Here is a 144,179-nt window from a genome sequence, read left to right on the forward strand (position 1 = left end):
CTTCCTTGCTTCCTTCCTTTCTTTTTTGCTTGCTTAAAATATTTTGATGTGTAGTTTATCCCGGTATCTTTTTGGGATTTTTGTCGTATTTTTGGCGACTTAGAATACAAGCTCCGTTTCGTTGCTGCTCAATCTCAATTTTGATTCGGTGGGTAGAGGGCTCTGAAAGCAGGCGGCACAGTATGGAACGTCATGTGAGAATAAAACATGTGCCCAGAAAACCTAAGTAGAAATTTATTACAAAACGATCGATGCTGTGTAGTCTGAGTTCCTGATAGGTCAGTATTCATGATACTGTGCGAGAGATACGGTGCCTACTTTTGTTACTGCACAAACGTTCTGCGCATCTTGAGATACTCGGATTTCCTATGGGTGGTGCCTCTAATACTGGGATATTTTTGCGCGGTTTAAAACTATATTGTTACGGAGAAAGCAGAACTTAGCAAGTGCTCTAGGTGTTTAAAACGAAAATTGGGCGTAACCATGCATTTTTCAGAGTTAAGAAAGCTTCAATTTGGATAAAAAACGCCATACATTACTTTGTATTTTACTACTTTTTAGAATAATTGTTGCTAAATTATCTAAAAAAAAAATGCCCGACTCTCCCCAATTTTCTTTTTGGATCCCTATAGTCCTTGCTAAAATCTCCCTATCCCGCATAGTCATAAACTGTGCAAAAATACTTTTGTAAAAGGAGGCACCAGTTCAATCTTGTACATCATTATTGATTTATTTACAAGGCGTTGACGGTCCAGTTTAACCCAGTTTACCATCCGCAACAATTCATTAGCACTACGATCGTAATTTGAAAACGTTTTCACGCGTGTAGCTCACATTTTGTAATTTTTGTAACTTTTGAGAAAGACTCTTCGAACAGGATCCCCACACCGAACTGCAGTAATCGAGATGAGGTTGGACTAATGAATTGTTAATGGAAAGTAAAGTCTCATATGGGACCAAATACCTAATACGTTTAATGGCGCTAATACGAGAAGCAATCTTTTTAGAAAGTTCATTGATATGAAACTCCCAAGTAAGATTTTCATCAATGTGTACACCTAACTGAGGAAATAACAGTCGAGACTCGTTTTATCGGAAACTGGTTGATATTAGCAGTAGGATTCGCTGTAAAATGTAACAGCCTTTGCTTGGAACCAATCAGAAGGAATTCTGTCTTTGTCATATTTAAAGTTAGTTTGTTGGCTGCAAGCCAGACATGAATTCTCTCCAAATCAAGATTAATAAAACTAGTTATTTCATCAACATCACTACCAGCAAAAGTAATACTAATGTCATCGGCGTACATTCTTGGTTGGGAATGCTGGAGGCAGTTAGGCAAATCATTTATATATAATAGAAATAGAAGGGGCCCAAGAATCATTCCCTGTGGAACAACACAGCGAAGGAACATTTTGGACGATTTATTCCCTAACGGTTACAGTAGCAGAAACTGACCCCCCCCCCTCCCCATTGCTGAAGGAAGAAAACAATGGCTACTTAATAGGGTCAAGATAAAAGGGTTTTCCCTAAGAGCAACATCTTTATTGGTGACAGAATCTATACTCAACCCCCTTTCCTGAGTTACTAAAAACAAAGGCAAGAAAAACCTGGCTGCAAAGGCACAAATGAGGTACTTATACAATGCAAATATTTTGTGCCTCTGTACAACGGTTGCATTGGTGGAGTGAGTGAGCAAGGTAAGAAGGGATGGTGGATAGACATGTATTTACTACATCAACATCAACAAGCAAGGTTTATTTACCGTCAATATAAAATAATCCAAAACAAAACTGTTATACTTTTTGGCAAAGAGCATCTCACATGCATATTAACAAATAAGTACAAAATGTATATTATCTAAGTCAATGGACCTTTTGAAAATCTGACACTGAAGTTTACGATAATTTTAAAATCATAGTTTGAGCAGACAGGAAAAGGTGACCAAAAATAAGAGCATTTACCGTTGAAGTTTTCTTAGAAAACTAACAAACAAATTTGTGTAAGGCTGATCATAATTTTCTTATCAAAGAGGAAATTAACACCTTTTTCAGCAATAATTATTCCTTGTAGCTGGAGCAAAGTGATTTCCAGAAATAGAAAGACCATGTTTTGATTAATAAGAACATAAAATTAATTTTCACACAAGTGCCACACAAAAGCAAGATTTTGTGACAGTTGGAATTCTTCAGAAATTTAGAACTACTCAAGGTATTGTATTGAGGTGGCATAGCCAATAAACTGCAGAGGAGAGATTTTATAGATTAAGTTTTAACCCTTTACTCCCTAATATAAAAGAACAAATTCTCCTATCTTGTCCCCATACTTTTCTAGAAATGTGGAGAAGTTATTATAATATCAAGAAAATTCACCTTGGGTGATCATATCCCCAATTCTCATGACCTCAAAGGTTGAATAAGTATCGATATTACAAAGAGAAATTTGATGCTGATCAGTGTTAGGGCCTAAAGGGTTAACATTTGAAAAAAGTTACATGGATTTGTAAATGGAATAGACTAATCAGCAGAGCTTCTTCTTCCCACACAATTCCTTCTAAATGCAAACTATCATGGACCCCCCCTCCCCCACCACCACCCCTTGTGAGATTTAGCTTGACAATTTTCATGCTAGTTAATAGGCCATTTCCGAGTTGCTGTAAACCTCATGATGAAAGCGAGGCTAAGTGCAAAGCTTTTCTTATGAAAATTAGTTTTGTTTGCATATGAATGAAAACTAATTTTCGTAATAAAAACTTTGCTTTTACACTCGCTTTTATAATGAGGTTTACGGCAACTTGGAAATGTCCTATTTATTTTATTTATTTAAGGTGGCTCACTACAGTTTTCTGGAGTGAAAGAACGCCTTAAATCAAACTTAAGAAAAACGCCAACAGGAATTTTCTTGGACATTTTTTCTAGTACAGTAAATACAAAATAGATTATTTTGAGTCAGAAATTAAATTTAGAATGCTCAAAAAGTGTTAAATACAAAAGAATGAGTCTTATTGGGGGCCTGGAAACTACACCTTTCAGAGTTGTCTGGCTCTAAATCTAGCCGCACGACCCCACTTCAAAATTTCAGGATTTGGAAAGTGGGCAAAAATAAGTATTTACAGGGAAGAACACAAAATTTTGTCAAGGAGAAATTTGGCAAATGACAAAATTGGGAAATTTTGCCTTATTTGAAAATCCCTTTAAAAATTTCTGACAGATTTTCTCTAAAAAATGTTTACGTTTCCGTTTTATTGTTTTCTTTCAACAGCAAAAATTTGAACATAGGTTGTACGGCTAGATTTGGAGAAACAAAGCGAGAAAAAATAGTTTTTGCGACCTACGGTGAGAGGACCATTGCGCATGCTTGTTCTGGGAAAACCCGGGTTCCAGCGCGCGCACGCGCGCTCTACTGGTGAATGCATGCTGTTCGTGTTCAAACATTTGGCGCAAAATCACAACTCTTCAAAGGCTTTAAGGCTGTTAAGGGCCGGCAACCATTAGACAACACGTTTTTCAGTTATCAAGCCCAAACACGATCTAGCTACTGTAAGCACACTTCTGAAACCCACCTGGAATAACAGGAAATTTTTCCCAGAGCCGCCATTTTGTTTTTGTGCTCGCGGGTTTCCTCAGCAAGCTCGCGTGATTTTCCTCGCGCGTGATGCTTTCGCGTGCTATGGGTAGCGTGCGCGCATATCAAAGACTCGCACAGTGCAAAAACTATAGTAAGCCACCTTAAGGCTCACGCAACTCTAAAGCGCTGCAACAAAACTGTTTGTTTTTAATAGAATCAACCTCGTTACATCTAAGAAAGGAACAGGTAGTTTAAACGATGAAAGTTTGTACTCCACTTTTAGCAGGGAAACCGTAACCAGAATACAATGGGCTAAAAAAGGGGGCTAAAACCGTGTATTGTGCAGTCAGTTTTATCGCGATATGAAAGTCTCATTTTTTTTTTTTACTTAAAACCAAAACTTCATCACTTGTTTTGCTTTCTTTTTACTCGCTTCTAGCCAGGACAACGCAGAGTTGTTTCCACTGTTCCACCAAGACAATTCCATGTTTTTAGACTTTCTCCCACAAGAAATTCACAGAATGCCATACAAAGCTAATCTCGTACCCAGATCTCCCACGGTCAGACATTCCCGAACCGACTGAGATCTGGGTACAAGATTAATACAAAGCCTCTTTGTCTTTTTACCGGCCATACCCTGGACGCCCCACTATGCATTGCAATTCAATAGGGCCGCAATTGAATTGTCATGAAAATAATACTGTTTCTCTGTATAATATCTGTGTCCGTGCCGCACATGCGCCGAATATATGCCGCCTGATTTGCATATGTGGATTAGCAGCTTCAGAATATTTTTCAAAGTTAATAACCGTCATATCAGTTCTGTTGCCACCAAATTAAAGATTTCTCTTCGAAGGATGCTAACTTGTATAAATGACGGAGTAAAAAAACTAGACCTATTGAAAACAGCATTTATTTAGTATTGATTCTTCACGTAGACTTTCATTGATGTTCATTTTTTAAGCTCCTCCCATCTCGAAATAAGGGAGACTTGCTCTTTATTTACGAACAAATGATGGATTTCAAGTTCTCGGATACACGCCTGAGGTCTAGAAAAATTTCTACTGTAGGGAGTCACAAGCCCAACGTGAGTGATTCCAGTTATTACAAGCTAAACCACATGAGTGACAAAAGGAGCAGATGCTCGACGATAAACAGAGTCCCTGATGTAACCGAACTGACGCGAGCGGTATAATGACCTGATACAGGAGCCAATTATGAAAGAGACTTTTTATGAAAAAACGCTAAAAAAGGGTCTTTAATGATTTAAACCTTACATAATCCTACCTTTACTTTCATCTATCGCAAAAAAAATGATATTCTCTATTTTAAAAAAACGACAACGACAGTTTTTAGATCCTATAAAAGACATGTTTCGATGAAACACATCGTCAGTTTGCCTATTAATGTTCCGCTCATAATCAGTGTCTACGTTTTGAAGAGAGTTACGAATAGACGGCATGTATTTGGAGGAACTAGAAACGAACCGTGGACAAATGTTTACTCTGTCGGAAAATTTACCAAATTTGCATAAAGATGTCAAAGGTACGTGTTTAAAGCAATAAAGCGAACTTATTTAAGGTCATATTACACACTGAAACGCAGTATGCAGTTGTATTAATTCCTTATTTAATTCATGCAGTTTGCTTCCAGGTGTCGGTTATGACTCACATTAGAGCTACAAACAAACAGGGGCACCACACTTACTGTGAAACATATCATTGGGTTCACCATGGCCGAAGAGTTCTGCTCTTACTATTTGAATGGACTTGAGCAACTTGTGCAGTTTCATGGGACTGCTGTGTCCTCGTTGAGTGTGTTAAACTTTGTTTTTTCTCCCGTGGCAGCGTTTGGAAATATTCTTGTTATTCGCGCCCTGTGGAAAGCCTCATCGATGCCCGCTAATATAAAGAAGTTCTTCCTGAGTCTTGCTGTCTCTGATCTTGCAGTGGGATTGTTCGCCCATTTAATGCTCGCAGTGGTGTTTAGGATAGCAGCGGATGGAGGTCATATTTTTGACTTACTCTGTCCGACAATTTTAACTGTTTGTTATTTCTCTTTATCTCTTTTCGGTTTTGCATCATTTCTGAATGTAACTGCCATTGCTGTCGATAGACTCCTGGCTATTACTCTTCACCTACGATACCGGGAACTTGTCACTTCAAAGCGCGTCATACTAGCCTTAGTATCAGTTTGGCTTACAAGTAGTGGGGCTGCTTTTCTGAGCGTTTCGCTTAATACACACAATGCCCTGATGGTGGTTGTGATTGTTGGATTTCTTGGAATTCTCTTGACAACAGTAGCGTACGTTCGCATTTACAGAGTTGTTAGATATCATCAGAATCAAATCCACATCCAACTTCAGCAACAAAATGCGCAAGCAATGGAACTATTCCGAGAGAAAAAGTCCGCTTTTAATACTGTGTATTTCTATGTAATTTTTGTCGCATGCTATCTTCCGAAGTTTTGCTCTACAATATTGTTAACAACAGATGATACTCAAATTACTTTTTGGTTGGCTAATTACGTGACATGTTTTTATGTTCTTCTCAATTCGTCGTTAAATCCTGTAGTTTACTGCTGGCGATATCGAGAAATTCGTCAAATTATGAAAAGCACGGTGAAAAAAATATTCCGCATCACCGACAGTTAAGGTGGAATAAAGATGCTTTCAGTTTTTTTTTTTTTTTCACCTCGAACTAATATGTACAGTATAAGTAATTATGCAACATGTCTTAAGCAGGAACTAAATGAACATTTGTTGAACAGCGAAACAATTTCTTAATTTGCGAACTTAATGTTAGTTGCGGCACAACAGTGCTATTTTATATCATGAAGGAAAAGTAACAAAATGTACGCCGAAATGCAAAACAAGAAAAAATATAAGTAATGATCGTATGCATGAAAAAAAGTTACACAACGTAAATTCCTTTTTGGCTTACATTCTTGTATGATTCTAATATATATATTTAGCCAAGCCTAAAAGCGGAGCTCCAATTTTTTTCATAACATTTATAGAAATCTGCTTATCGTATGAACGTAGTAACCTTACCAGTTCCTCATCCTTTCTGCAGTTATATCTACTTTTAGTGCATAGGCAGCAAACTGCCCATAAACAATGACAATGTAATACAGGGGGCACAATTATTTTAGCGCTGATTTGTCGCAATCTCGTCCCCAGAGCCCCCGCGCGTGGGAACCAAGATTGCTAGTACCCAGATTCTTCGTACACACGCGCGAACTTCAATTTCATAAACAAAATATGGCGGACGATTTGGAGAATTTAGTTGTCTTGCTTTGTTCTAGAGATTTGGATAAAAATAGCTGTGTTTAGACGTCTTCCTGCCTTAGGATGGTGCATCTAATCAGCGTGGTGGATCAAGGAGCTTTTTAAGCGCTAGGAAACTTAGGAGAAGTTTTCAAATTTGGAGGCGATCGAAGTTTTTTTTTTTTTTCCTGCGTGACTGTGTGAAAAATGTTCCGTTCTACAGCAGATCAGTTGGGTTGAAGGAAAATTTTTAGTGTGATAAATGTCAAAAGTAGAAGGGGTTTTCCTGTGTCGGCGAAAGGCAAAAGGTCCGACGGCTCTGTCAATCTAGTAGGTAAGGACTAACTTCAAATATTTGTCAGGTTATGTATGGATGCACACGCACCTTTGTACTAGGGGGAGCAATTTTCTAAAAGAAACCTTTGATGTTTAATCAAGATAATGTTAAAATTGCAAGTTAATACGGACAATAGTAGGCCAGTGTCGTTATATGAATTCATGTGGTCGGCTATATTACATAATATGCACAATACTAAGAGATCGTTTCAAAATGCGGACCAATTAAAAAACGAGTCATTAATCATGGGGATTTTCAAAATATTTTAAATTTCATCGTTTTCTAGTCAAATTGAGTGATTTTTTTTGTTGATGTTTAGGTTCTGTTTGAGGGAGATGCACATTGGAGAATGTTTGAATACAGGATAAATATTTCAAGTCAAATGACACAAAGCTATTTTTCTATTTTCTTTGAAATACTGCACTTGTAGCTGATTAATTCAATAAATTAGATTAAAAAGCTCATTTTAAAAATTTCTGTTTTTCCCAGGTTGATAGCCATTCTTGTACACATAGAGTTGTTTATTTTGGTTTTTGTAGAATCTCAAAACTAGGTGCTCAGTTCCACCAGCCTTTGATATTGATTTACTAGAGAGTCAAGATGTCTTTTTGCGAGGGAATAATCCAGACAATAGGAGGATTTGTTTAAGCGAAAAAAAAAATTTAGGGGTTAGGTGCACTTTAACTTAATCTACGTCTACATGTAAGAATGCAGTGTAATTTTCCCAATTTAAGAGTACAGACAATAAAAATGACATCAGATGTAACGCGCACACTTTCTCAACGAAAAAAATAGCCAATTCCACTCATACTTTTTCCATGTTATTGTAAAAAATAAATCGACGGCAGTTTTCTATGGTCTATACTCTTATAGACCATAAAATGTCCAAAACTTAGCAGTGAGACCACTCACCTGCGGCTCGTGGTTCCACTTGAGTTTTAAACATTTTGTGACGTCATTTTATGGTCTATAAGAGTATAGACCATAGAAAACTGCCGTCGATTTGTTAATTAGAGAGTGCATATTTTGTTGACCTCAATCCTAGGTTCTCCCTCCTTTACCAAGTTGGTGATGATATCATCTGCCCCTAAAAATTCTGCAGGGGGTGCCAGATTCAATTGTCCCAAGATCCTTTCATTCATGGCAATCAAGTTGGTTGTCCCATACAATCTCGACTCCAATCTGTGTAAGGAGTACGTTCTTTCTATGTAATTGTTGAGCGCAATAAATTTCGTAAGTCTAATAATTTATTCAACAGGAAAAAAATGTTTTTGCAGTCCCTAGCCATTTGCTACCTGGTTTTTAAAGTAAGCAAATTGTTTGACATGGAATCAAATAACACTTGGGTAATTAAATCCTCAACTGTCCCTGTCAAAATCTTTACCAAAAAAACCCATCAGGCAGTTATGGGGTCAGTTATCCCCAGCAGTTTTTTTAACAGGTTGCTACATGAGAGTTCACTCAAGGAGTAAAGTAAAGAAATAACACAACAATTAAGGGATAATGAAATTTTGTGCTGTGCAGTACTGATTATACAACTGGGAAATCAGATAATAATTATCTCTGGAGTGTAAATTTCTGTGTGGGAAGGAAACCACTTAAATTTCCCATTGCCCTAGTGAGTACATTTGGTCCATCAGTGATCAAAATCCTGGGGTAATGGGTTTGAATCCTGCCAAAGTCAAAGAGTTTTACTTTACCTTGCATGGACCACATTTCCTTACTGAGGTAATACTGAGAAGAAAATTAAGGGGCTTTCTTCACCACAAAAATTTCCCCTACAGATTTCATTCTCTGGTTTCTCAATTTAAGTACAGGCCTTGCTTCAACCTATTAACCTTTTGTCTTTACATGCAAAATCCCAATTGAAGAAGTCATTAGACTGCTAAACATTACACCGCTGCAGCCTCAAACATCACTCCAGCTTCTGGATAGCACCTCATCTGAGAAGTCCCATTCATTTTTACACAGCAAGATTAACCTACCATGTATCATTTAATAAGCATTCTGCAAAAATATTTCTTACTTTACTTTTCATCATCTGGTTTTTCCGAGAAAAAAAATGGAAGGTACAAGCATGCTTAAAGAGAGTTGAGTGTGCATATAATAGTCCTCTTCTGAATTCACAAAATGATGTACAGCTAATATTTTGCTTAAAATATTGCAAATTAAAAGCATTTTATTACTTCATTCTTCAAAACAATCAGTGGTTTAAACTGTTCTTATATACAGCTGTAAATAAAGAAGATTTTACATAAACCCAGCGGACAGAATGGAAAAAGAAAATAATATTAGTGTTTTTCCTTATGTTACTGAAAAAGATGTATACCAGACTAGGTGATAAGGTTTAGAAAACTGTACCACTGGTCACTGATGTATTTATACATATGGGGGCCTATGATTATTTATAAAATTCTCCCTTTCATATTTTGGAAGCCCCCCCCCCCCCCCCCCACCCGATGATGTTCTAAAATAAAAATTTTTTTCCTGCCCCCCCCCCCCCCCACGTCATGAGCTATCCTGCAAACCATGGTAAAATACATGCCCCAGCTCCCCCCCCCCCCCCCTCTATCACCCTTTTTAACTTAAAACCTCCTCTAAAATGGAAAATACAAGCATTTTCTGGAGTCTTAACATTTAATGACATTTGCATTATAATTACCGGTAACTAATAAATTTCACTTTAAAAAATCCTTTACTAAAAATTAAAATGATAAAAAGGCTGATATTCACTGCATAGAGAATGCAGTGGTTTTATGTCATAAACCACATTTATATAAATAGCTGTTGATTGCTTTGCCAAGGAATCATTCTAATATTCCATGCACAATAGTTATATTGTTCTAGCCCTCTACCTTCTTTTTCAAAAAAAAAATGTTCAGTCATCATACAAATTAATTGTAACTGTACAATCTCTTTAACATACCAATAGATTGTCTTTAAAAATCAATTTTTCTGGAGAAGAAATACAATTGCAGCCATTTTTAAATGTGATCTATATCACAAATAATGTTGGTAAGATAATGTTGTTTGATAAAGTCAGGTTCCAAGATACCGAAATGTCCAGAATTTGGAGACTCTGATTACCTCATCAGGATACATCGAGCACATGAAGACAGTGGCCAGGGGGAATCTGAAAGAACTAATTCTGCAGTTGGAGATGCTAGCCATTATCGATAGCAGTTCTATAAACTGGGAATATAATTTTTCAAGACAAATCAGACAGAGAAATTTAGAAGATAGCTGTGACTAGCTGAGTATGAAAATCCCGAAGATAAAGAATAGAGGGAAATGCATGGAGGGTTGGTCATGACAGCATTGCGCATTGAAGATGTACCTGTTCTGTCAGATTACATTTAAGGGCATTTGTAACAGAGAGGGAGGAGGCATTTTTTTTTTCAACTCTACCCAGCTAATCATAATTTCATGAAGGGATAAGAAAGTTCAGCGAAAAACATGTCCCAGGCTATAATTATTTTTCTTGAATTTGTTACCATAAAATAAATGATCACCATGATGTCTGAGAGTTATACATGGAATTTGTCAAAGATAGTCCTACAAGGTTAAGAAATAGCAGCAGTGCGCTTCATGCAAAAATTGGTTGGCTGGCTCCATGATGAGCAGAAAATTATTCCTCACCCTTTCCCGGCTGAAGAAAAAATAATTAAGGTACAAATTAAAGTGTCTTTGAATCTCTGGCTACTTCTTTAGACGAAACAGCACAACCAGTTGATTACTTTATGCCTAGAGCGCAAATAAAAAAATTATTCAATGAAGGAAAGCTAAACACAGTGAAGGAAATTACAGACTTTTCTTCTATAGTGTACCTTTGTGGCTTCTGAGGAGCTAGTTAAATTATACCTAGACCATTTAAATCATCTCCATTTCTCCAAAGATTTGCAAAATCAAGCAACCATCGAGAACTGACGAAACCGAGAACAAGGATTACAATAAAAATATTGGAGAGAGTTACTACTATTGACTGCAGGGTTAAAATCTCTTTATGGTTTTGAACTTGACATTCACTTGAAATCTGATTTATCTGATCATCAAAGTGATGGAGACGACACTGTTGCTGTGGGTGAAACATGGTGCAGTGAAAGTGAGGGGATGTTTAGTGAGAGTGAGTGATGATAGCGAGAGTGAACTTGACCATCCCCGGCAAAAAAAGGTGCAGCACTAGATGTGAACGGAGTGCCACACGCTTTGCGTTAAATATTATTGGTGAATTGCTTAACCCTAGATAGTATAGAAAAGTGCTTAGACCTTAATAATATTTTTTGTTGCTTAACCGGCAGGGGTATTTTGCTGAATGCTGAATGTTGCATTTTATGCTACCTATGACAGTTTAGTATTAAAGGGGAAGTATCACGAAAATTTGATGTAATTTCAAAACCGAAAAATGTCTGTCTGACAACAGAAACAAAAAAATTGGTGACTAGGTTTGCTATAAATTATCACCCCAGTGCAAGAAAACTGTTGATTAGTGCCTCTGGCCAGGGACAGAGTAGGTTGCAATGGATTGAAACTTCAAAAATATTGAGCTTATGTTTTTCAAGTTCTCGTATTTTTGTTTCCAAAATGTGCTAGGACAAATCATGAGTCATTCCTGTCAAGAATTGAATTGATTTTTCTCCTCTCATTGTTTTAGAATTATTTTGTAGTAAAGTGAAGGTCTTATTTCACCATTTTTAACAAAAGAGGTCAATTAAATCCCATGGTACTTCCCCTTTAAGCAACAAATGAAGTTATTTAGGTCTAAGCACTTCTCTTTTAACTGTCTAGGGTTAAACACTGGTTATACAGACATTTATAGCTTTAAGTTGTTGTTATGGCAGCCATTCCATGAAAGGACTTCTATGAATTCGGCATTCAGCATTCTGCAAAATACCCCTGCCGCTTCAAAATCAAACTTTAAATTATAGTCGGCTTTATGTGAATACATATACTACCTGTTATACAACGTAGTGAGGTATCCTTTTGAAGCCAAAAACCCATTTCAGTAAAAGAGGCATTCTAAGCTACATGATTAGGCGAGTGGGGGTCCAAAATCAAGTATCAAAATATTACATGTATGTACACTGAAGGTAAATATTCAGGACGGGTACTTCCTCCTATAGCTTCCTATTGATATATGTTTTTTTCTGTTGTTATTATTCTTTTTCAAGGCGAACTTGTGTTATATATAGCAATCAGTACAGAAATAAACTAAACAACGATCTTTAAAAAATTTGCACAAACAAGCGAATAAATATAATAATACTCACAAATCTAAATCTTTGCCCTTATATCCTATTCTTTTAAGTATTTGTGTTTGTTCTCTGTAAAGATTGCCACAAATAAATGTTAAAATAGAAATATATGCGAGAAAAAACTTGTCATTAGTTTTCACAGTGTATTGCAAGACGTTTGTTAGACTAACTATATTTTTACCTGAGAATCAAATTTTCTTAAATGCAGCAAAACCGGATGAGATAAGAAAATAAACCTCCGAGGGAAATAACAAACATGGACCAAAAAATGAGCACAAGAGACTGCTCTGGCGTTAGCAGTAGCTTTTACAAAAGTTAAACAATTTGCAGTGTCAACACTTTGCAAAACAGCAAATTAAAGTTCTGTCAACAAAATCACATAAAATAACATACTCGCCTCTTTGGAGATCGATAACAAGTCCTTTTATTCCATTTCTGATTTTTCGTTCGTTTTACAACGTTGAATAAGCGAAAAGTTTCACTTCAAGGGGAAAAATGCAACGTTTCGTCGCGTCGATCGGATCAGAGTAAAATGATTTCTCTTTGGCCGCTGTTTATGTTATCCCGCCTCTAAAAGAGTCCATGTTTCCCCCGCCGCTAGTTGCCCTGCTCTTTTTCCCGCTGTTGAAAAGCAAAATTGGAGGAGATTAGAAAATAAAACTCTAAGGAAAAAAAATTTAAAAAAGCCCGAAAAAAGGGGGAAAAAGACTGCTCTAAAACTAGCAGTATTTAAAAGCTAAACTGCGTGTCAGACAGTGCAGGAAATCAATATCTTGCAAACCGGCAAAGATTTGTCAACAAAATCACATGGATACACTCGCCTCTTCTGAGAATAACCAGTCCATTTATTTCACTGCTGATTTTTTCGTTCGTTTTACAACGCTAAGTGAGCGAAACATTCCACTTTAAGAGGAAAAATCCAACGTTTTGTCAAGCCGGATTGGAGTAAAATGAGTTCACTTCAAGTTTCGGTTGCTGTTACTCCCACCGGCCGCGAGTCGTATTTATACTCTTTCTCCCGCTGTTGGAAGGCAAAATTTGGAGTAGATTAGAAAATAAAACTCCAAGGGAAATAATGAACATGGACCGAAAAAAGTGAGCTCAAAAGAATCCTGGGAAGTAAGCACTATTTAGCAGTAAACGGCGTGTCAACACTGCAAAACAACAAGTTCTTGCAAGACAGCAAACAAGCAAAGTTTTGTCAACAAAATAACATGAATATACTCGCCTCTTCTGAGAATAACCAGTCCTTTTATTCTAATTCCTGATTTTCCATTCGTTTTACAACATCAAGTGAGCGAAACGTTTCACTTCAAGAGGAAAAATTCAACGATTCGTCGCGCTGGGTCGGAGTAAGATGGTTCCACTTCAAAGTTCTGATGATGTGTAAGTCGATTTGTTTCTCCCGCCGCTAATCGTCTTGCTGTTTCTCCCGCTGTCGGCTACATAACTTGACTTTGTATTTTGTTGTCTTCAAAATGTCTTTGTGTATTTCTTAAAAGCAACTTCCCGCCATAGTTAGTAGAGGAAGACGCTAACCAAACAATGGTCTCGGCACGATTGCAGCACAGCTTCACACAATCTGAGTTTTCCTGTGGTACTAACTAATTGTGGTTGTTTCGCCCCAAAGTCGACTCGCCCGAAAGCGTTTCGCCAGAATAGAACTTGCGTCGATTCGCACGACGAAATACACCGTATTCACAAATACCATATGGATTTCATAATTAGTTCAAAGTTTTCACTTCGCGGTAAAATTTCCCGCTGACAAAAATAAATCAATTAAATAATATTTATTACAAGTCGACATGCAGCTATTTGTCTTGAAATCATAATCAATCATCTTGTAGGTAAATCCCTAACATCTCGGAGAAACTCGGCACCTCAACGTAAGGACCTCTTTTAGTTTGTTTGAACAATTTTTACTGATTTTACATCCCTCGTTTTATCGTGTAGGCCTTATAGTTATTTATTCTAATGTAAGTTTTCCATTTTATTATTTAAAACATCGCTCTAATCGACGTGAGTCCGGGCGATATACCGTCGGGCGAATAGACTTTCGGGCGAAACAACCGCTGCGCTGCGTACGTCGTACGGACGGTCGCATGGACGGACACAAGTGACGTCATAACCAAACCAAATTTTCTCGCATTCACGGGTTACCAAATTCTCTTAGCTATGGGGCTCCGCTGCGCGCGCCTGCGGCGCGCGCGAGAGCTCCGCTATTATGGTCCATAAGTGCATGAATGGAAAAGCCCCTGGCTATCTTATTAACAAATGTACACGTAGATCAGAACTTCATGACAGAAATACGCGATATAACAAAGATTTAAATCTGCCGAGATGCAGATTAAAAACTGGGCAGCGATCCTTTGCCTATAGAGGGGCTACCTGCTGGAACAGACTTCCCAAAGACCTCAAAGAAGTTGTGAACTCTGGTACTTTTAAGAAGAGACTTGTAAATATGCTGTTAACATAAAATTGATTTATCTTTATTTCCCTTAGTAGTTAATATCATTAGTTAATACATTTTATTCTTATCTTGTAATTTTAATATATAGTGGCTGAAACGCCCTGTAAAAGGAGCTTCAATAAACGTATGTATGTATTGTTGAAGGAGTAAATAAAAACGTGGCACAAATAATAATATAAAATATAAAGGTGAAATCAACTGATCCGTATTTAGTTTTTGTTGCTGTAAAATGACGCACAAAAGCCCTTTTATTTATTTATTTTTTATTTTCTCCTTCCTTGCTTCCTTCCTTCTTTTCTTGCTTGCTTAAAATATTTTGATGTGTAGTTTATCCTGGTATCTTTTTGGGATTTTTGTCTATTTTTGGCGACTTAGAATACAAATTCCGTTTCGTTGCTGCTCAATCTCAATTTTGATTCGGTGGGTCATTCGGAGAAAGCAAAGTTCCAGAAAAAGATAAATGTTGGAGAGGGCTCTGAAAGCAGGCGGCACAGTACATAACGTCATCTGAGAATAAAACATGTGCCCAGAAAACCTAAGTAGAAATTTATTACAAAACGATCGATGCTGTGTAGTCTGAGTTCCTGATAGGTCAGTATTCATGATACTGTGCGAGAGTGCGGTGCCTGTTTTTGTTACTGCGTATACGTTCTGCGCATCTCGAGATACTCGGATTTCCTATGGGTGGTGCCTACTGATACTGGGATATTTTTCCGTGGTTTAAAACTATCAGAACTTGGCAAGTGCTCCTGGTGTTTAAAACGAAAATTGGGGGTAACCATGCATTTTTCAGAGTTAAGAAAGCTTTAATTTGGATAAAAAACGCCATACGTTGCTTTGTATTTTACTACCTTTTAGAATAATTGTTGCTGAATTATCAAAAAAAAAATGCCCGACTCTCGCCAATTTTCTTTTTGGATTCCAATAGACCTTGCTAAAATCTGCTTTTCCCGCATACAGTCGAACCTCCCGTAAGCGACCACCCATAATGTCAAGGATATACGCTTACGGGAGGTGGTCGCTTACCAGAGGTCAGACCATAGGGGGTCTTAATTTCGGGTAATTTACATATGGTAATTGCGGAGACCTAACCCTTTTGCCAGTGCTTATCGAAACCCATAGTAATAACTTTTCTTAGCTACAGGTATATTAAGACTGGTCCAAAATTATTCTACGCAAAAAATCTTAGGGTCTATGGTGATTATGGTTTTTATCTCACAAATTACTTAATACAGCGATTGAGACAATTATTGTGAAAGAAACTTGACTCTTTTCTTACTTTAGGTAGCGCTGTCTAAATTTTCAGGGAACGGAACATAAGCAAAAAGATAATAAAGATAAAAGATAAGAAAGCTTTTCTTTCCTACAAGGGATTCAATCTGATTAAAGTGTTTTTCAGTGTGAAGTAAAGTGCATGCGTATTTTGTCAATTGTTTCAAAAGCTATATCGGTAAACACTTCTGCAGACTGTGAGATTTACGACGTCCGCTGTAATGATGTGGCCAATATGTTAAAGCGACACATTTTTCAATTTCCGCTTGTGAGAGATACAGGAGATTATGTGTCAAGTGGTCGCCTACGGGAGGTTAAAAACAATTGAAAATTTAAAACGATCATCTCTTAAAGTAGTCGCTTACGGGAGGTGGTCGCTTACGAGAGGTGGTCGCCTACGAGAGGTTCCATCTATAGCGATTTGACCTGAAAACTTTTGGTATTTCGGAAAAGTGGTCGCTAATGAGAGGTGGTCGCTAACGAGAGGTGGTCGCAAAGAGAGGTTCGACTGTAGTCATAAACTGTGCGAAAATACTTTTGTATAAGGAGGCACCAGTACAATCTTGTACATCATTATTGATTTATTAAGGTGGGAGTACACATAAATTTGGATGGAATTTTCAGAGGTTTAAGGAAGGGATAGAAGAAAGAAAATGATTTTTGGAACACTAACAGACAGTTGATACCCACGCAAGAGCACCCCAGGTTGCTAGTGGACCAACTTGGTATCCGTCCATTAATTATTAACTACAAATTTTAATTTTAAAACTGCACTAAATCTTCAATATTTCTTATTTCTTCTTTTCTTTACTTCTCTTTTGAGAAAAACTATCTCTTCCTAAATATACCTAAAAATTAACCCAAAAATTTACAAAACACCCCAAAGCATTGATTTGTGTAATGAGCATAGGGTTTTTGTTTTGCTTGAAACGCGAACGAGATATTTCCGTTGAACCGATTTTAAGCGGCGTGAAAACGGTTTTCATGTAGACTCCCCGCCTTAAAAAGGCGTTGACGGTCCAGTTTAACCCAATTTACCATCCGCAACAATTCATCAGTACTACGATTGCAATTTGAAAATGTTATGACCCGTGCTGCGCAATTTTGTAATTTTTGTAACTTTTGAGAAAGACTCTCAGAACAGGATCCCCATACCGAACAGAAGTAATTGAGATGAGGTTGGACGAATGAATTGTAAATGGAAAGTAAAGTCTTATATGGGACCAAATACTTAATACGTTGAATGGCGCTAGTACCAGAAGAAATCTTTTTAGAAAGCTCATTGATATGACACTCCCAAGTAAGATTTTCATCAATGTGTAAACCTAAGGATTTAACAGTCGAGACTCGTTTTATCGGAAACTGGTTGATATTAGCAGTAGGATTCGCTGTAAAATTTAGAAGCCTTTGCTCGGAAACCAATCAGAAGGAATTCTGTCTTTGTCATATTTAAAGTTAGTTTGTTGGCTGCAAGCCACACACGAATTCTCACCAAATCAAGATTAATACCCCTACTATTTATTTCATCAAAATCACTACCAGCAAAAGTAATACCATCGGCGTACATCCTTGGTTGGGAATGCTGGAGACAATTAGGCAAATCATTTATATATAATAGAAATAAAAGGGGCCCAAGAATCGTTCCCTGTGGAACACCACAGCGAAGGAACATTTGGGACGATTTATTCCCTAACGGTTACAGTAGCAGAATCTGACCCCCCCCCCCCCCTCCCCTCCCCATGGCCTAAGGAAGAAACAATGGCTACTTGCTGCAAAGACATAAATGAGATACTTATACAATGCAAATACTTTGTGCCTCTGTACAACGGTTGCATTGGTGGAGTGAGTGAGCAGAGTAAGAAGGCATGGCGGATAGACATGCATTTACTACATCAACATCAACAAGCGGAAGGTTTATTTACCGTCAATATAAAATAATCTAAAAGAAACTTTTATACTCTTTGGCAGAGAGCATCTCACATGCATATTAACAAATAAGTACAAAATGTTTATTATCTAAGTCAATGGACCTTCTGCAAATCTGACACTGACATTTACGATAATTTCAAAATCATAGTTTGAGCAGACAGGGAAAGGTGACCAAAAATAAGGGCGTTTACCATTGAAGTTTTCTTAGAACACTAACAAACAAATTTGTGTAAGGCTGATCATAATTTCCTTGACATTCCCGAACCGACGACTGAGATCGGGGTACGAGATTAGCTTTTTTCAACAATAATTATTCCTTGTAGCTAGAGCAAAGTGATTTCCAGAAATAGAAAGACCGTGCACGTGTTTCGATTAATGAGAACATAAAGTGCCACACAAAAGCAAGATTTTATTTTTTATTTTGTTACAGTTGGAATACTTCAGAAATTTAGAACTACTCAAGGTATTGTATGGAGGACGCATGTACGCATCGCCAATAAACTGCAGAGGAGAGATTTTATAGATTAAGTTTTAACCCCTTTAATCCCTAATATAAAAGAACAAATTCTCCTATCTTGTCCCCATACTTTTCTTATAAAAGAAATGTGGAGAAGTTATTACAATACCAAGAAAATTCACCTTGGGTGATCATATCCTCAATTCTCATGACCTCAAGGGTTGAATAAGCATCAATATTACAAAGAGAAATTTGATGCTGATCAGTGTTAGGGCTTAAAGGGTTAAACTTTGAAAAAACTACATGGATTTGTAAATGGAATAGACTAATCAGCAGAGCTTCTTCTTCCTACACAATTCCTTCTAAATTCAAACTATCATGGACCCCCCCCCCCCCCCAGCACCCCTTGTGAGATTCAGCTTGAAAATTTTCATGCTAGTAAATAGGCCATTTCCGAGTTGCTGTAAGCCTCATTATGAAAGCGAGGCTAAGTGCAAAGCTTTTCTTATAAAAATTAGTTTTGTTTGCATATGAATGAAAACTAATTTTCATAATAAAAACCTTGCACTTTGCAACTTTGCGCTTTCATAATGTGGTTTACGGCAACTTGGAAATGGGCTTTTTATTTTATTTATTTAAGACTCACACAACTCCAAAGCGCTGCAACAAAACTGTTTGTTTTAATAGAATCAACCTCCTTACATCTAAGAAATGAACAGGTAGTTTAAACGATGAAAGTTTGTACTCCACTTTTATCAGGGAACCCCGTTATCAGAATATAATGGGCTAAAAAAAAAAGGGCTAAAACCGTGTATTGTCCAGGCAGCTTTGGCGCAATATAAAGTCTAATTTTTTTCACTTAAAACCAAAACTTCATCACTTGTTTTGCTTTCTTTTTACTCGCAACTAGCCAGGACAACGTAGAGTTGTTTCCACTGTTCCACCAAGACAATTCCATGTTTTTGAACTTTCACCCACAAGAAATTCACAGAATCCCATACAAAGCCAATCTCGTACCCATATCTCCCGCGACATTCCCGAACCGACTGAGATCTGGGTACGAGATTATTAGAAGCCTCTTTGTCTTTTACCGGCCATAAAATGGACGCCCCACAATGCATTGCAATTCAATATGGCCGCCATTGAATTGTTATGAAAATAAGAGTGTTTCTCTGTATAATATCTGTGTCCGTGCCGCACATGCGCCAAATATATATGCCGCCTGATTTGCGTATGTGGATTAGCAGTTTCAGAATATTTTTCAAAGTTAGTACGCGTCATATCAGTTCTGTTGCCACCAAATTAAGGATTTCTTTTCGAACGATGCTAACTTGTATGAATGACCGAGTAAAAAAACTAAGACCTACTGAAACCAACATTAGTATTGATTTTTCACGTAGACTTTCATTGATGTTCATTTTTTAAGCTCCTCTTATCTCGACATAAGGAAGACTTACTCTTTATTTATTGAACAAATGATGGATTTCAAGTTCTCGGATACACGCCTGAGGTCTAGAAAAATACTACTGTATGGAGTCACAAGCCGAACGTGAGTGATTCCACTTATTACAAGCTAAACCACATGAGTGACAAAAGGAGCAGATGCTCGACAATAAACGGAGTCCCTGATGTAACCGAACTGACGCGAGCGGTATAATGACTTGATACAGGAGTCAATTATGAAAGAGACTTTTAATGAAAAAACGCTCAAAAAAGGGTCTTTAATGATTTTAACCTTACATAATCGTACCTTTTACTTCCATCTATCGCGAAACAAATAATATTCTCTGTTTTAAAAAACGACAAAGACAGTTTTTAGATCGTATAAAAGACATGCATGTATGAAGTAGGAGCTGTTGTCGAAATACGAACCGTAGACAAATGTTTACTCCGTCGGAAAATTTACCAAATTTGCATATAGATATAAAAGGACGTGTTTAATAAACCAATAAAGCGCCCTTTTTTAAGGTCATATTATACAAAACGCAGTATGCAGTTGTATTAATTCCTTATTTCATGCAGTTAGCTTACAGGTGTCGGTTATGACTCCCATTAGAGCTACAAACAAATAGGGGCACCACACTTATTGTGAAACATATCGCTGGATCTGAATCATTAAGCTCACCATGGCCAAAGAGTTCTGCAATTACAATTTGAAGGGACTTGGACAAGTTTTGAAGTTTCATGGGACTGCTGTGTCCTCGTTGTGTGTGTTAAACTTTGTTTTTTCTCCCGTGGCAGCGTTTGGAAATATTCTTGTTATTCGCGCCCTGTGGAAAGCCTCATCGATGTCCGCTAATATAAAGAAGTTCTTCCTGAGTCTTGCTGTCTCTGATCTTGCAGTGGGATTGTTCGCCCAGTTAATGCTCGCAGTGGTGCTTAGGATGGCAGCGGATGGAGGTCATAACTTTGACTTACTCTGTCCGACAATTTTAACTGTTTGTTGTTTCTCTTTATTTCTTCTCGCTTGCGCATCATTTTTGAATGTAACCGCCATTGCTGTCGATAGACTCCTAGCTATTACTCTTCACCTACGATACCGGGAACTTATCACTTCAAAGCGCGTCATACTAGCCTTAGTATCAGTTTGGCTTACAAGTAGTGGCTTTGCTTCTCTTGGCGTTTCGCTTAATACACGCAATGCCCTGATGGTAGCTGCAATTTTTCAATTTGATGGAATTCTCTTGACAACATTAGCGTACGTTCGCATTTACAGAGTTGCAAGATATCATCAGAATCAAATCCACAGCCAACTTCAGCAACAAAATGCGCAAGCAATGGAACTATTCCGGGAGAAAAAGTCCGCTTTTAATACCGTGTATTTCTATGTAATTTTTGTCGCATGCTATCTTCCGAAGTTTTGCTCTACAATATTGTTAACAACAAACAATACTCTAATTACTTTTTGGTTGGCCAATTACGTGACATGTTTTTTCGTTCTTCTCAATTCGTCGTTAAATCCTCTAGTTTACTGCTGGCGATATCGAGAAATTCGTCAAATTATGAAAAGCACAGTGAAAAAAATATTCTACATCACCGACAGTTAAGGCGGAATAAAGATGCTTTCTTTATTTTTTTCTTTCACTTCGAACTAATATGTACAGTATAGTAATTATGCAACACGTCTTAAGCAGGAACTAACTGAACATTTGTTGAACAACGAAATAATTTTTTAACTCGTGAACTTAATGTTAGTTGCGGCACAACAGTGCTTTTTAATATCATGAAGGAAAAGTAAAAAAATGTACGCCGAAATGCAGAACAAGAAAAAATATAAGTAATTATTGTATGCATGAAAAATATTTACCCAAAGTAAATTCGTTTTTGGCTTACATTGTTGTATGATTCTATTATGGTCCATAAGTGCATGAATGGAAGAGCCCCTGGCTATCTTATTAGCAAATTTACACTTAGATCAGAACTTCATGACAGAAATACACAATATAACAAAGATTTAAATCTGCCGAGATGCAGATTAAAAACTGGGCAGCGATCCTTTGCCTATAGAGGGACTACCTGCTGGAACAGACTTCCCAAAGACCTCAAAGAAGTAGTGAACTCTGGTACTTTTAAGAGGAGACTTGTAAATATGTTGCTAACATAAAATTGATTTATCTTTATTTCTCTTAGTAGTTTAGCCTGCGTGGCAGGCGCTAGAGTTTCTCGCGCGCCCAATTTTCCCTTCTCCCTTCAATGGGAAGCGCCTGCAGCGAACCCATTGTTTATTTCGTCTCGCCCCCTTATTAATATGCAAACGACCAACATTTGCGACCGTCTGCTTGTCAAATGCCAGCCAATAGAAATATTGCTTACTTTCGCAGGAACCCAGAGTGCGCGAAATAATGGATAAACACTAAGCGGTATGGCCGATCGAAAAGAGTTACGCTATTACGTACAGGATTTCGATAATTCTTTTCCACAGTGTGTTAGTTTTAAGGACTTTGGGCGGTTAAACCACCTGGGTGTTTGTATGTCCCACAAATCAATGATTACTCTGCAACAGCGAATGGGTGAGAATTTTGATGACAAGGCGATTATTTGGCAGAAATCCATCGAGTGCAATAAAATAAATACAGTCAACTCTCTCGTAAGCGACCACCCTTGGGGCACGACAAAGTGGTCGCTTACGGGAAAGATCAACAAAATAAGCCTAATGCTGGACTGATAAATTAATTACCTAAAAATATTACCCTAGCAGCTAAAGTTAGGCAAATAGAAACTAATTTATTTGATTTTTTCACATCTATTCATTCTTCTGACAAAACTTTGTGTAACATTTTGGAACAGATCACTGTAACAATTCTCATTTACCTACAGATCTAATTATAGTAATCTTCTCTGTCTGTAAACTGTCAGTTGTCCAGGGTAGCGTCATTGAAAATTGAACTTTTGTTACTTCTGAGTAATTGTTTACTCAGATCATACGCGAATATGTTGGGTGGTCGCTTACCGGAAACAGAAAACAAAAGAATATGTCAAATTTCTGGCATAAAAAGTGGTTGCGGTCCCTGAGAAATTTTTGTGGTCGCTTACGAGAGAGCTTTTGAAACAGTATTTAACTGAGAAACAAAACGGTTGTTTACGAAGTGGTCGCTTACGGGAGGTGGTCGCTTACGAGAAGTGGTCGCTATGAGAGAGTTGACTGTACTGTTAAATCAGCGAGCTTTTCCGACAAATTACACGCAGATAGACCCATACTCTCCACTTCAAAAATTTGGTCGTTAATAATGCTAGTAAGAGGGCAAATTACTAGCACAGAAGCACTTTGAGTGTGGCCATTGCGATTTCTATTTCTAATAACACCAGCAGCTGGAAGATAAGACTCTTTCCGAAACCCGTCAGTAAAACTGCCACCAAGTCTTTCTTTCTATACAGTTGTTTCACCGCTTTTCTCTGTTCATCTTTCAGGGTTATTTTGCGACCTTTATCTTCTAACTCCAGCAAGATTTGCTCAAACTTGGCTTCCCTGTCTCTTTCGAGTGCATCTGCCATCTTGATTTTTAGTCTCAAATGGCTTCCAAAACATCTGGACCAATCAGAAGGTCGTATCAGGCAATGATTGACGCATAATTAAAAACGAACCAATGGCGATTTTTCGTTCGCCGGCGAACGAGAAAGACGAAATAAACAATGGGTTCGCTGCAGGCGCTTCCTTTTCCCCTCTCCCTTGCGCCGCGCGTTTCTCGCGCGCCCAATTTTCCCCTCTCCCTTCCTCTTTCTAGCGCCTGCCACGCAGGCTATTAGTAGTTAATCTCATTAGTTATTACATTTTATTCTTATCTTGTAATTGTATAATATTGTGGCTGAAAAGCCCTGTAAAGGGAGCTTCAATAAACGTATGCATCTATGTATGTATGTATGTATGTATGTATGTATGTATGTATGTATGTATGTATGTATGTATGTATGTATGTATGTATGTATGTATGTATGTATGTATGTATGTATGTATGTATGTATGTATGTATGTATTGTTGAAGGAGTAAATAAAAACGAGGCATAAATAATAATATAAAACATAAACGTGAAATCAACTGATCCGCTGACCCCCCTAGTAAGAGCACCACCGGCGCTCAGCAAGATTTGGGGTTCAACGAACACCCCTATCGAAACCCTACCTACGCGCCTGGTTTAAGTTCTCCCTGTTTTGCTTCTGTGCACGCGTGGTGAAGCCAGAAATGGGCAAAACTAAAGGAAAGTGGAGCACCGCGTAGTTCCTTACTTGATTCTTCTCCGATTTGTGAAGTTCATTATCGATCGAACCAGGAGTTCTTGCCACTGTCTGCGAGTACTCTCTTTTTGTCATTACAAAATTTTCTTTTTCCCTTCTTCTGTGGTCCTGGCTTCGCTCTGTTTGTGTCCAAGGACTTTGGTTTCTTCTAGGGCTTTTCAGGACGGCAAAATCCTTCCAATGTCAACGACAATTCTCGACAAGTAATGTATGACACTCTGGCCAATGGAAACAAAAAAATACGAATGAGAAATAGAAGCTTCTGGATGAACCACTTTTCCGCGAACAGGTCAGTGGAGAGTTCACGCCTTTTTGAAATTGTCATACCTCGATGGTTAGTTAACTTTCATTTATAAAGTTATTTTACTCATTTTCTTGCGCAGTTTTGAAGATTTCAGTTTTCTGTTTTAAATTGTTAAATTGATAATCAACTTTAATTTGGCTGAAAATAGATTTTTTTCCCTAAAAGTATCTCCGCGAACCTTTGGAAAAGCCTTAATTCAGTTTATTGAAAAAATGGTTGCTTTAATGAAAGTTTTATCTTCAATTTAAGAGGAATTCGTGATCTCAACAAACGTAACGTTAGTTATAAACCAGAAAGAGCCTTACACATTAGCCACATAGTTTGGGTGGGTGCCCTGTGCTAAGACTCACGCAACTCCATTGCGCTGCAACAAAACTGTTTGTTTTTAATAGAATCAACCTCGTTACATCTAAGAAAGGAACAGGTAGTTTAAACGATGAAAGTTTGTACTCCACTTTTAGCAGAGAACCCGTAATCAGAATACTAATGGGCTAAAAAAGGGGGCTAAAACCGTGTATTGTGCAGTCAGTTTTGGCGCAATATAAAAGTCTCATTTTTTTCAGTTAAAACCTAAACTCCATCACTTGTTTTGCTTTCTTTTTACTCGCTTCTAGCCAGGACAACGCAGAGTTCTTTCCACTGTTCCACCAAGACAATTCCATGTTTTTGGACTTTCTCCCACAAGAAATTCACAGAATCCCATACAGAGCCTCTTTGTCTTTTAACCGGCCGCTATTGAATTGTTATGAAAATAATATTCATTTCTCTGTATAATATCTGTGTCACGTTCGGCACATGCGCAGTATATATGCCGCCTGATTTGCATATGTGGATTAGCAGCTTCATAATATTTTTCAAAGTTAATAACCGTCATATCAGTTCTGAGATGCCAACCTCTAAAGATCTGAAATCTGGAGATTTTTTCTTCTGAGCACCCCCCCCCCCCCATTTATCACCCTACCCTCCCCCCTAAACAAAATTGATGCACTTACCCCCTCCCCCCCCCCCCCGTTGACACAAAATTCGCACAGCACTGGAGCTTTATCTGTCCTGCTTTTTAATGGGTTGAACGTTTGTCCAATCAGAAAGTCGTTTATATTGCAATGATGACAAAAGCGTATTTTCTTTTGTTTCCGTCAAAGTTTGTGGCAGACTGGTTAAAGCAGGAATGCAAATGCAGCCATGACACAATATTTCTTAAATTTAAGGAACATTTGAGTTGAAATACTAGCCTATTATGCAAATAAAACGCCAAGTCGCGCTTTTATCCGGGAGGTTTAGTCACCCGTACGGGAGGCCGGGAGATTCGTTCCATATGCGGGAGACTTCCGGATAATCCGGGAGAGTTGGCATTAGTGCCACCAAATTAAGGATTTCTCTTCGAAGGATGCTAACTTGTATAAAAGACTGAGTAAAAAAACTAAGACCTATTGAAAACAACATTAGCAATGATTGTTCACGTAGACTTTCATTGATGTTCATTTTTTAAGCTCCTCCCATCTCGAAATAAGGGAGACTTGCTCTTTATTATATTTACCGACAAATGATCATGGCCGGATTTCATTTCTCGGATACACGCCTGAGGTCTAGAAAAATTCTACTGCATGGAGTCACAAGCCGAACGTGAGTGATTCCACTTATTACAAGCTAAACCACATGAGTGACAAAAGGAGCAGATGCTCGACGATAAACGGAGTCCCTGATGTAACCGAACTGACGGGAGCGGTATAATGACTTGATACAGGAGTTAAATTATGAAAGAGACTTTTAATGAAAAAACGCCAAAAAAGGGTCTTTAATGATTTTAACCTTCCATAATCGTACCTTTACTTTCATCTATCGCGAAACAAATAATATTCTCTATTTTAAAAAAACGACAACAACAGTTTTTAGATCGTATAAAAGACATGTTTCGATGGAACACATCGTCAGTTTATCTATTAATGTTCCGCTCATAATCAGTGTCTACGTTTTGAAGAGAGTTACGAATAGACGGCATGTATTTGGGGGAACTAGAAACGAACCGTGGACAAATGTTTACTCTGTCGGAAAATTTACCAAATTTGCATAAAGATGTCAAAGGTACGTGTTTAAAGCAATAAAGCGAACTTATTTAAGGTCATATTACACACTGAAACGCAGTATGCAGTTGTATTAATTCCTTATTTAATTCATGCAGTTTGCTTACAGGTGTCGGTTGTGACTCTCATTAGAGCTATAAACAAATAGGGGCACCACACTTATTGTGAAACATATCGCTAGATCTGAATCATTAAGCTCACCATGGCCGAACAGTTCTGCGATTACAATTTGAAGAGACTTGAGCAACTTGTGCAGTTTCATGGGACTGCTGTGTCCTCGTTGTCTGTGTTACACTTTGTTTTTTCTCCCGTGGCAGCGTTTGGAAATGTTCTTGTTATTCGCGCCCTGTGGAAAGCCTCATCGATGCCCGCTAATATAAAGAAGTCCTTCCTGAGTCTTTCTGTCTCTGATCTTGCCGTGGGATTGTTTGCCCAGTTGATGCTCGCAGTGGTGCTTAGGATGGCAGCGGATGGAGGTCATAACTTTGACTTACGCTGTCCGACAATTTTAACTGTTTGTTATTTCTCTTTATTTCTTCTCGTTTGCGCATCATTTTTGAATGTAACCGCCATTGCTGTCGATAGACTCCTAGCTATTACTCTTCACCTACGATACCGGGAACTTGTCACTTCAAAGCGCGTCATAATAGCCTTAGTATCAGTTTGGCTCACAAGTAGTGGGGCTGCTTCTCTGCACGTTTCGCTTAATACACGCAATGCCCTGATGGTGGCTGTGATTGTTGGATTTCTTGGAATTCTCTTGACAACAGTAGCGTACGTTCGCATTTACAGAGCTGTAAGACATCATCAGAATCAAATCCACAGTCAACTTCAGCAACAAAATGCGCAAGCAATGGAACTATTCCGGGAGAAAAAGTCCGCTTTTAATACTGTGTATTTCTATGTAATTTTTGTCGCGTGCTATTTTCCGCATTTTTGCTGTACAATATTGTTAACAACAGACAAGACTCAAAATTACTTTTTGGTTGGCTCATTACTTGACATTTTTTTTCATTCTTCTCAATTCGTCGTTAAATCCTGTAGTTTACTGCTGGCGATATCGAGAAATTCGTCAAATTATGAAAAGCACGGTGAAAAAAATATTCCGCATCACCGACAGTTAAGGTGGAATAAAGATGCTTTCTTTATTTTTTTCTTTCACTTCGAACTAATATGTACTGTATAAGTTATTATGCAACATGTCTTAAGCAGGAACTAAATGAACATTTGTTGAACAGCGAAATAATTTCTTAACTCGTAAACTTAATGTTAGTTGCGGGACAACAGTGCTATTTCACATCATGAAGGAAAAGTAAAAAAATGTACGCCGAAATGCAGAACAAGAAAAAATATAAGTAATAATCGTATGCATGAAAAAATGTTACACAAAGTAACTTCGTTTTTGGCTTACATTCTTTATGATTCTATTATGGTCTATAAGTGCATGAATGGAAGAGCCCTTGGCTATCTTATTAACAAATGTACACGTAGATCAGAACTTCATGACAGAAATCAGAGTTTAAAAGTGTTGACGGGCCTGCACGACTCCTGCAGTTCGCTAAAAGATTGGTCTTAAAGCCTTTATAGCGTTTCTCTGCTTCATGAGATGTTAATCTTGATCATGAAGGGAAAAACTCAAATATACTGAATGGAGATTTTCTTTATGATCATTCTGAGCCGTTAGGAGAATTTTCTTCATATGCCATTGGATATGCTAGCTCTGTGGCATTTGCTTAGGTTCACCGGCTCGGATTAACTGCAAGATATTAGACAGCGCTAAATAAATGCTATTTACGAAGACATAGGATCCGGGGATTTCTTAACTGACTCGTGATTTCATGCTTATCTGCAGTGAGATTGCAGGCTGTTCGTTTATCACGTATATGAGAGTCTAAAAGATCCGTGTCTTTAGGAGACAGCGCTAAATATATGTCATCTATGAAGACATAGGATCCGTGGAATTCGTTACTCGTGATTTCAAGTTGTTGCTATAACCTGCGGTGAGATTGCAGGGTGTTCGTTTATCACGTATATGATATTCTATCAGATCCACGTCTTTACAAAGTTGATTACTGTTGTCTCTCGCTTTCGAGAGCTTTGGCATCATGCAGTTGTTTTCAGCTCTGTTGCTCAGTTCGTGACTGAAAGACGAGTATTATGTTCTTGGAGCTGACATGTATCTCCATTGTTTTGTGCGTTAGCTCGCATCCGGCAGATATTCAAACCTAAGACAGTCAGTAACTGTCATGGGAGTCTCTAGGATGCTTCAGCGATTTCTTCTGACAAGTGTTTAGTGTTGTTTCTCAGGCAAGACTGCAGTTTCGATTCTCTATGAATCTCATCAGTTGCCACTGAAAGTTCTGTCAGCGTCGTGCTTTAGTGACATGATGCCAGCCAGGGATGAAAGGGGTGTAGAGCGGTTATTTCTGATGAGCGGTTCGTTGGGTACCCCTGAGAAATACGCAATATAACAAATATTTAAATCTGCCGAGATGCAGATTAAAAACTGGGCAGCGATCCTTTGCCTATAGAGGGGCTACCTGCTGGAACAGACTTCCCAAAGACCTCAAAGAAGTTGTGAACTCTGGTACTTTTAAGAAGAGACTTGTAAATATGCTGTTAACATAAAATTGATTTATCTTTATTTCCCTTAGTAGTTAATATCATTAGTTATTTCATTTTATTCTTATCTTGTAATTTTAATATATTGTGGCTGTAACGCCCTGTAAAGGGAGCTTCAATAAACGTATGTATGTATTGTTGAAGGAGTAACTAAAAACGTGGCACAAATAATAATATAAAATATAAAGGTGAAATCAACTGATCTGTATTTAGTTTTTGTTGCTGTAAAATGACGTACAAATGCCCTTTTATTTATTTATTTTTTATTTTCTCTTTCCTTGCTTCCTTCCTTTCTTTCTTTCTTGCTTAAAATATTTTGATGTGTAGTTTATCCCGGTATCTTTTGGGGATTTTTGTCGTATTTTTAACGACTTAGAATAGAAACTCTGTTTCGTTGCTGCTCAATCTCAATTTTGATTTGGTGGATTCATTCGGAGAAAGCAAAGTTCCAGAAAAAGGAAAAGGTTGGAGAGGGCTCTGAAAGCAAGCGGCACAGTATGGAACGTCATGTGAGAATAAAACATGTGCCCAGAAAACCTAAGTAGAAATTTATTACAAAACGATCGATGCTGTGTAGTCTGAGTTCCTGATAAGTCAGTATTCATGATACTGTGCGAGAGATACGGTGCCTACTTTTGTTAAGTCTGCGCAAACGTTCTGCGCATCTTGAGATACTCGGATTTCCTATGGGTGGTGCCTCTAATACTGGGATATTTTTGCGCGGTTTAAAACTATATTATTACGGAGAAAGCAGAACTTAGCAAGTGCTCTTGGTGTTTAAAACGAAAATTGGGCGTAACCATGCATTTTTCAGAGTTAAGAAAGCTTCAATTTGGATAAAAAACGCCATACATTACTTTGTATTTTACTACTTTTTAGAATAATTGTTGTTAAATTATCTAAAAAAAGAATGCCCGACTCTCGCCAATTTTCTTTTTGGATCCCTATAGTCCTTGCTAAAAACTCCCTATCCCGCATAGTCATAAACTGTGCAAAAATACTTTTGTAAAAGGAGGCACCAGTTCAATCTTGTACATCATTATTGATTTATTTACAAGGCGTTGACGGTCCAGTTTAACCCAGTTTACCATCCGCAACAATTCATTAGCACTACGATCGTAATTTGAAAACGTTTTCACGCGTGTAGCTCACATTTTGTAATTTTTGTAACTTTTGAGAAAGACTCTTCGCACAGGATCCCCACACCGAACTGCAGTAATCGAGATGAGGTTGGACTAATGAATTGTTAATGGAAAGTAAAGTCTCATATGGAACCAAATACCTAATACGTTTAATGGCGCTAATACGAGAAGCAATCTTTTTAGAAAGTTCATTGATATGAAACTCCCAAGTAAGATTTTCATCAATGTGTACACCTAACTGAGGAAATAACAGTCGAGACTCGTTTTATCGGAAACTGGTTGATATTAGCAGTAGGATTCGCTGTAAAATGTAAAAGCCTTTGCTTGGAACCAATCAGAAGGAATTCTGTCCGGCTTTGTCATATTTAAAGTTAGTTTGTTGGCTGCAAGCCAGACATGAATTCTCTCCAAATCAAGATTAGTAAAACTAGTTATTTCGTCAACATCACTACCAGCAAAAGTAATACTAGTGTCATCGGCGTACATCCTTGGTTGGGAATGCTGGAGGCAGTTAGGCAAATCATTTATATATAATAGAAATAGAAGGGGCCCAAGAATCATTCCCTGTGGAACAACACAGCGAAGGAACATTTTGGACGATTTATTCCCTAACGGTTACAGTAGCAGAAACTGACCCCCCCCCCCCCCCCCTCCCCATTGCTGAAGGAAGAAAACAATGGCTACTTAATAGGGTCAAGATAAAAGGGTTTTCCCTAAGAGCAACATCTTTATTGGTGACAGAATCTATACTCAACCCCCTTTCCTGAGTTACTAAAAACAAAGGCAAGAAAAACCTGGCTGCAAAGGCACAAATGAGGTACTTATACAATGCAAATATTTTGTGCCTCTGTACAACGGTTGCATTGGTGGAGTGAGTGAGCAAGGTAAGAAGGGATGGTGGATAGACATGTATTTACTACATCAACATCAACAAGCAAGGTTTATTTACCGTCAATATAAAATTATCCAAAACAAAACTGTTATACTCTTTGGCAAAGAGCATCTCACATGCATATTAACAAATAAGTACAAAATGTATATTATCTAAGTCAATGGACCTTTTGAAAATCTGACACTGAAGTTTACGATAATTTTAAAATCATAGTTTGAGCAGACAGGAAAAGGTGACCAAAAATAAGAGCATTTACCATTGAAGTTTTCTTAGAAAACTAACAAACAAATTTGTGTAAGGCTGATCATAATTTTCTTATCAAAGAGGAAATTAACACCTTTTTCAGCAATAATTATTCCTTGTAGCTGGAGCAAAGTGATTTCCAGAAATAGAAAGACCATGTTTTGATTAATAAGAACATAAAATTAATTTTCACACAAGTGCCACACAAAAGCAAGATTTTGTGACAGTTGGAATACTTCAGAAATTTAGAACTACTCAAGGTATTGTATTGAGGTGGCATAGCCAATAAACTGCAGAGGAGAGATTTTATAGATTAAGTTTTAACCCTTTACTCCCTAATATAAAAGAACAAATTCTCCTATCTTGTCCCCATACTTTTCTAGAAATGTGGAGAAGTTATAACAATATCAAGAAAATTCACCATGGGTGATCATATCCCCAATTCTCATGACCTCAAACGTTGAATAAGTATCGATATTACAAAGAGAAATTTGATGCTGATCAGTGTTAGGGCCTAAAGGGTTAACATTTGAAAAAAGTTACATGGATTTGTAAATGGAATAGACTAATCAGCAGAGCTTCTTCTTCCCACACAATTCCTTCTAAATGCAAACTATCATGGACCCCCCCTCCCCCACCACCACCCCTTGTGAGATTTAGCTTGACAATTTTCATGCTAGTTAATAGGCCATTTCCGAGTTGCTGTAAACCTCATGATGAAAGCGAGGCTAAGTGCAAAGCTTTTCTTATGAAAATTAGTTTTGTTTGCATATGAATGAAAACTAATTTTCGTAATAAAAACTTTGCTTTTACACTCGCTTTTATAATGAGGTTTACGGCAACTTGGAAATGTCCTATTTATTTTATTTATTTAAGGTGGCTCACTACAGTTTTCTGGAGTGAAAGAACGCCTTAAATCAAACTTAAGAAAAACGCCAACAGGAATTTTCTTGCACATTTTTTCTAGTACAGTAAATACAAAATAGATTATTTTGAGTCAGAAATTAAATTTAGAATGCTCAAAAAGTGTTAAATACAAAAGAATGAGTCTTATTGGGGGCCTGGAAACTACACCTTTCAGAGTTGTCTGGCTCTAAATCTAGCCGCACGACCCCACTTCAAAATTTTAGGATTTGGAAAGTGGGCAAAAATAAGTATTTACAGGGAAGAACACAAAATTTTGTCAAGGAGAAATTTGGCAAATGACAAAATTGGGAAATTTTGCCTTATTTGAAAATCCCTTTAAAAATTTCTGACAGATTTTCTCTAAAAAATGTTTACGTTTCCGTTTTATTGTTTTCTTTCAACAGCAAAAATTTGAACATAGGTTGTACGGCTAGATTTGGAGAAACAAAGCGAGAAAAAATAGTTTTTGCGACCTACGGTGAGAGGACCATTGCGCATGCTTGTTCTGGGAAAACCCGGGTTCCAGCGCGCGCACGCGCGCTCTACTGGTGAATGCATGCTGTTCGTGTTCAAACATTTGGCGCAAAATCACAACTCTTCAAAGGCTTTAAGGCTGTTAAGGGCCGGCAACCATTAGACAACACGTTTTTCAGTTATCAAGCCCAAACACGATCTAGCTACTGTAAGCACACTTCTGAAACCCACCTGGAATAACAGGAAATTTTTCCCAGAGCCGCCATTTTGTTTTTGTGCTCGCGGGTTTCCTCAGCAAGCTCGCGTGATTTTCCTCGCGCGTGATGCTTTCGCGTGCTATGGGTAGCGTGCGCGCATATCAAAGACTCGCACAGTGCAAAAACTATAGTAAGCCACCTTAAGGCTCACGCAACTCTAAAGCGCTGCAACAAAACTGTTTGTTTTTAATAGAATCAACCTCGTTACATCTAAGAAAGGAACAGGTAGTTTAAACGATGAAAGTTTGTACTCCACTTTTAGCAGGGAACCCGTAACCAGAATACAATGGGCTAAAAAAGGGGGCTAAAACCGTGTATTGTGCAGTCAGTTTTATCGCGATATGAAAGTCTCATTTTTTTTTTACTTAAAACCAAAACTTCATCACTTGTTTTGCTTTCTTTTTACTCGCTTCTAGCCAGGACAACGCAGAGTTGTTTCCACTGTTCCACCAAGACAATTCCATGTTTTTAGACTTTCTCCCACAAGAAATTCACAGAATGCCATACAAAGCTAATCTCGTACCCAGATCTCCCACGGTCAGACATTCCCGAACCGACTGAGATCTGGGTACAAGATTAATACAAAGCCTCTTTGTCTTTTTACCGGCCATACCCTGGACGCCCCACTATGCATTGCAATTCAATAGGGCCGCAATTGAATTGTCATGAAAATAATACTGTTTCTCTGTATAATATCTGTGTCCGTGCCGCACATGCGCCGAATATATGCCGCCTGATTTGCATATGTGGATTAGCAGCTTCAGAATATTTTTCAAAGTTAATAACCGTCATATCAGTTCTGTTGCCACCAAATTAAAGATTTCTCTTCGAAGGATGCTAACTTGTATAAATGACGGAGTAAAAAAACTAAGACCTATTGAAAACAACATTTATTTAGTATTGATTCTTCACGTAGACTTTCATTGATGTTCATTTTTTAAGCTCCTCCCATCTCGAAATAAGGGAGACTTGCTCTTTATTTACGAACAAATGATGGATTTCAAGTTCTCGGATACACGCCTGAGGTCTAGAAAAATTTCTACTATAGGGAGTCACAAGCCCAACGTGAGTGATTCCACTTATTACAAGCTAAACCACATGAGTGACAAAAGGAGCAGATGCTCGACGATAAACAGAGTCCCTGATGTAACCGAACTGACGCGAGCGGTATAATGACCTGATACAGGAGCCAATTATGAAAGAGACTTTTTATGAAAAAACGCTAAAAAAGGGTCTTTAATGATTTAAACCTTACATAATCGTACCTTTACTTTCATCTATCGCAAAAAAAATGATATTCTCTATTTTAAAAAAACGACAACGACAGTTTTTAGGTCGTACAAAAGACATGTTTCGATGGAACACATCGTCAGTTTGCCTATTAATGTTCCGCTCATAATCAGTGTCTACGTTTTGAAGAGAGTTACGAATAGACGGCATGTATTTGGAGGAACTAGAAACGAACCGTAGACAAATGTTTACTCTGTCCGAAAATTTACCAAATTTGCATAAACATGTCAAAGGTACGTGTTTAAAGCAATAAAGCGAACTTATTTAAGGTCATGTTACACACTGAAACGCAGTATGCAGTTGTATTAATTCCTTATTTAATTCATGCAGTTTGCTTACAGGTGTCGGTTATGACTCACATTAGAGCTACAAACAAATAGGGGCACCACACTTATTGTGAAACACATCGGTGGATCTGAATCATTAAGCTCACCATGGCCGAACAGTTCTGCGATTACAATTTGAAGGGACTTGAGCAACTTGTGCAGTTTCATGGGACTGCTGTGTCCTCGTTGTCTGTGTTAAACTTTATTTTTTCTCCCGTGGCAGCGTTTGGAAATATTCTTGTTATTCGCGCCCTGTGGAAAGCCTCATCGATGCCCACTAATATAAAGAAGTTCTTCCTGAGTCTTGCTGTCTCTGATCTTGCCGTGGGATTGTTCGCCCAGTTGATGCTCGCAGTGGTGCTTAGGATGGCAGCGGATGGAGGTCATAACTTTGACTTACGCTGTCCGACAATTTTAACTGTTTGTTATTTCTCTTTATTTCTTCTCGTTTGCGCATCATTTTTGAATGTAACCGCCATTGCTGTCGATAGACTCCTAGCTATTACTCTTCACCTACGATACCGGGAACTTGTCACTTCAAAGCGCGTCATAATAGCCTTAGTATCAGTTTGGCTCACAAGTAGTGGGGTTGCTTCTCTGCACGTTTCGCTTAATACACGCAATGCCCTGATGGTGGTTGTGATTGTTGGATTTCTTGGAATTCTCTTGACAACAGTAGCGTACGTTCGCATTTACAGAGCTGTAAGACATCATCAGAATCAAATCCACAGTCAACTTCAGCAACAAAATGCGCAAGCAATGGAACTATTCCGGGAGAAAAAGTCCGCTTTTAATACTGTGTATTTCTATGTAATTTTTGTCGCGTGCTATTTTCCGAATGTTTGCTCTACAATATTGTTAACAACAGACAAGACTCAAATTACTTTTTCGTTGGCTTATTACTTGACATTTTTTTTCGTTCTTCTTAATTCCTCGTTAAATCCTGTAGTTTACTGCTGGCGATATCGAGAAATTCGTCAAATTATGAAAAGCACAGTGAAAAAAATATTCCGCATCACCGACAGTTAAGGTGGAATAAAGATGCTTTCTTTATTTTTTCTTTCACTTCGAACTAATATGTACTGTATAAGTTATTATGCAACATGTCTTAAGCAGGAACTAAATGAACATTTGTTGAACAGCGAAATAATTTCTTAACTCGTGAACTTAATGTTATTATGCAACATGTCTTAAGGAGCAACTAAATGAACATTTGTTGAACAGCGAAATAATTTCTTAACTCGTAAACTTAATGTTAGTTACGGGACAACAGTGCTATTTCACATCATGAAGGAAAAGTAAAAAAAGTACGCCGAAATGCAGAACAAGAAAAAATATAAGTAATAATCGTATGCATGAAAAAATGTTACACAAAGTAACTTCGTTTTTGGCTTACATTCTTTATGATTCTATTATGATCTATAAGCGCATGTATGGAAGAGCCCTTGGCTATCTTATTAACAAATGTACACGTAGATCAGAACTTCATGACAGAAATACGCAATATAACAAATATTTAAATCTGCCGAGATGCAGATTAAAAACTGGGCAGCGATCCTTTGCCTATAGAGGGGCTACCTGCTGGAACAGACTTCCCAAAGACCTCAAAGAAGTTGTGAACTCTGCTACTTTTAAGAAGAGACTTGAAAATATGCTGTTAACATAAAATTGATTTATCTTTATTTCCATTAGTAGTTAATATCATTAGTTATTTCATTTTATTCTTATCTTGTAATTTTAATATATTGTGGCTGTAACGCCCTGTAAAGGGAGCTTCAATAAACGTATGTATGTATTGTTGAAGGAGTAACTAAAAACATGGCACAAATAATAATATAAAATATAAAAGTGAAATCAACTGATCCGTATTTAGTTTTTGTTACTGTAAATTGACGCACAAATGCTCTTTCATTTATTTATTTTTTATTTTCTCCTTCCTTGCTTGCTTCCTTTCTTTCTTTCTTCCTTACAATATTTTGATGTGTAGTTTATCCCGGTATCTTTTTGGGATTTTTGTCGTATTTTTGGCAACTTAGAATAGAAACTCCGTTTCGTTGCTGCTCAATCTAAATTTTGATTCGGTGGAGTCATTTGGTGAAAGCAAAGTTCCAGAAAAAGATAAAGGTTGGAGAGGGCTCTGAAAGCAAACAGCACAGTAGGGAACGTCATCTGAGAATAAAACATGTTCCCAGAAAACCTAAGAAGAAATTTATTACAAAACGAACGATGCTGTGTAGTCTGAGTTCCGGCTAAGTCAGTATTCGTGATACTGTGCGTGAGTTTAAGATCAGAACATTTACTTACTTCATGAACATGGATAGGGCCAATCATATTTGCAAAAGCAATGCTTAGTTCATTTTTGTTATATTTCTCTAACTATTTTTTACCGCTGTCTTTCATGTGAATATTTTTATATATTTCTTATGCGCTGGTCACCGATTAATACCAGTCTATCAACCTTTGTTGTTTGACTGACCGGTCTTTTATCAGGATAAATAAAGTTATTATAATTATTATTATTATTATTATCATTATTATTATTATTATTATTATTATTATTATTATTATTATAATTATCATTATTATTATTATAGTACGGTGCATACTTTTGTTACTGCGCACACGATCTGCGCATCTCGAGATACTCGGATTTCCTATGGGTGATGCCTACTAATACTGGAAAAATTTTTTCGCGGTTTAAAACTATGCGGAGAAAGCAGAACTTAGCAAGTGCTCTTGGTGTTTAAAACGAAAATTGGGGGTAACCATGCATTTTTCAGAGTTAAGAAAGCTTTAATTTGGATAAAAAAACGCCATACATTGCTTTGTATTTTACTACTTTTTAAAATAATTGTTGCTTAATTATATAAAAAAATGCCCGACTCTCGCCAATTTTCTTTTTGGATTCCAATAGCCCTTGCTAAAATCTGCTTTTTCCGCATAGTCAGAAACTGTGCGAAAATACTTCTGTATAAGGAGGCACCAGTACAATCTTGGACATCATTTTTGATTTATTAACAATGCGTTGACGGTCCAGTTTAACCCAGTTTACCATCCGCAACAATTCATCAGTTCTACGATCCCAGTAATTTGAAAATGTTATGACGCGTGCTGCGCAATTTTGTAATTTTTGCAACTTTTGAGAAAGAGTCTTAGAACAGGATACCCAGACCGAACTGTAATCGAGATGAGGTTGGACTAATGAATTGTAAATGAAAAGTAAAGTCTTATATGGGACCAAATACCTAATACGTTTAATGGTGCTAATACCAGAAGCAATCTTTTTAGAAAGGTCATTGATATGACACTCCCAAGTAAGATTTTTATCAATGTGTACACCTAAGGATTTAACAGTCGAGACTCGTTTTATCGGAAACTGGTTGATATTGGTAGTAGGATTCGCTTTAAAATTTAAAAGCCTTTGCTTGGAACCAATCAGAAGGAATTCTGTTTTTGTCATATTTAAAGTTAGTTTGTTGGCTGCAAGCCACACACGAATTCTCTCTAAATCAAGATTAATACAACTATTTATTTCATCAACATCAGTTGATAGTGTCATTGGCGTACATTCTTGGTTGGGAATGCTGGAGGCAATTAGGCAAATCATTGATAGATAATAGAAATAAAAGGGGCCCAAGAATCGTTCCCTGCGGAACACCACAGCGAAGGAACATTTTGGACGATTTATTCCCTAACGGTTACGGTAGCAGAAACTGACCCCTCCCCCCTCCCCTCCCCATGGCCGAAGGAAGAAACAATGGCTACTTAATAGGGTCAAGATAAAAGGGTTTTCCCTGAGACCAACCTCTTTATTGGTGACAGAAATTATCTATACTCAACCCCCTTTCCTGACTTACTAAAAGCAAAGGCTAGAAAAACCTTGCAGCAAGGACACAAACGAGGTACTTATACAATGCAAATACTTTGTGTCCCTGTACAACGGTTGCATTGATGGATTGAGTGAGCAAGGTGAGAAGGGACGGCGGATAGACATGCATTTACTACATCAACATCAACAAGCAAGGTTTATTTACCGTCAATATAAAATAATCCAAAACAAACTGTTATACTCTTTGGCAGAGAGCATCTCACATGCATATTAACAAATAAGTACAAAATGTATATTATCTAAGTCAATGGAACTTCTGAAAATCTGACACTGAAGTTTACGATAATTTCAAAATCATAGTTTGAGCAGACAGGAAAAGGTGACCAAAAATAAGAGCGCTTACCATTGAAGTTCTCTCAGAAAACTAACAAATTTGTGTAAGGCTGATCATAATTTTCTTATCAAAGAGGAAATTAACGCCTTTTTCAACAATAATTATTCCTTGTAGCTGGAGCAAAGTGATTTCCAGAAATAGAAAGACCGTGTTTCGATTAGTGAGGACATAAATTTTCACACAAGTGCCACACAAAAGCAAGATTTTGTTACAGTTGGAATACTTCAGAAATTTAGAACTACTCAAGGTATTGTATGGAGGTGGCATCGCCAATAAACTGCAGAGGAAAGATTTTATAGAAGTTTTAACCCTTATATCCCTAAATATATAAAAGAACAAATTCTCCTATCTTGTCCCCATACTTTTCTTATAAAAGAAATGTGGAGAAGTCATTACAGTATCAAGAAAATTCACCTTGGGTGATCATATCCTTAATTCTTATGACCTGAAGGGTTGAATAAGCATGACAATATTACAAATAGAAATTTGATGCTGATCAGTGTTAGGGCTTAAAGGGTTAAAATTTGAAAGAATTAAATGGATTTGTAAATGGAATAGACTAATCAGCAGCTTCTTCTTCCTACACAATTCCTTCTAAATTCAAACTATCATGGACCCCCCCTCCCCCACCACCACCCCTTGTGAGATTCAGCTTGACAATTTTCATGCTAGTTAATAGGCCATTTCCGAGTTGCCGTAAACCTCATTACGAAAGCGAGGCTAAGTGCAAAGCTTTTCTTATGAAAATTAGTTTTGTTTGCCTATGAATGAAAACTAATTTTCATAATAAAACCTCTGTACTTAGCCTCGCTTTCATAATGAGGTTTACGGCAACTCAGAAATGGCCTATTTATTTTATTTATTTAATTGCCAAGGACAAGTAAAATTGGCAACGAAGCCTAGAGAAATTACAGAAGCTTGTAAAGTTTGGCTTTCTCATCATTCATTACATTTTATGAAGTTAAAGTATGGATTTAGTGGGCGAGTTTAAATTCAGCTCATTAAACAATGAAAAACAGTTGAATTGTGAATTCCAGATATCTATATGCTCTTTCTATTCGTGTATATATTAACCAAAATGGATTTGCTTTTATGTTTATGGAAGGAAAGTGAGAGGCTGATTCTTACAATAGGCCTAGCGCTAGAATATTCCTGATGTGACCACAGCCATTGTCCTATGACTGAATGTTATTTGCAGTCATAACAATAATATTATTATTGGCAGGATGTTTCGGATCATAAGAAAGAAATTATGCAGAGTGTAGTGCATGCGTAGGCTAATCCTAGCTAGACCAAATGTATTTAATCAGAGTGCAATGACTTTCTTGTAGCATAATGTAACCTTGTAAATTATAATATTAATTCGTATCATTAACAATGCAAAGCCTCTGTCTGAGGCAATTTATTTGAATATATAAAGTGCAGTGAATAATTTATCATATTCTTTCTTGTAAGCTTTTCCATGCCTTCACGACTTGCGCTTGTGTGAATTCCGGCTCCCACAAGGTGCAAATGGCAACATTAGCTTTAGCGAGTCTTTCTTCATTGCTTATTTGGGAGTTGATTCTGTTTGCTGCTTGTTCTTCAGAGACACCATCTCTTGAGAGAATTCGTGATAGTGCCTCGCTTTCAGGGACAAATGTCACCCACACTTCATCAGCTTCCTTATCCCAGCCAGCCTCCAGAAGCACGGCAGCATCTAGAACACAAACATTAACACCTTCCTCCCTATATCGAGCAATTTCCGCTTTGGCAAGTGTCAATATTTCTGGCCAAACTATTTGATTTAGTAATGTCAGCTTGGTTTTGTCAGCAAACACAATGGCACCAAGGGCTCTTCTGTTTATGGTCTGTTCCCCAGTTAGAATTTCGCTTCCAAAATTCTCAACTATTTCTTTATAAGCTTTCTTTCCTGGAGTATAAGCCTGGTGTCCTAACTGATCACAGCTGATAACTGCAGCACCTAAACCTTTCAGTCTCTGACAGACTGCAGATTTTCCACTCGCAATCCCTCCAGTAAGGCCGATGATGTACGGATGCGCAGAAACCTTCTCTTTCCTAACAACAGGTCTTAGAAGTGTTCCTAAGAGTTTCCGTCGTTCCAAAGTGGAACTCATCTTTTCTTCTTCACCAAGGTGTTTACCATGGACAAATTTTCCACCTCCATCAACAACAACATCGACGACATGCACATCCAATGCATCCAAACCCTTCTTTTCTCTGACATCATTCACAATGAATCCTCCTTTCTCTGTCTCCTTGCTGACAACCAGGCACTGATACTCTGCCTCTGTCCCTGCCGGCCCCACAGGGTCCACCAGAGGTATGATGTTATGATCAAGACCTACAAAGAAATCAACATTCACCATTACGACCATTTTTGCCCCATGACTTCTAATAATAGTTGTAAATAATGGTAATTGAACTGACTGAAGTGCGATTTGGTCTGAATCATACTGGTGTTTTCAAAATCAAACGAGGGCGCAGCGTGAGTTTGATTTGAAATCACAAGTATGATTCCAGACCAAAATTGCATGACACAAAGATCAATTACCACTTTATTACACCTATTTTGAAATCACAGAGTTTTATTGTCAATTTTAACATTCTACTTTTGTTACTTTATTTCCAATTTGATGGGTAAAGAAAGGATGCAATTTAGAGCAAAAAATTGGTGCAATTTGGGAATAAATCGCACCGTTGAGAGCTAATCAGATTGCAAGGATCACCAGTGATTTCAAAATGGGTGTAATAAATATTGGAACCAGCTACCATTACACGCGTGATACTCAACAAGTATCAACGTCTTTAAGGCCGGTCTTGATTATTTTAAGTTATCTTTACCTGATTCACCAAATGGATCCTGGGAACTATCATAACAAATTTTTAATAGCATAAGTGAACGTGTAAATTATTTATTGGCTAATCGTTATGTTGCCATGCAGCAAAATATCTTGTTTTAATCCTATCACTTTCTTGTTCTTTTTTATAGCCTACTAGAATTTTTACGCTTACACTGATATACATGTATTTTTATTTCTTGCAACGTGATTGCAATAATTTTTTAATAGTTTCTGGAGTGTATCGAGAATTTGGTGTGAAAATTAATAGTGGAAATCAAGGTCGTGGATATTAACACGCAACTAAATAAATGACATGGAAATTAACATTCACAAAAATTGATGTGACCTAAATTAACACCAATTTTAAAAAATTCATGTTAGTTTCCTATAATAAGGCAAAGCTTGCGAAATAAGAATGTTTTCACGGACATTTGACATGCTTTGTGTCTAGATAGAGCTCCCAGACTTTGAGAAATGTCTCTTTTTTGGCAAACCAAAAGCAAGATTTCACATATGAATTAGTACAGCTATACTGCAAAATTAACCAGAGGACTTAACAGCAACAACTTAAACCCCAAATATCCTTCCCTAACAGCGCTTCATGGAACTAATAAGGTATAAGTCCACCTCCACGTCACTTTATAACCCACCACCTCTCAAACCCACTTCAGGCTCCAGTTGTTCAAAGGCCGGATAACTTAATATCCTGTGGATAAGTCACTATCCCACAGTTTCAATATGTGCAAAGATTTCAGTATTTCCTCATGTACAGCCGAATATGCACACTCTAACCACAATTAAGTTTGGGAGTGTACGAAAACCTTCGACAACCCTTTTTACATGAAGTATATTTAAGACGGCCCTGAATAGTGCCTTAATCCATCTTGATTGTAATACAAATCTGATGGGAACATGCCTTTGGCCTTTATGCACTAACTGAGGTCCAAAGTCCACAGTACAGAATTAACGATGGGTAACAGATTTCACACAATTTTGAAACAGGAAACATGGTATGTCTCCGACATGCACAGTAGTGAACTTGGAAACGTTGCCAAGCGGCATTCTGACGTTTACCTGGAATTTGTGGATCAAGCTATAATTTAAAAACAATTAAGTTTACTACTAAAGCAAGCCTTACGATAATAAGCTAAGCTTGTAAGCTTAATTAATAAGTTAAGGTGGCTTACTACAGTTTTTCCGAGACTTAGTAGCACGCACTATGATCGCCTGCCACACGTCAGTATTTGTTGCGCGTACAAAAATGACACAAGTAACCTCAAGAAGTAACAAAAACCACTTCAGCACTTGAAAGGCCTCAAATCTCTTTGGTATATCTAGCGATAGTTTCAAAACTCCGTTCAAACATGTAATCAAGTCTAGGGCCAAAAAAATATGGCGAAAAATTTTGATAAACATTCGGTAAAAGAGCTCTAATTTACTGTACCTTTCTCGCACGCGATACATGGCGTTACATGAGCGCGCGCTTAAATAAAGGGCATGCGCAATTCAATTCTCGTCTGAGGTTGTAAAAACCTGTCTTTGATCGAGGATAGCTCAAAAACTTACCGTACAACTTATGATCAAATTTTCACGGTTGATTTTTTCGGGTGAATAACGTTTGGAGCCAAAATTTTTGAAAAATCTGTAAGACAGATTTTGAGCTATTTTTAATTTCACATTCTCTTAGTTTGCACAAAAACTGTCTTACAGATTTTTATTTTGCTTTGCATGAATGTTAAATCAGACCCAATTCCTTATTCCTGAAATTTTCAGGTGGGGTCATACGGGTAGAATTTGAGAAAAACGCGACTTAACCTACTAGTGCCCAGTCTCTCATTGGGTGCTCGGTCGCTCATTTTGGCTATTTGTTGACGTTTAAGGACGTTCGCGCGAAAATGTTTTAACATTGATTTTTTTTTCAAACTTCTGCTGCAGTTAGTCTATGAATTGCTTACATCTGCAATGCCAAAAAAAATGGGGGTCACCGACTTCGTTTCGGAGATATGACATCTGCAAGTTTGCGCTTATTTTGAGAAATCGGTCCTCGTCACTCGATATGACCTCACCGATTGTTGATGTAAAATTTTTATAAACGAATCGCTTGAGACAAACTTCCATTGCCGAAGTTTATTTCAGAGGATCTATTAAACAAATAAATTCCACTTTTATTATCCCTAAAGCTACAACTAATATTTAATCATTGTATTTCCACTCTAGAAGTGGCACAAAATGTGCGGAGTTCGATCGCGCGTGGGTAGATAAATTAAAAAAAATAATAACTTCCCACATTGATTTTTCTTTTGTTTGATGACAGTAAGCAGATATCTGTCAAAGAAGGTTAACCGTCTAAAAAAAATTGGGGGTCACCGACCTTTTAAAACCGCAAAATCCAGTTGAAGTTGTCGAAGACGTGAGAAACTTACGGAAGTCACGTTTTTGCGTGACAGGTCGGAGAAGCACTGGAACCTAAACAGGATTATCTATCCCATAATTCACAGCTTACGATGGTTGCTCGATCGTTTTTTGTTTTCGTTCGAGTGTGCTGTCAAACCTCTGATCGTCTAAGTTGTTTATTGTTATTCTACCTTCAAAACTTATACAGCTGTTTAGCCAATGCCAGGAAAATGCATCTATAGCCGTGAGCGAGGCGAAAATGTGAGAAGTAAGCTTATTTATTTACCTAGAATACTCAATAGGTATGTGGAGATTGATTGTACACGAGATTGGTGATCAATAAAATTGCTTTCTTGTATAAGGGTAAGACTTTCTCGTTTACTGTCAACACTTAAAAAAGCTTAAGGTGACTTCGATTGACGAATAGACTAAATAAAGTATTGCATTTCAATTATTTTATTATATCGAGAGTCAAGTAAATATATTAATCTCTTGGCGCGAAATACCTGCAGGTATCGATGCCTTTTCTTGGACTTTTTGTCGTAAACCTAACCTGTCTAATCGTTTCACGTCGATTTTTCGTTTCAAAACTGTGCAACGGAGATGAATTTCCCCCTTTTCCCTCTTTTTAATGCTGTCACGTCGGCCGACATGTGTGTTTACCTCCGTCTTCCTCCGTGTATCGTCAACCATGAATTGCGCGTGACATTGCTTGGCGTGTGCGTTACCTGCGCACTAAAGATGCGCATAAACAATTAGCGCGAACGTCCTTAATTGTTCAAATTTCACATAGAATCGTAAAAGACTTAAGCAAACAGTAAATAGTGAAGGGAAAAACAGCTTGGAACCTTTTTTAAAAGAGTTAAAAGTTGTGCCCTTATACTCCATTAAAACTGTAGTAAGCCACCTTAAGCTTATAATCTTAATTATATGTAAACAATTAACTAAGAAGTAGTACCTGGCTTCAGATCGTTCAGAAACTCTTGTAAATTCCTCTTCCTCTTTTGAAATGGCTCGATGAGTTCTTTCAAGATCTTTCGCTGCAGAAGAGGCCCCTCGCTGAGACCGACTGTAATTCTTCGCTCGCAAAGCAAGGACGAAACAGCAAGTAGCAAGCGATGACCGGAATGCATGTGATCAAAGGTACCACCAAGTACAACCTCCTCGTAAATTTGTAAACCATTGTTCTGTGAGCCTGCTGGGAAAGAGAAACTGTTCAAAGCGTTATTGTCAGTTTCCTTGTCTTCAGCTTTCAAATACATCAGCTTCTTGTCAATATCGGAAAGTTGAAACCGCCGAGTCATCCATTTCTTGAACTCGAAGAGACCAACTTGTGCGGTCGATTGCTCTTCTTCCCCGAAAATATCTCGCACAAAAGCGACTTCAGGCTTCTTAGAAAGATGTCGCACTTCACTGCTGTTCGTCGCCAAAGCAGTGGGAAGAAGAACTCGGACGTCCAACTGACCGATCTTTGCGGAATTTGTACTGTAAACATGGACTAGCAGATCGTACAAACTGCGGACGTGGACAAACGCGTAATCAGGCTCGTAAATATCGACATACAACACTTCTCTTACTTCTTGGCATGCTTGCTTCAAAAGTGTGGGTATTTTAGTCCTGATGCAGGAAGGGGACAACACTAACAACCCGTAACGAAACATTTTACATCTATATTCGTTATTTCGCAACTCAACCGAAGACTAGCTTTCTTCAAGGCGTTACAAGTGATGTAATCCGATCGTTTTCCGTGGGGAACTGGTTCTAGTTCGGTTAATACGAACATGGCACGAAATTCGTACGAAGTTCTCCGGAAATAACTTTTTTCAAATCGTTATGTCTTCGTACTAAACTTTGTTTGCTGCAGAAATGCGGTGATACTATTACAAAATTTGACGCTGACAGCAAACTTTCCGGTAAAATAATAATTCAGGGAGCTAAACGTTATCATGGGACGCAAATTAACTCTTGCTGCGTGCAGTTTAACTCAATGGGCATTGGATTTTGAAGGCAACTTAAAACGAATTCTCCAAAGTATAAACATCGCGCGAGCACATGGTGCAACTTATAGGCTTGGGCCTGAGCTGGAAATCCCTGGTTATGGCTGCAATGATCATTTCTTGGAGAGCGACACACTGCTGCATTGTTTTCAGGTGCTGGCGCTGTTGTTGAAATCACCAGTTACCCAAGACATCATCTGTGATGTCGGGATGCCTATTATGCACCGGAATGTCCGCTACAACTGTAGAGTCATCTTCCTCAATGGCAAGATATTGTTGATTCGGCCAAAAGTGACTCTGGCTTGTGATGCTAACTACAGAGAAGGACGATGGTTTACGAAATGGACGAAGGTGCTTGTTTCAATAGCATTTTGTAGATTATAACTCCCATTCTCTGTATCCTCTCCTTTTACCACCCACTCCCAACCCCTACCTCCCACCCCCCCCCCCCCCACACACACACATACACCACTTAACCCCCATCCCTTTTGCATGTTTTAAAACCCACCCTTAAACAGGATGATGAGAGAGGCAGACGTAGGGATTTATGGTATTGCGTTGTTAGGCTGCCATTTCTGGCATTATGGTAACTTCAGTTTTCATGAATATGGTTTCAGTTTTTCTTTGATTTTTGATTTGGATTTTTGATTTGGATTTTTGATTTGGATTTTTGATTTGGATTTTTGATTTGGGATCATGGGGTGGGGGGGGGGGCATATTGTATCCTCCCCCCTCTCCACAACTTGGCAACTTATTTTAGAAGCTATGGCAGTTTCCTTTGAGGTCTGCAACAGTAAGTTATGATGTCATAATTATGATGCAGGAATTATGCAAAATGAAGGCCATCTTGGATCTGCCGTCGTGGATTTCTTAATTTCCAAAAACCTCAGAAACCAACAATATCGACCAAACTGAAAAGAAAAACATGAAAATAATAACATTAGCTGTAACAAAGTTAATTTTTGTACAGGAATCTTCTGATTGAGCACTGAAAAACCTACCTGTCACAAATTGGTTGCCATGGTAATGTGATGGTCGCTTGCGACATGTATAAAAAGAATGTATTAATTTGTTAGCATTCCTTTACTTCTTTACTTGCAGACAAAGCAAACTGAGGAGTACTTTCTTCCTCGCATGATATCAGAAATAACAGGTCAGGTCACCGTCCCCTTTGGAGATGGTGTTATATCCACGCTGGATACCTGTGTTGGCACAGAACTGTGCGAGGAAATGTTTAGTGTGAATGGTCCCCACATAGACATGGCACTTGACGGCGTGGAAATTATCACCAATGGAAGTGCTAGCCATCATCAGTTAAGGAAGCTGGATACAAGAGTTGACTATGTTAAGGACGCTACTACAAAGGTACGTCTTGTACCATAAGAGTCACATGGTTACCCTGAAAGTAATGCTTAAAATTGAGTTCCAGAGGAAAATCATGATAATGCAACAGTCATTTCCACCAGTGACCCTCCCCTCCCCCCTCCCCACGCTGACCCCAAGCATAAGAATATTTAATTTTTAAGAAATTGGCTAATGCCTCGTGGTGAGGACAAAGGAGCTGTTCAAAATGCGCCAAGCTACACAAAGCACGCAATAGGTGGTTTTCACCTCACACATCGTCACGCAAGTGAAAAAATAAAATCCTCAACCAGTCAATAGATAAAGTCAAGAAATTGATATGTTGTAGAAGAGTGATACATAAACAACGTGTGAAAGCCACAGGGCTCGGCGATATCTCCTAATCGAGTTATTCGAGAAAATGTACCACGGAAAATTACAGAGTTTAGTATGGGACGCCATGTTGGTGCCCCATCTGATGGGCACCAACATGGCGGCCGGAAACCAGCAAAAACATCTGGAGTTTACCTCAGCTATTTCAAAGCCTTTCTTCTCTCTGCTGAACTTTCACACATTGACATTAATGCTTCTATTACATGCTAGCTGATCAGACCTAAAAAAATCGATGTTTTCATGTACGTGACATGTTTAGAGCTGCAATCCTTCTGTCACGCACTGCGCAAAAATCTAGAATTCAAACTGCTCTATTTTCAAAACAAAGAATGCTATCCTACTGAAAACAAACAAGCCGATGGAAATTTAGATTTTCTTATATGTGATGAAGATAACAACCCAAAATTGTGTTTAGTTATAATGAATTTCAGTTTTTTATGACGCCATGTGAAAACCAAGAATAGCAGGTTTACTAAACTTTAAAACATGCCATACGTAAAGTTGGGAAAAGCTGTCAACCGAGATTTATGCGACTTTAAAATTGCCTAAAGCTTGAAGTCAATAAAGCTTGGTAAAGGAGTTGTAAATTTAAGGTAGAGTAAAAGCTTGCTCTCTGCCGTTGGTATTGAGTAACTATTGCTTAGTATAATCGAATAAGCTATTTTTGTTGATGGAAGTCGGGCGAACAGTTCTTCCTCATATGGGGCTCCTCTTTGGACATCCGTATTTTGGATGCTTTTCTTCCAGTTTGCTGGCATAGCATTTAATATGCCGTAATAGGTGGTAAAAGGTACATTTAAGTTAAATTTTGCTTTAGATCAGCCAGAGAGTGAAAATTTGAGTCTTTGGCGAGTAAATCTTTGATGTATAATTAATATTTATTAATAATTAATAACTAATAATTATTCCGTTAATGAGCCAGGAGTTATACAGGATTGGTTTTCCATCCTAGAGAATGTTACTATTGTTCTAGATTATTTGGTTCTGTGCTGCTTTATCATTATCAATTAAGAGCTTGAAATTTTGCCAGTAATTCACAATTGTTCTGTAGAAATCAGGTAGATTTCGTACGTCGAAAATTTTCATATCATACTGGCATTGGGTGAAAAAACTGATTCCACAATGTTGGCTCAATGTGTGCTCAGGAATTATTTTCCATGCGGCGTGGTTATTTTCTGCAAATCTTTTTATCCAGGCTATTTTAAGTGACTTCTCCATAAGTTCAAAGTCAATCACTTTTAAACCGCCATACTTCCTTTCGGCAATAATAGTTTTCTTTTTTATTTTGGCGGGTTTGCCGTCCCAAATAAAGTTGAAAGTTGAAAATTATTTGTTGAAACTGGCTGAATCATTGTGTTTAAGAAAAGGAGGTCACATGATGAACTGTTGCAGATAGCCTCTAGATTTTGTGCAAAAGGAAGGGTTATTTCTATTTGAACCAGTTGAAATGGATAAAGTTGATTACCTTGAAAGTTCATCTGTTTGTTCCAGGAAATTGCTGTTAATCCACATGTACCACTAAGATTTCAACATGTTAAAGTGACAGAAATTTGGCTACAAATCAGAAAGTGTCTCTGGCTTTCAGATAGTTTCACATTCAATAGTTATGTTGTGCTTTCCATCTCAGGGTGGTGGCATTTATGTCTACGCCAATTTGCGAGGTTGTGATGGAGAAAGGGTCTATTATGATGGGTGTTCAATGATTGCAGTGAATGGCAAAATAGTTGCACAAGGTGCACAGTTTTCACTTCAGGAAGTGGAGGTTGTCACGGCAACTGTTGACCTGGAAGATGTGCGCTCTCATCGAGGTGCAACACCAACGTTTGGTTCAAGTGCAATGGCCCTTTCTCAAACCTATCCACGTGTTAAAGTTGACTTTGCATTGAGCCGTGAAGATGACGTATCCATTCCTTCAGCTGAACCAATAGATGTTCATTATCACACTCCCGAGGAGGAGATCAGTCTCGGCCCAGCATGCTGGCTGTGGGATTACCTAAGAAGGAGTGGCCAGGCTGGGTTCTTTCTACCACTCAGTGGAGGTATGTCACCAATAATTATTATTATTTTAAGCAAAAGTCTTAAGGAAGGTGCTTACTATTAAAGAAGTATTTTTGTGTCGTTTATGACTATGCGAGGAAAGCAGATCTTACCAAGGGCTATTGGGTGTAACCATGCATTTTTTAGAGATACATGTAATTAAGCAACATTTATTCTAAAAAACAGTGAAATACAAAGCAATGTATGGTGTTTTTTTTTTCCAAATTGAAGCTTCATTATCTCTGAAAAAAGCATGGTTACCTCCAATTTTCTTTTTTGATACCAACAGCACTTGCTAAGTTCTGCTTTCACCGCATGGTTTTAAGCTGCACCGTTGTAAAGGAACAATGAGTATTTCTAGTCCCCCGGAAGGGATACCAGCACATTGTAGGGTTGCCCCTGGAGCTGAGTCTTTCACCAGTTTCCTTTTATTTTAGGTTGCGTTAGATTGACTGTATTCTGGAATAAGATTAAGTGGAATAGCTGTTAGATTTCTCTTTTTAAGTACATTTGGTGAGGACATTTCTGCCAACTCTCGCTGACACATAATTAATTTAAGAGCTATTAATAATGTATTCCAGTAACTCCAAAAAACTCTTATGAGGGATTTCTTGTCAACATTGTATGTATTCCTATTCCGGAATAGGGTCAATCGAACGGACCCTTAAACACCTTACCATACTTGTAGTTGTTCAAACAGTGGATATTTTTATCCAGCAGATAAGTCACCATGCAGCAGATAAAATGTATGGAGTGAACTGTTTTATCCACTGGATAACGTTTTTTCTACTCGAAAGAGTTATCTGCCCTTTGAACAACCAGGTCCCGCGTTAACCCCTTTAATCCCTATGAGTGCCAATTGGTACATTATGCCATAACTCTTTCAATATTTGACAGATTTCTATGAATTTTTGACATCAAGATGGTCTTGTGAAGATCTACTCATTAAAAGGATAAAAACTTAACCCCCTCCCATATGTGATGTGGTTGACCATCCCCATAACTTTTTAACTTTTTCCCCCTAGAAGTTGTGGATCTTAAGACAGCTCTCACTTTAATGAAGATGTTGAGAACTGCAAAATAAGCTATAGTTTAGGGGTATATCTAATATACACAAGGATTGGGACGTTTTTGAACTTTTCAATTTTTGTGTTTTAAGGCCATTTATCTCAAAGCCATACCTTTTTTCATTCATAATTATATCAGTTATGAAATACACTCATGAGTAGCTTTAAAATGGTATATCATACATGGACATTGAGTTTGTAGTCTTGGATCTGGAGAAAATGTCGTTTTGCCTTAGGGGTTAAAGGGTTAAGAGAGAGAGACAGTGTGGCACAAAGGGAGAATGATTATGTTAAGCATTAAATTTATGTACAAACTATGGGACTCCACAAAAACCTCCAGCCCCACTTACCCCTCTCCCTCGAAAAAGAAAAAAAAAAGGAAAAGAGAGAAAAACAGACAAACGTTTTTCTTATTATGAAGCATGTATATGTACTGTGGATGAAAGATTATATAGAAGAAAGCTTCTTGAAGTTATGAACTCAGAGTGTGATCGGTTCGCAGTTGGCTTTATAGCTCAGTTGGCAGAGCTCTGCAATGGCATTGCAGGGGGTTTGAATTCCGTTCAAGCCTCAGGTTTTTTCGCGACAGTCTGGTTGCGTACATAACTGCAAGAATTTTTCTGAACTACATAACTTTTTCATTTTTTATTTAGGAATTGACAGTTCCTCAACAGCTTGTATTGTGAGTTCCATGTGCCATCAAGTTTGTCTAGCTGTAAAGAATGGAGATCAACATGTGTTAGAAGATGCTCGCCGGATTGTCAATGATAAGTGAGTTAATAAAATACTGTGTATGCGTGCGTGAAAGAAATGTGATAATGGTATATGACATCACATAATTTCTTTTACACCAGTCTGCAAAGTATCACAAAACTGGACAAGATCTCTCATACATGCAAAGGCATTTTACTGACCAGTTTGCACCACATGCAATACATGATTTTCGTTGTTACCTGGTCTACTGACATGTTTATCAATGAACCGAGTTTAATGGCCTTAGCTCCCATGAGTCTCCTATAGCTCAGTAGTAGAGCATCCGAACTAGTAATCAGAAGGTCTCAGGTTCGACTCCTGATAGAAGCACTCAGATTATTTTTCTGAGTATGCCTGTGTCACTTACTGAATAATACGTCATTCTAATTTATTCAACAGGATTAAAATATTCCATCACGTTTATTCCATTGCACATAATCCTCACATGACATTCCAATCCTAGCAGTATGCCGGGATGTTTCTCCCATGAACCTAGTTTAATGGACTAAGCTCCCACGAGTCTCCTGTAGCTCAGTGGTAGAGCATCCGAACTAGTAATCAGAAGGACTTAGGTTCGACTCCTGATAGGAGCACTCTGATTCTTTTTTCCGAGTATGCCAGTGTTACTTACTGAATAAAACATCACTCTAAAAATAAGTTGTTCAGTGAGGCATTGGTTAGATTAGACCGCAAGGTGAAGCTTAGTGTGACCAGCTTGTTCCTTTGATTTATTTTCTTCCAGTACTTACATCCCTACAGATCCCAAAGAGTTAGCAAGCCGTGTGTTTGTCACGTGTTACATGGGTACGGAGAATTCCTCAGAAGAAACAAGAAAAAGAGCAAGCGACCTAGCGGGGGAGATAGGCAGTTATCACATGGGTAAATAGAGTTTGATCAAAAATTTGACTTCCCTAACTTTGGTGGCTCATCAGACTGAAGAGGCAATTTGAACCTCACAGTCAGTTTACAACATCCGAATTCCTCTTTGTAATGTCCGCCATTTGAATGGATTGTTGAACATTTCCCTGGAAATCTTTCCGAAAAAGGCGCATTAACTAAAACCCCTTTCAAATTTCAAAAAATACTTGTCATGCGTGACGTGGATTGACTGTAATTTTACCGAGAATGTCCACTGATTGTGTTATAACAAAAAGACTCCACATGAAACGTATAATAGGTAACCAAAACAACAAGAAACACTGTACCTTAACAGTTTAACTTATCATTGCTTTGAATTTTTTAATTTTGGAGATCTTAAAGACTGTTCACAGTCCTCTATTTTTCCGTGAGATTTTCGAGACTCGTTCACTTCGATCAAACTCCCGCCATCTTGGTTTGTAAAGGAAAGCACAACCTGGGGAGAGTGTCTAAACTAATGAGGGGAGCCCTAGTCGGGGTCATTGAGTGTCCCCCTCCCCCTCGGTAGTTTAGACACTTTCCTCAGGTTGCCTCGAAAATCCCACGGAAAAATAGGGGACTGTGAACAGTCTAGAGATGTTTAAATTCATTTTGGTGTATGCGAGGGGGTATAAAGAAATGTGAATGCGTTGTTTGAAGTGGATTGTTCTGAACCATCGAGGCCTTATGAGCCGCATGGCACAAAGTGGATAGGTAAAAGGTTCTGAACCATCTTGTTTTCTCTTTCAGGAATCACAATAGATGCCGCTGTGAGTGCTGTTCTCGGGATCTTTACAGCAGTCACGGGTAAAATCCCGAAGTTCAAGTTGTACGGTGGTACACATCGTGAGAACTTGGCCATGCAGAACGTACAGGCGCGTCTGCGCATGGTCTTGGCTTACTTATTTGCTCAGCTGATCATGTGGGCTCGTGGGCTCCCTGGAGGATTGCTGGTGCTTGGATCAGCCAATGTGGATGAAAGGTGAGGATATCTTCATTAGCCAATGACATGATTACCTCTAAACTAAGCATTCAGGGTGTGAGGTTAGCTGAAACGAAAAGTAATGCCAGTTACATTCTGAAACCTTCTGAAACGAATTTTTCGGGGGATATCGCCTTCCCCAGGTTAAAGGGAACCTCCACTCTGACAACAAACTTTGACGTTTCACTGTTGGAAATGGTTAAATTCTAAATTTTAGATTGAAAAGTAGAAATAACATGCAAGTGTGCTAACCTGAATTAGATACGATTGTCGTCAATTTTCGCTTTTAAATTTCCCGCGCGCCGCAATTTTGGATTTATGACGTCATACAGTTGCCGCTATTGTCAATGAGCGGAAGTTCTTTTGTGTGAAACAATTGAACAACCGTATAACGTCATGAAATCTAACATGGCGACGCCCGGGAAATTTAAAACCGAAAAATATTAGCGATAATCTTGTTTTGTTCGACACAGAAATATTATTTCCATGTTTTCCCACGAAATGTAAAATTAGATTGTAATTTTAACAAATTAACGTAAACTTATCATTGGAGGTTTCCCTTAAAACGTAAATCGGCTGTCGGTTTGGCCGCCATCTTGTCTAGTCCGAAAAATAAGGCCATGACAAGGTGTAACACTTGTGGAGTATGGCTAATTATGCCTCGCTGATGAGGCCCAAAACAATTTTCCAAGACTGTTGACCTTCAGGATCACTGTTATGCTTTGATAGATCAGGAAGTCGTACCCACTACCAACGTGGCTTTAGTGTCTTTTTCAGTGGGTACAAGTTACTAACAAGAGCACCTTTGCGCAGTACTTGAGACTAGAGTTAAAGGACGATGCCTCCTTTTGTTTCTGCGCAGGCAAACGTTCTGCGCATCTCGAGATACTCGTGTTTCCTAAGGGTGCCTACTGATACGGGGACATTTTTGCGCTTTTTAAAACTATGCGGAGAAAGCAGAACTTAGCAAGTGCTCTTGGTATCCAAAAAGAAAATTTTTGATAACCGTGTATTTTTCAGAGTTAACAAAGCTTCAATTTAGAAAAAAAAAACGCCATACATTGTTTTGTTTTTTACTGTGTTTTAGAATAATTGTTGGTTAATTATCTCTAAAACATGCGCGGTTCCCCCCAATTTTCTTTTTGGATTTCAATAGTCCTTGCTAAGATCTGCTTTCCCTGCATAGTCATAAATCATAAAAAAATACTTCATTGGTAGGCACCGTTCTTAAAACATAGTTTACCTGTCATAGCACCGAACCTCAAAGCCTACATCCAGATCTGTTGATGATGATGATGATGATAACTTTATTACTTTCCAAGTTCTGGCTTTTCAATAAAATAAGCAAAACTACAGAACAATAAAATAATCAAAATCGTATACATATAACAGAACAAGAAATTTACAATCTATTTAGAACAAAGCTTCTAACATTCTCTTTGGAAATGACGTCAATTCAGAGAATTAACTCTGCAGTGTATGTTTAAGTGCTAAAGTGAACCCATGAATTTCCCACTGAGTGTTAGCCCTAGTAAGGAAATGGGAGATCACACGAGTCAAGTATAACACCTTTGATCGAGAATCGAACCCACGACCTCCGGATTTGACCGTCCGTTGCTCTACCGACTGAGCTACGAGGACAGACTACAGCAAGACGTGGGTGATTATGGTCCAGCCCTACTCTACAGGGAAGCATCCTACCCAGCATGGGCAATTTTTTGTCAAAATGGTGCATACTACAAATCACACACTTAGTTACTTTTCCGACTTTTTTGAGTAAGAAAAAGAAATGACCGGAAGGAGAGTCGAACTCGGGTCGTCGGATTCCCAAGCGGGAACCTTACCACTAGACTAGCACATTAGCACATTAGCACATTTTTGGCAAGATATCTTAACTCCAAATATAAAGGCTAACCGCGAGCTATCTAAGCTAAATTAGGCCAACCGGAGTGCTATATAGGCGAATCTTTGTTTACACTTTTTGCCTCATTAACATATGCTTATCACTATCTGAAGACGCTAATAACATAAAACTCTGATTATTGGAAGGGCATAACAGTTTCAGTTTTCTCTGAAAATGTGGGCCCAATACATCGAATGGTTTCAAAGAAATTCTCTTCAAAAAACTCGAAATTTTACAGAGAATGTATGGCTCATTAATTTTTTTGCCACCCAGCAATTTGGCTGTTTTTGATGGCTGATTTCTCCATCAATTTGCTAGCAAAGAGCTGAAAATTGCACAAATTGCTCAACTTAATCAACTCTTTCCACTTTTGTATTTAGTTCATATATACGGCCAAGGCTTCTGTGAGTTAAGTCGTATGCTAATGAGGAAAAATGTAAACAATGACGCCAGCAAAGATTCGCCTATAGGCCTAACCAGATTACTATGTAGGCTATGAACAGTAGCGCTATTTAGGTTAACGGAGTGCTAATTAGGCTAACCAGAGAGCTATTTAGGCTAACCAGAGAGCTATTTAGGCTATCCGGAGTACTATACAGGCTAACCGGGGCGTTATTTTGTTAGTTACCAGTCTGTCACGGTAAATATCCGCCATGTTGAAGTTGTGGTTTAAAAGATTTCCCTGCACGGAGCTAAGCACTCATTTATTTCCAATTTAGTTTGTGTGGATATCTGACTAAATATGACTGCTCCAGTGCGGACATCAATCCTATTGGTGGCATCAGCAAGAAAGACCTAAAGTCGTTCATTTTCTTCTGCGTGGAGAAGTTTAACTTCAGTTCGCTGATAAGAATCCTTGGTGCCCCGCCAACGGCTGAGTTAGAACCGCTTGCTGATGGTCAAATACAACAGACGGATGAGGTGAATATTGCAAATAAATGAAAACGAATGCAAAAACATTGATTACATGAATATATGAAACATTTATTTGAACTGCGGGCGAAAGATTGAAGTAGATGTTTCATATATTCATATACATTTACTCATACTCCACGAGTATATTACGAACTCAAAATATGACCAGCGCCCAGTTGGCTTGACAGCTCAGTTGGTAGAGCACTGCACCGGCATCGCAGAGGTCGAATCTCGTTGAAGCCTGTATTTCTTTCAGGCTTTCTTTTTTCGCAACTGCTTAAGTTGCGTAAATAACTGCGACGGTCTTTCTTCTAAATAATTTAACAAATATAGTGTACAATTGCATTGACTGCGCATTGCGGAGGAATGCACAGAAAAGGCATACACTTTTGGAAACAAATTTTATAGTATGAGTAGTGGTTGTCTGGCCGCCAGTTTTATAATGCGGCTGTGTGTTTCCAATTCCCTGTTCCAGGGATCAAATTGAGACCTGGGACGAGTTTTTAAATTTTCATTTAATCAGAAAGACTTCCAAAATTTTCATTTTATTTTTTTTTTATAGAAGTTTGGAAAGCGTTTCGTGGTTTTGTTCTTGTCCGAGAAAAGTATTTTCTCTGTGCTGATAAGCTGCAATCGTTATTTTTCCCACAGGAGGACATGGGGATGACTTATGATGAGCTCTCCATGTTCGGTCGGTTGAGGAAGGTCTCGCGTTGTGGCCCTTACAGCATGTTCTGCAAACTCGTCCACACATGGCGCGGCAGCTACACCCCTTTAAACGTAGCGGAGAAGGTGAAGCGCTTCTTTCGTGCCTACTCGATCAACCGTCATAAGATGACCACGCTGACTCCGGCGTATCATGCGGAGAATTACTCTCCGGACGACAATCGATTTGACCTGCGACCGTTCCTGTACAACACACAGTGGTCCTGGCAAATGCGACTGATTGACGAAGAAATCCGACGACTTCAGCAGGCGGTCGAGACGTCGCACTTACGTCACCAGCAGCCTCACCTCCACGCTAACAGCGACAGTTTATTTGGGAGTTCACATGAACACGTGAGTGGCAGCGACGGTGTGACGTCATCGGCTGCACCCTTGAAGAGCGAGCGGACTGGAGAGCAGCCTTCGCATCAATTAAGAAGAGAGAGGTTGGAGCGAACTTTGGAAACGCTGACCAATTTCAATCGGGGGGCTTCCAGGGCGCCGAACAGGGGCACGCCACCATGTCCTGCTCTCATCCGCATCAAATCTGAACCTGATGATTTCGACGAAGGCTGCAGTTTACATGCGCATGCGCATGCAGATAATGGAGCGCCGTCGCGTAAAAGAAGGGAGGAAGACATGTCGGGGCCCGCAACGGATGGAGATTTTGCAAGTGGGGAGAAGTACATGCGCATCAGGTCTCGGTGATGAGCCTAGTCCACCGGAACGAAAGTGCTGTCAGTGTCACTTTAATTGTTCAGTGTTGTTGGTGATTTGAAATCCAAGGTTCTCGGGGAGTGTTGTGATGTTTTTCAATGAACTGAATGAGTTAACGAAAGTGTTGGAGTGATTAGTAGGCAGAACCTTTCGCCTGGCAAACCCCCAGGGCAGCTTCTCATACTGCAGTCATCCAGCAAACCAGATTGACTACGTAGTAGAGGGGTTTGTGAATGGCCAAACCAGAGGCTGAGAAGCGAAAGAGGAGAGCATCCGAATCGCCATTGCAATCACCGATCAGAATCTCCTTGGAACACAAGGAAGCACCTGCAAAACAACAAAATGTCAACGTTAAAGGGTTGTTTCTCAATGGAGTTGAAAATATTCGATGTTTTGAGGAGCTAGGTTTCATGATATTTAACATATTGAAGGGGATTATGAGTGGAATCATTCTTGTTATGTTATTTAAATGCGCCAAAGCAAAAGAGAGCAGTCATTCGCATATTAATTATATCAAAGAATTGACATTTCCTCTAACTTCGCTATAAAATTTCATATCATATCTATCATATCATATCTTTATTTTTACCCTCGGATTTTAGAGTAGCTTATGCAGCTAATATCTCCGAGCATTTACCCACCCATGCAACCATGAGAATATACACACAAAGACCAGACCACAACACCGTGAACTACGTCCCCTACTCTTTGCGAACAGTGAGTGGGTTCTTTAACGTCCCACAGAGTTATTAACAAACAAGGGTTGTGAGACGGGGCCCACGGTTTATCTTCCCTATCCGAGAAGACTAGAAAGTGTAACCATTTGCAGATGTCAGAGCGAAGGCAGCACTTTCTCCTCAGTTATTTAAAGAATTTGCCCCGCTATCTAATGTCTGACCGTCAATTAATTATTCAAGGGGGTTTCATTGTCTCAATGTACATGTAGTTGTGGTAAAACTGAAAAAGAAAAATTGAAAGAAATCGTTTTAGGATCTGCAGTGAAAATATTATTTTATCAAGCTGTAGGCGTGAAATTGTAGTCTTACGAAAGTCGTGAGACAAACCAAAAGAAGAAAATGGAATTTCTGTCAACTTGTAGATAATTCTCATTTCTATTTATTTTGGGTTATGTAAAATCACTCAGTCATGTTCAATTCTGAAAATAGTATGACGACTATAATTCGACAATTGTTTGTAAGACTGAATGCAAGCCAAATAAAGACAAAGATAAATACTGTCTCTAACATATAGCAAAATGTTTTACAGCAGAGCAGACTGGAAACAGCCCGAAAAACAAAACATGGGGCTTGTGGGAGCAGGGGTGGCCCAGTACTGAGAGCACTCGCCTCCCACCAGTGTGGTCCGGGTTCGATTCCTGGACTCGGCGTCATATGTGGGTTGAGTTTGTTGTTGGTTCTCGTCCCTGCTCCGAGGGTTTTTCTCCGGGTACTTCGGTTTTTCTCCATCCACAAAAACCAACATTTCCAAATTCCAATTCGACCTGGAAACAGTGGACGAATAGCCACTCTGTTGATGTGCCACTGAAATTTCCATGTATTTGTTTATTTCATTTATTTATTATTTGAAACGCAATAAACAAAGGGCCCAAGCGAATTCTTGTGAAACACGATGAAGATATGGACACCGAATGGCTTAAAGGACGGTTGCTCCTTTTGCTGTTGCGCGTACGTTCTGCGCATCTCGGGATAGTCCAAGAAACTCGGGTTTCTTGAAGTCGGTGCGCGTTTCCCGCTCCGCTGGACAAGGGTAACGAGGGCTCTGGGAACGAGATTGAGTCGGTGCCTACTGAAACAAAGATATTTGCGCGGTTTATCACTAGGCGGGAAAAGCAGATCTTAGAAAGGGTTGTTGACATCCAAAACCAAACTAGGGGGAACCACGTATTTTTCAGAGATTTTTGTCTTACATTGTTATGTATATAGGAGCTTTTATCGATTTTTTTCCCGCTTAATTTTCCCTATTAAAAATTAGCATGGTTACCCCTAATTTTCTTTTTGGATTTCAATATGTAGCCCTGGCAAAGATCTGCTTTTCCTGTGTAGTCATAAACCGTGCAGAAATACTTCTGGTTTAGGACCGTCGTTAACGTTATACGTTAAAAATTTAAATCCTTTGGCAAAGTCTTCTATGATTACAAAGAACAGGAAAAGGAAAAATAGGCCATTTCCGAGTTGCTGTGGACCTCATTATGAAAGCGAGGCTAAGTGCAAAGTTTTTATTATGAAAATTAGTTTTCATTCATATGCAAACGAAACTAATTTTCACATGAAAAGCTTTTGCACTTAGCCTCGCTTTCATAATGAGGTTCACAGCAACTCAGAAATGGCCCATAGTTGCGCCTTGCCTGGTCCCTGTACTGATTTCTCCCAGGCCCTCACAGGCAATTCGTTTCCGTGACTTATCCGAGAAGAACCACGTAATTCAAAACGGATTCACCGAGATGAAAGACAGAGAGAGGCCTAGAAACTAGGCAAAGTAGCGCTTACGAACGCTGATTGGCCAAAATTACCACGTGACTGGTGTCCATCCTCCTGTGGCCAATTGAATGCCCATAGGAATCTCAATATGCAAGCTTGCTATCAACATGTTTTGAACGAGATACACAAAGCAACCTTACACTTGATTTTATTTTAAGCCTATCAAACATCACCCCGTTAACTACCCGCTAGAGGTCTTCGGAAAAATCACATTTTCAAGCAAGAAAATTAATAGCATTTTATGTCTACATTTTTCTATAGCTAGTCAATTTTAGTTTTTATTTTTAGCTTTCTATCATTGTTATGCGCAATTGATAATTTTACATTGATAATTGCGCAATATAAATTATTTATTCATTTGTCATCGTCACTTAAGCTGATTACGGCGAAATTGTCGAAGACGTGCCTTGTACTGAACAAGGAAAACTAAAGCGTTTCTTTCACCTTGCGGTCGCTTCCCCAAAATTTGATCTCGGACATGCGTACAATTCAAATCGGCTTTTCGACCTGTTTCGCGCGCATTCTTGACCCCAGAGCCTCTCGGCTTGACTACGTCATACAAAATTGAAGTGCTCTGTGGTCCTTCGTGTGGTACCGTTGCTTTATTTTTCTGCTTGTGTCTTGGCCATCTTGTAGGGAAAAGTTTAGCCTATTAACCCTGTCTAGACCAGACCAGTTTTGGTCTTCTGGGGCTGGATACCGCCTCTAACGTAGACGTTCTTTGGTTGACGTGACTAGCCAAAGAATTGAAAACGTCCTCGTACTCGTAGGAGGGTACCCTGCGACTATTACTTTTGAGGTCCACGACGAGAAGTGATGACCTCACATTACGTGTTCATTACGTCATGATTGCCAAAGGGCGGCCATCTTGGATTTCCCAAAACTTTAGAAAAGCGCCAAAAATGAACGAGAATTACTCAAAACCTCCCAAAGAACACTAATATGAGATAAAATGTTACAGTTACTGTACGAAAAGTAATTTTGCTTTATTTATAAATGGGATTTTTCAATTTTCTTTGAAAAAGACCAATGTATGACAGGATTCATCATGCGTTAATACTTGGCCAGCTCAATAATTGCGCCCCTAGTGGGCTATGCAGCTTGTCTGCACACATTCCTTGGGGGAGAAAGGGTAAGGTAGATGCAGATGGAGCCCCCAAAACCCCCAAAACATTCAAGACGAATAAACGTCCTCCAGAACATCCAGATTCATGATTATTTACCAAAACTCTCAAGACAGCGTGTTAAGATCATCAATCAATTCCAGCACAGCTAATCTCCACTACCTCAGATTCAATCGCTACGATCATGGCAAATGACCCTGTCAAAAAACTCTACAAAGGTTTTTATTCACTTTAGCGTGATCGTTGATTATGGTAATGGAGTGTCTAGAGAGAGCGTGCGTGGGTTTTGCTTGATTTTCGTAATTGAGAAAGCTTTTTAGCCAATGGGAATTGTCTATTTCAAGGCGTGCCAGACAATAATAGGTTTTTCTTTTGTGAGTTTTTGCATTTCGAGGAACTGTGAGTTGATGAAGGTGTGATACTGTAATTCAGAGGAACAAATCTTAGTGAAATTGCTAGAAGTGTGGACATCTTTCTTGTGTTCCCCACAACCCCAGTGGGGATTTCTCTTGCAATGAACATATTAAAAATGTTTGCATGTGAAAAGATGCCCCGGCTTAAGTCTCGTGTGCATGTTGGTTCCAGTTCAATATGGAGGATACAACTGCACTCTGTACCTGGCGATTTTATACGCCAATCGCGGCGAAGTTGATCGCCAGCGAAAATCGCAAGCGATTTTCCCTACCCATTGATGCGGACACACCTGGCGATTTTTTTCGCCGATCGCGGCGACGTGCCACTTCAACCTTGTTCCCGGGCTCCATCGAGGGGCGTTTTGAAAAGTCATGTAATAAAATCGCCCAACTTAGTTGGTTCATTTTGTTGGCGATTCGCAGCGATAAGCGTAGAAAATCGCAGGAACGGGCACACTTGGCGAATGCCGGCGAATTTAATCGCCGATATCTGACATGCCAGAAATCGGCAATTTTATACGCCGATCACGGCGATCGGCGTATAAAATCGCCAAGTGTGTCTCCGGCTTTAGGGGAAGGGGTTCACTTCCAAAACCAAACTTCAAAAATTTGGAAACCACTTGTGCCTCTGTAACATGTCCAAGTACATTCCTTGAAAACATGAAATAATTAATTTAAGCGTTATAAAAGAAATTACCACACTCACAAGTTACCATAAGTCCAAGGACTGAATTTTAATACCCACACAACTGCTATAAAGGCATTCATTCATCTCACTCAATAAACCCATACAATAAAGTGCAAAAAAAAAAGCTTAAAATCAATCATTCAATCTGGCTAGTTAAATGCAGCAGGTTTCCACACTTCTCAGTCCAAACTCATTGCTTCGTCTTCATCCTTGTCTTTGTCCTCGGTCTGCTGGTCGTCATCCCCAGCGGTTGTGGGCCGTGACGTTTCATCTGAGGTAGTGGTACTGTCAGCAGTACTAGGACGGGACGAGTCTTGAACAGCTCGCACAAACTCAACCATGTCTGAGAAAAATTAAATAATTTGTTTTAATCCTTGAGTACTCCATCACTCCATCATGTGGTTTGTACCTTATTTTTTGCGATTTCCAAAAGATCGCGAAATTTAATGATCGCGAAAAAAAAGGCTGCGCGAAATTTTAACACTGACAACAAAACAATAATAATTTTAAATGTTCCAAGTTAACTGGGCCTTGTTGTGGTGAATTGTTCTGAATTAAAACTGTAACTATCTGTCCTTACAAAAATCTTTCCGGTCTTGTTTTCGACTAGCACTCTTCCTCCTATTCACTATTTTCTTCAGCTTGTAATTCGGCCAAAACCTCTTTAGTAAAATCAGATCAATGCTTCCTTTTGTAGGCTCCTTGTAGTTACATTGAATCAGAACTTTCAGTTGTTTCTTTCTAGTATTTCCTTATTCTTTGTGACAAGTTCTCTCAGCTCAGGGTTTAAGAAAATAAAACACTGACAAAATCGTGAAATTTGGTACATTTTTTGCTCTAATTTTTTCTTGAAATCACGAAAATTAATACTCACGAAATTCGGCTGCCGAATTTTCGCAAAAATTAAGTACGCGCGAAAATTAGAAAGAATCAGGAAAATGAGTTACGGCTTCCAGCAGTTCCAGTTCTACGACATTGTCCGCTGCCTCCTCGGATGAATAAATTGAGCATAATAGCAACATTTGTTGAGCATAAAGAATTAGAATAATAGTGTGAAACATTGAGCATAATGAAAGCTGGGTTTAATCATTTGTCTCATGATGAGTCACATAGATGTGGATCTCGACGTTTCGACCGCTATACTGCTGGTCTTCATCAGGCGATGGTGTCGACTGATTGCGTTACAGTATAAGTAGCACCTTGGTTTGTGTTGATTGGCGCGTTTCGATCCTCTATTAGACTGTTGTTGATTGGAGGATTTCAATCCTTGTCGTTCAAACTAGAAATTGTTCCATCAGTGGTCCGCCTTGGTACCGATCAGCTGCTGTGTTGTTTGATCGTGGGCATCCATGCTTCTGGAATTTCAATTCCGTTACATCCATGCTTCTGGAATTTCAATTCCGTTATCCCTGTTGATGTTGTCAGGGTGAAGTCTTATGCGAATAGCCTCTTTAAGTGAATAACCTTTTTTATTAGTGGACACCATCGCCTGATGAAGACCAGGCCCCAGTTGTTCAAAGGTCAGATAACTTTATCCGGTGGATAAAGCACTCTTCAGGGTCTAAAATATACTTCACGTTTAATGTTGTCCAAGGTTTTCGTACTCTCCCAAACTAGACTGTGGTTAGAGTGTGCATATTCGCTTGTACACGAGAAAATGCTGAAATCTTTGCACAGATTGGAACTGTCGGATAGTGACTTATCCGCTGGATAAAGTTATCCACCCTTTGAACAACTGGGGCCAGCAGTATAGCGTTCGAAACGTTGCGATCCACATCTATGTGACTCAATTGTGAGGCAAATGGTTAGACTCAGCTGTCATTTCAAACCACGATTACGAACATCTTTCATAATATTGGGCATAATGTGGACCACCCTACTAGGAAGTGATCTACTGGTTTACCTCCCCTACTTGCCGCCCCCATAACTTGATCACTGAAACCAAACTGCCCCATCAGGGGTGCCAACTGCCCCGACTGCAATGCAGAACTGAACATTCCAACAGCCTGAAGATCAAACCAACAAAATATTATTTTTAGCACATTTGATTAAACTATGACTGAGCTCTTTACTTCAATAATAGCTAAGAACCTACAACCATCATTGCAAATAAGCACATACATGTCACATAGTGTAAGCTGTACATTGTATGTCTGTAAACTACACGTAACTATTGTTTTCATCACTTATCACTTTCTTAGATACATTCTGTAAGGGAAGTTTGCGTTATAACTACTATCATCAACTCACTTATGAAAATACAGAAACGCCTTATAATTTAACTTTAAAAGGGCCATGTTATGGTGAGGTTTTATCAAAAGTACATCATGCAAATAAAGCAGTTGCCAGGACAAGAAAACATGGCCAGAACGGAAAGGTTGCAACTGTAAGAAAATTCTTTCACAAGTAAATGGATCAGCATTTGATTAGGGCAACTAAAGACGGTCATTGTTGAGATGCAGTCTCTCAAGGAAAGTAGTCACATATCAAAGATAATAGAGAGCTTAAGCAATGACAACGGCAAGGGCAACAAAAACATTACTTAAAAATATTAATTCATCTTATTTGTGCTTCTTCGTGATTATTATTTTCAACTCATCCAGCTTATACAAAAACAGCGAACTACCCAGGAACCAAATTAGCCTGCGAACGCAGACGTATTTCCAGCTGTCGCTTCTCTCCGTCAAGGAAGTCGTTTCGCCGCTTGGGTTCGCAGACGTCATTTTTCGGAGGAGAGAAGTGATAGCTGCAAAAACGTCTGCGTTCGCAGGCTAGAACCAAATTGGCAGGTGCAGCGTTCAAGTTAAGAAGGAGAATGAAAAATTCACGGTTGTGTACTAATGTTCTCCACAAAACCTTGAATTTGGTCATTTCACACTGTTGTTTGCAGAGGACTGCAAAGAAATGTACAAAAATTCAAAACGCACGTGTAGCTCTAGCGATTGTTTTACGGCATTGCCATCGCTGCCGTTGTTGCTTAAGCTCCCCAATAACATTGCACACAAACCTGCTGAAACTGTGGAGAGCGCAGAGTGTTTGCTAGCTCTGTGGGACTCTGCGGCAGCTCATCGCCTGCTGGCAGAAATGGAGCAAGCTGCTCGCGGAACTCAGGATCCGCAAGGAGAGGCATCAGAGAGTCAGGGGTGAGAACAGTGGACAGATCCACAGCTGAAATGAGACAAAAAACTAATTAGAATAACAATATTATGGATCAGCATTCTTGATTGGCCTTGGCAATTTTTTTGCATTAATACACATCAAAAAATGTTTTTCATGAACAGTATTCATATCAAACATGAGTAAGCGTGTTTCATCCGATTTCCAAACACCGAGGAAGTGGGTTGGGAAAACAAGGTGCAGCCGCGTTTTGTCTAACCAACTTTAAGTAATTTGGAAGAAGGATGAAACACTCATTTTTAAAAGTGTTTGAGAAACATGTAGCTTCTGAAACCACGGATATTAAAAAGTTCACCAAATTTTATAATAAAAATTATTAAGATCACATTTCCAAACCCCCTTCATGGCAGACTGTGGTTTCATTTGTTTTTTCTTCATGAATTATTCATCAGTTTGAGAAGTAATACGTGAAATACGAGGAAAAATTCATCCAATTTCCGAACACCACGAAGCGAGTTGGAAAAACTAGGTGCAACCAAGCTCTTTTGACCAACTTCGAGGTTTTTTTGAAATCGGATGAAATGCTTTTTCGAGTGTTTGATAGACCTTCTCAAACCATTAATAAATCTTGGAGAAATTCAAAGCAAAAGTTGACCAAAGTTTGTGATAATTAAGATCACATTTCCAAACCTCCTTCACAACTTAGTGTTTTGCTTTGTTTTCTCTTCATAAATCATTACTGGGTTTAGGAAGTACCAGTATATAGTTACGTAACTCTGCATATGAATAAGGAATTACAATACTTGGAAACTGGAGCATTTTTCAGGAATTCAAAATACTTAAAAAGATAAATGTAAAAATATCAAGATAGATTTTGAGAAACATTTTAAAAGGAAAATTTATTATTTAATTAATAAAAAAAAGTTACATGACGTTTTGACGACCTCATGTCATCATTACCAAATGTGGAAAAATTAACATTAGTGACATATATATACAGAAATAGATGTGTGTGAACTATAGTAAACCAAGAGCATGCAAGTGTTTATACATGTCAAAGAGTCTGGCACGAATAGAGTCACTTTGAGTGTTAAGTTTTGGTCCTTTCTTCCTGATCTTGAGCATTTAAAAAAATCAAGCATTTAAATTTGCTCTGCCATTTCTAAAGAATTTTGAAACTAAGGCTTAGTTTACATGTAACACTTCATTCAGTGATTGAAATGTGATAAATATTAAGCCTTAGCTTAGAATGAATGATTAAATGCATTTAATTAATGAAAACATACATTCTCTTGGCTGTTCAGCATTTTCAGTGGGCACTGGAAAAAAGCAATATTAAAATGGATTGGTTTTATTAGTTCTTATTGAATTAAAGTAAAAATAATTAATTCTGAATGCACAATAAGCACCACGGGAGACAGAAGTCTCATCAGAGATTGTCCACTAAAATTCTGAAAATATCATGCACATCATACCCTAAGTGATACCTGATAGACTGCTAGATTCTCCTAACAAATTTTCTTGGTCTACCTTCTATGTACAAGGGAGAATTTAAAATTAGATCAAAAATCACTGGGCTTTATTCCACGCACCCCTTCAAATACAAATGTACCTGACCGGGATACAATTCGGCAGTTGTTGCCCTCTCAGTTGTTTGATTGTTTGTTTTGCTGTGGCTGTTGAAGGGAGAGTCTAAATGACCTTGTATAACAAAGCACTTAATGTATGGTCCCTCAGGAAACTAGTTAGTTTTGCTTTCCCTTTAGTCCTGATGTTTCACGAGACAAACTCAAAGCAAGGAAGAGAACCAACAACAAACTCAACCCACAAATGACGCAGAGACCGGGAATCGAACCTGGGCCACATTGGTGGGAGGCGAGTGCTCACCACTGCGCCATCCCTGCTCCCTCAAACATAGCATAGAAGACACTTGAAGTTTTAACCAATTTAACCAAAGATTGAAACATTTGGTTAGAAGCTGAGGGCACACGCCCTTCTTAGGAATAAATATATTTTCAGTACAAGGGTCATTATAATTTATTTTACTTCATGGTTGACTTCTACAAAATCTGTATCATTCTGCTTTTAGAACCACAGTAAACCAAAAAGTCTCACAGTCTGTCTACTTTCTCTACACCCAGTCCAATACCTTGCATGTGGGAGAGGATATTCTGCAAGTCACTCAGTTGCACAGCTTGTCGCACAGGTTGCTGGGTTGGACGGGATGGTGCAGGAGGAGGCACAGTTGGGGTTGCCGTCGCAGGGCGTGGTGTAGTAGTCCCTGATGATGAGGCTGAGGATGTACTCCTTGGTCCAGGTGAAGATTGCACTCTGGTAGGCCTACAGTGTACCAGTTGAATAAATTAATATCACAAGTTCAGACCAGGATCTAAATTCTCCTTATAACATCACAGCATAATGAAACATACACGTTATGAGAACAAGGTAAATGATCACAGAAAGTAAAAGTACAGTAGATGTATGCCCACAATCACACAATCATTCTTACATCTACTGTACTACCAACTTGTAACATGTAAAATTTATTGAAGAAATTTGAAGTTAGGAAATAATAATTATTAGTATAATTACTCAGGTGATTATCTAGATTCTGTTGATCTGATTGGTCGAGGATTGCATCATATCCTGCTATAATCACCTCGCGCGAGGTGATTATAGCGGGAGCACTAACTTTCAAAATGGCCGCTTAGCGATTTGTTGATGTTTCTGAGAAGAAGTAAATAGGCTGACAGAAAATACAATTCTGAAAGGCAGTAAAGACGCAGCTAAGTCCGAGGTGACACTTTTCGAAGGCAAGATATGAAAATTTTGCTAATTGTAATAAAAAACCCCCCTTGTAAATTGCATGTTGTCGATGTCGATGACTTAAAATGAAGACAACAAATTAAGTTAAATTCGGTAAGATTTTCTTTATTTAACAGAATGATTTCACAAACAAAACGAATTTAAGACAGAATTTGAAAGCATGGAAGTAAACAAGATGAATAAATGTCTCTCTAAGTTTTACGTTTCAGTGACGAGAAAAGAAAACAGTTTTTATAATCCGAAAACTAGTTTGTTGTCGTTTCGAGCGGCTCTCAACCACAATCTAAAGTCACCGCCTCACAACAAAAAATTTTGATCTGCGACAACCGTGTACTTGTTTAGTGAAGCCAATAAAGAACTTAATTCCTACCTGAAGCAGCTTATCTCTGAGAGCAATTTATAAACGTCCGTTAACCGGCGAAGCCATCATGTCAACAAGAAATTGTGCAATAAAATGCCATCGCTAACACTTGTGATGCCGGCTCGAGTTTTACACCAAACAGCCTGGTTCATCTCCATCTATTTCGGTAAACGGGTCGGAGAAACCCAACATTCATTCACAGAAGTCAGTGCTTCGTCTCAATGAAGCGGCAGTTAAAGAATACTGACATTCTGCTTGAGGCAGTGTGCAGTTTATCGATTGCGCATGTGATTTCGATTGAGCATGTGATCGACAGACATCGCGTCTCTGTTCATTGACGCATGACAATTTAAAACAAACAAACATGCAAAATCGACCTTTTTCAGACGGTTCTTGTTTTTCTCTGATAATCACCTGAGTAATTATACTAAAACAATTATTCGCCTCAGGCTCAGTAAATATTGGTGAATATTCCCCGAGACTTCGTCTCGGGGAATATTCACCAATATTTACTGAGCATGAGGCGAATAATTGTTAATTATGTAATAGGGAGCTTAAGCAACGACAACGTTGACCGCAACAACAACGCCACAAAAACAATAGGTATAATGAGCAAAAACAATCGCTCTGCACGTGCGTTTTACATTTCAGTACATTTCTTTGCCATCTTTTGCAAAACAACGTGAAATGACCAAATTCTAGGTTTTTGGAGAACATGAGTACACGACAGTAAATTTTTCATTTTCTTTCTTAACTTGAACGCTACTCGTACCAATTTGGTTCCTGGATAGTTCGCCGTTGCTCTATAAGTTGAGCGAGTTGAAATAATCACCAAGTAGCACAAATGACATAAAGTTATTATATATATTTTCAGGTGACATTTTCATTGCCGTTGTCATCGTCGCTGCTTAAGATCCCTATTATGACACTGGGGATTGACAGGGCATAAACCACCATGATGAAGGGGATTAGTTCTGAAGAAACAGTGGTGATTCTTTGGCAGAAGAGTAGAAATTAATATTTTGTTTTATTAATTGGGTTAATGAGGTAATTCAGCCATTGTTTTAAATGATTCAAGGAAATTATGAAGAAGGTCACCATTAGGGAGGAGTCAATACGTTGGCCATTCCCTAACTGTAAAATGAATGTTCTGGTTCAAATTTGTATTTTGATTAGAAAATGTTCAACCAAGTTTGATCAATTTTTACTGCAATCTGTCTCAGATCCAAAACAGCACCATAATCTGGAATGATGGAAAATAAACTTAAAGCAAGGTCAGGTTTAAAAAAAAACTTCAGACCCAAAACCAATGAAAACCACAACATACTGTAGGCACCACATCTGTGAATGAAAGTTTCAGGCTGACTATTTAGCTATTATTACTGGTCATTAGTATACAGTTACGAATCTAGGAGAGACTCCGCCAATTTATTTTCTAGACCAAACTCAAGACCCATGGGGGCTGAAGCACCAACTTGAAGATTATTTCAATTCATGAAGAGAACCAAGTCCAGCGATCGAGACTCCCCTCATTCACCTACTTGATTACCTGATGCAGTGGATAGTGTTTTTCTTGTGCTCTCTGATTGAGTACTCAAACTCTGGACGTAGAATTTGCCATTTATCTCCCAACATTGTAGTCATGGATTTCAAACACAAGTAGGTATTTGGAACAGGCCTTATTTTGCTCCATATGCTTATTGCCCAAGACAAACCATGCGATATTCTCAATAGAATGGATTCTTTGTCTTTTTGGAAGCAAAGAATGCATGCCAGTGTGAACATGACCAATTCTACATGTAAAAGAGACTACACCCTAGAGTACTGTCACACGAAACAAAACAACGACGCGAATAAGGTCACTCTATTTCTTGAAAGAAAGTGGCTTCTGTTTTGGGGCTGACATTCCACTTGCTTAATAGCTTACACTTAAACAGTTCACCAGGATGTCCGTGAATAGTAGTACCAAAGATACATGTATCTAGCACACTGCTTCAAGGTTCGTAAACATTTATTCCAGTGCCGATATATATTATAATAACTATTATTATCATTTTTATACTTACTGTTCCTGTTATTTTTCTGAAAGTGGTACATTGTAACATCGGAAAATTGCCTCGTTTCAAAATTTGAAGAAAGTAAAGAGTTTAAATCTTTTTATGCACATAAAACTGTTGATGGTTGTACTCACGTAGGTGACGCTGCCGCAGGGGGGCTTACGGAGCTCCCTGCACTAGACAGGCCACCATGGCCCCCCAGTCCTCCCCCATAACCACTCAACAGCTGCAACAACTGCTGTTGATCCAGATTACCAAGAAGACCTTGCAACTGACCATCACCTGTTAAAATAAATTAAATATACTAACTGTCAGGAATGGGTAACACTATCTGCACTCGTAAAAACAGAGTGGCTTATGTTGGGGCAAAAATAAGAGTGTACTGCAAGATTGATTTAACCCTTTGAGCCCTAACAGTGATCAGCATCAAATTTCTCCTTGTAATATCAATGCTTATTCAACCCTTAAGGTCATGAGAAGCAAGGATATGATCACCCAAGGTGAATTTTCTTGATATTTTAATAACTTCTTCCCAGAACTTTTATACGAAAAGTATGGCGACAAGATAGGAGAATTTGTTCTTTGATATTAGGGGTTTAAGGGCTGACTTGGTATGGCTTTGGCTTTAGCAGTAGACTCAAAAGAACAATGTTCCAAAGAGTACATGTACATTGAAATAATTTTCAATCTTGCACACAAAAAAATGTAATGGTATACAAAAAATAACTAAAATTCATACAACATACTAATAACCATGAGAGGTATTTTGATTTCCCCAGTGTGAAAGGTATCGGTTTGGGACCCTTCCAATATTGAAACTTCCTGGATTCGCTGGCCCTTAGCTCTAGGCATCACAAAATTATATACTCAATTGAAAAAACATTGCCAGATAATAGGTATAAACCATGAACATTAAGTGCTGATCCAGGAAAACATGTGCCTTTTTTTCAATAACAAGCACTGAAAGCATGTGGTTTTAGAAGGCCCAGGGACATGCTCAGAGCTCCCCTAAGATATTTTTGATCGCAACTCCTGAAAGTCCCATTTCCTGGATTCTTAAGTCACTCAGACAAGTATTTTCCATTCTTCAACTTGGAAATTTTCTTTTATTCTAAAACTATCTATTAATATTATTTTATGGTAAAAAGTCTGACCATTTTTCGTAAAACATTGGAAACCTGTCTGGATCCGTACCTGAACAATATCACTAGCTTTCACTAGCTTTTTGGAAAGAATTTCACTTGTTAGCTTTTTTGTATTCTTCTTGTCAGAAAATAAAAGCACACAGGGTTTTAGGGCTTAAAATAAACATGCTTCTTGTACACAGAGAAAAAAAAACACAAAATAGGAGCAAGCTAATTAGATCATTCAATAATTCCACCAGGCAACATCATTTACAATCCACGGTAACGAAAAGATAGTCCCTGGTACAGTTACCCATAATTCTTACGGTACAGTGACCCTAAAAAGGTTAAAATAAAAAACACAGAAAATTTCTATAAACTTCAAACTTAGCCAACACAATGTTGTTAGTACAGGGATGAATTTTGCCAAAAATATGGCTTTCCACGTGCCTATTGTTGCAGGGTCCGAAATTAACTTTTTTAGGCAGGCACCAAGTGGATCGATGGATCGCCATGTTGTTCGCACCACGCCACAACCGTGCAGCATTTCTCGTTCAAAAAACATGGCGGCGAAGCTTCGCACTGCTCGAGCTGTGAAGCGTTGTGATAGATTTATAATAACAGGAAAATCAGTTTTATACTTCAAAGCAGTGGAAAGGTAAAAAGTAAGTGACCAATTGGCAGGCAGCTTTGAATTTTATTTTTATCGATTTGGCTGAAAATCAAAGTTATTGTTTGTACAATGATCGTGGCATGAAATAGTTAATCGCCCGCTGGCGACTAGTTGTGAAATTCTGGTCCCCAGTGCAAAATTTTTAGTCGCATTGGCGACCAGGAAAGCGCAATTTCGGACCCTGTATAAGAACTTAAAATGCTGAAGATTGTATAGTTTGTATTAAGATTTTATAAAGAAGTGTCGTAAGATCTTATTAAGATCTGAAATCTTAACAAATCTTAACAAGATCTTATTAAGATCTTAGTGTTATTTTCATTCTTACAAGATTCTTACAAGATCTTAATAAGATTTCCACCTGGGAAGATGTGCAGCTGCCATCTTTTTCCATACGGTGGATAATTTTTCACACATTGCTGAGTTCAGGACAACGTTTGTTCAATCAAGTGTACAATGTTCAGAAAAGAAGAATATAGCCTGTAATCGGAATAACACCTACCAAGTTGCTCACTTAGTCCAGCCAAGGCAGGGGGGAGCCCGCTACCACCACCTCCTGACCCAGGTGTAGGGGGGTTGTTAAGCAGATTGTTCACTTTGGTCATGTAGTCTTCATCTTTATCTGTCTTTGGTTCTTGCATCCAGAAGAAGAATTTGCGAGTGGACGACTTGAATTTCAGGATGTACACCCTTCCTGTTGTGCACTGCTTGACGCGCTTGTATTCAATGTCATCAGGGAAGATGATCAGGTCCTGTTTCAGAAATGTTTTTCACACAAATTATCTGTAAGCTCTGATGGGGATCAGTGTTCATTGATCCTATTTAGCCAGGGAGCAGGAGGGGGGAGGGGGAGAGGGGGAGAGGGGGAAGAAAGTGCCCACACTGGTTTCCAACATTTGTAACCCTCAAGAGAAAGCCGATGAACTGCTTTCCTTTTTTTAAATTCCTACCACTTGCAAGCCACCAAGTCATTTCTCAATGTATAGTAGAAATTTCCATGCTTAGAGACTCAAATTTAGGTGAAGAAAACCTGTTAGACAGAGAAGAACAAGATGTTTTGGAACGCAGCGGTAACAGTTCTGTGTCAGAAGATGAAGTTGAAAGCACCAAAGAAAGCCAAGATTCCGATGAAAGTGACAGTGATGTGAGTGAAGATGCGGCGGCTTATTCAGATGATAGGAATGAAAGAGGAAAGGGTTTTTACTCTTCTCTAGATCAGGAATATTCAATTAACAGAAATTACAAAGTTTTAAAGAGCTGAATTATCAAGAAATATATTTTCATGAAAAATCCAAGATGGCCACCATTCATCAAGGTTATACCGGGGTTGGCCATTCACATGGTTAAATTAAAGCTGCTCTGGCTTTAATAGACCTTATCACGATTTTCGACGCCATTTTGACGAGTAGGCAAACAGGCTCGAAATAACAGTGTTTGTATGGAAATCCGATGTCAAATAATTTTCATAAAACATCGCTTCTGAAAAATTCATGAATTGGAACCTTTTGGCAATAGAAAAAGGATTTTAAGAAAAAAATTGGAGGGATGTAGCTGTGCCGGAAAGCGTCCAGTCGTGTTTTGAACTTTCCATACATTTGTCTGTTAGCGAACCAGCCGTGAACTGCTCTAAAAATAGCTTGCGGGAAAAAAATACAGGGAAATGTATGGAAAGTTCAAAACACGACTGGACGCTTTCTGGCACAGCTACATCCCTCCAAATTTTTTTTTAAAATCCTTTTCCTAGTGCCAAAAGTTTCCAATTCATGAATTTTTCAGAAGTGATGTTTTATGAAAATTATTTGACATCGGATTTCCATACAAACACTGTTATTTCGAGCCTGTTTGCCTACTCGTCAAAATGGCGTCGAAAACCGTGATTATAAGGCCTATTTTTCCATAGTTTTATAAGAGCAAGGCGGTTCAGGGGCTTCGGTGTCTAAAAATAGTGCAAGGCATAGATTTTCGTAATTGTCTACTGGTCAATAAGTTTCAAGCCTTTGATTTTCAACTCATTTCAATCGAACTTTCATGGTTTGTACTCATTTGAGTTATCTTAATAATTGCACAACGAATTTGTAAAAATTAAACGCCATTTACCATTGTGAAGAAGATTTTTTTCTCTCTCTTTTTGGTTCGCATTGAATGAAATTAGTTATTGCTCATGAAATTAACCTTACTAAAAACCGATTCATTTCTGTATCTAGCGAATTGGCTTAAAAATTGTTACGGTACACAAATAAGCTATGTCTAAGTAAACACTCAATCGATTCACAGCAAAGAGTAAAAGAGAATCGTTTTAAACAATGGTTTTCAACTTTTTACGTACGTCTTCGACAGTGCCATTGCCGCGGTCTTTCCAACAGAAGTGCATCAGTGAGTCCTCACTCTGATAGATATACACCAATCCCTTCCTTTTATCCGGCGTAACAGTTGTTCCTTTCATGGTCATCTTTCCAGCGCGAAATTCGACGAGATTTTTCGAGGACGACCTCCCAGTATGACCAAACAATCCTTGGCTCGCCATGTTCTTTCGGAATGAGTCAGCTTCGCGCGGAGAAAGGGACTGGAACTAGTCCTGGAAGAGGAAAGGACTGGAGCCGAAATCAATCGGGAGACGCGTGCAAAATGGCGGACGCTCAGAGCGCAAACATGAATGGAATAAGTGAACAAAAATCCCCAGTTTGGAGCCACGAAGAGGACCTCAAACTCTTGGAAAAGGTTGCAGAGTATTTAGATGACGTGGAAAATGTATTTGTCAAGGACATCGTGTGGGGAGAAGTGGCGTTTGATGGCTATAATGAACACGACGTGCAGAATCGTTGGAGAGCTCTGACCTCCAAAATTAGAAAAATAAGAACAGCAAAAGAGATCCTTGAAGACACGAAAAAAAAAGTTAGTGAAAAAAAACAAACAAGCAAAAAGAGAAAGAGGGAGGAAAGTTCTCAACCAAAAAGGCCGATCACAGCGTATCTGCTCTATTGTGAAGAAAAGCGGCCTCGCTTTGCCGAGAAATACTCCACTCTTAGCGCCACGGAATTAACGAAAAAAATGGCGAAAAAGTGGCAAAGACTTTCAGACGAGAAGAAGGCGAAGTACAAGGAGATGTACCGCGAAAATCGCCAGCGATTCGAACGGGATATCTTTCAGTATTTTGTTGAGAAGAACCCTGAGGAGACTCCCCCGAGATCCGCGTTTGACCTTTGGTCTTTTGAAAAGGCGGCCGAGATCAAGAAATCCCGTCCGGACATCTCAGAAAAGAAACTACAAAAGAAATTGAAAAAGTATTGGGAGAGGCTGGAAGAGAAAGAAGAGTGGGAGCAGAAGGCGAAAAAAGAAACAGAGAAGTTTATTAAGAAAATGAGTAAGAAAGCACGAGATAAAAATAATTAATAATAAATACAAACACAATATTACTGTGCCTTTCAATGACGTGCATACTCTCAAGTTCAAGATTCAACCGCTTTTCACTGCCATCAATCACTGCAACTGACCGCTGAGAAAACAAAAAAAAACGTTTGGCTCAACAGGGTCAAGTGGTCATGTTCATGTGCCATGATTGAAGGATTTCGTTCCACTTTGTCGGTTTCTGTATTTTTGCGGTCAGGTGGTTGTCACCTTAATTAGGATTGGCGGCAGTAAAACATGCAAATTGTTAGTTGTAGTTAGAGTTCAGTCTGTACGTTATTGAGAGGTGCAGACCAGTAAGGTATTCTGAGCTGGCTTGCCTGCTTCCATGTTTTATTTTACTCTCCTTTGTAATCGAACCAGATGAATCAAACGATAAAGAGCCACTGCATCTAGTCTATTTCTATCCCCCATTGATTTTTAATTAAAAAATGAGATTATGAGTGTGATAGTTGATGAGGGGGAAGCCTGAATCAACTATCATGCATAGAAATAGAGAGCGAATAATGTTGTTTTAGTATAAATCTTCTAGTCGTTCAAAACTTAACAACAAGATAGCATCAGGTTTTTATTGAATAATGATAGAAATATGGTAGGTCATACCATGTGTACATTGTTAGGCTACTCACTCTACTCGCTATCTACAACGGAATAATCTAGATATTGAGTAGCGTAGCCAATAAGAGAACAGCAATCATGATAGAACACTAGTAGATTTATACTAATGTGTATTAGGCCCAGTTTAAACATCAAACTTTACATGTGCCAAACCCAACATCAATAAACAAAGCAATTGTTTTTGATAATTTGCAATCAGTCAGTGCATGTAACAGATGTTTGTGTGACCTTCTGACCAACAGGGAGAAGAACAACCAAAAAGGGAAATTTATCATTTGACCTAATCATTTCTCTAGAATTTCTACAGCCGCAACAAAGAAAAAAATTAATTATAAATTCAAAGAAAAGGTAACTCAGTACTCCAATAAGTTATCAAGATATTTTGAAATGGTGAGCAATGCGGACTTAAAAGAATAATTATTAATAACAGTAGACTGTTCACAGGCCCCTATTTTTCTTTGGGATTTTAGAGACTTGAATCCTTCGATTGAACTCCCGCCATCTTGGTTTGTAACAGCAGGCGCAACCTGAGGAGAGTGTCTAAATTACTGAGGGTAGTGGGAGGGGGGAGGTGGCAGGAAAAATATTTCTGTTTTTCTCACTCCTCCTTTCCCACTCGATGTACCCTCACTAGGGCCCCCCTCAGTAGTTTCGACACTCTCTCCAGGTTGTATTTGCCATTACAAACCAAGATGGCAGGAGTTCGATCAAAGCGTACGAGTCTCGAAATTCCCACGGAAAATAGGGGACTGTGAACAGTCTTATTAAATAGTTTTGGTCCATTTTTACTTGAACTTTAATTAACGGTATGAACTTTGTTATGTGCTTAAGAAAGCACTTTTACCCTGCTTTAATCCTTCATCTGTAAATAGGACTAGTTATTCACTTGACCGAACTTTGGATATACACATATTTGTTTTATTATTCATACGTGGGGTTAATTAATTTACGAACTTGCCTGACTGATATATTTTAATTTTTCTGGATATCAGTTGCAGCAATCAGCAAGCATATCAGATGTTACTTTTGCTTTTTCAGCAAGCAATGGAAAAGGAAGTAAAAATCAGTGATAAAATCATTTTGAACTTAAGAAATAGCTAGTGTCACAGTGACTAGGCTTGATTTCCGCCGCTCTCTCGAGTCCGGTCTTAGTGCGGGCTCGTTTCCCGAACAGCGGCTGGAAATCCAGCCTACACGGTGACTCCAAAACATTGCTCAACACTATCATTAATTTTTACTTGCTTATATTTATTACCAAACCTTTGCTTACAATGGATAAGCATAATGCAAATAATATTTATGTAATTCCTTTAGGTATTCCAAGTCTACTTCCAAAATTTGATATCCTTTTATATCACCTTCTTTGTACTTGGCTAAATGAGAGGGATGAATAGGTCTATGGATAGGCGGTTTTTACAAATATTTTTGCCCAATTCAGAGCAAAATTTTATTGGATTTGCGGATCCTGCAAATGCAGTGTGCTGCAGATTTATCCATTTTTTATAACCGGATTTTGGTTTTTCCCGATTATAAAGTTCGGTTCATGGACCTCTGTGCTTTTTTCTCTATGTTTTCATGACCGAGACATCGAATTGATTGTTGGTTAAATTCTTGTTCTTAGTCCTGTTCTAAAACACAACCAGTACAAGGTGACTGTTAAAAGAAATTTGAGGATTCGGATTTGAGCAAATTTTTTTGCAGATTGGTGGATTCAGGGGTTAAATTATAACGGACTGGGCTGAGTTGCTCGAAGCATGGTTAGCGCTAACCATTGGTTAAGAGGTATTAAAACCTATAGGTTGTCATGGTATTTAACCCGGGTTAGCGCTAACCATGCTTTGAGCAACTGGGCCCTGGTGGATTTGCTATCCCTTTTCACCCCCCTCCTAAATCAGTTTTGTTTATTTCTTTTTCTGTCATACATCTGAAACCACCTGTTGGTAAATAACAACTCATTGCTCAATCATTTGAATAATTGATTAGCATCGAGATGCATGTTATAGTTTGATTCTTGATTTTTGTCCTAATTTTTCATGTTTTTGTTGTTTGCTATTCCATATTGGTTGGCTATGTAACTACCGGTAATACCACCTCATTCCTTTTTACAGTGCAACGAACTCAACCGGGGCCACCGAAAAAATCGACACTTTGAAATTTAAAGAAATGTTCTCGTTTTTGATTGGCTTACAAACTACCAGAGCCAGACTCCTTTGTTGTCAATGTGACTTGCGATTGGCTGATCAACGTTGGGTGGCCCCGGTTGAGTTCGTTGCACTGTAAAATGAATTAGAACAAAAGAAAATATCAATATCAGTCATGAGTTCTAGTTGGATGCAAGTCATTTTAAGCATGGCATCCCAGGATAAATCACGGCTGGTAAAATAATTACACTGGTGTATAATAACTATTGCTTATCTAGAATAATATTGTATTATATGTTACATATCTCACAGTGTTATAATCTTTCATCTGCAGTTATGCTTCATAACAAATATTATCATCACTTGTAATACAGATGAGTATAAACACCCACAAGAACCTACTTTTTTCAAGGTCAGCCTGAATAAGTCTCCATATATTTATTGTAAGGTGTCTAAAATAACAAATTTCAACCTGGAGCTTCTTATCCATTTGTTCTTTTACGTGGGTGTTTACTGTACTTGATACATACATGTAACTTTGTTAAGTTTTCAAACACATCACCTTAACAAATAGATTCCATGTTGCCGTGCGTCTGTTCAGTAATAGATCACAGATGACGTCAAAATGTGGTAAGAACAAAAAAGAGCGGCTCGTGTGTCACTGATGTTCTTACCTCATTTTGGCATCTTCTGTGATCTATTACTGGTTACAGACAAATGGCAACATGGACTTTACTTGTTTTATATAAATAAAGAAGCAAAAGTTGTTAATGGTGACATCATCAATGTGTCTGTCCTCCAATAGATCGTAAGTAATAACCAATCAAAATGCATGTAGAATTCAGCTTATTATATAAAAGCAATTATATGTCGGGCTTAAGATAGAGATCATGATATTCACCCATGCTTTTTAAATCAAAAGTATTCCACATTTTGGCCATGGTTGTATATTTCTTTATCTGTTACATATGCTCATCAGTCGTCAAACTGTAGAAATCCTCTTTTAAAGCTAATGGGCCCTGTGCAGCCAACGGTCACATGGTACAGAATCCGCCTTGCTGAAGAACAAGCTACGCACTGGGACATCCAAAACAAAGCGATCACTTCATCCAGTCTCCTTGAATTTTCTTTTTTTGGATGTCTCAGTGGATAGCTTGCTCTCCAACACGGTGAATTTTGTAGCATGTGACCGTTAGCTGCAAATTAAAGAGCCCATTGTGTGTTATGAAATTTATCAAAGCTGCCCATGTTATGGTAAGGGTTAAAACTCCATTTTGCTTCATCAGTTTTAGTCTTTCATCTTTGAATTCTTTTGACTGTTACTTCAACTCATTAATAATTCATAAGACCATTGACCTATCAAATGGTCGATAATACATCACGTGCAGTGACTTTATATCGATAAACAACCCCCTTATTAGTATGCAGTGTTTTTCTCGTATGCTAATTTTCAACGTTCACAAAAGAATAATTGTTATGAACTCTATTGACACCCTTTTCAAGAAATGTTTTTGAAGCCGTTCAAAAAACTTGCAGCACGTGTTTTATCGGATCTAAACCCAATAAAACACTCCTGCTCGTTTTTTAAACATTACTTGAATACTTCTTCAGGTAGCCAGATTGTTGGCTAATTTTTCAAGACTGCTTAACACAATAAATACAAGATGTTTTCCAAGCATGAAAACCATATACTTTTTCATATTTAACAATATTTAACGAGCGTGCGTTGGATATGAGATGATAAATGGAAAACGAGGGGCGTAGTGTCGAGTTGGCTATAATCATCTCATATCCAACAAGCGCTAGTGGAATAATTGTTTTATTAAAAACAATCAGGAAATATTGCTAAATTTAGCTGATTTCGCTTTCAAAGAACAACTAGAAGACAAATTTAATGGTCGCTTTTTCTCGGGCATGGTATCTGAATGGCTCATGTAGCATGGCCGCTAAGCCAATCAAATTCCTGAAATTGCATTATACGATGCTCTAGCTAGTTTGTTAATAATATTTGATACTATTTTTCGGTTGGCTCGGTTTTCTTTCTTCTTTTCGGTTGAATATATTCAATAGCCCCTGTCAATTACTGTCTAAAAAGCTGGGTGCGGCTTTGGTTATAAAAGGGGAGGGCGGGGCTGAAAACAATAGCTGAAAACGACGGACGAGGGGATTATGACGAGGGGGGATATATATTCCCCCCTCCCTCGCCATATACCGCTCGACTTATTCCCCTTATTCAGTATTCTCAAAAATTTCAACGAGTTCTTAATCGTTTATTATATTAAAGAAAAAATGAACAACATAACTTTTGCTACTACTACAACTACTACTATTACTACTACTAGTAATTCAATAACAGGCACAACAACAAACTGAAACTCATCTTCTTGTGGACTACTAGTTGGAAGGGAGGTTGTTTTATCCGACCACTCATTCCATACTCGTACTGCCCCACTGGTAGCTTTCTTTACATTTGCAGGAATACGGTCACTAATCCGTTCAGCAAAGACAGTGTACGAAGTTTTCGGTTAAAAGACTTCATCTTCACAATCGCTCATCGTTGTTTCCACACGGAACGATAGCCGACTGCACACTATTTCCAAAATTTAACAGCAGCCGCTCAACCACGTGTAGCGTACTGACTGCAGTGATTATGAAAGAGTGACAAACATGTTTCCCACACATACCAGCAGACAAAAGCAATTGTTTATACATATTGTTGTGCGAATAATGCAAAGTTCAGAAAACAGTTGAGAAAAACATCTTTACAGCTGAAATCTCACTGCCAACTACCGCCATTAAAAAATGTTATGTATTAGACTTCGACCTGGTATAAAATAAGCATTTGATTATTTAAGGTCTTTGTTTCTATTAGGAATCCTCACCAACCGAAAAAATAAGCATGTTATTGAGCTGTCCCTCGTGGCGTGCCCTCGGGCTACGCCCTCGGGCACGCCACGAGGGGACATGCTGTCCATCCAGAATATTGGTTGCGTGTTGAATGGTATCTCGGTCTCTCAGTCTTAAGCATCTTGTCATGACGTATACTGACTTAGTAGCGGTTGAGAGCTCCAAGTTAAGCGGGAAACGGAAACAGCTTTCAGAGATGTACTCATACCCATACTCATACTTTATTTCTTTATACACGGTAAAATCTTCAGTATTACATTATAATAAGAAAGTATTAAAAACTTCACAAGTTAAAATAAAAAATACTGTTTTACAAGATTGCCGTGTGGGACCCTGACTGACAATTGTTGTAAAGACGATCAATTTCACTTTTAAAGCGACCAAGAGAGTCTATTTTCCATAAAGGCTGGTTTTCACTAGCGACGGAGTCAGAGTCGGAGTCGTAATCAGAAGGGTAGAGCTTATGATCTAGTGGAAACAGCGTTCCGATTCCGCTTACGACTCCGTCGCTTACGTTCCGCTTATGATCTAGTGAAAACCAGACTGTCGGAGTCGGAAGCAGAAGCCGTAGAACAAACCAATCACAATGCTCGGTCATAGTCCCGCCAAGTTGCACAAATTTTGGCGCCAATCGCGCCATACAGAAAAAAAAAACATGGCCGACGTAGAAGAGCAGCTAGTGCTGTGGGCTCTTCTGGTCATTATTTTTCGTCGGCGACGACGCCGGACCAATTTAAAACGAAGGAAAACGTCTAACAGCCTCGGCGACTTTCTCGTCCATGGAGTTGGACCAGGAGCCATGTTTTCCCGCGACAGGCGGGAGGGTCTGGGACCCTGCATTGTGATTGGTTTATTCTACCGCTTCCGACAATCTGGTTTTCACTAGATCATAAGCGGAACGTAAGCGACGGAGTCGTAAGCGGAGTCGGAAGAAAATGGAAACGTTCTGATTCTTCTGACTCCAATTCCGTCGCTCTTATGACTCCGCTTACGACTCCGATTTTTGATTTTCACTAGGTCATAAGCGCTCTGACGACTCCGCTTACGACTCCGACTCCGACTCCGACTCCGACTCCGTCGCTAGTGAAAACCAGCCTTAAATTGACTGGTAGACTGTTCCATAATAGCGCCCCGCTGGGTCCAACATAGGTTTGGCGGGATGCGGGACGAGGCTAAAAATCGAGGCGGGATGTGGGATGCGAGAAATTTTAAAGGCGGGATGCGGGATGAAAACAGAACGGCGAGACCGGGATATGCTTCGATATGATACGGGATAGGACGGGTATATGGGAGATCATAAGTTAGCTCAAGTTACGAGTCACACGACCTCAGAGAGACATTGAAACAGCACGATGGCAGAGACTGGACCTCGAACCAGCTACCTTCAGATCTTAATTCCAACGCGCCAATACTACATCAACGCGCACCAACAATTGATTACCAAAGGAAAACATTTTTAAAATACAAACATGGGCGACTTAAGAGACTAACAACAAAAAAGCTAGGATTCTCCAGAACCTCCTCAACCTGCCGGTCACGTGAATTGACGTAAGTGTGTATTTTTTCAGCATTAAAATTAAATATTAGTAGCCCAGGCAAAATATGTCCAGAAAAAGAGTTACTACTTATTAAATCAATCCTCACTAAGCGGAATTTTCGCGTTTGGGTCTCAGTATAAACACACCTAAGAACAACCCGTTTTGTGATCGAAATATGCAGTAAGTCTTTGCCTTTCTCCATAATGAGAGAACATTATCAATACTGTGAAAGCTATAAATTGTCTATCAGTTGAAATTTAGTGGTGAACTAGAGTAACGTGGGTTTGGAAAGGCGGGATCGGGATGAAAATTTTCATGGTGGCGGGATGGTGGGATGGAATGAATAATTGCGGCGGGATGCGGGATTGAAAAAGCCTATGCTGGACCCTCAGCCAAAGCTACGCTTGTGATAGTTCGTGCTTGGCTTTGGCAAGTCTAGTTTGATCTCGGAGTCCCTTAGATAATACGATGCTAAACAAATTTTGTAAGTACATCACAGAATGCCCTTTAATTGTTTTAAACGGCATTAACATCTTAACTTCTTTCGGCGCGTGGAGAGATGGTTTCAGTGGAGCCTAGCTCTTTAGGAGGAAACTGGTACTTGTGTCGTAACTGGATCTGGTAATGACGGTAGCAACCCTATTTTGGAAGGTAACGTTTATTTTATCCTAAACGGAGCTACAGTTATCAAAGTGGGACAAAATTAATGCTTGGTAGATTTGGAGAGCGGAGCATTCGAAAATGAATGGTCTTATGCGTTTAAGGGCGCCTATACAGATTGTCTTACTTCAATTTCATCTATATGCTTTGTCCATGAAACTATGTTCGTCAATTAATAATCCCAGTGATTTGGCCTCGTTAAGTCTTTTGATCGATGTAACGCGTGAGTGCAAAACAGGAACGCACAATGTGCCATGCCTTCTTTATACAACGATTACAGAAAAGACACGAACCATAGCCAAATTCTGAGGCATCGGGAAAATGATGAAGTTGATGTTGGATGTAACGTGACCACGGGAACGTGACCAAATTCTGCTGCCTCAAATAACGACTAACACCGAAAGACGAGAGTTTTGGGAGATGGGTTTTTCCATTGCGGAGTGTACTCCGGGGGAATCTCGGCATCCCATTCCAACTTGATGCGACAGAGATTTTGGAGAATCTGTTTCGCAGTTAAAGTGAAAGGCCGTGCCAACAAACCAAAGGGATCGAAAATGGAGTTTGTAGCGGGTAGTATACTTTTCCTTGTCGGGGGATCGGAGGTTTTGCGCAGATTTTGAAACTAAAAGCGTCGGATTCAGCCAGCATTGGATTCCAACAGCTGGCTGAACAGGTTAGAACAGGTTAGAGCTCGTCCTTGAAATTAACTCAGTGGAGTCTATTATAATTCGAGGATAGCTTCATTAACACTGCGGCTGCTGATGATCGTGTTGATTAACTTGAAACAACCTCTTGAAACTAAACTCCATAGGGTGCCTCGACGTATGCTGAATTGATTTCAACCCATGCAAAAGAGGCCGGATGGGCTTCAAGCAAAGGTGTCCTCATAGAAATTTCTTTTCACTGTGTTGATGACGTCAGAGGGGAAACCTTCTTTGTTATTTTCTCCTGTGCATGGACGTGCGAAGTTTGCGGGAGCCCGGGGACGATATGGCACCAAACAGGTGTACAAGCATCTGAGACTCCTGCACTTCTCCCGCCATAATGCGGTCTTCCCAGGAAAGGAACTTGCTAAGCACAGAAAGAAACTGTCACGGTCTGAAACCCGTACTTGGTAAAACATGGCTTCTACATCTGCCAAAACTTCAATTCTGTCTTCCCGGAATCTTTTCAATACACCAACTGAACTAAAGAATTGATGAGATCTGGACCTTTGTACAACCGAACATGCTCAGCGTTGAGCGATACTTCGTTGAACTTTGCAGAGAGCAATCGAAACAACTCGAATATTGTCAGGTTTATGTGGATATATGGCATACCGCGTGGTGGGGTATATACCACGCCTCACCCTCCTCAAGACTCGTCTGGGGCCGAGGAACTTCACGTGCATAACCCTTGACGTCAGTGTCTGGCCATAAAGGTTTTGTAGTCCTCACACAACGTTTTAAAACTTTTTCTTGAGCCAGTTACCACGTGTATAGTGTAGGGCTTGTGATTTGTTGTTGGGAACCAGCGCCTCAGTAAGCAGATTTGATAATGGCGATCTCTTCGGCATTTTGCATGAACCGCCCCTCGTCCTGTGACATCTCCCTCTTGTCCGGCATCAACGACTGACCCAGCCAAGTCACGATTGTAAAATTCTCCTGACATCTGCTGCAGTTGAGGGTCAACTTAACGAAGAAGCCAGACGCCTGAGATCGATGGTGATGATGTATACAAAAAGGGACCATTAACAGCTCAGCCAGTGCGCGTTCTTGAAGCGTGGGGACCACCAGTTCTTGACTGTGTTTTATCTCTAATGGATCAAGGGCTTCAGGTACATCACTTGCAATCTTTAGGACTACTACAGCATGGACATGCGAAGAATGAAGACACGTTGTAAATGAGGCCACTGGTCAATGTCGTCTTGGGTACAGATATCGTCGTTGCTCTCAGGAATCTCTGGTCGGGTATACAACTTTAGGAGACTGACGTATTTGTTCTATATCAGACACTAGAAGGTCAAGAAGGTGCTATCGGTCGTACTGTTTCCTCTCCAGAGCAGACGGAGTTGTCTCCTCTTTTGACCTTTCACTCCAAGTCTGCTTCATCAGTGACTTAACAGGTTAAGGTTTTTTCTAAGGTTTTTATTATTATGCACTATTTCAACGGTTAACAACAAAAGGAAATTACAATATATAAGAAAAGTAACATAAAGACAGCATTAAATTACATAAATGTGAAAAGTAAAATGTGCGCAGTGACCAAAGGAGCTTAGGCTTTCGAGTTGGTCACTGCCACGTGCAACTAACTGGCGTATAACGTGCAACTAACTAGAGCAAAAAAAAAAAGGTAAAGAATAATAAAAGTGCAATAACAGAAACATACTACAATTTTTACATAAAAAACAATAGAAATGATAATTAATAGTGAGGGCAATACCTTTTAAATACCCAATATTCATTGGGTATTTAAAAGGTACAATTTGTACTGCTTGTGGAAGCTATTATATGAGAGCTTTTTTAATTTAGAGGGAAAGTGAAACTTAAATTGCCGCTATTGTCCAGAAGAGCGTACTTGATGACAGTGTTGTCACTACTTCTTGCTCTTATGGGCCGCCCTGGCAAAATAGAGTTTATCTTACCTTACCTTTTATGTTGTGATGTTCTATGCTACCCGTTTTGCCCGGAGCATTTGCTAGCATATACGTGCAGATGTATCAATCCTCAGAGACCCAAGGGCAGATATAGTTGGGTCAAGATGAAGTCACTTGTAAACTTACCCGTTTTGACTTGCTCCTGACCTATCTATCTGCCTATAGGTCTCCGAGAAAGAGATGTATCCGACGTCTTTACAACTGGGCTAACAATTCGCAAACATCATTTCTGAAACTGATAAGTTTGGCTTTTGGGGGGGCTAGGGCCAATAACTTATGGCCGGACACGAAAACCACTTTGCATGCACAATGTTCCTAAATAAAGCTCCATTTTTATTGTTGAGATTGAAAGCCAAATTTTATTGTCTTTATGAAATATACTGGCAAGTTTCTACTAAAATTTTCCGCCACCAATCGATAAAAAAACGCCGGATTTAACAAATATTAAAATGTAAACCCTTATCAGTGCCGGTAAGTTACCGAGCGTTTCTAGGAGCGAGCTCCATCTTTTGCTGATGGGTGAGAAAAAAATATTGTCATAAATTAAATAAATTATATATTATAAATTTCGTTCCAGCAAACCTTGTACCGCTTTCTCGTAGCAAGACATTCATTTTCTGGCTGGAGCATACCCAGTATATAGCGAAAGTAAATTACTGAAGGGGGCGGATTTTCGTTTGACCTTGAAATTATAACGCGGAACAAAACAGAAACAACAAAATTAAAGAACTGTAAAATAACGATTTGATTGGTTTAACGAAACAAAACCAAACGGGGGCAGCTTTTGGTTGGTTTCGTTTCGTCGACCGAAAATTATAGCATTAGTCAATCCAACCTCTTTCCCAGGGTCCTCTCTCTTCCTTCCTCGAGGGAGGACCCTGGGAACGAGGTTGCAGTAGATCTTCAGCGTCGTTCAGTTTTCCAACAATCTGATTGGTCGATCGAACAATGCTTGTTCCATATAAGGTTGTCCTTTAGCGGGAAAAAGAAGGAGGCTCAGTGTTTTGATCTTTTCAACTTTTGGCAGATGAAACAAATCACAAAATCGTACGAAAACCCATATTCCGAGGTCAAACAACAATCGCTTTAACTTTTGGAAGCTTATCAACGATTCACCGCGTCGCGGAATCTTAGCCATTTTTTCCGTAGAAACACTCTTTGTAAAACTGAGTGAGTCCTTTGTGGGCATTGTCAGCCATTATAGTTCTGAGAGCATCTCTAGCTTCTTTGTCCTGCGAAGCTTTACGTTTCATCTTAACATCAAGATTAGTAGGAGTCATTAAGGACACGCTCGCATTGTAATAAATAAAAATACGATTAGAGGAGGTCACATAAACCAGTGCGGGAAGGTTCTTTCCGGCTGTGAAAGCGTAACAGCCAGCGCAGAAAGCCACGACATTCTCCTCAAACTTAAATTGAAGGACATTTCGTCGGTGATCGACAATGTAAGTGTTCCCATTCCAGGAGCATAACGCCACCTGCTGACTACCATCTTGCGTGACGTCAAGTTTCGACACGGCAAACAGGTTGTAGTTGCCTTGATCGACCCGTATTGAGCAGTGGTGTCTTCTCCCATTCATGAATATCAGATAACCGTCTTGAGTACACAGCACAAGGAATCTCTGCTCTTGGTCAGCTGGCCGCACTGAATTGGCCTTTGCGCCTGCGCTGTCGTGACATTCCAGGGTGATGAGATTTGTCGGAGTGCCTCTGTTTCGTCCCCCGAGGACTGGTAACTGGTTGAAAATGGATGACGACGGGGAACTGGGCAGCTAGGGAAAAAAAAGCAATGAAATAATTAATCTTAAAAACAAACCATAATTAAAAACGTACTTTGATTAGTTGAAAGTCTTCTATAGATTTTCTATGGAAGATGGAAGGGTTACCTTTTCTGTCAAGATTGGCAAATGAAACGGTCAGGGTTTGGACTCCAGGGCGGAGTATGCCACACAAATCTTTGTTGAGAACCCCGGGGGCAGTACTTTTCTGTCAGTAGTGCTATTTATTATGATGTACAAGGTGGTTCTACCTTTTGAGTCTGTGGATGAAATCCTAAAGTGTGACAGTTCAAATGAAAGCTACTGAGCAGTACCTTCTTCTGGTACCGTTTATTATGCTGTACAACGTGGTTCTATCTTTTGAGTCTGTGGATGAAATCCTAAAGTCTGATCCTTCAAATGAAAGCTACTGAGCAGTACTTTTCTGTGGTGCTGTTTATTGTGCTGTACAAGGTGGTTCTAACTTTTGAGTCTGTGGACAAAATCGTAAAGTGTGACCATTGAGTACCACCTTACAGTGGTGCAGTTTCTTTTTCAACATTTTGATAAGATTTGAGATTTCTGAAGCTCAGACTGGGGACGAGTTTTTAAATTTACATTTCATCAGAAATTGGAGTCCATCACAAGAAAGATCACCTTAAAATAAATTTAGGCAGTTTACCAAGCTTGGTATTCTGTCGTGAGATTACAACCACTTAGATCAAGGCTTTCAAGAATCAGAAAAATTAGAGACTTTGTATGGATTTGCGGGACACCATCTCAGAGTTAGAGGTCTACATTTCTATGGAATTTGGGGGACCTTTAACAGGTTACAGCCTGGTTATTACTACGTAATGAAACATAACCAAACTTGGTAAACTTATTAAATTTTATGTGATCTTTCTGGTGATGGGGTTCATTTCTTCATATGACACAGTGACAGGGTGTGTAAACTAGGGCCCAGACTGTTTATGAACTTCGGAATGGGCAATTACTGCTCAAGTCAAAGGACACACCCTTGCCTGTTCATCTGACATTTCTTGCTGCTGTTTTAAATCCGATGACATCACAATAACATAAGTTCCCCCGGGCTGCGATGCCAGAAGATATCTTGTTGTCATGACATCAAACACCACAAGGGAATTAGTCTGGTAAGGAACTATCCAACTGCCGATGCTGGCAAATCGCCAGCCAAATTTCTGAGCCTTTGTGGCACTTTTGACTCCTCCTTGTTCTGTTATTTTATGCCCACCCTGTTCTCTGACATGTTTTTCTTCCTGCTTAGAGTTTTTCCGGTATTTACTTGGTGTGGTTTCTGTTGCTTGTTCGTTGTTGAATTCTCTTGATGAGGACTCCTGCTTGTTGGCTTGTAAGTAGGCAGAAGACTCCAGTGCTTTTTTGTTTTTATTTTCACAGTTTTCTGAAAAACATCAACTAAACTTGGTTATTGTGTGGAGGGATGGGGGTGGGGGTGGAAGTAGGTTTTCTATAATTATGTACATGAAAGTGCTGCCCACTGGCTTCCAAAATTTCCACCCTGTTTTAGAAGGGTGTTGCATTTAAAAATTTTAAATGCATACATTGTATGTCTATATATTATGGAAATGTGCTGCTTCATTCTGTATCCACTTCTCTGATCTCAAATTGAGTAAGTTTAGCTTCAGTTCAGGAGTTGGATGTGGTTCACAGAAGAGAATATGCCAGATTGTATACAGTTACGTACAGTGACTTATGTATCTGACCTTTCATTTTCAAACTATGAAGTCTCAAGAGAAAAAGAAATAGAGTGGCCAAAGTATATCATAACTTTCACAATAAAAATATAGTCTGCATAGCAAGCATTTCCATGGCATTTTTTGCATTTTTTGCTGTTTGATTGCATGGAAATTGGGATGGGAGAAAAAAGAAAAAATGGAGTTGGGGAGGAGAGAGCAGAGAGGGGAAATTTCCTCTCTCCCCTCTCCCCTCCTCCATTCCTTTCATTTTCATCCCAGTATTTATGTGGTCAAACAGCAAAAAAAAAAGACAAAACCCCAACAGAAAGGCTGATCCCTACACAGTCTACATTAGGAAGTTTGACTCGCTACTTCGGGTTTGAAACTGGGTATGGAATGTAACATACTTTGGTCTGAAATAATTTAAGGGGCCAGGATTTCTGTGGAGAATCACACGGCACAGTCCACTTCCAAAAATTTCAACAACTTCTTACTCCCCTGGGATAGGCTGGGTTAACTGGATTTCAGGTGCATGCAGCTAATCATTAAATAGTTTAATGGTAACCCCCTCCCCGCTTGTCTTAGGACATCATTACTTGTATTTGGTCGAACTTTGGCGCCAGGTTCTTCGACTAAGTTATGGATATGAACAACTCGATCTGCATGTCCTGTCACTAGTTTTAATAATCCGTCACCATCCACATCTGCTAGCAAGAGAACCTTGCAGTTGGATGGAAGAAGTTGAGAGGAGACTGGTTCCAATCTGTCCCCTGTTGAGTCTGCAGTAACCTAGCATTAAACAAAATAGAACAAAAATGAACACAACCTCAATCAATTAGTAGCAGCTGGCCTAAATTTGTAGAGTTTTCCACTAGCACAATCAGTTAAGACACAGTTGGCCCAAGCTCATGATGTGCAGTTCCAGAAAAAAATCCATACCTACCCCATGGAAGGTCATTGGAATTCCTAGGGGGAAGGCGCCGCCCGGTCTTAAAAGTCAAAATTTTAGAAGCAAATGATGAAGCTAAACTGGAATTTCCTGGGGGAAGGGGTGCAATTTAACAAAAACCTTCTGTAGGGGGAGTATGGATATTTTCTTTTCACAATATTAACAGCTAGAATAAATGCCACAACTGCACCTTCGTAAATTAACAGCGTGTGGAGATATTATATTGTCCACTGGACAGTGATTATAAATCCACTTGACAAACGTCAATCCACTCTTTGAGTGACTGGGTTCTGATCACAGGCACAATTAATATGTTTGAATTATAAAGTTAACAATAGTAATATTAAGAGCCAGAACTGAACTTCTCAATTCATAACATATTTTATGAAGCTATAAAATTAAGGTCATGACTTACACTTCACACAGATTTTTTGCAACACCTCGGGGGCGTTTCTCGAAAGTCCTGGTAACTTACTGGGCCCAAAAAGTGTCTTTGGTGATAACTGTCTCTCAACAGAAGTCAATTATTTTTATTAGCTTTGAATGCTAAATTTTAAAATCTTTATAATTCTATGAAAACATTGGCCAAGTACCATGCCTGCAATAATCGGCGAAAAAACATTTTAAAATATATTTATCTATCTACATTAGTGCCTTATCTAGCACAAAAAAGAAATTTTGAAAAATGTTAACGTTAGGTTGCTGTACGTGTACAGTAGCTGTTACAAAGCTTAATACTGAACAATCATATCACTAATCACAATCATGTCACTAATATATACAGTCAACTCTCTCAAAGCGACCACTACTCGTAAGCGACCACCTCCCGTAAGCGACCACTTCGTAAACAACCGTTTTGTTTCTCAGTTAAATACTGTTTCAAGAGCTCTCTTGTAAGCGACCACCACTCAAATTTCTAAGGGACCACGAGCACTTTTTAGGCCTGAAATTTGACATATTCTTTTGTTTTCTGTTTCCGGTAAGCGACCACCCAACATATTCCCGTATGATCTGAGTAAATAATTACTCAGAAGCAACAAAAGTTCAATTTTTAATGACGCTACCCCGGACAACTGACAGTTTACAGACAAAGAAGACTACTATAATTAGATCTGTAGGTAAATGGGAGTTGTTACAGTGATCTGTTCCAAAATATTCCACAAAGTTTCGTCAGAAGAATGAATAGATGTGAAAAAATCAAATAAATTAGTTTCTATTTGCCTAATTTTAGCTGCTAGGGTAATATTTTTAGGTAATTAATTTATCAGTCCAGCATTAGGCTTATTTTATTGATCTTCCTCGTAAGCGACCACCTCCCGTAAGCGACCACTTTGTCGTGCACCAACGGTGGTCGCTTAAGAGAGAGTTGACTTTAGTTGCTAATGACGTACTCGAAGACAGACTACTTCAGTACTTGTTAACAAGCTTTTTTTTTTAACTGCTGCTTAGTTTTTAAACTTTGGCCTATACTTACGTGAAATATGTGACACCATCCCTCCGCAGTTATACAGAAAAGCAAATTTTCACCCTGGTTCCACAAATCTCCTGCTCCAACACAAGTTATCATGCCAAGGTGATGACAAGCTCGCCATGGCTTCGGGCTACCGCCCTTGAAAATCAACAAGTCGCCGTTAATTTGCCCGACAACAAGCTCGTAATCTTCGTCGTTGTCTACATCGGTAAGCAGGAGGGATTCGTTGAACAAACTATCAGAAATCTCCAACTCTAGATTCTCGACGAACGAGACTGAACGAGTGTTTGTATTCATTAGTTCACGCCTCGATAACGCCCCCACTTTCTCTGGCCGCCATCGCCGCCATGTTGTGTTTCCTCTCAGTAGGGTGCCAGAATATAACTGAGTAGGGGAGGGGGGATTTGTAAACTTCCTTTTGATTAATTTTCTCTCATTATCTGTACAATTATTCAAAAAAGAGAGCGTCAATTTAAAAATATTTAATTGAATCCAATGACCATTTTAAACGTATTTCTTCATTTGCTAACGATCAGTAAATAAAATAACATATAGTTTAGCACCCCTCTCTACCCCCGCTAGTAGTTTATTTTTGCGCCCCAACAGAACAGACCACGTGAGGACACGCGAAGCGTAAAAACAACAACAAAAAGCTTCTGTTCGCCTTTCGTTTGTGTTTTGGCTGTAATTGAACTGCACTTACTTTGCTGATTATGGCCTTGGAGGAAAATTTTCCATCAATCTTAAATTTAAACGTTGGTGGATACGTTTACACGACAACTCTAGACACCGTGACACGAGATCCAAACTCGATGCTTGGAGCCATGTTTAGTGGAAGACAACGGATTGCCACAGATACGCGAGGGAATTATTTCATTGACCGAGATGGAGCGCTATTTCGACACGTTCTAAACTTCCTCCGCACTTCAGAACTGTGTCTTCCTCAATCGTTTGACGAATTTGATCAGCTCAGCGCCGAAGCGGACTTCTATCAAGTGGGAGATTTGATAGAGGCGCTGCAAATATTCAGAGAAGATCGGCGAAGGAATTTGCAGCTAAGCGAAGGCCAAGGCTCGATTATAGTGTCCGTGGACCGCTATCGAAATCAACTGTTGTTAAGTGGCCGGGAAGATCTTGTTAAAGAAGTGTTCAAAGAATACATCAAACCGTCGGAATTTGTGCTTACATTGCTCCCCGCCCGGGGGTATGTCAGGGATTACCGCGTACCGTGGAGGCCCGGGGGTGCCGAATTGACGAAGGCGGATGCCTTTGATCTTTTGTACGGGAATGGTTTTGAGTTAGCAGGCTGCAATGGTGGTGGAAGTGACGCGGATGAAGCAGGAACACAATTTCAAGAGTACATTTTTGTGCGGAAAAATAAACTTTAATAAAGAAGTAGAAAAGCATGCAGATGTGGATCCAGGTAAAAAGGTGCAAGGGGGTACGGGCGCATGCTCCTCCTTGAAATTTTCGAGTCATCCTGACAGGTGTTTTCCATACTTAGACCTGGGAATTTTCTTTTATTCTAAAACTATCTATTTATTTTAAAAAATCTGACTGTTTTCTATAAAACAGTGGAAAGCGATCTGGATCTGCACCTGGCTTGCCGAGTGCATTTGTTGAGTTTTATAATAAGCAGATGAAAATTTCTTACAATATAGGAGAAATAGCTACTCACACATCTCGAGAGTTCTAAAAATTTCCCAGTGCTTAATATATAACTCAACAATGTAAAGAAACAATTTTTTTACTTCTTTTAAATTAAGATGTCCCGTGATTTGTGCATGTTTTGAAATTTGCAGGCTGTCCTGCAACTTGATGACCCTATTATCCCCCCCAAAAAATTATTTCCTTTTTATTTTTTTATGTCATTCTAGTCATGGATAACCTTTCATTCATCATCTTTTATACTGCTCCCTGTTTTTAAAAGGACGGGTTCACATTTCAGCGCATGTGAATGAATCTTAATGCTTTTTTCTGTTTCTTATCAACTGTATGGCCTTATCCCACTCACTTGTACTTCAGTAATCACATTCTATAATTTAATAGTCCGAGCAAAATGACTGATGACCAAAATGTACAGAAAATGGTGGTGGATTGTGCTCATATTGTTGATATTGAATTTAGCATTGACCCGTAGGATTTATTCCACGCTTGATGTGTTTACAGTATTTGCATGCGAAATAACGCAATCATGTGAAAAAAAATTACGACCCGAGTTACCTATTCTCTTTCGAATGGGCAAAGGACATGCGCAGAACCATGAACCCCTCCCTTTAATGTCCTTAGATTTATGCATACAGACACTCCATCGTGCTCCTGGGTCTTGGAGGATGACACACAGTGGTAACACAGCCTGTATCAGTCTCACGCAATAATGCATACAGAACTTATGTAGGGCATGTGCATTATGGAGATATATCTTTTTTAGTTTTTCAAATAATATTGTATTTTGCATAACTCGTAATGTTATTGTAAATAGTTCTGATTAGTTTTATGTCGCGTTACCTTTTTCAGTGTTAGGTAACTTCTTATTTTATTATTATTATTATATTTGTTTTATTGTTCTGTTCTTACACTGGAGATATTATGGAGATATAATGAACTTGATTCAGTTTATTAAAATGTACGCGCTTCTTCACACATTTTTTAAAACCTAATAATTTTCAAGATTGTTGATAGAATATTTACCTGAGTGACCAGGTATTCCTGAGGCACCCCAGGGTACCAGAAGCCACAATGACAGCTTTGGGCCACTACCCTCTCTCGTGAGCATATGTTGACACATGGAAATAAAACTGTAAATTGTTCTTTTAAGGACGTTGCCTACTAATACAGAAGTACAGTCGACTCCCGATAACTCGAACCGTCACTAACTCGAACCTCCCGCAAACTCGTACCAATTTTCTTTTCCTATCAGGTCATTTTCCATATAATTTTACCCTCGATAACTCAAACCTTTTTCAATTTCCCTTGAATGTTCGCGTTATCGGGAGTTGACTGTATTTTTGCGCGGTTTATCTCTATGCGGGAAAAGCAGATCATGGAATGCAAAAAGAAAATTGGGGGTAACCATGCATTTTTTAGACATAAGTAATAATAATCCAAAAAAAGCAGTAAAATACAAAGCAATGTATGGCATTTTTTTTTTCTGAATTAAAGCTTTGTTATCGCTTAAAAATGCATGGTTACTCCTAATTTTCTTTTTGGATACCAAGAGCACTTGCTAAGTTCTGCTTTCTCCACAGGCAGCCCAAGCTCAATATCAGAGAACTGTTGAATCATAAGGATTTGTATGGGAATACAACGGATTTGTGTAAAATGGTAGAAACTATCATTGTTTTGTCAATAAAATCAACTTACCCTGTTTCTACCTGTATTCTTTGTCATTTACCAGCTTTTCAAGCCGATTCGAAGCGATTTCAGCGAGTTAACATCATTCGGGTTTCCACTGTTAAGTGTAACGAAAGGCCGAACAGTATTTCAGCCATGCCCGAAGCATCATCTCTAGTGTCCCAATTCCTTCATAGAATCAAAGCAGAGATGCATACCTACCCTGCCAGTGCACCTCCGACTCAATTGAAGCCCTATCACGTTTGCTAGAAATAATAATAATAATAATAATAATAATAATAATAATAATAATAATAATAATAATAACAATAATAATAATAACAACAACTTTATTTAAGTGTCAAATCTGGATAGCCGTGCACAAGTGCCCTACTAATTGGGGAGACTAAATATGAAGTAAAATCTATTCAACTAAGATTAAGTAAGAAAGATTTTCTTTCAAATCAGCTCGCTTCTGAGATTTCGGAAGATGCGCGGCCAGAACGCCATGGACACATTGAACGTTCGAACAGCACGCTGGGTAACAAAAGTTCCCTGGCACGGGGGAAACAGCGGCCAGCATGCAGTTGTCCACAGGCAAACAGATTTGTTCCCGGGGCCTCCTCGTGTGTTGCTACCGGACTATTCAACCTAAATTTCCGACACAGAATCAAATATATAGACAACCGTGTTGTCCTTTTCCCCGGAAATTTGGAAATTCCTCGAATTTTCCTTTCCATTGGTCATTACATTTCACCAGATGCTCAGCCCCAGTTTCTTACGTGATTCAAAAGTTACCCTCACGTTTTCTGAATAAATTTACAATTCTACTCATTTAGTTTGTGTAATGTGGTCGAACTATCCAGGAGCTTACGTCGTGGGAGCGGCATTTTTATTTCTGGGTAGTCTGCCGTTTCTGTAGAAGTTGAACGAGTTGAAATAATCGTGAGGCAGCATAAATGAAATAAAGATATATTTTCAGGTTACTTTTTCGTTATCGTTGGGACGTGCAGAGATGACGACGACCACAACAAGAACGTCAGAAAACAATAGTTTTAATAAGGAAAACACTGGCTCTGCACGTGCGTTATAAACTTTGATACCTTTCTTTGTCGTCATCTACACTGCACAACGACGTGCAATCACCATTCAAGGTTTTATGAAAAACGTGAACACATGATGATTTAGTTTCCTTTCTCTTAAAGCCGATCCTACGACGTTCACTCCTGGAAAGTTCGACCACATTACACAAACTAAATGAGTAGAAATTATCGCAGATTTATTCAGAAAACGCGAGTGTAATTTTTAAATCCCGTAAGAAACTGGGGCTGGGCCCAGTTGTTCAAAGCCCGCTGATTCTGGATTAACAACAATTTTGGTTAGCGTTTAATTTCACAACAATAAAGATTTTTCAAAAAAATTTTTGTCCCTCAGTTTTGACGTTGACTTTTCTTTACCACTGGCTTAAAATTAGAGTTAAACAAGAAGCTGTTTCCAGCTTATACTCGGGCCATATTTGACTGTGTGGTGCGTAAAGCCTACAATCTTTAACAGTGATAACCTCCAGCATCGCCAATTCCCCCAAATAGATAGCCTTACGAGCAAGCTCTCTTGGGGGTGGATCCTCTTTCCCCCTCCCGCCCCCACCCCCAAGAGAGCTTGCTCGCAGGCTACCAAATAGATAGATACAGAGATATAGTGAGGCAATCGGTAACCACCAGATAGAATTGCATTTCTTGCAGTCAGAATGAAATACAGGGGAAAACGACATTTGTCATACGAATGCTTTTTATAATCCTCGGGCTTTAATCCTTACGTTTTCACCTTTCGTTTAGAGACAGAAACCATTTCTACGGCCCTAATACGTATGACGCCGGGTCAATGACGGATCGTAATTTTCGATATGATCTAGACCAGGCGGGGGGGAATACTCCGTTATGTGACCTTAACGGGGACGTGTGGCCCGATAGGGTATGGTTTTCAGGGTGTTTTGTCTTGAACGGGGTATCAGATTGTGATTGCCAAACAGTAAGAAACTAGTGTATTCTTATTTCATTCTAATCTTAAACAGGGTGTGATTTTGGGTGTCTTAGAAAGGACCTGAAAATTTTGAATCCTGTCTTTTAAAAACGGGATAGAGAAATCGGAGAATTGTGTCTTAAACAGGGTCAGGGTTTGAACGCCCTGGCTGCACCTCCCTACCCAAGCATCTGTTGAGTACCCCCCCCCCCCCGGATCTAGAGTAACGTTACCCCGTCACGCGTACGTTTATATCCTTGTACGTTTTTCAATGTTTCGCTGTTTATATTTTTAAATGAAATTCAGGGGAAAGCATTTGTCATTCACCTTTCATTTGAAGACAGAAACCGTTTCTACATTGATTGTTTTTCTATAGTAAACGTGAGACATCTTTATCTACCTTGGCCCGCGAGGTCATAGACTGCCGATTTAGTTGCCAAATTTTCGGTTAAACAAAATTAGCCTTGAGGCACTCCGGTTAGCCTAAAAAACACTCCGGTTAGCCTAAAGAGCACTCCAGTTAGCCTAAATAGCACTTAGGTTAGCTTAAATAGCTCCCCGGTTAGCTTAACGGTTAAATAGCAGTTTATGTTGGGGTGGTTCATGCCTCACATGCCTCGCATGTTTCGGTTCAGGCCTCGCACGTCTGGCTCGCATATTGTAAACGTTCCTCGCGGCCCGAAAACAAAGAACGCGACCGAGAATTTAAAGAATTTGATAACACGACAGAAAACATAACTCGTACCAGTCGAGTACAAAAAACGAAACCGAGAACAATAACTCGTGGCCCGAAGTCTTATCTCTCGGCCCATCGCGACCCCAAAAAGAAAAAAGAATTTGATAATGCTCCCGAAACCTTAACTCGGTCCGCCTTACGGCCCGAGTAAAAACAATTTTAACGAACGAGCAGAAAACCTTCCGTTAATTTTTAATCGAGGATTAACGTTTATCGGCTCTCGAACAACCCGGCCCTGGGCATTCGGCGAAATGGTATCATGCCCAGCAGTACTCTAGCCTGCGAGCAAGCTCTCTTGGGGGTGTGAGAGCTTGCTCGCAGGCTAGCAGTACTCGTGCCTTGACAAGCAATTCGTCCTTCCCAGTCGCCAGGCTTTGGTTTAAGTGTTGATTTGAACGAAAGTGAATGCTGTACGAATCGTAACTTACAGTGCCAGTGAAAAATCTAGTCTCATGGAATCTCATCACACAAAATCGCCCCAACACAGACTCAGGAAAGAGCTCTGGGGAAGAGTATCCATTGAGCGCCACTCTACTGAATTAAAACAGGGTGGCGGGAAAAAAGCCCGTATAAAAGCACATTCGTATACACCATGCTTTTCGTTATATAAAATGGAGTCGTTCCTTTTGTGTTCAGTTGTCGCCTTTTGTTTTTTCGTGTTTTTCAATCAACCCTAATCATACCTGTCATTCCATAAGTTTCCTTTGTAAAGGTTACCGAATTATTACTAATCATTTGACAAACTTTGTTCACACTAATTGTTCGACGTAACAGTATCAATAAAAAGGCAAATTAGCCTGCATGGCGTGTCGGAATGCACGAATCATGAAGTTTTTAGCATATAATATATTCAAATTTACCAGTATTCGAGTTTGAAAAGTTATTCATTCAGATTGACGGTTAACTCAGATCTTGGTTTATGATCAAAAGTGAGTGCTGAAAGTTGAAAGGCACCAGTGAATCCATCGTTTTCACCTTCCGTGATTCAATATATCAAAGAAAGATAAGTATTTTTGTTGTTGTTGCTGTTGTTGTTATCCAGTTTTATAGCTTAGTCTTGAGTATGTTACGATGTACATTGCAGGCTAACGGTCTTGGTTTTCTTGGCTTTCGTCGATTTCGCTTGGCGTCACTTGCAAGCCATACTTATTCTTGATCAGGCAGGCACACCGGTAGACGTAAATGACACTCTGCATCAAAAGATCTAATCCGCGGAATCTGTGGTGGAATTACATGATTCGCGTCTTACGTTAACAGCCAACTTTGCGGGAGCAGTTGTGATGCTTGCTGCGGACTCGATTAACGCGGCACATGACGTGAATCCTCGGTTGCAAAGAGAACAGAAGGACGATTCTCTAAATAATAAAACATACTGGAAACGTGCAGCCGGTGGGCTGCCTCAGGTCTTTTCGTTTGTCTACAGGAATCGCCAGCACATCTCATGTGACAGCCTCGAGCGTGATGCACAACGGCAGCTTTTCCTTTACTGAAAAGTTTCAATAAAAAGTGTGTTTTTGTTCGATGTTATGCTGATTCAAGTGCATGGCCAAATTCTTGTTCATAGTTTTAATTGGATGTTCTTTGCTCGTGTGAACAGTGACTAAAAATTTACCTTGTGGCATACAAAAACGACGACAAAACAGAGTTAAAACATGCTGTTGTGCATCACGTTGAAAAGACCGAATATACTATGGAGTAGGTACAGGAAAAAATGGCAAACTAGAGGCGCTTTCCATTTGTCCGAGCTGGCTGGCCAAAGACTGGTTATTCCGCTGAATAAAAGCACGATTTTCAAGAAATGGCTCCGGTGCTTCACCTTCAAGCTCCTTCAAATTGGGGCAAACCATTTCCAAATTCTGCATTATGAAGAATCTTTAGAGCTAACTCTTAAAAATTTCTCGTTCTATTTCAAACTGATTGGCCAAGCTGGTGCGTTCTGGCAAATGGAAAGCACTGGCTAGTACAAGGAAAAATCAGCGCTTTAATAACAATTAAAAGATTGGGAAGAAAGAGTACTCGGAGATGTTAGTGACGGGGAGCCGCGAAGATCTTCATGGGAGTTTGAAATTGGCGATAGAGAACTATTTTGGTGTTAGAAATTTGTGGCGAACTATTTTGTGGACAAAAAAATTTTGGTAGGGACCTCTATCTAGGGTTTATGCAGAAAATTATGAACCCTTTTCCGTTAAGTACTGGAAAGTTAAACGTTTTCGGGATTCACTTTTAGTACGTTTGCAACAAGCCACCCGTCACTAATATACCTGAGTACCCAGTCAAGAGTAGCCAACATTGCTCCATGGTGACCCATACTGGCAATTGTCGACCCTACCTTATGGGTACCCTTGGACCAATAATGGCCACCATAGGCATGCATGAACCAATATTGGCATATAAGAGTACGCATGGACCAATATTGGCCAATATAGGTACCCATGAACTAATATTGGTCAATAAATGCACCCATGAAAAAGTATTGGCCAATATGGGTAGCAATAAACCAATATTGGCCAATATGGGTACCCAGGAAGCAATATTGGCCAGTATGGGTAGCCATATACCAATATTGGCCAATATGGGTAACCAAAGACCAATATTGGCCAATATGGGTACCCAGGGACCAATATTGGCCAATATAGGTACCTATGTACCAATATTGTCCCATATGGGTACCCATGGACCAATATTGGCTAATATGGGTATCCATGCAACAATATTCGCCAATATTGGTCTTTGGGTACCCATGTTGGCCAATATTGGTCCCTGGGCACCCATATTGGCAAATATTGGTCCATGTATACCCATATTGGCCAATATTGGTCTATGGGTACCAACATTGGAATGTATAGGTCCCTGGGTACCCATATTGGCCAATATGGGTGTCCAGGGACCAATATTGTCCAATATGGGTAGCCATGGGACAATATTGTCCAATATGGGTACCCATGGACCAATATTGGCCAATATGGGTATCCATGCAACAATATTGGTCAATATTGGTCCTTGGGTACCTATAATGGCCAATATTGGTCCCTGGGCACCCATATTGGCAAATATTGGTCCATGAATACCCATATTGGCCAATATTGGTCCATGGGTACCAACATTGGGATGTATGGGTCCCTGGTTACCCATATTGGCCAATATGGCTCCCTGGGCACTAGTATTGGCCAATATAGGTGCCGAGGGACCAGTATTGGCCAATATTGGTCCATGGCTACATATATTGGCCAATATGGGTGCCCAGGGACCAATATTGGCTAATATGGGCATTAATGGACCCATATTGGCCAATATTGGTTCCTGGGCTCCTATATTGGGCAATATTAGTGCCCAGGGACAATTATTGGCTAATATGGGTAGCCATGGACCCATATTGGTCAATATGGGCATCCATGGACCGATATTGGCCTATATTGGTTCCTGGGTACCTATAGTAGCCAATATTAGTGCCCAGGGACCAATATTGGCCAATATGGGTACCCATGGACCAATATTGGCTAATATGGGCGCCCAGGAACCAATATTGGCTAATATGGGTACCTATGGACCAATATTGGCCAATATGGGTGCCCAGGGACCAATGTTGGCTAATATCTGTACCCAAGGACCAACATTGTTCTATGGATACCCATATTGGACAATATTGGTCCATAGGTACCTATATTGGCCAATATGGGTCCCTGGGTACCCATATTGGCCAATATTGGTTTTTGGTTACCTATATTGGCCAATATTGGTATATGGCTACCCATATTGGCCAATATTGCTTCCTGGGTACCTATATTGGCCAATATTGGTGTGTGGCTACCTATATTGGCCAATACTTTTCCATGGGTGCCTATATTGACCAATATTAGTTCATGGGTACCTATATTGGCCAATATTGGTCCATGCGTACCCTTATATGCCAATATTGGTTCATGCATGCCTGTGGTGGCCAATATTGGTCCAAGGGTACCCATATGGTCGGGGTCGACAATTGCCAGTATGGGTCACCATGGAGCAATGTTGGCTACTCTTGACTGGGTATAGCCTGCGTAGCAGTCGTTTCCTTTTCCTTAAAGCCAAGCGGGGCAAGCGCGCGAGGGCATTGGGCAAAAAGGAGCAAAAAAGTAGGAGCGGGGGGGGGGGGGGGGAGGGGCGGGGAAGGAAAGGAAACGCCTGCCGCTGAGCCCAGACATTTTACCGAACGCCGTTCGTCAGCGAACGGGATGCAATGATGTATTACAATTGGACAATCGTCTGTCAATCAAACTCATAGACCAAAACGACATCCGGTTAACCGTTTATACAAGATGAATATGCCGAGGCGGAAAAGAACTCTCTCGAGTGTCTTTCGATTTCGAGTTTGCTTTGCTTTAGAAACGACTAAACTACTTTCGCAGGGAGATACGTTAATTCAGTGGAAACCGGAGCAAAAGACTGCTTTAAGAGCGAATGTCTATTAACGTCAAGCAAAATCAAAATTCTCGGTCACGCTGAAAATATAGTTTTCATTGCGATTTGGTTTGTTGGTAGGTATTATCGTCTCAACAAACATTGTGTCATTCGTCTTTCGAAATCCCGCCGGAATTTTTAAAAATTTAAGAAAATTTGTTCTGGCTGTCGGCGGTCTCAAAGACACGAAAAGCTGGAAGCAAAATTGGCTGGTCTGAAAGCTTGTTTCGCGTACGAACAAAGAAATTTGTTACTCAAACTCTGTTATCATAAATAGATTGAAGAGACCTCAAGTAAATACTTTGCAGGAAAATTTCAGTTCTAACCACGGTCTGAAAAGGAAGTTTTCAATATTTAGAACGACTTTGTATTTCACGCTACGCGAAATACAAATATTAAATATGTATGAAATTTATCCTGGAAACGCGAGGAAGTATTTTATGGGACAAGCTCATTCTGTCTGTAATTCCAGCTGTAAGCAAATGAGTTGATATTCTAAAACATAAGTAAAATTTGCCTTGGGTAATTTTATCTACGCTTTGTTCGAGCGACGTAAAGGTCGAGACATCTCCTAAAATACTGCAACTTGAAGTAAACAAGTTGCCCGCCGCTATTCCGTTTTCGCTGAGATTAACCAGAAGTTAAAAATGATTGGTTCTCATGTGACATTTGACGTAATAGGGTAGGCCCCAAGGGAGCGAAGCCATTTGGGGGCGTTCGGTAAAATGTCTGGGCTCAGCGGCAGGCGTTTCCTTTCCTTCCCCGCCCCTCCCCCCCGCTCCTACTTTTTTGCTCCTTTTTGCCCAATGCCCTCGCGCGCTTGCCCCGCTTGGCTTGAAGGAAAAGGAAACGACTGCTACGCAGGCTAGACTGGGTACTCAGGTATATTAGTGACGGGTGGCTTGTTGCAAACGTACTAAAAGTGAATCCCTAAAACGTCCAACTTCCCATTACTTAACGGAAAAGGGTTCATAATTTTCTGCATAAAGCCCTAGATAGAGGTCCCTACCAAAATTTTTTTGTCCACAAACTGAAATAGTTCGCCAGAAAATTTTTAACACCAAAATAGTTCCTTGTCGCCAATTTCAAACGTTCGCGGCTCCCCGTCACTAATATCTCCGAGTACTCTTTCTTCCCAATCTTCTTTATTGTTATTAAAGCGCTGATTTTTCCTTGTATACTAGAGCGCTTTCCATTTGCCAAAGAGTACCAGCTTGGCCAATCAGTTTGAAGATAGACCGAGAATTTTGAAGAGCCAGTAGCTCTAAAGATTCTTCAAAATGCACATTTTGGAAATGGTTTGTCCCAATTTGAAGGAGCTTCAAACACCGAAGCCATTTCTTGAAAATCGTGCTTTTATTCAGCGGAATAACCAGTCTTTGGCCAGCCAGTTTTGACAAATGGAAAGCACTTCTAGTTTACTATTCTTTCCTGTACCTACTCCATAGCCTGGTATATTCGTTGTTTTCAACGTGATGCACAACAGCATGTTTTAGCTCTGTTTTATTGTTCTGTCTGTTTTGTTGTCGTTTTTGTATGCCACAAGGAAATTTTTTAGTTACTGTTGTCACGAGAAAAGAACATCCAATTAAAGATATCAACAAGAATTTGGCCATGCACCTGAATCAACACAAGATCGAGCCGAAAACACACTTTTTTTTAATAGAAACTCTTAAAGGAAAACCTGCTGCTGTGCATCACGCTCGAGGCATATGAGATTTGTTGGTGATTCCTGTAGACAAACCAAGAGACTTAAGGCCGCCCACGGGCTGCACGTTTCCAGTATGTTTTATTACTTAGAGAACCGTTCTCCTGTTCTCTTTGCAACTGTGAGGATCCAGCCGGAAACCACGTCATTTGTAGCCTCCCACGCAGACGTTCTCTTTAATATCAAACACGAGTTTACCCAAAGTTGGGAAACGGCTCCTGATTGGTCCGCAGTCGACGAACGGAAGTGGCTGTTCGTTTCGTGGGGCAGGAACGCGTGACGAACCCATAAGAACGGCTACGTCATTTGCTGCGTTAATCGAGTCCGCAGCAAACATCACAACTGCTCCCGCAGAGTTGGCTGTTAACACTTCACTTTGACGGTAGGACGCGAATCGTAGTTCCACCACAGATTCCAGGATTTAAATGTTTTGGTGAATGTGTAGTGTCATTTACGTCTATCGGTGTGCCTGCCTGGTCAAGATTAACTGACGGCTTGCAAGTGACGCCAAGCGAATTCGAAGAAAACCAAAACCTTTATCCTGGAATGTACATTATAACATACTCAAGATTAAAGCTATAAAACCGGATAACAACAACAACAACAAAAATACTTATCTTTCTTTGATATATTGAATTACGGAAGGCCAGTGAACGCGGTGGATTCACTGGTGACTTTCAACTTTGCGAATCGATCAGCACTCATTTTCGTTCATAAACCAAGATCTGAGTTAACCGTCAATCTGAATGAATAACTTTTCAAACTCGAATACTGCTAAATTTGAATATATCATATGCTAAAAACCTCATGTTTCGTGCATTCCAACACGCCATGCAAGCCTTTTTCCCGGTTCTGCTACGTCGAACAATTAGTGTGAACAAAGTTTGCCTGATTAGTAATAATTCGGTAACCTTTACAAAGGAAACTCATCGAATGACAGCTATGATTAGGGTTGATTGAAAGAAATGAATAAAACAAAAGGCGACAAGTGAACACAAAAGAAATGACTCCATTGATAACGAAAAGGATGGTGTATACGAATGTGCTTTTTCCCGCCACCCGTTTTTAAAGAGGCGCTCAATGCATACTCACCCCCAGAGCTCTTTCCTGACTCTGTCGTGGGGGCGATTTTTGTGAGATGAGATTCCATGACACTAGATTTTTCACTGGCGAATCGTACAGCATTCACTTGTGTTCAAAACAACACCTGAACGAAAGCCTTAACTACAACCAGGAAGAACAAATTACTTGTTAAGACCGAATACTGCTTGATTAGAATGTGTCAGTAGAAACTTCACTTTTCTTGCATTATTTATTACGCGTCATGCTAACTTCTCTTTTTATTGGAACAGTCACAATGGTTTTTTTTTAAGTTTCAATGGAACAAAAATGTTCAACTGGTTGATATCCTCAGTCAGGGTATGACCAATGGAACGGAAAGTTCCCGGAAATTCCAAATTTCTGGGAAAAAGGACAATAGGTTGTCCATATATTTGATTCTGTACCAGAAATTTAGGTTGAATAGTCCGGTAGTAATTTTGATTGGTCGATGGAAACAATGGTCTTTTGACGGTCTTGACAAAAAGGACACGAGGAGGCCCTGTTCAATGCCTGTGGACAACTGCATGCTGGCCGCTGTTCCGGCCGTGCCAGGGAACTTTTGTTACCCAGCGTGCTGTTCGAATGTTCAATGTGTCCGTGGGGTTCTGGCCGCGCATCTTTCGAAATCTCAGAAGCGAGCTGACTTGCAAGAAAATCTTTTAGCAAACGTGATATGGCTTCAATCGAGTCGGAGTTGCACTGGCACAATAGGTATGATCTCTACTTTGATTCTATGAAGGAATTGGGACACTAGGGATGATTTCAACGGATTTATTCTGTTTCGTGCTTCGGGCATGGCTGAAATTCTGTTCGGCCTTTCGTTACACTTAGCAGTAGAAACCCGAATGACGCTAACTCACCGAAATCGCTTCGAACCGGCTTGAAAAGCTGGTAAATGACAAAGAATACAAGTAGAAACAGGGTAAGTTGATTTTATTGAGAAAACGATGTTAGTTGCTATTATTTTACACAAATCCGTTGTATTCCCATACAAATCCTTATAATTCAACGGTTCTCTTATATTGAGCTTGGGCTGTCTGTGCTTTCTTTGCATAGTTTTAAACTGTGCAAAAATATTCCTGTATTAGTAGGCACCACCCATAAGAAACCCGAGATGCACAGTAACAAAAGAGGGCACTGTCCTTAAAGGGGAGTGAAGTTCCTGTGTTTTACATCCTGAATTCTAAGCTGCATTTTTTATAAGGGTTGGTCAGTGGTTTTGGGCATACCAGATTATTTTTTGACTTAACCCTGCTAACAGAGGCTTTTGCTTTTGTATTTCTTGGCTGGGGTCTCAGGGACGCTAACTAAGAGTTAGACTTGGAATATTCATTGGTCACGCAAAGTTCACACATTATTCTCACATTAGTCTACTATGTCACGCATCATGTCACGCCTCGATCACGCCACGAGGTCCCACTGTTTTTAAACAAAATATATCATAGCAAGAAAGCAGAGCTTAGGACCTAGGCGTTAATTGAAAAAAGACGCGAAGACTTCAATGAGTTTTTCAATGTTTTGCTTCCGCAAATTCAACGAATTGTTTTTATTGATCGTGCACCGCAGACGTGCACGCGTTTCTTAGAAATTTCACGCAATCGGTTGGAATGATGGAAATCAACCAATTGCATCATCGCTTATATCATGTTCAACCAATAGGAGAGCGTGTTAAAAATGATCGCTCTTTAGAAATGGCTCGCCACCTAAACACCCTCTTTTTCCAGCTCACCTCGTTTGGTCGCAGTAGTGTGCGTACTTTTACCTTCATTCGCGCGAAAAGAACTCTGGTTTGTACCTCCTTAATGAAACGAACCATGGCTTATTCTACCTCTCCGAGTGGTGCCCCTAACACTCTAGATTTCAGGATGTATTTTCGTAAGTATTCGCTGAATTGCACGAACTTTTACTGTGGAAATGATAAAGTAGTCGAAGTAGTTTTCCACCGTGAGTAAGCCTAGAGATTCACATTGTTAGGGAAAAATGTTCTTTTAAGCATTTCCTATAAGAAATTCACATGATGTAGTGTGTGAAGCCCCCCATGGAAGTGATGTTCCTGAATTTCAAGCTCGAAATATAATTCCGGTCCAAATCGTTCAAGTCGTGGCAGAACAAGTCAGATTACTTGCCTCGCTGACCGAGCGTGTTGGTCCATTTCACGCGAAAGAAAAATCGGTGCCGTGTCCAGAGTGGAAAGTATATAAGCTTATTTGCTTAAAAATTATTGCAGACTCTTGAGACATTATCTTGATTTTTGTCTTTTACACCTTTTGCACTTTTATCGTCAAAGGATTCGCAAATTATAGATTTGTCACCACCAAAGCAAAATACGGAAGCGACCTTTGTATCGATCGTTGTCACTTTCGTTTCAGTCTATTGACCAACAAGGGTCAAGTGCGCAAAAATGGCCATGCTTTGATTCATTCGGAATACTAGCATCAACAAGAAGACTCATACTACAAATACCTGACATAGAAGGTGAAAATAGAGTGCGCGGGGGGGATTTAACCCCTTAAGGTGGTACTGGAGGCTAATTTTCGCATTTTTGTCACATATCTACATGAATCATATTTGTTGAAATACTTGTTCAATTTTTATCATATGTTCACATGTAAAACGTTTATGTATGTAGTTCCTGCAAAAAACATTTTCAATATGAAAGAATGAAAGGAATTTGTGAAATTTGAGCTCTCAATGGGCGTGGTTGATATCTTCCCAATTCGTGTTTTCGAATGTAGCTTAAAGAGAATTCATTCCACTTATTTAAGCTTGGGCCATCTGACACATATCATTAAAATCTAAACTTTGGTAGGAGTACGTCACAGAAAAGTCAAATGGAAACGAATTACCACTAGAAATGTCATCAATGCACCCTTTCGAAATAGGTAACAAGATGCCCCTCTAATGGCACTACACGGAATGCTTAATGTAGCCCCAATTATTCCCCATTGTATGTTTCGCAGATATTTAAAAAATATCCTCCCTTGGCCATTGAAATAATTGTCTGAATGGTTTTATTCAGATATATTGCGTGATACTTATCGTTGTGTTACTAGGAATCATACCAGAAATAACTATGCAATAACGTCATGACCCCGCTGAACTGGTCTGGCCTCCTCTAGCTCTAATCCTTCTCGTTGATCATTCGATCTGTTTTTTAAAGCGGATTTTCTTTGCTGTGAACTCTCCCAATTTCCGCCGTTTCAACGGCCGAGTACTACCTAGAAGTTATTATTTCGATTTACTGCTTGAAAAAGGTTGGTTTTCTCTCTGAAAACGGCAGATCCGGAGTCTTAAATTCAGACATGTGGCCGCCATTGAACGAAAACAATTTTTCCAAATGATGATTTGCTTTGACGTCACACAAGTAGAGATGAGTGGGTCCCCTCCCTCGTGATATACGCGCAGATAATGGAGTTTGATTGGGCCGCTTTTGTTCAAGACAATCAAAACAATAGATCCCTTTTGGGAGAGGGAAGAATTTAATCTAGTTTTAATGAATAAATCAAATGATGATTTGACGTCACACAGAAGTGATGAGTGGGTCCCCTCTCTCGTGATATGTGCCTGAAAAATAGATTTTGATTGGGCCGCTTCTGTTGAAGACAATCAGAACAATATATCCTTACTAGGGGAGGACAGAGTTTAATGCATAAATTAATGTGCACATTTATGACACCGATGAAGAAAAAGATACCCGACCGAAACCTAGACACGTCATGCCCTGCGGGCATTCCGTGTAATGAGGCTATCTGTCTCGCATTCGCAGCTATCTGACGTACTCGCACAAAAATTTTCCTTCACTAATGTAGTTTACGTCTGCCAAGTTTCTAGTCCATGCTATAAATCAATGAAGAGATATTGCACTGATCCAACTCCCACCTTTCTATCAACATGTATTTTTTTCTCAAAATTGCGCTGGAATCGTCAAAAAATCATCTCGAAAGCTTTCGTCGGCTTGGATTCAATGGCAGCCATGTTTTTTTACGCCTGTAATAACAGTTTACAGCGGTAAATCATCAAAAACGGTCCTTTTTAGGCCCTTTCTTTCCTTTTTTGGGGTGCTATTTTTCCCGCGAAACCAATCAGGAGAAGCGATTATAAACAATGACACCTCTGGATAGCAACGGCACCCGCAACAGAACCCCAACAGTGTGACGGCGTTGAATCAAACAGGCAAACACGTGTGATCGAAGAAGCTAGTTTAGAGAGGAAATATACGTTTAAAAAAAGGGAAAAGTATAAGTGATGCCGCCAAGAAAGCGGTGACACACTATGAAGGAGAAGTCCGAAAAGGCTAACGAAGCTTGTGGTTCAGGATCACAGTCGAGGATAGAGCTAGATTTTGATAAGTTGAGGGAAGCTGGCTGGAGAATCACGCATTTCTCTCCTGTTTTCTCCTGGCTTCGAGATCGCCGTTAGACTGCGAGCAGTCTCTGTCTTCTCCTAATTTTTGGAGCGCGCATCTAGCGCACGATAGATCTAGCGAGCGGCGAAGTCGCATAATTTTACCGTCACTTTTCGTGCGTGATATGAGGGGGGAAAGTACGGCTGCTTGCAGTCATAGATCGCCGTTCGTTGGATTACACAAGGCGACCCGTATCCGTTCGGGGTTTCAGCAAACCTGAAAGAAAAATATTGGAATAGCGTGTGCTGTTGGGTAGTTGGCTAGGTGGTGAAAATAAGAAATAGCGTTTATTTGTAAAATTATCGCGCCAAGAAGCGAATTGCGATATTACTACAAACAATATTAATCATGTAATAGACTGCTGAGATGTTCAAATTACCGGTTTTGAGGAAATTTCCGGCGTCAAAAGCGTCCATGTTTCCATTTCCTAAATTGTCACCACTGAGTTGATCGCAAAAGATGATGTCTTTAGCGAAGACAATAATTTTATTTCATCCATCTAGAGATCCAGAACGGTCTCATCTTTCACGTAAAAGAGAGCACTATTGACAGATCTCTCAACATCATACTCTTTGGGGAATTGTACACGAAGACAACACAAGGATTTTCGCAGTAGGCAGTCCGTGTTTTTTTCCGCGAAAGACCCCGTAGAAACCAAACTTCTCTCGCTTATTACTCGTGAACGCTTCAGTCTTGATCTCTGAAATTTGGCGTACATGTCCCATTTTAAGTAATCTCCCATATGTTTAAAAAAGGTCATGATCCGAAAGATCCGATTTAGCCTCCAGTACCACCTTAAGTCCCCACTGGACCAGTGTTTTGCTTCAGTCAATTCCAGCGCATAGTGCCCATTCTCCCCCCTCCCCGGGGATTGGTTGGATGTTTTTCCTCATCGTCCGTCCTGGGGTCAGGCATTACAGTGTACTCTACCCAGGGTTATTTTTGACGTTTTTGTCCAGGGGCATTTGACGGTCTTGCGAATTTAACCTTGAAGCACTGTCACTTCCTTTCAATGCTAACTTTGTCTGTAAAGGTGATCAATTTTTTATTAACTTTGTCTAAAGAGGATGAAATGAGATGGTACATCCACAGAAAAATGTCCACTAAAACAGTTCATAGAAATAGAGAATTATTTCAGACTTAGTTTGGCCTTAATAAGATGTGGTTAGAATAAAGGTATGCTCAGAAACTAAGAAACCAACTCATTTTTAGCTTTATCGTGGGGCATTTGAAGAGCTTGTTTGTTCCTGCTGCAGGGCCTTTGCTAGCCTCCCACGCAGTCGTTTTTAGGGGACTCAAATTACCTCCTCCCACAAACATCTGCTCACCCAAGCGCCACATTCCTTTCCACCACTAAGCCAATCACAGTGAACCTTCTAAAATCTGGAAGGTTGACCTTGACCTCAGAACGCCTCTCGCGGGAACAGTGGAAAACATCACAGCGGAGAAAGACCTTGACTGAGCTTACGTGAACTTTCAGCACGGTGTGCCCTACGTTCAAAACTTCTCGTTTAAAATCCTTTCAAGTGACTGCAATCAAAGAATTCGTGACGGGAAATAGGGATATTCTCGTCAATTTGCCGACTGGTTACGCAAAGTCGATTGAATAATTTATCAAGCTTTGCCTTTAATCTTGTTGACCTTGTTGTTGTGGAGGAAACCGAAATATTACCCGATATGTCGTTAAACTTTAAAGATTTTGCAGTTGAAACTCGCTTTGTTGTTGCAATTTGTTTGGGGACATGTGCGACATTTTCCACAAGGCTCACAAGTTGATCGGCTCTTTGTCGTTTAACTTTAGTGGACTGATAAATACTGCAGATCTCCCCTTGATACCTTCGACATTCTTCTTAGCTTTCTCAAATCGAGTTAGTCACTTGTAGCACTTCGTACAAACAAATAAATCTGCTCCAGAGTTTCCGTTGGTGGGGATCGGGAAGATCGATTACATTTTCCCGAAGATTTTGACTCTCCCAGCAGATAATGGTGTCAAAACGTCGCACAAGAACCGCTTGTATTCACATTTGATATTTGTTTTGGCGTTTCAGCCATGACCAGCCATTCCAGAAGTGAAAAAAATATATTTATTCCAACTTAACTTCCGCATCTCTCAAGACTGTACCAGAGACTGTACAATGCTCACGGGAAACGGAAGCGGCCATTGTAACCAGCAATTTGATTTGATGTCATTAAACAATGCCTCAATGGTGATTGGCTAGGGTGCTTGGGAGTTAAACAATGGGAAAGGAATGTGGCGTTTGGGTAAGCAGGCGTTTGTGGGGAGGAGGTAATTCGAGTCCCCTAAAAATGACTGCGTGGGAGGCTAGGCCTTTGCTGGTTTGTTTTGAAAACAATTTATTATAATGTTCAGGGGTTGGCTGGGGGAGGGGGGATGGGCATCACTGGAACAGATCTTGCACCTGCAGAGGCATTTTCTGATAAAGAGAATGAGAAAGTTTTTCTGAAACTGGTGCGTGCACCTGCCATGTTCTGCAGACCGGGTTACAGGGCCTGAAAGTAATTTTCAGCTTCCATTTTCATCAACACTTGAGAGATTATGTTTTAGTGCTGACTTGCCCCATGTATTCCATAAAATCATGAAGATAAAATTTATCTTTCACAATCAATAAAAATTGAATAGAAGTCGAAGAGAAGCACTGTGCACATAACGGCGATGCTACACAAGATGGCTTGCAACAACGATTTTCAGTACTGGTCACAATGTCACAAAGAAAGGTGATTCCGCCAGTCTTTCCTGACGTCTTGGGTTTTTTTCATAAAATTCAGTCTACAGTCAAGTCACCCTCTTAAAACAGACACCACTCATACTAGCTTTACAGTATATCTGGCCATCTCAGAAAAATTTTGTTCTCAATGAAATTCAGCCTACATCACCCTTTCTTAGACCTGGGAGCACCATCCATTTTAAAAGAGTGTACTGTACTCCTGAGAAACGGTTTTTATTTAAAACGACGACCCAGACTACAGGCAACCCAAAACTATACCATTGCTAAATTTTCCTGAGAAAGTGTCTGTCTTCTCTGCAAGTCAGTCTCATTTAGGTGTGAAACTTTTTTTTCAGGTGACAACAAAGGTCAAGCTATTTCCCCTTTCCATGATATTCCATTATTTGCTAATGATGAGGTGGGTGAATACTGTAAAAACTGACATATAAGCTTTGTTTTTAACTTAGTTAATATTTTCAAAGGGGGTTGCATTTCTGCAAATCCTTATATGAAAGAGTCCAGTCCAAGCGTCTGTTCCAATGACATATCTCACTACCTGAGGCGAAGCTTTGCTTTTGTACCTTATTGTTACTTATTTTCATGGGACTTAATTTTCACGATGTTCAAATAATAGCGAAATTGAACACCCGCGAAAAAACGTTTTCACAAAAATTAACCATGGAAAATTTTATACCCTGCTAAATAATTCTTTAATGAACGTCAACGTCAGTTTACTACATAAAGTAGTTATCTTCTCCATGTTCTCTATTAAAGTTTTGGCGTGGGAGCTCTCTTTGTATGAATCAATATCATCTTCTTGCTGCAGTTCTTGTAAGATATCCTTGGTGCAGTCGTCAAACAATCCATTCCTATGTAGCTCCCTTTAACTCGCCACAACAAGCTGTTTATACTTGTTAATTGTTTCTCTGTTCCTTGTCATGGCCTCCATTTCAATAACAACTTTGACTGGAATTTCCAATCCCCCTTGCACAAGTGGTGATCTGCTTTGTATCCATAACTTTGGTGTATAAGACCCCTCCTCTCAAAAGAAAAAGCGTGTTACAAGTGACCAACCAGCGAGTCAGCTGTTAATGCAGATCAGTATTTTGACAATTTCCGCAAAATTTAGTTCCTTTTAATATATATTTTTGGCCAAATCGCGAAATTAAAGTCCCGCGAAATATGCCCGTTCCATTTTCATGAAAGTAATTTTTCCACGAAAATAAGTGACAGTGAGGTTAATAAAATTAATAGGGAGTGTCTGGACAAAAGCCCTAAGTGACTTCTGATAAATTGCTAGATTCTCCTTCCAAATTGCCTTGTATTTGCTTGTTAAACAAAAGGAGAATTTGACCTTACATCAAAAGTCACCTAGGACCTTATTCCACGCACCCCTTCAATTGTTTCTAGTTTTCTTGTAAAATTCCTTGAATATAGATGTTTACTGCGCCTTTCAATAACATACGGACTCTGAACTTCAACCCCAGCTAACGATTTGTGTTTTTTACTGCCGTCAATCATAATTAAGGAGACAACCGACTGACCACAATAATACAGAAACCGACAAAGTGGATCGAAATCCGCCAATCACAACGCACGAACATGACCTTTTGACCCCGTTGAGCCAAACGTCGTTCTCTAAGAGGTCCGCTCTAGTGATTGACGGCAGTGAAAAGCAAAACGGTTGGCTGAATTTTAAACTTCAGAGTCCGCATGTTATTGAAAGGCGCAGTAAGGACATTTACAAGACAAATTTCATGTTTTGACGAATTCAAAAGGTTTGGGAAATGCAGGTAATTTGCCGATCGATTTGTGTTTTTAAGAATTTGAAAGGTTTTGTGAATTCAAGTTTTGCTGAATTTGGGGCTAAGAATTTATGTTTCAACAGTAGCAGAAATTTTGAAGAATTTGTTAATTTTGATGAAATCATGTTTTAATTAATGAATTCAGCAATTTTAATTGCATGTTTGAATTTTGACTCTAATCAAGTGCCATAGACATCACATTTTAAAGTTTATACTTTTGCAGCTGTTTGAGTGCTTTCTGTGTCTTGATACAGTGGCAAAATTCAACTTCTGACTTGTTTAAAAGCTCCCCACTTCCATAAAAAAAAATGAACCTTCGAACTTGATTGCAGCTTAGCTGAGAGTCAATGTGGCTAATTAAATGAATTTTCTAATATTTATATTCATGTTAGAATGTAATGAAATTACAGCTGTTTTTTCAACGATGCTGTAACATGATGTGAGTACAGCCCTATAGATGGCATAGGTGGCTGGATACACTGTGTAACTGAGGTTGCAGGGTATACACTGTATTCTGAAGTTTGCTTGTTATGACTAAATGTCAATTAACATCTTTCAGAAAACAGTCTGCAACATGGTTGTTGAAGTTCCCAGGTGGACAAATGCTAAAATGGAGGTTTGAAATCTGTTTGATTTTTATAAGGACAATTAATGGTTGTATAAGTGCATTTAATTGTACTTATTTCATGTGCACATTGTAAAGGTGTGTTCCAGGCTTGGGAAGATTGGAAAATGCTTTCAAGAGCTGAAATAAATGCGGTTAGTTTTTGTACTGGAGTTAACTGTTGTATTCTTGTTCTTAAATTCTTCTGGTCGCTTTGGATTTGTAAACTGTAGGAATTTGTTGTGTGAGTAAACATCGTACAGTGAGCATTTAACAATTCCTGTTGTTACACTTGTAACTTATGATCTCATTAAATTTTGAAGTACATGTATAATGTTTCACTTCCATTCCTATTTCTGTCTATTTAACCATTTTGATTTAACTATGAATTAAACTAAGCATCTAAAGTAACTATTAATAATATAATTACTTTTCCTAACAAGGGACAGGGTAACACTAAATAAAATATAACTTACTGGCAAAGAAGTGGCCTACGTGCATCACTTTATGTATCCAAATAAAATAATTAATAAAACTGATTAAGTAATTGAACTTGATGAAGCATTGTGATGGCTTATTAATGACAGTAACTATGACTATTCTTGTGTTTTCTGTTTCATGTCTTTCGTATTTACATTAAATGTTTTATTCATGTGTGTGTATACGGCAAATGTGTGTATTCTATCCACTCTATTCTATATTCTATTCGTCTGTTTTGTTTTACAGTAATTGTTATAATTATTATAACATTCCTTATCACTGTACTGTATAAAATTCATTTGTGTACAGTCGAACCTGTATATAGCGGCCCTGTATTAAGCGACCACCCTCTATTAAGCAGCCAGTTTTCAAAGTCCCGATTGTTTGCTCATACAAATGCTGTATTTGTTACCTGTATTAGGCCGCCACCTCTATTAAGCGGCCGCGGCCACCCTGTAGCAGTCCTTTGTTCGTCTTTCTTTGTTATTTTTACCTGTATTAAGCGGCCACCCTTGAATAGAAACTAAGCCATATGTTATTTTATGCAGTAATTATTGTGTTTAAAATGCAATCCAGCATCACAGACTATAAAGAAATAACATGTACAAAGCTACTGTAAGCTGCTACTCGGCTGTTTAATATCGTTAACGCTTTTCAGATGTCCGCAATGTGCTGAAGTAGTTAGTCTGTACCATATCATGAACGCTAAAAAAAGTTTGTTTTGAATATGCTTCACTCTTTAGCAAGAAATTCCTCTTTAATTAACTTGTTCTTCAGCCATGTGACATTGAACATTTGAGCGTAACAACTATGAAATGACGAAATGAGATATTTTGTTGTGAACTGTAAGTCATAGAAATAGAGCACTGTATACTGTAGGAGAGTAGAGGACAATTTATTGTATAGTACTTTTACACAATGTTACTTATATTATACCGTTAAGTTACAAGTTGGCACTGAACTTTGTTTTAAGTATTGATCACTTGAAAGAGTGTTAATTGTCCTATTGTTTCCTTGCATGAAGTGTTTTTGTACGATACGCCATTAAAATTGACATTAGACCACGCCCAGTGAGTGTTTTTAATGATCCTGTATTAAGTGGCCAGTTACTAAAGTCCCGAGGGTGGCCGTTATATACAGGTTCAACTGTAGTTCCAGAAGTCATCCCTACCTGCCCCATGGTAGGGATTTTCTCTAAGACCCTCCCCCACCCTCTGGAAATTTCAATTTAGTTTCATGCTTTCCTCTAAATTTCTTGATTTCTGAGAAACCCCCTCCCCCTGATATAATTTTCCAATCCCTTCTGTGGTGGGGGGTGTGGGGAAGGAGGGATATGGGTATTTTCTGGAATTATGCGTTGTGCAAATGAAGTATGATAATTCTTTAGCACTGCGGTTTTTGTTGTAACTTTTGAATTCTGTTTAATTTTGTCTGATACAGATTGCTACAAAGGAAGCATTAAATCCCATTAAGCAAGACTGCAAGAAGGGCAAGCTTAGATTTGTGCACAACTGCTTTCCCTACCATGGGTACATCTGGAACTATGGAGCACTTCCTCAGGTATGTTGTACTGTCACGTTTGCAGTGAACTTAGAGCAGGATGTGGTGGAAAACAATCTAATTTAAATAATAATAAATATTTTTGAATTATATTGTAATTACTGTAAAAATCTTATAAATGTAGGATTCTTCTTGAAAACCCCCCGTTCCCTCCCTCCTCCAAATAAAAATAAAATCAACATCCTTGTCATTCTGTAACTGCTGTACTGTAAGTTGGACAGAAGTTTTGTCATATTTTGTTAAAGGGGAAGTATTCATGGGGTTTTTGACCTCTTAAATTGTTAAAAATGGTGAAATAAGACCTTCACTTTGCTACAAAATAATTCTAGAACAATGAGGGGAGAGAAATCAACTCAATTCTTGACAGGAACAACTCGTTCTCTGATCATTTTGGAAACAAAAATACGAAAACTTGAAAAACATTAGCCTAACATTTTTCAAGTTTCAATCCATTCAGATCTACTCTGTCTCTGGCCAGGGGCACTAACCGACAGTTTTATTGCACTTGGGTGATCATTTATAACAAAACTAGACAATTATTTTTTTGTTTCTATTGTCAGACAAACATTTTTGGGTTTTGAAATGACATCAAATTTTCATGATATTTCCCCTTTAATCCTTTTTCCTTTTCCCCCAGTATCAACATGCATAATCTCCCCAATGTACCCCATACATTACTTATAGCACTAGTTGGGAGAATGTGATAAGTATCAATAAATGTTTTCTTTGGTGATGATTTCGTGTGTTCCCATGACTTGTATGTTTGATTACACAGTCATATTGTTAGGAGAAATTGAAGGGCTGGGAGCATAACCGACCTATGTCGAATTTCAGCCTGTTTTTCGATTTTGCTCGGCTTTGTCCGAATTTTTGCATGTGAACTTCAATTCGATTGGAAAACATTGTCCAGTACTTTTTTCCGCCGATTTGTGTTTCGTATAAATGCCATTGGGAATTGTTACCATCTTCTAAAGAAAAATCGATAACATTATAGTCACTGTGGATGACCAAAAGCACTGTATTGAGTATTAATATTTGTATTAAATATAAACTTGTTGTCTTTGAACCACGGCACACGATTGAAAGCGGTCTTTCTCGCGGGAGAAACGAAAATCTTACGCTTTTATTTGATTCTGTTACAAACTACTATGTGCGTGACAGGAATGTAAGAAACGCACAACAGATACAATACGTCATCAAAATGTCCGCACATTTCTCGGCCACAGTTCTCACCACTAAAAAGTCATAAATGTGGTAGAATTAAGAAAAGAGAAACAGTAAGTGAATGGTTTTTTCATCTGTTTTCTGTTGTCATTGCATAGGGGGAAGGGGTGGGAGAGAGAAGTAAAGTTCTGTGGTAGAATTAACAAGAGAGAAATAGTAAGCAAGTGGTTTTTGCGCTGTTCATGTTTGGTTTTTTTTATGCACGATTGTAAAACCACGAAATGTTTTCAAAACCAAGGAGAACAAAAATTCCAACAAATCTGAGCGAAATCAAAAACCAGGTTAAAATGAGACATAAGTTGGTTATGCTCTCAGCCCTTCAATTAGATGCCCATCACTACTGAGGCTCAAAGGATTAAAGGGGCAGTATCATGGGAGATATCATGATTTTGGGCAAAAATTCACTAAGTTTAAACTATTAACAAAGTGTTAGTTAATTTCTAAATTGCTAATTTAAAGAAATATTAACTGTTACAGTGATTCTACTGAGGCAAAAGGTTTACCAAAGTACAGTACAACCGATTTTTAGTGCGTTACGACAGCGAAAATTGAAAACTTTGGGCCGCATTTTCAAATTTTGACCCATTTATATTTTGGTCATCTGCCGGCAAAAATATCTGTGGATAGTTTCTTTGCATTCTGATAGTCTTTTAATGGAATTTTTATCAACCAAATGGCATCTTTTCGATTTTAAATGTGTTACTAAAAATAGTGTGATACTGTCCCTTTAACTGCAGTGTACAAGAGCTAATTTAATACACTATTACTATTACTTTAATCACTGGTAGACCTGGGAGGACCCAAACCACAAGGACAAAGACACGGACTGTGTAGGCGACAATGACCCAATTGATGCTTGTGAGATTGGGACCATGGTGAGTAAGTAACAGCGAAAGCTGCTTTAATAAGAGTGGGCATGGTATTTGTACAATGGCGATTTGAAATGTGAACTCAAGAAACTAAGAAATAATGTTCACAATCATGTAAAGCGGCCGTTACCCGTTGAAACTTTTAGCTGAAACTTGTGTGCAACGGCCAACAAGACCATTTTCACGAAGTGGTGTTACGCGGTGAAACTCTTGTTTTTTCACCATTGGGACCATTGCAAGCTGTTGCAGAAGTAGAAAGTGGTTCTACTTTTCCTGAAACTTGTCTCGCAAGGGAAGTTTGAAAAATTTTCACGAAACCGACCATGTTACATGGTGCAACGCTTGCTGAAACTTGTTTCGCAGCCCCGTTGCACACAAGTTTCTGCTAAAAGTTTCGATGTGTAATGGTGGCTTAACCCTTTCCTGCCCAAGGGAAATGCCGAATTTTCTAAATCGCTAACTATGAACTGGAAGACCACATGTGATATACCATTTAAAAGGTATTTTCTGGGGTGTGCTATAAATCACACCAACAGAGGTGGAGGAGGTCACATATTAGAGTGAGAAAAATCCAAAACGAAAGAAGAAAAACTTTGAAAATTTTCCTATTTGATGTACATACTGGGTATCCCCCTTAACTATAGCTTAATGTACAGCTCTCAGTGCATTGCTTGTGTAAGATATCAACTGGGCCCTTAACGTACAAAGGAAAAAAAATATAAAAGTTTGAGGGGTGGTAAATCAAGTCTCATATAGGAGGGGGGCATGATTTTATGCCTTCAATTTATAGATCTTTCCAAGATCTTTTGGTTGTGCAAGTTTCACACAAATTGACCAAATACTGGACTCATTATTGTGTCTTGTGCCATATGGCACTCTTGGGCGGGAAAGGGTTAAGGGTTGATTCATCCACAGACTTGTAATCTAGAAACACCTTGCATGGCATAATAAACATCACCACAGAAAAGTAGCACTCAGCTGAAGTTTTAATGATTTGAATGACCACAGTTTGTTTTGATTTTATCAATCTCCAACCTCAAAAGATAGAACCAGGTGCCTTACATAGCAATGAACGGCAGTACTGTACTGTACCACTATTGTGCTCAAAAGCTTCCATTTATAATTATAATTATTATTATATACATGTAAACACCAATGAAATACCAGGTGAGCTTCGCCCGAAAACATGATACATGTATCTTCACACCTGAAAATAACATGATTGTTATCTTCACACACGAAAAGATCACCACTGGTATGGTTACATAATAAGTTGCGCCTTTTGCAATGATTTGGTATTTCATTGGGTATATTATAATAAGCAGAACATTACATGGCCGCTTACAGATAGGAAATTTCTTTTCGAGTGTTGCACGAACAAGTGAAATATTTTTCAAAACTCGAAGAGAAATTTCTTATCTCCGTGTGGTCATGTAATATCCTCTATTATTTAATTCAGAGACTCAAAATTTAGAACTGTCTTACAACAACTTGATTGAACACCACCAGGGGAAGCTACATGTCCCTCTCACACATTAGGATTTTAAGATAGCATGCTGAGTGACACGAGGTCAAGGGAACATGTGGACTGCCCAGTTCCATACATGTACTTCTTAGTTTTCGTCTACAGACTAAAATCTTGCAACCACCTAGGTACAGTATACTGTTAGTGCATACATGTGTTTCTAATCAATACGTTTTACAGCATAAGCAAGATCTGCCAAGTAGGCAGCTTAAGGCAGTTCCAATCAGTTCTTACAAGCAAGAATGCTATCAGTGTCAGGCATTAAATTTAGGTGAATTTGTTTAATGCACTGTAGATGGTGAATTGTGCTGGTTGCCAACTCTTATGAAAACCTCTGTTCAAAGTGCATTATAACTAAACCTTTTTCATCATTTCCAAATATTCAGATTGCCAAACGAGGAGATGTTAAGCAAGTTAAAATTTTAGGAACTGTCGCTTTGATTGATGAAGGTGAAACAGACTGGAAAATATTCTGCATTGATGTCAATGATCCTTTAGCCAAAGAATTGAATGGTAATTAAGGCATTATTCATATTAAGTACTTTATAGAAACTTTACACCGTTTCTCTATGCAGAGCACAACACATCCAGTAACTGACTAGAGTCAGATTACACTAATATCTTTTGTCTTCACATGGGTTCAAGGTATGCTATTTTTAAACCATTTAGCTTCTATTTATGGATCTCTAATTAACAAGATGCCTATAGGCATTTATGCAGGATGAGTTGGCGTATGTTCAGCTCAGTGCAGGTGGAAATGTATCCTCCTGTCGCAACCGAGCTTATGGAATAGTTTGAACTGTGAAATAGTTTTAACTGTGTAGGCATCAATGAGAAATTACAGACTGATATAACATAATTATATATGGATTTACAAACTTTAAGGATTCCTGAAATTAATCGCATTGATGAAGCATTTCCATTTACCAGATATGGCCAGCTGTCTGTAAATCAAATGCATCATTTTGAAGCCTGGATGGTACTGCAAAATCTTGAAATATAAGCACTTTGAAAATGGTTTGCTATTTCTGAAGAAATTCAAAGGAATAGGACAAAACTTATCCTTTAAATTAACTGGTCTGGCTGGCCAGTTCTGAGAAATGAAAACTTGAGCCCTTAGTCTGATATAGGTAGCCTTCCTGACCATAGAAAATTAAACTTTGTAAAATTAATGCAGAATGATATGGTAGAAACAAAGAAGCATAATATTATTACAAATTAGCAATTACAATGATTATTACAGATCAGCATCTGAATTAGTAATCTTAAGGTCTTAGGTTCAACTCCTGAAAGGAGCTCTCAAATCTTTTTTCCGAGTATGCCTGTGTCACTTACTGAATAATACATCATTCTCATTTATTCACCAGGCTTAAAAATATTCCGTCACATTTTATTCCATTGCGCATATGCCACACATGACATGCGAATCCTAGCAGTATGCAGGATGTTTGTCCCATGAACCTAGTTTAATGGCCTTAGCTCTCACAAGTCTCCTGTAGCTCAGTGGTAGAGCATCCAAACTAGTAATAATTTATTGGAAGGTCTTAGGTTCGACTCCTGATAGGAGCACTGGCATCTTTTTTCCAAGTTTGCCTGTGTCACTGAATAATACATCATTCTCATTAAATTAAGTTGTAATGAAAATTTCTTTTATCAAGATAGTTCTTATTGTTTTATCTTTTATCTTATTTATTTATTTGTGTATCCAAAGATATCGATGACATTGAGAAACACATGCCTGGACTACTAAAGGTAACTGTGGATGTAAGACCAGGGTTTATATAATTTTGGAATTCGTGAATGGATGCTTTGTTATACAAAACAATTTGATGGAGATGATGATGATGATGTTGGTGATGGCCATGATAGAGAAACAGTGATCATGATAATGTTCAATAACATTAACATGTTAATGTTCATTAACATTAACATTATAAAAAGGTTAAGTCTCGCACGAGCTTAAGTGGCCCACATAGCCAAAGCTTAACCCAGTTTCTGTAGCATGAAGCAATTAAAAGTATTTCTACTCCCTCCTGGATGAAATGATGGTCCTTTGGAGGGTTACCTCCAGCAGTACGTTGCCGGCACCATTAATTTTATACACCTTGGTGAAGAGAGACAATGTGGAGAAAAGTTTTTTGTTTAATGAAACATTACACAGCAATGAAGAGACCAGCCCATCCTTGAACCTCTGACCATCTGATCGAAAGTCCAATGCGTTAACCACTTCAACACCGCGCCTCCACAATAACAATTTAATATTATGAACCATTATTTTATTTGATGTCAGTGGCATTGTTTGTGGCATTTGATGTTGTGATTGCGCAGATGTTCATTTTTGTTCTTTAGGCCTCTGTTGACTGGTTCAAGATCTACAAAATTCCAGCAGGGAGTAATGAAAATGAGTTTGCCTTCAATGATGAGGCTAAGGACAAAGTAAGAAGTGTTTCTTTCGATGCATTGCTTGTGGTTCTTACTGTTGCACATCATTAACTTTATACACCTGGGCCTGGTTTTTCGAAAGCCGATTAATGCTAATCCAGGATTAAAAGTTAAACAAGGGTTTCATCTCACTCGTTAAAAATGGTTTTAAAGGCTTATTTCAAGCTAAAGGTGAAGAAAAACCTGTCTAAGTCAATTTAACTGAGGGACAAAACTCCTTTGGAAGAATCTTTATTGATTAGTAATTAAACTCGATTCAAAGTTCACGTTAATCCAGGATTAGCTTAATCAGGCTTTGAACAACTGGGCCCTGGATAGAGAGAGAGACACATAATTTGTGGTTTTCAGGGGCTCCAAGCTCAATTTTATTCTTACTAGGTCCTAGGGCATTTATTAATTTATTTGTTTTTTAAGGGGGCATTTATTAGATAGTCAAGGCATTTCTTAGAAAGAGGCATTTGTTATGTTTTCTTGAACAACAGTTTGGAAGTGCTCACTAAGTAACAAACGTTGTACAGCAAAAGTTGAATATTTTACTCTTCAAAATCTGGAATGACTAATGCCAGGAAGCAACAGAGCATAATGCAGATGAAAACTAAGGATGGTAAGAATCATCACAAAAGAAGATTTTCACTGTCGCTCTTAAAGAGGCACTGTCAAGGATATTTCTCTGTGTTTTGGTCGAAACTGCTCAAATATTTGACAAGGTACCTTTTTGTTAACATCAAATTACTCCTAGAGCTGGGAAGAACAAACTATAATCAGTTTTTTTAAGCGATTTGTCCAAATACGCTGGAAGAACTTGAAAAAACAGGCTAATTTTTTCAAGTTTCAATCCATTTTCAATCTAAGCCATCCGCGGCCAGAGATAACTAAGGCCCAGTTCAGACGCCGGACTTTTCATGAGCCAAACTTAATTCAAATTAAGGTCGGCCCAAATCACGAAAATCCTGCCTTTTGATTCAGACGCCGAACTTAATTAATTTACTTGAAGCAAAACCAATCGAAATGTTGGCGTTTTTTTTTTTATTTTTAATTTTTTTATTTGAAATACGTCATAATAATTTATGCATTAGGTTCGGCTCATGAAAAGTTCGACGTCTGAATCAAAGCCGTTCCAAAGCTGAAATTCCCGGCTAAGACAGGCGGGAAGAATGGCTGAGCCATTCCAAATTGAAGCAGGCGTTCTCAACTGATTCAGACGCCGAACTTTTCATGTACTTAATTCGAGGTATTAGGTTCGGCTCATGAAAAGTTCGGCGTCTGAACCGGGCCTTACACTAGTGTCTGTGTAGTAGTAGGGTTACTATGGCGTTTCGTTGCGGACAAAAATCCCCCAACAAAAAGAAGTGACTTACTTGGAGAAATAAACAATGAGATTAAAAAAATGAGGTCGATGAATTGAAAATTTTATTTCAAAAAAATAATAATGGTCCACAATTTAAGAAAAAAAAATTTGTTCGAAGTCTAAAAATTGAGTCGAGTTTCTAGAAAATGTGTCTGACGCAAAAAGTCAGTCAACCGGAAAAATCAACACCGAAAAAAAAAAAAAACTAGTCGAGAGGAAGCGGAAACTGATTTGCGCCTCAACTGTAATTAAGGAGCATATCCTTATATGGTATCACAGGAAGTAATGTGTGGGACCCGCGGTCAGAAACAAAATGGCGCGATGGCTTCCCAACTTTGAAGACTTCTTTCTTTCTTGGGGAAGACTGATAGAAAATTCAGAAGAACAGTTGATTTCAGCTTCTTATGATACCTCAGAATTTTTGGTCCGTCGATTAGAAGAATACGAGCGAACACTGTCAACTTTGATAGCCCGTTTTTGTGAGGTGTATGGGCAACAGATTCCCAGCAAACCTGCATTGCTCAGTTAAACCACCTGCCTGAGAAACAACACTTAACGCTTGTCAAAAGAATTCGCTGAAGCATCCTCGAGACTCCCGTGACAGTTACTCACTGTCTTAGCTTTTGATATCTACCGGATGCGAGCTTACCCACAAAACAATGGAGATGCATGTCTGCTCGAAAAACATAATACTTGCCTTTCAGTAACGAAGCGACAGAGCTGAAAACAACTGCAAGAGGCCAAAGCTCTCGAAAGAGAGAGACAACATTGATCATCTTTGTAAAGACGCGGATCTGTTAGACTCTCATATACGTGATAAACGAACATCCTGTAGTCTCACTCAGACTGCAGAAAAGCGTGAATCACGAGTTATGAAATCCATGGATCCCATGTCTTCATAGATAGCATTTATTTAGCGCTGTGTGATATCTTGCAGTTGATCAGAGCCGGTAAACAAATGCCACAGAGCTAGCATACCCAATGGCATGTGAAAAACTTCTCCTAACGGCTCAGAATGATCATTAAGGAAACCTTCATTCAATATATTTAAATTTTTCCCTTCATGATCGAGATGAAAATCATTAAGCAGAGCTAAGGTACTTTTGAAGGCTTTATTAGAAATACCTTTGCGAACTGCAGGAGTCTCGTTGGCCCGTCAACACTTTTAACGCTGAGGTTTGATTTTCTTGTTGGGGCAAGCGGTTCAAGTTGTTGAGGACCGCATTGACAATTTGTTGTACAGAACTCCCAGATTGCGAGTTACCGGCCATGTTTGCTGCTTTGATGAATTCCCGCGCGAAGAATTTCACATTCTTGTATGCATAGCACATCACTTCCTGTAAAACCATAAAAGGATATGCTACTTACATCCGGTTAAGGCGCAAATCAGTTACCATTTCCTTTCGACTAGTGTTTTTTTTTTTTTCGGTGTTGATTTTTCCGGTTGACTGAATTTTTGCGTCCGACATATTTTTTAGAAACTCGACTCAATTTTTAGACTTCGATCTAATTTTTTTCTTAAATTGTGGACTATTATTATTTTTTTAAGTAAAATTTTTCAATTCATCGACTTCATTTTTTTAATCTCACTGTTTATTTCTCCAAGCAAGTCACTTCCTTTAGTTAGGGAATTTTTGTCCGCAACGAAACGCCATAGGTTACTGTGAGGAAAATTGAACTATTATTTTACTGATTCCGTTGATGCAAATGTGGTTTTGTCCATTCAAAGTAACGTCACAAATACGTGACGCTGCCCCTTTAAGACTGGTAGCTGTTGCTTGAGAAGATTTCAGATGTGGAAAAGTTTGCTTGATTTTATTTTTCGTTTCTTTTCTTCCTTTTTTGCACTTCTTTTTGAATAGGCGCTCATTACACATGTTGGCATGTGGCATCTATTAGATAGGGGCACTTGTCACTAAACATCTGTTTTAGGAGGGTGGGGCGGGGGGCGGTTAATAGAGATTGGCCACTGATTAGGGAGGGGACGTTTATTGGGTTATTTGCAGTAGTTGCATCTTCAAGTACTGATAGATTAACATTTATTTTGTAATGCAACAACAAAATGAAGAGACTAACTTTCAACCCGCACTCGTTCATGCTTATATGTACTGTTCCTCCATGTCAGTCAGCTTGAGACTGGCAATGGAAAAGAAAATTTAAAATCATGGTTAAATCAAGTTATCGAAATATCAACATACATTTGTTGTGTTTTGTAAACCTCAGGAATTTGCCATGAGGATAATCAATGAAACGCATGAATGTTGGAGGAAACTAATTTTGAAGAAGGTTGAAAATGACAAAGGTCTTGCATGGTAAGAAATATGTTTGTAGCTGATGCATATGTGCAGTGATTTCACACTGCTGTCAGTAATTATAATAAGGGCAAGGGACCGCGGATTTCCAATAGCCATTTGTACATTTCTGAAAATAAGCTATTACAGTGCGACGCGCCTTACCATGGCCACCCAACAAACTTTTTTTACAAGTTAGCCAACCAGGATATGCGAATTTGATTAACGGTCACGCCTCCTTGCAAAGTCCAACAGGCAAGTGACTTAAACTATAGTTTTGCGCTTACTCTTTTGGTAGTAGGATGAAAGAATGTTCTGTTTTGCTGGCTGTCTTTAGAATCAATGGTGGCTCGACAAAAAAGCATAGTGTTAGGATCATTGACTCTTACTTGATGTATTCCATTCTTTTCTTTTTTTCTTTTCTTTTTCTTTCCTTTTCTCTTTTCTTTCCAGCAAAAATGTCACCGTAGAAGATTCACCATACAGGATGTCTGCTGAAGAAGCAGCAGGCATTCTCAATCATGTAAGTTTGAGTTATTTTAACTTGTGTTTGCCATATGTAATGAGAAAGATCAAATTTTGCAAATTTTTGAAAGGGAGTCTTAAAAACCAACAATCACACCATGTCAATTTAGATCTTACTCTTTGTGAGTGATACATGTAGTTAGCCTGGCTGCTGACCACTGACCACCAAAGCTTAGTACATCTACGTCTACATTATTTTATACATGGCAAAGGTTGCCCATCGCGCCACGGTGTGCTGGTGCTGATGGACATACTTAATGTAATACAGTGCTGTGTATGGTGTTTATACACGTGCAGAGGAAACATATGTAAATATAATTAAAATGTGCCCACAGGGCAAGTTTGAAGGGGAGCTCTAACTGTATATTTCGAATTTTAAGTGGCAGTTCACTCCACTTTTTTATACTTCTTGGGAAGAACGAGTTCTTGTATATCTCCCCCCGTGCGCTAGGAATGATAATTGTAGCCTGTGATCTCGTATCATATCTGTGTGGTGGTATTCGCAAGTGTGTTGGTATTGTGATTGCGTTTCTGCCTTTTAGTAGCTGCAACTTACTGTTGGTTAACTTGGTTTTAAAAAGTACATTTAAAAATGTTTACAAATGATTGCAACTGTGTCCTTTAGCTAAAGGTTGTTTAATTGTTTTTCAGGCTGCAGCTCCTGCCGATCCACAACCAATTGATCCTGCATTGGAAGGTGGGTGACTGTTGCTTTCGTTGTAATATAGAGGGTAAAAGTACTGAGCACTGATTGGTGAAGATGGAGGGCATTTTTTCTCGATTTTTCTTTCACCAAAGGAAAACTTTGAAAATAGGCGTCAAAATTAATCCTTAATTCTACACGGCCTCATGCGATTACAAATACTAATCATCCTTTTCTCATAATTCGCCAATCACTTTTGCTTCTTGTTATCCCTGATACAGAGTGAAAAGAAATAGAAATCAGGTAATTTAGAGGCACATTGACTGGAGTTGTTACGTGCTAAGTAATTAATAAATCGACGTATTGCTATGGTCTATACTATAGACCTGATAGAACATAAAATAACGTCATATGACAATGTTCAAAATTTAAGTGGAGCCACGAGCCGCAAGGAGTGGGTCTGGTCCTTAATCCGAGAGTTTTATCTCCGTTTACTCTAGTTTTCCCCTCTCCTGGTCTCACAACTGCTCTTTCCAATTTCCATATCGATCTGGAGGGTGTCCCCAATAACTATTTATTGTAAATAGCTATATGGTAAGTGTAAGGTTTTGATTTAATTTAGCTTGCTTTTTAGAGGGCCACAAGTTCGTCAGTATTTTAGTTACTGTTAAGTGTTACCCCCTTAAAATAAAGCCTTGCGTTACCTTACCTTACCTTACCTTACCAATAGGCCTTCTCACGGTTTTCGACGCCATTTTGACGAGTAGGCAAACACGTCTTGAAATAGCAGTGTTCGTATGGAAATCCGATGTCAAATAATTTTCATAAAACATCGCTGAAAAACTCATGAATTAGAAACTTTTGGCACTAGAAAAAGGATTTTAAGAAAAAAATTGGAAGGATGTATCTGTGCCAGAAAGCGTCCAGTCGTGTTTTGAACTTTCCATACATTTCCCTGGATTTTTTCCCGCGAACTATTTTTAGTAGCAGTTCACGGCTGGTTCGCTATGCAGACAAATGTATGGAAATGTCAAAACGCAACTAGATGCTTTCTAGCACAGCTACATTCCTCAGTTTTTTTTCTGTAAAATCCTTTGCATAGTGCCTAAACTTTCCAATTCATGAATTTTTCAGAAGCGATGTTTTATGAAAATTATTTGACATCGGATTTCCAAACAAACACTGTTATTTCAAGACGTGTTTGCCTACTCGTCAAAATGGCGTCGAAAACCGTGATAAGGCCTATTAGTGCTCTGCGCTAAATACGTGAAGTGAAGTGAAGTGGTTACTGCGTGGCCTGAACGGGTGACCTAACACAAGGCCACTTCCTAAGAGGAGCCCTTGGGCGCTCAATAAAATGCTCTGGGCTCCTAAGTTGTTTTGCAGCAGCACCTAACACTTCACATGTTGGGCTCTTAACTTCTCAGCTTTTGGCCTGGTGGGCTCCTTGAAATTTTTTCTTAGGCCATAATAATAATAATAATAATAATAATAATAATAATAATAATAATAATAATAATAATAATAATAATAATAATAATAACAATAACAATAACAATAACAATAACAATAATAATAATAACAATAATAATAATAATAATAATAACACCTTTTACCACCTTGTTAACACCTTTTTACCATTTTCTTCTTTTTCTCTTCGGCAGTCGATAGATGGCACTATGTGAAAAGACCAAAGCTGTCATGACGTCATCATGGTCACCATCTTAATATCAACAATTGGGGAACTTGCCTTGTGACATTACCATTCCAATTTTCTTTTAATTGTGATGCTTCCACATGGAGCGGCCGAAAACAATTCCATTCTGATGACGTAACCTTACAGTTTCACGTATGTGGTTATTCATTCTGACAGGCGTCAAACAACCTCTAAGTCAGGTCGAAGAGCAAATTTAGAAAAAGGTTCCCGCTAATACAGGCTTTGTTGTGATAGGTGCTAATGCCAAGATTTCATTGCTGTTAACGTCCACAATTTTTAGAAAATTCCACATCGTGATTTCTGCAAGGAAATGTGGGCGTATGGTCTTGAAAAGTTAAAATCCTGTTTAATCAATATTATTCCTTGCTACAAGTTGTATTTATCCCACAGAAGGATTTTAAATTAATGGGTTAGGGTTCTATAGGTAATCGTAAGGTTTTAGCTAGTCAGAACTATGTCTCATGTGAAGTGTTAGGTCTCCAGTTTGGAATGCATTTGGTTCTTTCTTTAACCAGCTTCCCGCTGTTCAGAGGTTGTTTTGCAACTGTTTCTGACAACGGGGATTGAATGGTGTCACAAGAAACTATTCTTAGATGCGGCTTTTGTGGAGAAAGAAAGTCGCTCCGCTTTCGTTTATACCACTCTCTGTTGTAAAGAAAATCCATTTGCAAGTAGAATTCAATAAACGTGGCCAATGAGATGTGTCAATGTAGAGTGTTGTAGCTTGTGTTCTTTTTTTTTGGGGGGGGGGGGGGGGAAGGGGGCACTGCCTGGAATGCTGAAGTACTCGAAATCAGTTGAAAAAAGAAAGCAAGTGTTGTTTGCGATTTTGAAACTTTTCAACGTTTCGTGCCGGGCCTTTTTTCCCTCGCTCTTTTTCCTTTCTCCACCGTGGGGTCATTTTTTGGAAGTAAATATGGCACTGTTCATGAAGCTTGCATTTTTCCGTCTAAAAGAGACCGTCGTCTATTTTCTTTTAAAGGTGAGATTCAAAGGAAACTCTTTCAACACCGATTGCCTGTAAAACTGATGGCAAAATGTTTCTTTAGAATGGGTTTTATAGTGCATGAATTTATGGGTTTAAAATTTTTGGCTTGCGCCGCAAGCCAAAAAACATAAGATGGGATCTTATTTAGAAAAATGTTCATCAACAATTTAGTCCAGGGTAAACGAGATGATCGATATTTTTAAGTGCGTTTTCTTTTCCTGCCAGATGTCATTTGCGTCGCTGATAGTGCCTCCTTAATGAACCACATTCACATTGTGGGTAAATAATCATTGCAGCTCATTTCCTTTGCATTATTCTTACCTACGTCAAAGCCGTTTGCAATTGTATTGTATTATCTACAATCAGTACTGTACCCAACAACACTTTACGATAAATACGTAGGTCGCTCGACATGAAGAAAGAAAGAAGCGAAAGATTGATGAATTGATAAGAAATATAACTATTAATAGTGTTTTCACATGACGTCACGGCGGCCATGTTGTGGTCCCAAAACAAAGAAATGGCGGCCATGTTGGTGTCCCAAACTAAACCTCTGGGAATTGAACTCTTTTTTCATGCAAATACTTTCTTTTGTTTCAGTAAACCAATATGGCTGGTAGTCACGTGAATGAAAACACTCTATAGCGAGTACTTATAACAGGAATAAAATGGAAATCACCTGTGATTTCTGTTTTGCACGGAATTTCTGCTGGCAAGGGGCTGAAAATTACAGCGTTAAAAAAATTACCATTTCCGCATATTAATACAAGAGGTTTTTCGCAGTTTAGTAAGTTGAAGGATGATTATGTTCCTTCCCCCATTTACTTTGGCTAAAATAAAAAGCCGAGCCGATATTTTTACTTACTGTCTGTGAATTTGTGCAAAGGTAAAACTAAAAAAGAGATGGCGAACAGATTGTGACCGTCAAAATTGTCGATTCAAACTGCTGTTTATTAGGGTGTGTTCCTTTCGGTGAAACCAAACAGATTTTGCATTCCTTTTAGCAAATCCAAATCCGGATTTTGGAACTGTAGAGTCTTTTCCGAAAACATTCACTTTATTTGAAATCCGTAAATCTAAATCCAGATTTTCGGATTTTTTTTTATCTCTGCCTTTCCGTTGGCAGTGGATTTGAAATAGGCCATTTCCGAGTTGCTGCGAACCTCAATATGAAAGCGATGCTCAGTGCAAAACTTTTCAAGTGAAAATTAGTTTTGTTTGCATATGAATGAAACTAGTTTTCATAATAAAAACTTTGCACTTAGCCTCGCTTTCATAATGAGGTTCACAGCAACTCGGAACCTCCGTAAATAGCGGTATTTCCACGTAATTTTCAATTTTTATGCTTTTATTTCTCTGAATAGACCCTTCTCCAACGTGGCGGCCGAAAATTCAAATAAGTTAAAATTGAAAACGTATACCAGCATTAGAAAGAGCACTTTTACTTAAGTAACCCCTCAAAGTTTCAGCATATTAGGTGTAATATCAGCTGAGAAAGTGTAAGTTGAAAAATGAAAAATTTATAGACATTTGTGTGACTGGGGGTGTGACGTATGCCCCCAGTCATACAAACGTCTGTAAAATTGTCAAATTCCATCTTACATTTCCTAGGCTGATATAGACCCAATGCAAAAATGGCTGACATTTTGATATTCTTTTGTCTACATTCAAATTGGCCTCAATAGCCTCGCTCTTGAGTTCAAAAATCAAAAGAACATTTTACCTTGGACGAGGCTAGTGAGGCTAATTTGAATGAAGACAAAAGAATATCAAAATGTCAGCCATTTTTGCATTGGGTGTATATCACCTAATATGCTGAAACTTTGCAAGGTTACTAAAGTAAAGGTGCTCTTTCCAGTGCTGGTATCAGTTTTTCATTCAGTTCAATTTTAACTCATTCAACTCTGTTGCCGCCATTTTGGAGAAGGGTCTATTAACGTCAGGAAGCCATCGTGGCTGTTTGAATCTCATCACCATTCTCTATGCCAATCGTCACATGCCTGTTTCACTGACTGAAAAAAAAAATACTGCGATCATTTATTTATTTATTTATATTTATTTATTTAATTTATTTATTCTTCCCTGTGGCTAATCACCCCTCTTCAAAATTCCGAGACTATTAAAGGTATGACAATGACTTTTTGAGGATAAATAGTGCGTCGAAAGATGTTTCTTTAATTTAAGATCCGTAACGACGAGTGATGACGTCATATGACGTTTAATTCCGTCATGGTTGCCAAAATGGTGACCATCTTGGATCCGCCATCTTAGGTTTCTGGATTTCCCCAAAACTTCAGGAAAGCGCCAAACATTGAACGATGAAAAATCAAAACCAAACGAGGAACACTGATGAACTAAAAACATAAAAGTTACAGTAAGAAAAGTATTTCTTCAGTTTAAAAAGGGATTTGGTTTTCCACTTTCAGAAAAAACTGCTCTCAAAAATTGGCTGCCATGGTAATATCAATGGCAATGAAGACTAACCAACCACATCCAATTGTATCCAGATAAATTTCTGAAAAAATCACTGGTTTCGCGTCGTTTGTTCAAATATCAGAAAAAGTTATTTAGGTTCGAAGTCGCCGCGGCAGAATCCCCTTCCCGGTCTTCTAAGATAGGAATTAAGGAAAATCATACGTTACGAAAATTCCTATTTTTTGTGGGAAGCTTACTTGATGTTACATCTTTGTGCCGGTTTAATTTAGAGACAATTTGAATGAACGAGCGATTCTTGAATTTAACATTTAATTAACAACGAAGCCAAGTTTTGTATTTCGATAACATTTAACCCATATTTGTCGGAAATTTGACATTTAGCTGCAAAGAACTTTTCGAAATCGCTTACCAGAAAACTGAATTCGTTTATCGCAAACAAAAATATCAATGAGGGCCAAAATAGAAACTTCCGCCGAAATTTCTCGCTTAAAGGCGGCTGCAAGCAAAATTTAAAAGGACAAAAAAGACTTTGTTTTCCGGGACAAAGCTACCAGGAAACGAACTTCGTATACCAGACGCTCATACAACAAAAACTCCCACATCTTAATTTTGATTTTAGAATTACGACGCGTGCTTTTAAAATGGGTTCATCTGTCGGAGTTTTAAGATCAGATCGACGGAGCAAGGCGATCGTTACTCAAGTGAGGCAAGAAAATGTCCGACTGCAGGCAAGAGTTGAAAGGTTGTCACTTGAGGCGTCACAGCTGAGGTCGGAAATGATTAACATGCTCAAGGAGAAGCAAATGGATCAGTTTGATCATGCTGATCATGACCATGATGGTGGAACCGGGACAAGTACGCTTCGACTCAATTCGCCAGCGAGCGTGAACGGTAAGTACAAATAAGTTTATACTTTAGTCTACCTTTTTGCCTTTTTTAACTTGCCGAATATGTTTCATCAAACCTTGTACTGCGAGAGGCGGCATTTTCTTCTATATTTTCTTAGATCCGTTAAGACGTCGCGCTTACTATATATACCGGGGTACCGAACTTAATAGATCGCATTAAATTCGATTAAGCTTTGCACGGCCTTGGAGACCAAGTCGAGACATTGCGTTGTAGCAAGGCATAAAACTGTGTTCTAGCACATGGCTGAGTTAAGTCATAAATTATAAGCGTATTTTAATACATTTTATTGTAAATTTATTCTACAGAATTACTTTGAATTTCTCAATGCTAAATTCGAAAATATCGATGATCTGAGCCAAGTAGTGTTAAAGTCGAATTGAAACAGCTTGGCGAGGCTGTACATTTGAAACGGCTCTTGGGAGCCAAATTTGCGCTTTTTCTGTCCGAGGCGAAGAACGGCACCTCTTAGAAAAACAGCGAAGAATACGATCATAAAACACATCGATTAAACCAAAAAAGACGGGGTTATAGCGGCGTTGATATTATTTAATGAGCTGATTTAAAGGAATGAAATTATGTTAGTACGAAGATTGTTATTTAAAACGAATTTATGCCTTAAAAAAGTGGACGATGCGAATTATGTCTAATTAATGAATAATATGTTATTATATAATATATATTCCATGTTAAACGAATTTATTCCGTAAAAAAGCACGACGCAAAGTATCTCTAATTAATAAATAATATGATAATATATAATAATCGTTTTCGCTGCACGGAAAGATTATTAATTTCATCTCGGTGTCAAATAAAATGTAAATCAGGACTATGATGTCAATAAAGGAGGGCACTGTTTATAAATGACGTTCACGACCTGCGCAACGTACAATCTTTATTGTCAACAAATAATAATAACAATAATAATAATAATAATAATAATAATAATAATAATAACAATAATAATAATAATAATAATAATAATAATAATACGTTTATCAACTGCACGTTATTAATAATAACAATCTCTTTATTAACATATTCCAAGCAAATTGCTATTTACAAGTTAAACGTAGAAAAAAAGAACTATGAAAACCTATTTACTATTCATTTCGATTAAAAAAGAGGATATTTTCAAGCACAATCTTTTTAGAGAAAAAACAAATGTCATAAAGTTAAAATAATTTTCTTATTTTTAATAAAAACTCATATGATCGTATTCTGACTAAAAAATATTTGGAAGTAAAAATAAGGTCCTTAAAGAAAAAACAACTCTTATTAAAAATAATAATAATTTATAATAATAATAATAATAATAATAATAATAATAATAATAATAATAATGATAATAATAATAATAATAATAATAATTAGCGGGAATTTCGTGATGCCTTGAGGCTTCGGTATGATTGGCCGATACCCGATAACCCGTCAATATGCGTTTGTGGGAGCATGTTTACAGTAGGCCACGCGATGATCTGCCAGCGTGGAGGCTTAGTTGTTCAGCGCCACAATGAAATACGCGATCTACAGGCCGAGTTGCTTGACATGGTTTGCTATGATGTGCAAGTTGAACCGGCTTTACAACCTATTACAGGCAAAGAGCTTGCCAGAGGGACTAACCAAGCCCCTGACGCACGCCTTGACGTTTACTGTAGGGGTTTCTGGGAGAGACAGAGAGCTGCATTTTTCGATGTAAGGGTGTGTCATTCCAATGCGGACTCGTATAGAGATCTTAGCCCCAAGCAAATTTACAGGATTCATGAAAATGAAAGGAAGCGAAAATACAACTCTCGCGTCACAGAAATAGAGCAAGGCACATCCACCCCACTGATGTTTAAAACGACTGGAGGGATGGCTGACGAATGCCTGAGATACCACGCAAGATTAGCCGAGCTATTATCTGCAAAAAAGCAAGAGAGCTACGCCACAACAATTTCGTGGATCAGGGCGAAAGTGTCCTTTGCAATTTTGCGGAGCGCGCTCCTATGCCTGAGGGGATCGAGAACCTCGAGAAGGAGGAACTTTGACGTTAAGGACAGTGATCTCGAAATAGAGAACGGCCAAGCTGGACTTTCCTACACTGCTATAGAAACTTTATTATGGGTTGATTAATATTAATATATTAATATTGATTAATCATTTCAGTGTATGATTGGAACTGTGACTGGGCATTTATTTAGAATATTCTTATTAAGAGGGTATATATATTTTTATTACATCAGTGGAAATTGTTCTTTTATCTTCTGAACCAAACCCATATAAGTTAGCTTTTATATATAAGGTGTTGATATTTTACAATTTAATATTATTATTATTATTATTATTATTATTATTATAGCGATCATAACCGTAAAAAGATTGCTAATAATAATAATAATAATAATAATAATGATGATGATGATGACGATTATTATATTATTATTATTACTATTATTATTATTATTATTATTATTATTACAATTATAGTAATAATATAATAATAATTATACGTCTTTAAAAGGGCAGGAAGCGATCTAGGGACACAGGAGACAACATTTAAAGTATTTTACTTAAATGCTCGAGTTCGGTTCTAAAACGTTTATATTGGATACAGTTCTTGTCACTTCCGCTAGCTATATGCCAACAATGAATCTTTATCAGGTTTAATTGAAATCTAAATCTGATCTTAATAAATCGATTTGAATTTCAAGCGAACTTTGATTATATCTTTGACGAGCCATGCAGTGAGTGACTGCCTTGTTGCAACGAGTCACATTCCGATTGTCTACAAGAGACTGAGAAATGGTCAAAATTTTAACTGTCACCTCAAAAATGGCAAGTTTTTTAACTGATAGCTGAGAAAATTTAAGAAAACTGTTGGCTGAAAAGGTTAAACTTTGCCTGAGTATAGTGTGAATTTTACTCGCAAACAACTGCAAATCACCGTGTAGTTATAATTTGATAAGGAAGATGGCTCCACACAAATTGTTTCTAGAATTCGCGTGGTCATCAGAAGATGAGAAGCCGTGTCTGCACAGTCTCGACCAAAGATTCCGTCTTCGGAAAGTTTTTCCGCGATGGTCGACACGGTTATTTGAGGGGAGATTGTTGATACGATACATAACCGCAAAAATACGTGAGAAGTAAAAGCTAACTGAGATTGATCCGTCGTAGTTAAACGTATTAACGTAGTTCAATAGGTTTGTTTTGCAATAACATTTTGTCGTTGCCAGGAAGTACCTCTTGCCTACGGTATATCAAAACATGATTACATTAAGCTCACAGGCTGCTGGTATAGGAGGATCTTTGTTCACATGCTTAGCGTCGTTAGCATACATTAGCATAAACGACAAAGCAAACAGATGGTCTCCATAAACTGAAAGAGCTTGGTATCTTTTGAATTAAGGTTGAGCGTGGCATGTCAAATACGTTTTGAGAAACAAACGTTAAAAGTGGCAAGAATTTCGCAAGGATTCTATACATTCTAATTTATAAAATATTCGAATTTTTGAAAGCTACTGTCTTATTTAAACTGATTGCCTGGAGTGACGTGTTCTCTAAGTTTGTGACGTTCATTTGTTCATAGCTGATTGTTTGATATACACTCTGTTTTTTTTTTATAAGAACCTTTTTTATAAGAACGTCGAGGCTGAGATTAACCAAAATTTTAAGAACGTATTAAGAACATTCCTCAGGCTGAGAGTCGATTAAGAACGTTTTTATTTTGGTTATCTGTATATAAAATCAAGGTAACAAACGGAAATTAACCAAAATACGCAAGGGCATGTTTTGTATATCATTAAGAATGGTGACACACATCTCGGTTTGTCATAATCAGCGGTTCTTGATACCATATCTCAGCAGGCAATGCCCTTTGATAGGTTTCCTGGTCGCGTCCGGTGATTTACTAAAATACATGTAGTGTATACTATTAAGAACATCTTAAGAACGTTTTCAGCCTCAAATCGCAAAAAAAATATAAGAACGTTCAGCCTCAGCTCTAAAATTAGACGTTCTTATAAAAAAAACAGAGTGTATGCTAATGAGGCGAAATGTGCATTAAAAACAGTGGTATCAGTAAAGATGCTATAGCCCATTCCAATTAAATGTTTCGTTTCCTATCAGCCACAACCAACCAATTTTTTTTTCAAAAATAATAAAAAACATAAAGGTTTCTGATTCAAACCTTTTTTTGACTTTTTCCAGTATCTCCAAATCAGCCTCCATCACGACGTACGTCCTTGAACATTTTTAGAGCCGATAGTAGGGTCATCGTGGAATTGCTGGATTGTCAGCAATTTTGGCCATTTCTCAGCTCTCAACTACGACCTTGATCACAGTTAACTTTTACTTCTCGATTGTTTTTTATTTGCGGTTTAGTATCCTATCAACGGTCTTATTCTCTCAGTTAGCCGAGCGGTGCCGAGCATCACCCGAAGATTTCCGAAGCACTTTCGGGTGATTTTAATCTCTTTCAAGATTTTCCAAACACTGTTTATCATCTTCTGACGACCACGTGACTCCTACAAACCACTTGTAAGGAACTCTAAAACATTTTCCCTATCAAGCTTAACTAGACAGTGATTTGCAGTTGCTTGCGAGTAAAATTCACACTATACTCAAGCAGTTTAGCCATCTCAGCTAACGGTCTTCTTAAGTAACGTTTCTCAGCTATCAGTTAAAAAACCTGCCATTTTTGAGGTGACAGTTAAAATTTTGATCATTTCCATCAGTTACTGTGGCCCCACGTAGACCTTTGGATAGCGACTCGTTGTAACCTGCCATTCACTCACTGGTACATCGAAGATATAATCAAAGTTCACTTGGAATTGAAATCCATTTATTAAGGCGGATTTTGATAATCCTATTCACCTTAACCAGGAGAAGCTGGTATCAGTGTTTCCATATATCCATATTAGCCGATAACCCCGCAGCACTAGATTAGACGTCGACGAAAGATGCTTCGAGTACCTCCTCGAAAGCCACTCGCAGTGGGCTGATTTTGAAGTTTTTTCTACAAGTTTATTCAAGTTTGTTCAAAAATTCAAAAATTTGGCAAAAAAGAGAGACTGGCCCGGAGGTAGCGAGAGCTAATCTAGGCGGGCCAGACATACAACTGTTTAAGGATAAAATTAATATTATTACAGTTATTACAATCAAAGACAAAACAAATAAAATTTAAGGGAGGTAAAGAAATCACGAGTAAAATTAACAAAAACAAAAATTAACGAGTTGCAACTAATTGGCGAGACCTATTTTCTGTACTATAATAGGCGTTTTAAAATAGTCATTTTCATTTACAGGAATATTGAGGAAAAGCCGGAGAATATTCCTTCTTAGGTAAATTCCTTATACGACGCGGTATCTCATTCCACAGGCTCTTCGCTGGTAGTTACTGTTTATTATAGATCCAATGATAGATATAAATGAGCGTTTGCGGTCAAGGCTCAATGTGTCAATGCTTCTACGTTAGCAATGATACCATAAAGGATCGGGAATATGATATATGTAGCATATTGTTTCTTATTATTCAACACATTGTAACGCTGTCCAAATATGGTCATGGTGCACTGAATATTCGTCGTCCGTAGTCAACAGATATCCTGCGATATACGTAATTTCGTGTGTTGGGGAGAGAAGTGGCAAAATAAAGATGATTGCCAGCTTTTCTGCAATAAAACTACGCTTTGTTATCAATGTGTTGAAGAATAGAACAATTATCCTGCTCAAACGTGCAGAATATCCCCTGCTTTTAGCCAACTCGGCCTACGGCCTCGTCAGCTAAGTACCAGGCGATATTCCCCGGGATTTCGCAGGATAATTGTTAAATATATGCTAATGAAGCAAAATGTTAACAACGACTTCAGCAAAGATTCTCCTATTAGGGACTGATTGATTGATAAAATAAATAAATAAATAAATAAATAAATAAATAAATAGTTTATTATGGATAATCATATGGCAGTCAAAAGGCTGATTTGACTGATTAAGTGATTGATTGGTTGATTGATTGATTGATTAATTGATTGATTGATCGCCTGACATGGCTGACTGGTTGATTGATTGATAGATTGACTGATTGATTAATTAATTGAGTAACTGACTGACTGACTGACTGACTGATGATTTGATTGATTGATTGATTGATTGATTTGCGACAGAGCTGTCGATCATCCAAGACAATCCTCCAGAGGCTTGCACCGAGAAGCATTTACAAGTGGAGCTCGACAGACTAAAGAAAGAAAACCATAACCTGGTGATTCAGCTTGCTGAATTGAAAGTGAAAGATGCCCTTGCGGAGTCTGATGACAAGGTCGCCTGTCAATGTACTGAGGAAGGAACAACAGACTGAACTCTTTATTCGTAATGGCCTAGACAAACGCATACAACATGAGTCAACAATGTTAGTTTACAAAAGCTCAGTTTTACACGCAACGATTTGTCTGGCCAACAGCATTGGAGCGCAAATTGTACGTATACTTTAACACCCGATTTACAACCAACCAACCTATGTCACTGCATGATATATTTTATAAAGGAAAATACAGGGAGACGCAAAGAATCAACCATAAGAGGACACAGAAAAAATCTGAGCCTTGGGGTCGAATCCCATCTGGGGCTCAGATTTTTTCTGTGTCCTCTTATGGTTGATTCTTTACATCTCCTTGATTTACAACCAATTCGTGAAATGAAAATCTGCATGCCCGGTTACATTGCAACAGATTTTTCTCAAGTAAGGCCGGTACCGCAAAGAAACCACCAAGTCAATCAAAATTCAAAATCGATCAAGATCAGCTATCCGCTAAATACACGTACGATTTGCACTCCTATACTGTTGAGCCGACAAATTGTAGCGCGTAAACCGGCCTTTTTAAAAAAAGAGTTCTTAGACGATGTCGTACCTGATGGAAAAATTAGTCCAACTACCATTGCAACATGAATGGATACTCCAAAATTAAATGCATCCCGGCCCAGCTTTAATTTTGACCATGACAAGGCCTGGAATAGACCCTTCTCCAAAATGGCGGCAATAAATTTGAATGAGTTAAAATTGAACTAAATGAAAAACTGATACCAGCACTGGAAAGAGCACCTTTAATTTAGTAACCTTGCAAAGTTTCAGCGTATTAGGTGTTATATCAGCTTAGGAAATGTAAGATGAAATTTGACAAATTTACAAATTTATACGCCATACCCCCAGTCATACAAACGTCTGTAAATTGTTCCATTTTTCAACTTACATTTTCTCAGCTGATATTACACCTGATATGCTGAAACTTTGCAGGGTTACTAAAGTAAAAGTGCCCTTTCTAGTGCTGGTATACGTTTTTAATTTCAACTTACTTGAAGTTTCGGTATCCATTTTGGAGAAAGCTCTATTCGGTATTTACAATCGATGAAACTGCTTACGCACGCGCTAGCTAGACCCGATCTTTTACATTCAAAGCCTGAAGAATTGAGACGTTTAGGTCCTCCATTCTTAGGGGAATTTGACCTTGGGGTATCCATTGTAACCATGACTGTCCAATATCACTATTTAACGCTGCCCAACGCCGTTGTTCGTTTGGCCAAGAAAGCTTTAACATAGTCTACCACAGACTAACTGACATAGTAAGCTATAGTATTTGAATACGTGTACGAATTTTATACTGAAACTATCGCCAGACTGCCTTTGCACAGTACAGAACAAATTTAAATCCGTACCAAAACTTTTAATAGGGGCTTTAAGAAACCACGACGGCAACGGCAACGAAAACGTCGCTTGAAAATATTAGTTCGCGTTTCTTTTACTACTTTGCGATTATTCCAATTCGTTCAACATGTACAATGTGGCCGAACTATCCAGTGACAGAACAGGTGAGAACGGCGTTTAAGTCGACAGAGAATGGAAAATTTACCGTCATGTGCTCACGTTCTACACAAAATCTTGAATTTGGTCATTTCACGTTGTTGTTTGGCCGAGGACGGTGAAGAAATGTACAAAAATTTAAAACGCGCGTGCAGGGCCTTTGTTTTTCTCATTAAATCCTATTGCTTTTTCACGTTGTCGTTGCCGTCGCCGTAGGTAGCTTCTTAAACTCCCTATTAACAGTTAGGCCTTACTTTTGCAAAAAGATTCTCACGCCATGCACATGCTGGCGGTGGTGATGATGATGATGATGATGATAGTAGTGGCCGGCTGAAATTCATTCGCACAGGGGGGTTCTGTGTAAGAGAACAGTCACTAACCAACAGTAACCCAACCTTGCTCCCAGGTTCTCTCCTCTTCCCGTACCCTGGAGCGGGCGCTGACAGTAACCGTGAAAAATTTGAGAGGGATCTAAACCTGTTTCACTATCGTGCAAAGGTATTCTTAATAAGGTAATCCTTCTATTCATGCATGCAAAATTATAACCGCACAAATTTTATAGAATCAGTTATTCACAAGGGTCTTCTGTTATGTGACAGCTAGCCCAGGACTCCAACGCTTTTATCCCTGACGAAATGAAAACGAATACACAGGACAAACAAATAAAAATCAGAACCTTCATTTTTAGTATGACACAAGGCTTCACACTCAGCGCCACCAACTATGATGCTTGGTGCAAAGATTACTGTTTAAACCCCAATAAATCCACAATTTCGGGGGCTTCTTTTGGTGAGTTATAAAAGAAATTATTCCACCATGTAATTATCCTTCTCATCTTTCTGACTGGCAAATCCAATCGAATTTGCCGTCAGTATAAGGGTATTGTTACTGGCAGCCATTCCTTTTTTGACGATCTGAATTATTGTTACTTTGATTCAGTGAGAAAAAAAACAAACAAACAAGATTTGTAAAGTAGCCTTAGTACAGGAATAAGGGTGTTCTCTATGAGCACTTGTGTTATAAACTCCAGGCTTTGTATTGGGACTGGTAACAAATGACCCTAAAGAAAACTAATTTCCAGCAAGTACATGTCTTGATATAGCTTTGCAATGGTTAAAGGGACAGTGTCACCGATTTTTAATGTCACTATGAATAGCCCAAAACGTATTTTGTTCAATGGAATCGTTAAAATAATGCATATATGTTTGAGTTTAGTTAACAATAACCCTACCAGTGCACAGAAACTAGTATTGATTATGTTTCCAGGCTGCGGATGGCTAGGATGAAAGTGGATTGAAACTTGAAAAAAATTCGCCAACTTTTTCAAGTTATTCCTGTGTATTTTGGAGAAGTCGCTAAAAACTGACCACAGTTTGTTCCTTCTAGGAGAAAAACCTTATTATTTTCTTCCTGATGTTGTACGAGCAATTTTAGGCTACAACCAGGTTGTTAATGTTTATAACTATTTGAACAGTTTGGGCTAAAGTAAAGCAGAATCGCCGTGACAGTGCGCCTTTAATACTACACTGGAAATACCTTGTTCATTGGGCAATGAATGTGTGTGTTAAACGCGAGCTCAATGAAAAAACGTAAAGCGGAGTTCAATGTGCTTTGATTAGTATCGTGTGACCCTAACTCAAACGCCTCTCAAATTCGGCATCTTTTTCATGATCAAAACCGTGTTCTTCCAACGTACCCTCGCTGCCATTTTCAACTGTCCGGATCGGGTCGGACTGACAAAATTAGGATCGGATCGGACTAGCAAAATCCGGATAGGAAGCTAATTGCACGGTTCAAGCGGTGATTCCAATTCTATCATTGCATATGGAAAGGCTGTTAAAACTATCACGCACGCAAACGAG

General features: G+C 38.8%; 11 protein-coding genes across 12 annotated transcripts; 8 read left to right on the forward strand and 3 right to left on the reverse strand.

The window, feature by feature from the left end:
• The first annotated feature begins 5,296 nt into the window (after positions 1 to 5,296).
• Positions 5,297 to 22,117, forward strand: LOC146485212 (melanocyte-stimulating hormone receptor-like). Its single transcript, XM_085103547.1, has 2 exons — positions 5,297 to 6,450; positions 21,828 to 22,117. Exon 1 carries the CDS (start codon positions 5,297 to 5,299, stop codon positions 6,215 to 6,217), a length of 921 nt encoding a protein of 306 aa, XP_084959673.1. The 3' UTR covers positions 6,218 to 6,450; positions 21,828 to 22,117.
• LOC146485213 (melanocyte-stimulating hormone receptor-like) lies at positions 20,554 to 21,596 on the forward strand. The gene has a single exon (XM_085103557.1). The coding sequence runs from the start codon at positions 20,676 to 20,678 to the stop codon at positions 21,594 to 21,596; it is 921 nt and encodes a 306-aa protein (XP_084959683.1). The 5' UTR covers positions 20,554 to 20,675.
• A 9,239-nt stretch (positions 22,118 to 31,356) lies between the features above and the next one.
• LOC146485214 (bifunctional coenzyme A synthase-like) lies at positions 31,357 to 46,075 on the reverse strand. 2 transcript variants are annotated; one of them, XR_014863426.1, is made up of 3 exons: positions 45,236 to 46,075; positions 39,403 to 41,384; positions 31,357 to 31,938 (listed from the first exon to the last, which is right to left on the reverse strand). XR_014863426.1 is itself a non-coding variant. In XM_085103590.1 (2 exons), the coding sequence occupies exons 1-2, from the start codon at positions 45,936 to 45,938 to the stop codon at positions 40,477 to 40,479; spliced, it is 1,611 nt and encodes a 536-aa protein (XP_084959716.1). In that variant the 5' UTR covers positions 45,939 to 46,075; the 3' UTR covers positions 38,830 to 40,476. The 2 variants fall into 2 exon arrangements, 1 of the variants encoding a protein (XP_084959716.1); XM_085103590.1 differs by lacking the exon at positions 31,357 to 31,938 and having other exon boundaries at positions 38,830 to 41,384.
• Positions 34,926 to 35,958, forward strand: LOC146485215 (melanocyte-stimulating hormone receptor-like). Its single transcript, XM_085103613.1, has one exon. The coding sequence runs from the start codon at positions 34,926 to 34,928 to the stop codon at positions 35,844 to 35,846; it is 921 nt and encodes a 306-aa protein (XP_084959739.1). The 3' UTR covers positions 35,847 to 35,958.
• A 25-nt stretch (positions 46,076 to 46,100) lies between the features above and the next one.
• On the forward strand, positions 46,101 to 59,228 carry LOC146485216 (glutamine-dependent NAD(+) synthetase-like). The gene is made up of 8 exons (XM_085103575.1): positions 46,101 to 46,625; positions 47,376 to 47,639; positions 49,636 to 50,047; positions 51,766 to 51,883; positions 52,608 to 52,744; positions 53,513 to 53,744; positions 56,367 to 56,568; positions 57,214 to 59,228. The coding sequence occupies exons 1-8, from the start codon at positions 46,224 to 46,226 to the stop codon at positions 57,973 to 57,975; spliced, it is 2,529 nt and encodes an 842-aa protein (XP_084959701.1). The 5' UTR covers positions 46,101 to 46,223; the 3' UTR covers positions 57,976 to 59,228.
• A 3,500-nt stretch (positions 59,229 to 62,728) lies between these two features.
• On the reverse strand, positions 62,729 to 75,386 carry LOC146485217 (proteasomal ubiquitin receptor ADRM1-like). The gene is made up of 8 exons (XM_085103596.1): positions 75,189 to 75,386; positions 73,365 to 73,614; positions 71,203 to 71,350; positions 67,974 to 68,164; positions 67,111 to 67,143; positions 65,715 to 65,875; positions 64,611 to 64,713; positions 62,729 to 63,050 (listed from the first exon to the last, which is right to left on the reverse strand). Exons 1-8 carry the CDS (start codon positions 75,384 to 75,386, stop codon positions 62,887 to 62,889), a joined length of 1,248 nt encoding a protein of 415 aa, XP_084959722.1. The 3' UTR covers positions 62,729 to 62,886.
• Positions 75,387 to 75,397: 11 nt separating this feature from the next.
• Positions 75,398 to 78,607, forward strand: LOC146485218 (upstream-binding factor 1-like protein 1). Its single transcript, XM_085103615.1, has 2 exons — positions 75,398 to 77,987; positions 78,075 to 78,607. Exon 1 carries the CDS (start codon positions 75,398 to 75,400, stop codon positions 76,250 to 76,252), a length of 855 nt encoding a protein of 284 aa, XP_084959741.1. The 3' UTR covers positions 76,253 to 77,987; positions 78,075 to 78,607.
• A 9,117-nt stretch (positions 78,608 to 87,724) lies between these two features.
• On the reverse strand, positions 87,725 to 93,499 carry LOC146485219 (KICSTOR complex protein ITFG2-like). The gene is made up of 5 exons (XM_085103591.1): positions 93,362 to 93,499; positions 92,662 to 93,098; positions 90,835 to 91,027; positions 89,546 to 89,943; positions 87,725 to 88,538 (listed from the first exon to the last, which is right to left on the reverse strand). The coding sequence occupies exons 2-5, from the start codon at positions 92,953 to 92,955 to the stop codon at positions 87,897 to 87,899; spliced, it is 1,527 nt and encodes a 508-aa protein (XP_084959717.1). The 5' UTR covers positions 92,956 to 93,098; positions 93,362 to 93,499; the 3' UTR covers positions 87,725 to 87,896.
• LOC146485220 (BTB/POZ domain-containing protein kctd15-like) lies at positions 93,372 to 96,027 on the forward strand. The gene has a single exon (XM_085103622.1). It carries the CDS (start codon positions 93,372 to 93,374, stop codon positions 94,044 to 94,046), a length of 675 nt encoding a protein of 224 aa, XP_084959748.1. The 3' UTR covers positions 94,047 to 96,027.
• An 11,667-nt stretch (positions 96,028 to 107,694) lies between these two features.
• On the forward strand, positions 107,695 to 130,868 carry LOC146485221 (uncharacterized). The gene is made up of 12 exons (XM_085103605.1): positions 107,695 to 107,867; positions 113,480 to 113,541; positions 115,488 to 115,544; positions 117,453 to 117,572; positions 119,585 to 119,671; positions 121,577 to 121,703; positions 122,902 to 122,942; positions 123,540 to 123,626; positions 127,204 to 127,292; positions 127,725 to 127,794; positions 128,448 to 128,493; positions 130,104 to 130,868. The coding sequence occupies exons 1-12, from the start codon at positions 107,795 to 107,797 to the stop codon at positions 130,142 to 130,144; spliced, it is 900 nt and encodes a 299-aa protein (XP_084959731.1). The 5' UTR covers positions 107,695 to 107,794; the 3' UTR covers positions 130,145 to 130,868.
• Positions 130,869 to 134,161: 3,293 nt separating this feature from the next.
• Positions 134,162 to 140,820, forward strand: LOC146485222 (uncharacterized). The gene is made up of 2 exons (XM_085103558.1): positions 134,162 to 134,471; positions 140,630 to 140,820. Exons 1-2 carry the CDS (start codon positions 134,222 to 134,224, stop codon positions 140,818 to 140,820), a joined length of 441 nt encoding a protein of 146 aa, XP_084959684.1. The 5' UTR covers positions 134,162 to 134,221.
• Positions 140,821 to 144,179: the final 3,359 nt, after the last annotated feature.

The sequence above is a fragment of the Pavona decussata genome, unplaced genomic scaffold, assembly GCF_977016875.1.
Source record: "Pavona decussata unplaced genomic scaffold, jaPavDecu1.1 SCAFFOLD_27, whole genome shotgun sequence".
NCBI classification, from domain to species: Eukaryota; Metazoa; Cnidaria; class Anthozoa; order Scleractinia; family Agariciidae; genus Pavona; species Pavona decussata.

Excerpts from the sequence above, each read along its gene's own strand:
- LOC146485220 (XM_085103622.1), top strand. The coding sequence starts at position 93,372 with ATGGCCTTGGAGGAAAATTTTCCATCAATCTTAAATTTAAACGTTGGT.
- LOC146485213 (XM_085103557.1), top strand. The coding sequence starts at position 20,676 with ATGGCCAAAGAGTTCTGCAATTACAATTTGAAGGGACTTGGACAAGTT.
- LOC146485214 (XM_085103590.1), bottom strand. The coding sequence starts at position 45,938 with ATGTTTCGTTACGGGTTGTTAGTGTTGTCCCCTTCCTGCATCAGGACT. Across the intron at positions 41,385-45,235 it reads TCTGAACGATCTGAAGCCAG|GTCTTGATCATAACATCATA; the intron begins GTACTACTTCTT and ends ATTTCTTTGTAG.
- LOC146485217 (XM_085103596.1), bottom strand. The coding sequence starts at position 75,386 with ATGGCGAGCCAAGGATTGTTTGGTCATACTGGGAGGTCGTCCTCGAAA. Across the intron at positions 68,165-71,202 it reads CCTGCGGCAGCGTCACCTAC|GCCTACCAGAGTGCAATCTT; the intron begins GTGAGTACAACC and ends GGTACACTGTAG. Across the intron at positions 67,144-67,973 it reads TATCCTCTCCCACATGCAAG|TGCCCACTGAAAATGCTGAA; the intron begins GTATTGGACTGG and ends GCTTTTTTCCAG.
- LOC146485219 (XM_085103591.1), bottom strand. The coding sequence starts at position 92,955 with ATGAATACAAACACTCGTTCAGTCTCGTTCGTCGAGAATCTAGAGTTG. Across the intron at positions 89,944-90,834 it reads CAAAGTTCGACCAAATACAA|AAAACTGTGAAAATAAAAAC; the intron begins GTAATGATGTCC and ends GATGTTTTTCAG. Across the intron at positions 88,539-89,545 it reads AAGAAATGTCAGATGAACAG|CTGCCCAGTTCCCCGTCGTC; the intron begins GCAAGGGTGTGT and ends TTTTTTCCCTAG.
- LOC146485222 (XM_085103558.1), top strand. The coding sequence starts at position 134,222 with ATGGGTTCATCTGTCGGAGTTTTAAGATCAGATCGACGGAGCAAGGCG. Across the intron at positions 134,472-140,629 it reads TTCGCCAGCGAGCGTGAACG|AGCTGTCGATCATCCAAGAC; the intron begins GTAAGTACAAAT and ends GATTTGCGACAG.
- LOC146485212 (XM_085103547.1), top strand. The coding sequence starts at position 5,297 with ATGGCCGAAGAGTTCTGCTCTTACTATTTGAATGGACTTGAGCAACTT.
- LOC146485216 (XM_085103575.1), top strand. The coding sequence starts at position 46,224 with ATGGGACGCAAATTAACTCTTGCTGCGTGCAGTTTAACTCAATGGGCA. Across the intron at positions 52,745-53,512 it reads GATAGGCAGTTATCACATGG|GAATCACAATAGATGCCGCT; the intron begins GTAAATAGAGTT and ends TTTCTCTTTCAG. Across the intron at positions 53,745-56,366 it reads TCAGCCAATGTGGATGAAAG|TTTGTGTGGATATCTGACTA; the intron begins GTGAGGATATCT and ends TTTCCAATTTAG.
- LOC146485221 (XM_085103605.1), top strand. The coding sequence starts at position 107,795 with ATGAAACGAACCATGGCTTATTCTACCTCTCCGAGTGGTGCCCCTAAC. Across the intron at positions 113,542-115,487 it reads CATTATTTGCTAATGATGAG|AAAACAGTCTGCAACATGGT; the intron begins GTGGGTGAATAC and ends AACATCTTTCAG. Across the intron at positions 119,672-121,576 it reads CTTGTGAGATTGGGACCATG|ATTGCCAAACGAGGAGATGT; the intron begins GTGAGTAAGTAA and ends CCAAATATTCAG.
- LOC146485215 (XM_085103613.1), top strand. The coding sequence starts at position 34,926 with ATGGCCGAACAGTTCTGCGATTACAATTTGAAGGGACTTGAGCAACTT.
- LOC146485218 (XM_085103615.1), top strand. The coding sequence starts at position 75,398 with ATGAGTCAGCTTCGCGCGGAGAAAGGGACTGGAACTAGTCCTGGAAGA.